A 144,179-nucleotide genomic window follows, 5' to 3' on the forward strand; every position below is an offset into this window, starting at 1 on the left:
TTTTGGCTACGTTGGATAGGGGATATGTGAGAAAGAGGGAGGCCGGGAAGAAGGGAGTTGCAGTAGTCCAGATAAGAGGAGACGATGGCATGGACGAGTCGCTGAGCTGATGAGTGATCAAGCAGACGCCTGATCCAGATCTTCCCTATTCTGTAGATAACCCAAGATGAAGATTTACAGATGTTTGTGATATGGTGTTTGAGAGTTAATCCTAACTAGGCCGGGCTATTTAGGTAGTTGATAGAGCCGGGGGGGGGGGGGGGGGGGGGGGGGGGCTCCCAGGCCCCCCCCCCCCCCCCCTCCAGATCTCGGCCGTCGACCGCGCGATCGCGACGAAAATTGGCACACACATTGCCTATGATGTAATCTAAAATACCATGAAGGTAATTGTTCAAAAAATCATCATTTATGCTAAATTATGCTAATTTATGCATGATAATGCATAAACTCAGACTAATTGGTATAAATCACAAAATAAAGCTCAAAACAGGCACATTTTTTGTTTAAATATTCTTTTTAGTGTCCTTAGCAAATGTAATTAAAAAAAAATTGTGATATCAGAAAAATTCTTAAGTATTTTATTGTTTTTTGAATTTCTTATGTATTTCTCTGTTTTTCGACTTTATGTTTTTCATTGTTTATTCGATGAAATTTGTCCGCGACATCGCTCCGAACAAGAAAATATGTTATTCATTGATTTTAATCAATAAAACACCAAAATAATCATACTTTTATGAAATTTGCCAGTAAGCACAGTTTGCATTGAAATAGTACACGAATTAACGTTTTTGAGCAATTTTGGGTCTGACATGCATGTACATATTTATGCGTAACTTTGGAACCGCGCGCCCGGGCGTCGCAAATTTGGTGTCAAAAGATGCGGAAGACTCGAAAGAAAAAAGTCATGAAACGTCGCGGCGATAGCTTTTTGCGATTGCGATACATCGCGCGGAACGTCGAGGGGGGGGGGGGGGGGGGCTTCGGAGGCCCCCCCCCCCCCCCCCCCGGCCTAGTTAGGGTTAAGTGTTTGTCCAAAGTAAAGCCAAAGTGAAGTGAAATACGTCTGAGTATTCCCGCTATTGCAATGTGCTGATACGGGAAGAATGGATTTCACCAGACGTCCTACCGGAGTATATACAGCAAAACAAATACGAATGACGGGTTTCGACCATGCTATTCGTCGAGAATGAATTGACAAATAAATCACTGTAGTGTGACATGTGCGAGTTGAACTTCTTCTTCCATGACGCTTCCTATTATCCTCTTTTAAGGGGGACGTTATCAAAACACAGAACCAATTTTGCCCCTATTTGTCTAATTCGGCTTTGAGTTTCCCTATTGTATTTTTCATGGTTCCACGATATATCAATGACCTACCTCCTGTACTCCCTTGAAATCCTTGTAGAGACACACCTCAAACGGACAGTCGTCGTGATGCTTTTGAATCTCTCTCGGAAAGTAAACTTTGCAAAGCATTTTAAGGTGGCTCACAAATGATCTCTCACTAAACACGATTGTCGGCCATCCGCCGGCTAGTTGAGTCAGGAACACATCGAAGTGGTTCCTACGTGCAACGCATGAGTGAGATGATGTCTTCTGGCTTGCCATCAGTCCTTAAGATATCGGAGTGAAATTATAAAAAAAAATGATTATCAGATAATACTTCTACTTTGAATTATGACAATATAATAATAAAGAAATGATTATAAGAATTAAAATGTATTTCATTGTTAGCAGCCTCAGAAATTGTATCACTATATTTTACGAGAGACATTCCTTGTCGTAGTCCTAGGTCCTCTACCCGTCTGTGACCGTAATAAAATGACAACGAAACCCATAACTTCCAGATGGTTCCATATCTGGGGATATAACCTAGACCCTTTAAAAAAAAAATCCGCAGTCCCAGAGCTGTACAGCCAAGTTCCCTCTAACTATAGAGACAGATGTGACACCTCTTCCTATATATGTGTAAATACCATCGAACATACAAGAAAAGAGCCTGATGCCTTAGATAGTTCCATGCTACGTCAGGGAAGTAGGCTATAAGATTACGAGTGTCTTTTGCAAAGTGTCCACCTTTTGACAGAAACAGTTTCATTAGAGCTATTTTGTATAATTACATTGCTTGTCAGCGGACCTTCTCTGTCTGTAAAGGGCAATTCAATTGCCTTGCGTAGATTTACACATACATTGTTTTGCGTGATTTTTTTTTTAAAAATTAGGATAACTAACGTATCCCTATCTATGTCAAGGGCGAGAAGATTACAGTAACTTTTTTTTGTTGGTCTTAATGGACCGTTATTCTATTTCACTGGGATCTTAGCATTTATCTGATTTGTGTGATTGCTGTGCTAATTTTCCTCTCAATTTTCAAAACTTTGTGATGGTATGAATAAATATATTTTCAGGATGGTATACAAATAGACATCTGTATAGTCCGTAAAATACAATTCCAAGACAAAATCGAAGTCAGCGGAAAGGGTGTAAAATATCAAAATCATTCAAGAGTCATTACCACTGCCATCACTCAAGTAAAGGGTTGTATCGACTTTGGAGGGGTCAGTCAGGACTGCACAGTGAGGGATCGTGAGGTGGACAGGTTTCAGAAATTTCAGCCCGGCTGGAGAGCACTTGAAGCCGCAGCTAACGATCATGTCGTCCTTGTGTAGTTTGAGGCTGTCTGCTTTCTCTGCGAGGAGGGTGAGTGTTATGACCTCACTAGCGCCCTCTGCCAGAGCTCCGGGAGGGATAGAGAGTGAGAAGCCAAAAGTTTCGTTCCAAAGTTCGCCTCCATTGTGATCGATTCTCTTTTCATCGCATATTGGATCCTCTGCTGCTGGTAAACGAAATGAGATTTATATCAAACTATACTGATCCGAATCGATTCCATTTCAATTGGAGGTGAATGCTTCTGACGTCAGGGAAAATATGGCAATTCAGAAAATTGTAAATTTCTGATTGTAAATGTAATTGTTTTGAAAGCCAAACGAACAGTGTTGAAAATACGTCTGTTAATAAAAGGTTGAATAAAGTTTTCCTTTACTGTTACATATTATCATATACAACTACACATCATACTTTTAAGGAAAAATAATGATGTCAAAGGTCAAAATGACTTTCGTAACTAATGAGGTGAAATGTTCTATTCAACATGCCTTTTCAGATCCTATCAGGTGCAAAGCATTCATTTGATGTTAATGTGTCTATGACAGTATGATTCCTATATTATCCGGTGCTATGTTTTGTTTGAACAAAAAAAAAAAGATGAAAATAAATGAACTGATTTGAATCGATTCGAAATAAAGTGAAGTGGATGTTTAATAACAGTCACCTCGAAGTAATAATGCAATTAAACCAGAAGCAACCACCTCGAAAAAATTGTGGCCATTAGTGGCCAAATACATCTCAGGTAGCACTCTAATTCCAATAAAAGATGAATCAGAATAATGCTGTGATTTAAAAAAATAATACACTGTACATTACAACCCTCTAAGCCCATGACAAATTTATTTTTTTCATCCAAAATTGAGTTGTTCTGCCAGTCTTCACTTACATTAAATGTGAACTCATAATGTTACATGCTTTTCACTTAAAATAAAAAGAGAAATACAATGTATGGAAGCCCATTACATTGTATTAGTTCGATTGTGCATAGGGCTGGTTTTTCTTACGAATTTTTGGCTCAGGTCCGTAGGGCATGAGGGATTTCTTGGTGGCACGCACACTACCCCAGGGGCCTGTTTCAAAATCAGGAACAGAAATGTGTAAGGCTTATTAGTTGGCTTGTAAGGATCGCTCACGTACGCCATGGCATGTCATTTGGATCACTGGAGGCCAAGCCAGGGTTTAATGACTGCAACAGCTGTCATATTACGTAAGAGCATGATAAGGATATCTGCCTGTGGCACCCATTCAAAGTGCACTCAATTTTCTCTATTCTTTCTTAAGTTTTAGATTTTATATTCTATTGAGAAATTCTATAGTCATCCGTTTTGAATTTCGAACGAAAAAAAATTTGACCTATAAATAACGAAAATACAGGAATAAGAAGGAGAGCATTGTAGAAGTTTGTCGACACACACACGCACCATGGAGCTACATAGCCCATGCCAAAACCAAAACAATCTCCTCCTCTCGCGGGTGCCCCCCTCCCTCCCCTGTGGCGGTGACAATCTCCTCCTCTCGCGGGTGCCCCCCCCCCCCTCCCCTGTGGCGGTGACTGATGGGTCAAGAAACAGGTGTTTTATATCTTTGGTTTTCAAGTCCTTGATTGCCAAGATATACACTGGCATTGTCTACAGGGGTGTAGCTTCTTCAAACGAGAGATTTGCCTCTATGGTGAGAACACTCCTTCCTCCAGGAGAGTAAGCTTGTTAGGTCATTGACAAAGTCCTGCCAGTCAAGGTTAAAGTTCACTTTACTCTGGCGACAAAAGAAAAAAAAGAGAGAAACAGCTATTCAGATGTAACTTTATCTAGGGAGGGTAGACAAATTTGTGTCTTTATTTTGCAGTTTGTAATGATAATCTTTATATGTATAAATATATATATATATTTCGTATGTGTGTGAGGCTGCATATTCTACGCTTCAACGCAAGTTCGTTAGACATTACCAAGATTAGGATTTCTATAGAAGCGATTTAATTTGTACACACCGTTGATATTTCTAACTCGGAAACATCTTCTACGTAATAAATCAATTTCAAAAGACTGCTGCTATCACATATCGGTCAGAATTCATTTTGTAACTTTGAATATTGAGAATCAAACTCGCAACACACACTTTTTTTTTTGTAATATTCTTTTATTTGAGTTTCATTCAATATGAAATCCATATTAATAATAAAATTAATACGTCCATCAACAAAAAAAAAAGAAAGCAGCTGCATTCTTCTTTCTTGTGCTGCTAAATCATTTTTCAAACATACAGTACAATATATTTGATTCTTTTTACCAAATCATACCCTGTTTTTATAAAAGAAATGACATAAAAATCTGCATAATTCTCAGAAAAAGCTATTTTGATCAGCCTAATCAAGCCAATCCGAATGTGCCTTATCACTCACACACCGACTAAGAGATGTGTGCTACTCAATCACTTTTTCACTTAACTTCCTTCTTTTTTGTTTCTTTTTTTTTTTTTGGCAGAGCACACACTATATACATAAATATATCAGATAAAGTATAACTCTTAAAAGGGAAAAAAAATCTTGATCAACTTGATCAGATTGCTCAATATCCACTTCATTATATAAATTCTCTTACACTCTCTTGAGAATACAGCAGTTCCTAAAACATATTTAAAAAAACATTCTTTACTTAACCGAACAAAACTCATCATTTTTTTCTATCTAACCTATCAACCACCCCTCCCCCCCCGTACAGCACAAAATAACCATATGTGCATATCATCAAAACAAATCATATTCCTGCCTGACCCCTTAACCATTATTCTACCATTGCCTAACTACATCTACCTAACCCTAACCATCCCCACCTATTTCCCCGCTAACCATTACTCTACTCTAACCTAACTACATCTACCTATGACCCTAACCATCCCCACCTATTTCCCCACTAACATACCCCCACCCCCGTAGCCTTCCCTCAACACACACACACACACACCCATATATGCACTAGACATCAACCAAAACAACAACAACATACCCACCAGTGCGCACTCACAAACACCAACATTTGCACGCCAAGTCACACTGCATATTTGTGGTATCTTGGTTACCTGTTTCTTTGACAGTTAAACACACACCAAATTAAAACCGAAGCTAACTAAACATTTTACATGGGGGAAAAAAAAAGTGACCACCATAATGCTGATACATATACCGATTCCTAAACATTAAAACGGCTAAAACCTAAACTGACCATACATCTGACTCTATGAAAGTTTCAACTGCTCCCATTTTTGCAAATGAAAACCGAGCTTACCTGCTTTAACCGCAACGTTCTTTTCCTCCTCTATAAAATCCAAAACAAATTTCTTTATCTTTTCCCTCTTGGGTAACTTATTTTGTTCTCTTGACCGAAATATTACAATTTTCATCAAAATTATCAAGGCATTCACGCATTTGATTCTATTTGAACTACCTCGTAAACCTAAAAAGATATCTCTCCATTCTAATTCTTCTAACTCAACTAAATCATAAAACTCAATAAGAAACTGCCATATCGGCTTTACTTTCACACAATCAAAAAATATATGTGAATAAGTTTCCCTTTCCAATTGACAAAAAGAACAAAGATTATCATTCACAAAACCAAACTTAAACAAATGTTCCCTTGTATATATCACCCCGTGTAACAACTTAAACTGAAATTCCCTATGTTTACTAAGTAAAGTCGTGCTTCTAGGTCTAAGAAATAAATGTCTAATTTCCTTATCACTACAATCATACTTCACTTCACCATATCTTATTTCCAGAGTATACAATTCTTGTAAAGCTGTAACAAAATACTCATACACTATTTTTAACTTAATATTTTGAAATTCTAATATCTTACCAAAAATCTTCACCTGTATATCATAATTTAATACATCAATTTGCTGAAACCTTACACTCCCTGTGGACTCTTTCCACTTTTCTGGAAAAACATTATAAATATCATTTATCTTAAATATACCATTTCCCATAATACCTAAATTTCGAAAATACCCAACGGGTTTAATAAAACCTCCTTGTAAAATATGATGTACATTATAAACACCCTTTTCATATAAATCACAATCAAAAATACTCTTCCCTTTTATACATACTTTTCTATTATTAAATATAACTGGATTCATCACTTCATCTTCAAAATTCCTACATTTATCCATTTCCTGCCATACCTTAACCATTTCTAAATAAAAAGGTGGAACTGGATTTGTCAATGTCAATCTAGACCATTCATAGTCACATAAAAATAAGAACCTTCCTCCTACTGATCGAAAACTAAAATCAAAATACATTTTCCACCCAGATTTCTTCTCACCATACAATAAACGTTTCAACCACATAATACGTTGCGTTTTGACAAACAGCTTAAAATTTATCATTCGCAGTCCCCCATTAACATAATCTTGATACATAATATTCCTTTTTACCCGGTCTTTACCATTCCACAAAAATTCAAAAACCATCTTATCCAATTCAGGAAATATCCATTGAGGAACAACTATGAGTGATGAAACATAATTTAACCTTGATAATGCATAAGTTTTCAACAAATGAATTTTTCCCATGAGTGTTAAATCACGCTGTTTCCACCATCCTAACAACTTTTTTATTCTACTTAATATTTCTTTAAAATTGATCTCATTCTTCCCCCTCACATCTCTTACAAAATTCACCCCCAAAATTTTAACTGCATCCACATATTTTCCAGATACAGATAATACAGGTTTATCTGTATCCTTACCCATCCACAAAAAATTAAATTTTTCTTTATTTACAATTAAACCGCTTATTTTCCCGAATTCATCAAAAATATACTGTAACCTATTTAAAGATTTTATGTCCTTTATAAACAACGAAATATCATCCGCATATAAAATTTGCTTTATTTCATTTCCCCCAAAACATATTCCTTTTACAGTGTTATCTTTCCTTACTACTTGCGCCAGTGTTTCAATTACTAATAAAAACAAATACGGAGACAGGGGATCACCTTGCCTAACCCCTCTCTTGATTTTGAAATAACCAGTAGAGTGCCCTCCATTCATAACACAACTGCTAATATCCTTATAAAGCACCTTAACCCAGGAACAAAACGATTCACCGAAACCAAACCTATGTAAGACCCGAAATAAAAATTCATGTGCAACTGAATCAAACGCTTTTTCGAAATCCACTGTGACCAAAAACCCACTTGTGTAGTGCAAAGAATGAAATAACATATCATCTACTAATCTTACCGCTTCTCCTATATTCCTATTCTTTATGTACCCAACTTGATCAAAGTGAATAATCTCTCCCAAAACTTCTTTAATTCTATTTGATAACACCTTAGATAATATCTTATAATCTACATTCAAAAGTGTAATTGGTCTATAATTTTTGATGTATAGTACATCCTTATTTTCTTTTTCTAATAAAGTAATAACACCTTGCTTTTCTGATATTGATAAAGCCCCTTCATCATATGCCTCATTCAGAGCATCTACAATCATTTGCCCCAGAACCGACCAGAAAGTGAGATAAAACTCCACTGTGAAGCCATCGTTTCCAGGAGCTTTATTACCTTTCATTTCTTTTAAAACCATAAAACATTCATTTATATTAACTTTCCCTTCACAACTTTTTCTACTCTCTTCACTTAATTTCGGAATATCATCAAAAAATACACAATTTATATCATAAATATTTTCATCATTATTAAAATACAACTTTTCATAAAATAACCTAATTACTTTCATTATTCCATTTACATCCTTTATCAACTGTTCTTTATTATCATATATTTCCTTAATAACACTTTTCTTTTTATTAGATTTCAACAATTGTTCAAAATACTGTGTTTTTGTTTCTCCTTCTTCAAACCATTCAGCCCTAGACCGAACTCTCAAACCTTGTCGAGAATACTCATATATTTTTCGTAACTCCGATTTCTTCTCCTCTATATCATCTACTACCGCATTGCTAGATGAAACTAATATCTGGTTCTCTAATTCCTCAATATTTCTTTCTAACTCCTCTATTCTACTTCTTCTCAATTTTGCTTTATCTTTAGAATAACTTATAATATATCCCCTCATTTTCATTTTCATAAAATCCCATAACAATCGTTTACCCTGAATACTCAAACTCAATTCTTCCCTTAATCTAATTATTTCATTACTAAATTTTTCAACAAATTCTCTATCCATACATAAACTGTTATTAAATTTCCAGTATGACTTACCATAACAAAATATATCTACCAACTGTTCAACCTGTAACAAAACACCAGAGTGATCAGGCGTTATTGACGTTATTATTTCACACTTTTTCACAGAGTGTTGTAAACTAGAAGAACAAAACCAGTAATCTAAACGGCTTTGAATAACAGGCCATTTTTGTCTAAACGTAAATTGTTGTTTATTCAGATTTTTCTTTCTCCATATATCTATCAAATTATATTTATTCAAAAAATCTTCAAATTTTTCATTAAAAACAGTTTTCAACACCTTCCTTGGTCCCATATAATCTAAACTTCCATTCATTATCAAATTGAAATCCCCTCCTATAAAAAACAATTGATTAGGATTATACAACCTAGATACACTAATATCTAATTTCTGCAAAAACTCCACTTGCATTCTCTCTTTATCTCTTGTAGGGAAATAACAATTTCCCATTACCAAAGTAACCCCTTGCATATCACCTTTGAAAATAACATATCTTCCATCATCATCTATTACCACTTTTTCAATCTTTAATTTTAAATGTGAAGATATCAACGTTAATACACCCTTACTATGATTTGATCCGTGACTGAAAAACATAGGTCCATCCCAATCTAACTTCCATATATCTTCCACCTCCCGTGTACTATATGTTTCTTGTAATAAAATTATATCACTCCCTTTACTTTTACACCATTCAAAAATATTCTTCCTTTTCAACTTATCTCTTATTCCTCTTACATTTAAAGACATAAATGTACAAGAAGACAGACTATTCATATACTACATCACATATCCCAAAAATTCTAACAACCTTATTCCCAACACACACACACACACACACACACACACACACACACACATCGTTGAGGCGAAAGGTTGACATACTAAACCTGATTAAAAAATACACAAATTTTGAAACTTCTTTAATTCCTATCAAGTCATATTTCCATAAGGATAGACAAGTTATATGTCTGAATGATATGTAAAATGAATGATCTATCAAAATAGTGAGAGACATAATGTCTAATATGTTTCATATTAGTAAATATTGGCAGATAATCACTAAGTCAAAAGGTCATACCCAGCTATAATCTAAAACTTTGTTCTGGACTGCTGCCTCTATTTTCCTCCACTGCCCTTAGTCGAGATGGACAGCTGTTTATCAGTAGCTCCCAGGGGCCGCGGAACGTTTTTCAGTTTAGGGGGGCTGCGCAGCCGGGGGGGGGGGGGGGGGGGGGTGGTATCAAGGACAATTGTCTTGTGATCTTGGGAGGGCGGCGGTTACTATGCGAGGGAGCCAAGCGACCGAGCCCTTGCGAGCGGAGGGAAGGGGGGGGGGGGAGGGTGTGGGAGGGGGATGTTCACGGTGAGAACTTTTTGCATTTTGATGTTGTAAATGGTGCAATTTGATGCATCTTTTTGTGTCTTTTATCGACTTGAAACCCCCTGCTTAGACGCACCGGCGTAGCCTGGATAATGATCTTTGTGATATTAGGAGGGCAGTGGTTACTATGCGAGGGAGCCAAGCGACCGAGCCCGAGCGAGCGGAGGGGACCGTCGGGGGGGGGGGGGGGGGTATGGGGGGTATGGGAGGGGGTTGTTCCCCCTCCCACGGTGAGAACTTTTTGCATTTTGATGTTGTAAATGGTGGGATTTGATGCATCTTTTTGCGTCTTTTATCGACTTGAAACGCCCCGCTTAGACGCACCGGCGTAGCCTGGATAATGATCTTGCGATATATTGGGAGGGCGGTGGTTACTATGCGAGGGAGCCAAGCGACCGAGCCCGTGCGAGCGGAGGGGACGGGGCGGGGGAGGGTATGGGAGGGGGATGTTCCCCCTCCCACGGTGAGAACTTTTTGCACTTTGATGTTGTAAATGGTGCAATTTGATGCATGTTTTTCCGTCTTTTATCGACTTGAAACGGCCCCACTTGTGTAAGGTAGCAGGATATTTTGATGGGACTATTATTGAACAATTTGCCTGTAAAGTGGTAGCATTTAAAAACTTCTTGTATTAATCTATGTTACAATTAATTTCATGAACGTTTTCTGTTAAGCAATCAAACAGAAAAGGCATTCTCACGATGGTGTATATATAGAAAAGGGATATTTCTCCTCCCACACGAAGGTGATTTTACATTTTCAAACCTGAAATTCAGCGATCTGGTGAAAACTTTTGGTGCAATACTTGGATTTTCTTCTAGCTCCTCCACCCCCCCCCCCCCCCCCAAATGGAAATAATTTGAACTTTTTTCAGGAAAGTGTTCATAGCAAAATCATGGCTCTTATTACATGCATCATCTGTGTGTATGTACAAAGTCTATTGAGGTAGAGTTGGAGGGTATGGGAAGGGGATGCCCCCTCCCACTCGACGGAGCTTTTACGTTTTTGAAAATCAAGATAAAGCGATCTGAAGCACACTTTTTGTGAGAAATTCGGGTTGTGTGATTTTCCCCCCGATTTTTCCCTTTTATTTCTTTTTTTTTTCTTTTTTTTTTCACGATCCAAAAGTGTGGGGGGCTGCAGCCCCCCCCCCCCCCCCGGTTCCGCGGCCCCTGGCTTCTTCTAGACCTTCACTGGAAATATGGACCATTCGTCCTGACAGATCATCTACACATGTTTGACTTTTTCTTCCGAACATGGTATTTTAGGGTTTTTTTTCACATGTTCTGCATAATGTTCACTGTATCAATTTCTTCTCCTATACACTTATATTAGGTTTGATGCATAAAAAAAAATATTCTTGAACGCTTCCGTACTGATAGAAACAATTCTGACCCAGAGTTAGGTTCTAAGTTGAGCTTTCGTTTTGCCGTGTAAGTCCTACGTTACCATCTCTTTATTCATGGTGCCAGTAAACTTATCCAGTGAGCCGGTAGTAGTCTACATACAGCAAAGCAGTCCCATAGATATATCACGATGCTAGTACCAGAAGTTTGAACAAGTTTTATGGCAGCATGAACAAAATGATGATGATACTCTGCAAAGCTCAGTGTGGAACCTACTCTCTAAAAAAAAAATCGAGTGAAAATTTTCACTCTTAAAGGAGTGAATCCCAAAAAGAGTGAACTTAGAGTGAAATTGGAATGAATTTAAGGTGAAAATGTTCATTTTCACTCTTTTTAGAGTGACGTCAGGGATCACTCCAAAATCTTCGAGTGATCCCTGAGGTCACTCCAAAATGAGTGAAAATGAATGTTTTCACTCAAAATTCACTCCAATTTCACTCTAAATTCACTCTTTTTTGTATTCACTCCTTTAAGAGTGAAAATTTTCACTCGGTTTTTTTTTTTTTTTTTTTTTTTTTACAGAGTAAATGTGGTCCGGAATTAAGTTTTCAAGCATGACAATGGCCTAGAAAATTCATCAAACGAGTACAAAGGTGAAAATGGATGAACAGTGTGAAATAAAGATACAGTGAACCTTATAGAGAAGGCAAGGCCAAAGCTGAAGAAGAATGTTCGGGCAAGAAATTCAAAAAAAAAAATGTCCGAACTCTAGATGATGTGGCATGGAAAATATATCAGACTTCCAGTGCAAGAAACTGATTAGAGCTGCCTATCGCCAGGTGGGTTGGAGAACGAAAATTGGAGCAGTTTTAGGGTGGACGCATGTAAATTCAAAACGTAACTAATTCATGTTATTATGAACAATACATGCGTCACTCATTTTCTTCCTTGATCAGTGTTGATCGTGCATGAAGTACATTAAGCAGCCATACAACGTGTCTGCTTTCAAGAAAATGATAAAACTTAGTTGATAGAAGTACGAGAAATGTGAAAATTTGGGGATGATCGTTTCCCCTTCATGAAAAAAGGCACTTTATCCTTGACAAATGTCTGAATAACCACTTTTGGAAGCAAGTTCTTCATATACATTCATGAAAGCAAATCCATGAGTTATCTAAGCGGGATTTCCGAACCTCTTTCGTATAAGGACTTCTTGATGTCATCCGCTGACATTCCAGGGTCAGAAGGCAGCGTTTCACTCATGTCAACTTCGTTTGTAGCCGCAATACAACAAGAAGACAAGAAACTGGAACTTGATCAATGCAGTTTTCACATCCAGAGAGCTATAGAGGTATAAAAAAACAGCAACATGAAGCATTGTTTTTGAATCATGATTGGAAGACACTTTACAATGAGATGATATACAAAAAAAGAACGAAGTGCGGATTGAAAATTGATTATGGGCAATCACAAATATATATTGTTAAACAGGTCCTGGACAGAATTGACAGTTCATTTAATCTTTTACCCTAAAAAGTAAGTCCACTGTCTGAAGCAAATGATATATAATCGTTCAATTCCTCAAAATTATAATGCCTTACCATGACAGGACAATGCAAATTCATATGGATAGTGGACCTTTACCCATTGCGGAGTGATTTTTTGAAAGACTGTATATCCAAAATGAACTTTCAAACACTGTTTCCTGCTCAAACAGGTCCTATAAAGCCCAAGGAGGGCACATTGTGCCCCCTATCAGATTTTCATTCCTTCGCCACTCCTTCGCCTTTAATCCAATTCAACCAAATTTAGTTACTTATCCTAAAATCTTATTCCCAACATTTAGCTTTATTTCATATTGCTGGTTGTCATGGCAACCATAAACTGACAACCATATCAGTCAATTCCAATTCCAATTAACAATATTATAGTGTATGAAATGGGCGTTTCTTGGCTGAAATTCGCTGAAGAAGCAAAATTTCAGGTAATTATTGCCTGGAATGTTTTTCATATCATTTCCTTTGTTTTATGTGACAGCGGCATTAAACAATAGATATAATAGAGCTGATAGAAAACAACAGTACTTTCCGAAGATTGCCGTTATGTTGTGTCAATTTGATTCCTTCACCAAAGTCATACGTCTAATATCATTTGTTTTATATCACATTATCAATTTGCAAACTTAAATTTCCAATATAATGGAAATATGAAATGTGATAGCACACATGCAATTGTCCAAATCAATACATCACAGGTCTCATAATTATATCTTTTTATTGTTATGACTAGCTCCCCCATGTGGTGACCTTTAGAAATTTAAATCATAACAAATGAGCTTCGACTTGCACATAATTTGTGTTAGATAGGAATATGATTAATCTATGATTAAACATATACACGGGGGGGGGGGAGAAATTATACAGAAATATCATGTCCCAGCATTTTCCTATGAATTTATTTATATTTTGGTGAATAACGCCCTCCATGGGTGACCTTGAGAAAATTCAAATTTGCTCTCATGTAAAATAAGAGTTGCTGTGCCTTTGTGAAAAATATGATTATGAAATATTAAACCATAACAGAGTTATTTGAGGCACAATGTGTCTCCTCTTGGGCATGGGAAGGGTCAAAATAGCTTGGGCTTTATCAGGGTCAGTGAGAGACAATGAGCTTGTAGAAAAAAAGGACAAATACAAAAAAGGTAACTCAGTTTATAAGTCATTTGAAATTGTGCAATTGATCAATTTTTTTTAATGTCTCCCGGTCAAAACCAAAATGAACATTGATAGTTTACATGTAAGCTACTTCGGTACACTAACATTAATATCTAAGAAGGACTTGTCTTTGGGCGAATTTTTTTTCTCTTATTAAAAAAAAAGAAGATATAATATATTATGCAATTGTTTAAAGTTCAAAGAACTTATGACTTGTTTTAGATGGTGAAACGAACCTAATTTGTTGTATATTATAAGATTTTGATAAACGTAACAATTATTTAGTCTTTAAAAACAAGATATAAATTTTAGCTGTTATGTAGTTATGAAGTAAGTTCCGATACTGTGGCCCATCGTAATGGAAGGTGTTCTGAGACAGCAAAGTTCTTAAAATGGATTTTATTCGATCGCCTTTTTGGATGATGTGAACGGATTATACCTTCGAAATATTGTTTAAGATATATTTGGAAAATTATTGTTATCATAATAAAACAAAAATCGTCCTAGATTTAAAAAGTAAATCTTTAATTGACAATTGTGTTAAAAATAACGTATGAGACAAAAAAGCAGTATATGACATATATGATACAAAGTGACTTCTTTTGTAGAAGTGATTAAAGTAAGAGTGCTTGATACCTATCTCCCCATGCGAGGATACCATAATTTTAAAAAGGCAATATTAGGGATGAATATGATGTAAGCATGGACGATAAGGGAAGACAAAATTTAAGCTCGGTGATTATAAAAATGTTTCTTGAAAGAGCTGGATTATACTAACAACATAACGTTTCCATAAAAGCCCATTATCAACTGTTATTCTAATAAATTTAAAATGGGAAACATGTTCCATTGGAGCAGCATAAAAAACAACATATCGACAGGAATAGTGCCTCTGTACACTTACTAAAAATCATGCTAAAACCATATGTTGCTTTTGAAGACTAAGAGATAATTTATTTGCCTTTATTCATTGGGCGACAATTTCTAAATCAGAGTTTATTGTATTTACAAGATTAAGATGGGTTATTGTGCGGGGAAAATATTTTTTAGTTTTCCACATAGAGAATAAATCTCATGATCTACAAAAATCATTTATATCAAAAATAAACAAGAGAGGACCTCTGAGTTAACTTCCATATGGGACCCCATAATAGATATGTTTGATTGTCACAGCCATTTAAATGGACATATTACTTCCTCTTCATTAGTTAGCTCCTGAACTACTCCAAAGCCTTCCCACGCATATAAAATATCAAAATTAATGGTATCGAAAGTCTTGGAGAAGTCCAGAAACAAACCTATCAAATGAAAAAATGTGTTCCGCTTTTCTATAGAACTCAATAATACGTTGTTGTGCAATGTTTTACCCTATCCAAACTTAAAATTTGAATTTAGATAAATTAATAGTTCTTTTATGAATATTTTTTCATGAACTTTGGCTCATGTACAAAACAAAGAAATTGGTCGTCAATATGTGACATCGAAACTGTAACCCTTTTTATACAAAGCAATGACTTTTGCTGTTTTCATACTTTCGGTGACGATGCTATTAAACAAGGATGGATTAGATATGTGAATTGAAGGACTCACGGTTGACGATATTACCCCTTCAGAAGAAAATCACTGATGTCATCCTGTCCAGCACTATTTTGATCTGAAATAAAAAACAGTGTTAATTATTTCCTGATTATGATATGGACTAATTAGACATATTGAACTAAAATACGATGGATCTAGAAATTCGGAAATATATTTTGTGTATAGGGAGGAATATTACTGTAAAGATTTTCTCCAATTGAAGAAAAATCATTATTTATGATATTACAAATTTGATGAGAAACTTCAATTATTTTTAATCAAATCTAATTTTAGTGATATTACCTAATATTACGGAACCTTCAAATTTAAACCTTTCCGCGTTTGTCTTACAACAAAAGTATGCAAAACACAATCCGATGTGATAAAGGAGTCTGGTTGGCCCTATTTTCTTTTTCTTGTGAGGAGATACAAACTATTTCCTTTCTAAACTGAGGCCTATGATAATCTTCGGATACACACTTGTTTTTAGTTCAGATGTAGGTATTAAGTACGGGACTAAGCATATACAATCATTATCGTAGCATAATGCACGCCATGAAATATTTACTGTAGATTTTGCAGAATGCACAATAACAGTAAACACAGACACGGAGAGACAGAAGTAACAAATATGTTTGTACCGTCCTTTAGATCACTCACTTGTAAAGCGAGTGGAAATGTGTACTAAGACCATATTAAACAACAAATAATTTTCAAGACTGTATTCATATTCGTGCCAATATTGGCTACTGTAACGGCCCCCTTTTTAATAACATGAGCATATGTTTCAAATTGTCAATAGGTTCCAATTGAAATAAACACGAGTTTGTCATAGAGTAAGTCTGATTCCTCTTAAATTACTCGTTGGCAGAGGAGAAAAAAAAGAAATGTCGCTATGAAGACTGGTGTGCCTTCTCCATACTTTATCGTTCTCCCAATAGGTTCAGAACACGTCTTGACAGCAGTCTCACATATTACGCGGAAAAAAAGGAAAAATTGCGTGGATACTGTATGCACGAGCATGAAGCGGTCATCCTTCAACCTTTTATTAAGTAAGATCATAGTTTTTCAATATTTCACTCAAAGTGTGCACCAGATCGTTGAATTTCAATTCTAAAATTATTAACTCTCTCTTCTTCGGATAGGGGGGACCCCCTCCCAAGCCCTCCCCCTTCGCGCCCCCTTCCATAGCCTTAGTGTCTTTCAGATTTATGACAAAATCTCAATAATTACGAGTGCACAAAACTCATTACTTATATTTCTTTTGATCAACCTTTTCTCCGCTCAGTTACCCCAGATCATGTTATATATATATATATATATATATATATGTATATATATATATATATATATATATAGCGAAAACTTTGAGCAAAGAAAATGGGTTTTCATCGGGATTCGAACCCGAGACCTCCGGATTATTAGACCGGTGCTCTACCGGGACGAACACCGATCTAGGGCTTTCAATAGCTCAGTCGGTAATAAATCCGGAGGTCTCGGGTTCGAATCCCGATGAAAACCCATTTTCTTTGCATAAAGTTTTCGCTATTTATTATTACAATTGTTTCTGGTCAGTTTTTCCTTCCTTGTTTCGATAAAAATTCCAATAATTCCATCAAATTTGCGTATACGAGATATCTCAATTTCAACTTTAAAATGGCTCCTTTATACGGGAATGATGGGGATAGCACTCTCCAACGCCTTCTCCCTACTCACCCCCCCCCCCCCCCCAATCCACTTCGGACAGTTAGACTACACTGGAACATAGTTTTCCAAATATGGCACAAAATGTGTGCACCGAAACGTTTAAAGTGTGGAGAACGAGACATTAAAATCAAGAAAATCATATAAAAGACGGTGTCAAGACACAGGGAAATGTCTCCTAAAACAGATTTTTCATGTGACCTATCAAATGATATTCGCGCCACTGAGAATTCGCGAGTTAAAACTGACTGATTTACTTCACCGATTTTCGTTCCGGAAGAGCTGTCTTTTTCGAGCCCTAAAATATGACGTCTAGAAATGAACAAACAGAGGGACATCGAGGCTGAAATTCATGAAGCACGTATTTCTTGGTGAGCGGATGCAATATCTGGCTTTTCTTTAGTCGCACCTGCTTTCTCGGATGAGACATTAAAACGTCCAATTTTACCTTATATTGTAAGGAAAGACTCTGAGTTTGACATCGAGAGTGAATTGAGCGATGGCAGTGACAATGACACTGATAGTGACAGTGGCAAAGTAGGGGCGGTAGAAGAAGCGATGGAGAGGCAACGGATATGGAAGGCCGTACTGAACATAATTCGTTTGGGACATACGTATGGAAACGGGCATACGCATGCAACTGCCTTTAGCAAATGTTTGCTAATTGACCAATCAGCGTTTGTTGTTTGGCAAACGTTTGTACGGTGTTTAGCAAACGTTTGCATGTTATCTGTTACACGTATGCCCCATTCCATACGTATGTAAATTTACCTCGCATATGTATGCAATTGGTCGACCATACAATCAGGTACTTCGTTTAATATGCATTGGTATATGTGTGTTTGTTGCGTGTGTGTACAATACACACACGCAACATACACACATATTATATTACTATTATATCACAATTATCATAGTGTGCACGGTAGATACTCACGCCCGATTTGAGCAAGAAGGTACTAAGCGTACGTATTATGTACGCAACGGCGTATAGCCAGGATTTGATCTTAGAGGGGTGTCCCCCCTCCCACGTGAGAACTTTTTGCATGTTGATGCTGTAAATTGTGCAATTTGATGCATGTTTTTACGTGTTTTATCGACTCGAAACAGTCCCACTTGTTTAACCCTATAAAGCCCAAGCTATTTTGACCCCTTCCAGGCCCAAGGGGGGGGGGGCACATTGTGCCCCCCATATAACTTCTTTATTATATGATGTATGATCGTCATATTTGGCACATGAGTAGAGCAACTCATACTCTACATGACCCGATATTTGAAAGTTCTCAAGGTCATCCACTGAGGGCGCTTTTTACCAAATACATAGGAAATATGCTTTTTCTTTATCCCGAGTAAATATGTTTCTATTCTATGTCAATCATTTTCATATTTACCATAAAGGAAAAGCAAGTCAACCTTCACTCTTTGTAACGGTTGAAATTTCAACATATGGGGGCGCTATTCATTACAATATAAAGAAATATATGAAACCTACGATGCATTGCTTGGAATGGGTACATAAATTGGTATCACATTTCATATTTCCAAATTATTGAAATTTTGAGTTTGCAGATTAATAATATGATAAACAAATTATATTACAGGCAAAGCTTGTGTGAAAATAACCCAAAATAAAAGGGTAGTCTTTGAAAAATGCTGTATTTTCGATTATTTCTATTATATCTATTGTTTGATGCCTATGTCGTATAAAAATAAAGGAAATAATAAGAAGAGCATTTCAGGGTAATTCACAACCATTTTTAGTTCACATTTTGGTCCTTCAGCAAATTACAGCTAAGAAAAACCCCATTTTATCCATTGTTATACTGTTAACTGAAATTGGAACAGAAAATCACGCAAAATCTGACGAACATGGTTGTCAGTTTACCGTTACCATGGCAACCAGCAATATCGAATATAGCTAAATTATATATCAAAATGTTTGCAGTAAGATTCTAGGAAAAGTCACTAAAATTGGTTGAAATCGAGGAAAGGGTGTGGGAGTGGAAAACGAAAGTATGGTAGGGGGGCACAATGTGCCCCCCCCCCCCTTACCTGGGCTTTATAGGGTTAAGGTAGCAGTATATTTTGATGTAGATTATTATTGAACAGTAATTTCAAAATGGTATCATTTAGATATACCTCTTGTACTAATTCTCACATTGAATATCATGAACGTGACTGAGCCCGAGCAAGGGGGGAGGAGAGGGTGTGAACGTTTTTGCATTTCGATGTTGCAAGTGGTGCAATTTGATGCATGTTTTTGCGTGTTTTATCGACTTGAAACAGTCCCACTTGTTTAAGGTAGTGCACGATGTAGACTATTAGACTATTTAGACTTGAAATTCAGCGATCGGGTGCAAAATTGTGTTGCAACAGAATTCTTCCAGTGCCAAATAATAATTGAAATAGGGCTTTTTCAGGGAAGTGTTTAAATCATGGAATTTAGCTCTTATTTCCAATGTTCATCATCTGGTGTATGTACAAAGTCTAGTGAGGTAGAGTTCAGGGGAGGGTGTGGGAGGGGGATTCCCCCTCCCGCTCGACGGAGCTTTTGCACTTTTAGAATTGAAATAAAGCGATCTGGAGCACACTTTTTGTGGAAAATTCGGAAATTGTTATTCCCTAAAGTGTATTACGTCTATAGTGGGTACCAAGCTATGGAAGAGTGGCCAGATTCTTCTCCCATATTTACGAGAGCTCTTTTTTTTTTTTTTTTACAGTTTTAGAACTGAAATTCAACAATCTGGCCCACACTTTTGTTGGAATATCTGGAAATTTGTCAGTCAGAAGAGAAGTGTAGCAAGTCTGTGGATGGAGATTCTGTACAATTTTCTTATTGCAGTTAAACGTTTTGATGCACACATTTTGATATGGAAAACTGTTATGTTCAAAGTGTAGCCACAGTCTACTTGTATGCATGGGGGAGGGGGCGGGCGAGCAGGGAGAAGGCGTGTGCGAGTGTTAGCACCACCCTTCCCGTACGATACAGCTTTTGCCTTTTTAAAGTTGAAATTGAGATCTCATATCGAAGAAGCAGCGCGTCTCGTCGGCCTGGAAATGCGGCAACGACGTGGCAGCGTAGTATTATCATCGTGGCGCTATCGCCTACAGCGCAGGTTGAGCGTAGACAAACCGTAAGTGTAATCGCCTCGGAGGCGAAAAAAATGAGACGGACGGCTATCGCGCCACGTTTTGTTAAATAGTCACAGATCGCTATGGTCGCCATAGTCGGCCTTCCTAGTGAGATGGGGGCCTAAGTGACACAGAACTCAAAGCCATACAGGAGGGTGGTAAGTACCACGGCTCTGTGTACACTGATCTTTGTTTCACGGAATGACAATTTCCGATTTTTTCATAAAGAAAGTGTGCTTTATTCCAATTCCACAAACTTAAAAGCTCCGTCGAGCTCCAAACGTTTGCACCAGATCGCTTGATTTCAGGTCTGAAAAGCAACACCACCTTCACGTGGAGATGAAAATAAATATTAACTTTTGCGATATACCAAGAAAACACTTACGATATAGTACAGAACATACCATTTTGAGAGGAATTCAAAGTTTATATGATGAAAATCCGGTTTAGAATGACTGAAACATCCAAAAACGAAGTAAAACAAAGCGATCGCAATAAAGTGTGAGTCCCACACTTTATTAGAATCGCTCTTTTTTCTCGGCCATTTCAAAACCAATGTTTATCAAATAAACATTGAATTCCTCATAGAATTGCATGCTCTTTCACATTTCATAAGAGGTTTCTCATTATCTCACCAAAAAATGTTAGAAACCTGAAATTAGGTCTCAACCAAAACTGTACGATCCCTTTAACTTAAAGATGCCAAGACACCCTCGTTTGCATGTTAACCCTTTGACCTCCTTTACATATTCCTACTTCCCCCGAAAAAAAAAGAGAAAGAGAGAGAGAGAGAGAGAGAGAGAGATCTGCCTTCGGTGATTGCTATTATATTCTAGTGGATCATCGAGAGGCATTTTATAGAGTGAAAATCAGCATGACTCGAGTATGCTTATGGGTTGAATTGAGAAAACGGCTTGTAAGGAAAATTCTTGGTGCAATTCCATCTAATCTGCATAAACAAAGTGGCTACCAAAATCATTACGTTTTTATTCTTGTAGGCGGTTGCTTGTGGAAAAATCGTCACAGAACTAGCAAATTAACATCACGTAAATTACATGATGAGAAGGTGGGGCTGCAGACAAGAATTCAGTAAAAGTCAACGAATCAGGAAGAAAATAAAGCATATACTTTTTTTTTTTTTTTGGTTGCAAAATAGTGCAATACATTGACTGCAGTGGCGTATCTAGGGAAAACGGCGCCCGGGGCAAGCGCGAAAATTGCGCCCCTAATTTCTGAAAAAGACTAGTGTTCAACCCCAACCCCATCCCGGTAGGGACTTTAAGCAAAGTCCACATGATATGCTTTTCAAGCCCTTAAAAGGGGTCTTTGAGGGTGATTTAAATGTAATGAATTTTGATAAATTTTGGCGAGCGAGCGCAGCGAGCGAGCCGAAAATTTTTGTATTTCAGCTGACAAAACATGGCATTCTTGTCATTTTTTGCTTATCAAATCTTACAATTCTAATCAAGATAGTGACGGCCTTATAGATAACGATTTATCTATACCAACAAACTGAGTACTTTAAAAAAATATTCTAAATGGGGGGGGGGGGGGCATTTCATGAAGCATTTTGTCATGAAGCAACTTGTCGGACAAAATTTGCTTTCAGCCAATCAGAGGCAAGGATTTCAGTAGCTTTTAACAGTTTGTCAGACGAAATATCTGACAAATTGCTTCATGAAATGCCCCCCATGGACGCGTGAGTGAGCCGAAATTTGCATTTTTATTTCCGCGTCATCATCACGTTTTGTTCTTCATAAATTTTGGCGAGCGAGCGCAGCGAGCGAGCCGAAAATTTTTGTATTTCAGCTTACAAAACATGGAACTCTTGTCATTTTTTGCTTATCAAATCTTACAATTCTAATCAAGATATAATGACGGCCTCATAGATGACGATTTTTATCAACAAACTGAAGACTTGAAAAAATACTCTAAATTAGTACGAGTGAGTGAGCCGAAATTTGTACATTTCCGCGTCATCATCACGTTTTGTTCTTATCTCCTTTTTGTTTTGATAAATTTTGGCGAGCGAGCGCAGCGAGCGAGCCGAAAATTTTGTATTTCAGCTTACAACACATGAACTCTTGTATTTTTTGCTTATCAAATCTTACAATTCTAATCAAGATATAATGACGGCCTTATAGATAACGATTTTTACCAACAAACTGAAGACTTGAAAAATACTCTAAATTAGTACGAGCGAGTGAGCCGAAATTTGTACATTCCGCGTCATCATCACGTTTTGTTCTTATCTCCTTTTGTTTTGATAAACTTTGGCGAGCGAGCCGCAGCGAGCGAGCAGAAATTTTTGTATTTCAGCTTACAAACATGGAACTCTTGTCATTTTTTGCTTATCAAATCTTACAATTCTAATCAATCAAGATATAGTGACGGCCTTATAGATACGATTTTTACCAACAAACTGAGGACTTGAAGAAATACTCTGAATTAGTACGAGCGAGTGAGCCGAAATTTGTACATATCCGCGTCATCATCACGTTTTGTTCTTATCTCCTTTCTGTTTTGATAAATTTTGGCGAGCGAGCGCAGCGAGCGAGCCGAAAATTTTTGTATTTCAGCTTACAAAACATGGAACTCTTGTCATTTTTTGCTTATCAAATCTTACAATTCTAATCAATCAAGATATAGTGACGGCCTTATAGATAACGATTTTTACCAACAAACTGAGGACTTGAAGAAATACTCTGAATTAGTACGAGCGAGTGAGCCGAAATTTGTATATTTCCACGTCATCAGTACGTTTTGTTCTTATCTTGTTTGATTTTTTTCGCCGCCCCCCCCCCCCGTATGTTCGAAACCGTTGGCGCCTTCTTTTGATCCAATTGGCGATCGCTTCAGAACGAAAGAAATTGCAGCCGCTGCTCCGTGAAACATTTTGCCTGCTAAATATAAAATGACATGTGTGAACACAATAGACATTGTCATTTGTCCGCGTCATCATCACATTTTGTTCTTTATACCTTCTTCTTCTATATGAAATTTAGAGAGCGAGCGCAGCGAGCGAGCCGAAAATTGTTGTATTTCAGCTCACATAACATGGAATTCTTGTGTGAACACAATAAACATTGTCATTTTGTCCGAGTCATCGTTATGTTTTGTTATGTTTTGTTTTTTATTTCGTTTTCTGCCCCCCCCCCCCACCTTTCTTCCTCCCCCCAACCCTTTCCGGTGAGTTTCTTCTTCTTCTTCTTCTTCTTCTTCTTCTTTTCTTTTCTTTTCTTTTTCTTTTTTTCGTTTTTTTTTCTTCTTCGTTTTTTTTTTTTGCGCCCCCAAGGAGTGGCGCCCGGGGCACGTGCCCCCCTTGCCCCCCCCCCCTAGATACGCCACTGATTGACTGGATGAGAGATATATGGTTTTAGCTACTTCACGGATTTTGGGATCTTATGAGATACTTTTGTACTATGATGTCAATCTTCATTGGCTTGATGAATCAGATTATCAAGGAAAAATCTATGAAATGTAATTGCAGTAAATGATTAAAAAATGACAATTTCTCATAAAGGTCCAATATAATATATACAAAATGAATGAATCGTTTTGCTTGTTTTGCATGTATTCTTTTATTTAAGACTTAACTCTTAAGAGGTAGAGGAATTCATGCCCCGATGCCGTCCTTCTCCCTTTCCGCAAAACACAAATATTTGTACTCAAAAAACAAACAAAACAAACAAACAAACAAACATTGCCGTTCCTGCCCCTTTCTGCCAAAAATAGATACACTTACTAGGGGGAAAATGAAATGATTTCGACATTCAGATAAATCAACTAGAAAAAAAAAATTCCAGCAGAGAAATAAAGTTTACAAGGAATTATATTTCACAAAAAAGTCAATGTTACAGTGCACTCCTGCTTTAATACATGATCTGGATAGGGGGTAGTCACCTGCGAGGGTGTTGATTTAGTATAAATTAAACGAAATAACGTGATCGTCTATTATTCGAAAGGTAGCGTTAGGGATTCGGAAAAATAAACAAGATGCATCCATGAAAACAGCTGTTGTATTTCACGAAAAATGTACTGTTTGGAGGAGATTAACACAAGCCACAAATCAAGGTGAATCCCTGCGATATAAAACGTTTTAATCAGTTGAATTACATAATTATAGTTACAGAGAAAATTACGAGTAGATCTTACTCCAAACGTTTTAGCAGGAGGGTATTATAATATAAAGCCCATAAGTAACTAGTGAATCGAGAGTTAAAGATGTAAAAGTACATCCTGTCTATCTTCTAGCTAAAAACTGGGAAGGCCTGTTAAAAATAGCACGATGGCATTATCAAAGCTCTATAATTAATCCATACATCGCTCTTGTCCTCTGTTATTAATTCATTTGTGCTTTTTTGTCTTTTTTTTTTTTTGGGGGGGGGGGGGGCATGAAGAATATAATTCTATTTTTCTAATTGATAACAATGTCGCTCCCTGACAGACTCCCCCCCCCCCCCCCAGTATGTAGAAATACATATTTGATGCCGTTCATAATTTTCATATAGATGGTTTCCATGAATCTTTCACTCGATAGTGTGACGAAATTGCACCCGCCACTATATTATTCTTCTGTTCATGGAACACCCTGTACAGGTAATTGACATGTAGATGGCGCTGTTCATCTTGTCGGTCTCGTGGGCCTTTTTTGCCTACTGTCGGTCTCGTGGGCTTTCTTTGCTTAGTGTCGGTCTCGTGGGCCTTCTTTGCCTACTGTCGATCTCGTGGGCTTTCTATGCTTATAGACAGGGCAGAGCCAGGCAAAAACTGCCTTTTTTTCAAGTCAAGGTTTTCTCACTTGATTCCGGTACTTTAGACCATACTTTACAAAATAAGCTTCTGCGCCATCTTGAAATCTGTCCCGAATCCAAGATGGCCGCCAAAAATCCAAAATGGCCGCCAGAGGACCTAAAAAGTGCCTTCTGTGGTTAAGATTTGTCTGGGGATGGGTTTTTTTTTTAAACTGTATTTGATGATAAATGGTAAGAGAAATAAGATTCAGTGGATTAAAATTAAAATCAGTTGTTTTTTATATTGCAAAAATCCAAGATGGCCGCCAGACGCAGCGCCCGAAATTGATAAACGTCATAACTTCTGTTCTGAAAGGTTTATGACCATGATGTTGGTGTCTACCCCTACGTTTTTAGGGGTGAAGAATCTATTTCTGCATGTATTTTGCCAATTTGAGTGTTTGATCTTGAACCTTATAGGGCCGGGGGGGGGGGGGGGGCGGGAATCGCCCCCCCCCCCCCACCCCCCGACGTTTCGCGCTATAATTCTGTAACGCGAGAAGGCCTTGTCGCGAGGTTTCTTGACTTTTTTCGGTCAAGTCTCACGCAACTTTTGAGATCACATTTGCAACGTCCGCGCATGCTTTTGTGAAGCCACGCCCATTTTTGTAAAGGAATGTCGCCCCAAAACGGGCACAATTTTGTGATTTTGTGTACATTTCCTATGGAAAACAGTAAACCTGATTATTTTTACAATTAATCATTTTCATTGATTATTTTTGTGCTAATTATGGTAGAAAAGTGGTCAGTGACAATTTCCAATGAAAAAACAAAGAAAAAACAAAAGTTGAAAAACAAGGACAAACAATTTAAGAAATTCTGAAAACAATAAGATACATAAGAATTGAAATGAGTTTTGAAAGTTTCTTTGATGTACAATCGTTAAATATGCTAAAACAGATTTACAGATCAAAAATCAGACTCTCAATGCTTTTAATTAGGCTAAAATATGATCTTGAGCTTAATTTGCATAATTAATTAATCAAAATTAGAAATTGTTTCAAAAAATCTTATGACACAATTTTGTAGATTATGACGTGGGTCTCACGCATGAACAATTCCATCGCAATCGCACCACCGATGGCCGAGATCTCGGGGGGGGGGGGGGGCGAATCCATCCCCCATCCCCCGGTCTGAGCATAGCCAAAAAACCCGGCCCTTTTAGGGTTAAGAAAATTCAATATGGCTACTACAACTGGGCCCTTGTTAACCTGAATTGGACTATGACATTCTCTGAGATTTCTCTGTGAACTAAAGAGACTGCAATGCTAACTTAAAGGTTCTGTCCCACACAGATGCATGGATTACCGGCAAAAACCCAGGTGAAACACTATTTCAGATTTCAAATGGAAATTCCCATGAAGTTTTAAAATTCAGATCAATGATAGATCAGCTCTTGCCCAGCTGTACTAGCCGTAGGCCTATTTCATTTTCTGGCTTGTGGTTGTCCAGGGTTCTAAGTGTCCCACAGGGATGTCAGGTGTTCCGATTTAACCGTATTTTTCCGATTTTTCTGATAAAAATACGCTTGTACGTTTTTTTTTCTTTTTTGTCCCGATTTTTTAAATTTCTGATCAAGGCTGACCATACCCACTCATTTAATGCACACTTGGCAGAGATACATTGCGCAGGCAGAGGCTACTGCATATGAATAATGTGTACATGCGTGTACTGGAAATGCAGTGCTGTGGTAATGGACTTAACAACCATTTTTCACCTGACAGCCTGCCTAATTTGTGAATTAATTATTTGTGACTTTGCGTAGATGTTGTGAGGATAAAAATACTTACGTGGGCATGATAATCATGTCTGTCATAAATATTTACCTCTGAAAATGAAAATTATATATTTTTATGGATTTTATTCAATTTTCTTCCGATAATCTTAATTGCCATGGCCAGTCCCATATGAGTAATTTTCTGTTATGTCTTGTGGTTTAATCACAAAGACTTAGAGGCCGACTTCAGAGTTTCAGGCAGCAATAATAGCCATTTATTTATGACAGAAATGAATGTAATATATCTTGTGTTCCATGAAATGCCAGATTTTTTTTTTGATAATTGATATTTTGATTAAATAGATGAGAAATAACACATTTTTTTTCTTTTTTTTTTTTTGGTGCTTTTCCCCAGGCCATTCCTTCAATATTTTACAAGCGATAGACTGGTGTAAAATATATACCATTTAAGCCTGAATTTTCTTCTTTTTGACTGCTGTATTGCTACTTTTGCGAGATTTTCCCGAAAATACTTTTTTTGTCCCAAAATATATATATCTTAGACGCCGAAGGTTGGCATCCCTGGTCCCAGGTCTTTTGGATCCCTAATTTGACGCCACAGAAATGACTCGGAAAGTGACTCTGAATCCGAGTGAAATCATTTGACTCGGAAGTCAGAGTAGCTTTCACTCGGAAGGAGTTGACTCCCAGCTGGCGCCATTTCTGAGTCACATTTCACACTTTCCGAGTTATTTTTGACGCCGCAGTAATAAGAGTGTAAGCTTTCTCATCATTTTGCAGTGGAGGTATTGCAAATAAAGCAGACTTTACTTTGTGGCAATGATCCTCTGCGAACTCTACACGGTCTGGTTTCAGTCGCCGAATTACCACTTTCAGGGTCTGTGTTTGGTGTGACTGTGGATTTCTGCAGTTTGGTGGACTGGTCTTCAAAACGCTTCAGCCTCGTTTGAAAATTGATACGGCAGCTATTATGAATGGTGATGTCAGAGTTAACTGCGGATAGCCGTTGTGCCGCCAAAAGAACCTCAGAATAGGGATTCTTCGAGCATGCTGGCAAACTGCTGTCTATCCTTGACCACTTGTCTGCTAAATCCTTATACCGTTGTAGTCCATTTTCTGCCACCGGCACCCTACAAAAGTTCTCATCTGCCTTAATGTAACTGTTGCAAAGGAGGCACATTTTTTCGCCCTCAGAGGCTCCCTTGCTCAAGAAAGGTGTCGCAGCCATTGTTTTTAATAATAGTCTCTAAAACTGCATTGCTTGCACTGTTAGCATTCTCTGATGAGTCACAGCATCACAGAATCTGTAAGATATTTTGATTAATTCTCATCACCAAAAGGGACTTTTTGTGTCCCGTGTTATATCCCAGGTCCATGGTATCCTCCCAATTTTAAAAATGTTATACTGAAGCTAACAATGACATCTCTCTCTAAAACCCCACTGAAACTCGCTATCTTAGGGATCTAAAAGACCTGGGACCAGGGATGCCATCCTTCGGCGTCTAAAAAAAAGTATTTTGGGACAAAAAAAAAAGAGTATTTTCGGTAAAATTTTGCAAAAGCGGCAATACAGCAGTCAAAGAGAAGAAAATTCAGGCTTAAATTGTATATATTTTACACCAGTATATCGCTTGTAAAATATTTGAAGGAATGGCCCGGGGAAATGCACAAAGAAAAGAATAAAATTCTGTTATTTCTCATTTATTTAATCAAAATATCAATTGTTTAAAAAAATCTGACATTTCTTTGAACACAAGACATATATATTACATTCATTTCTGTCATAAATATATGGCTATTATTGCTGCCTGAAACTCTGAAGTCGGCCTCTAAGTTTTTGTTATTAAACCACAAGACATAACAGAAAATTACTCATATAGGACTGGCCATGGGAATTAAGATTATCGGGAGAAAATTGAATAAAATGCATTAAAAATGTATAATTTTCATTTTCAGAGGTAAATTATGACAGACATGATGATCATACCAACGTAAGTATTTTTATACTCACAACATCTACGCAAAGTCACAAATTAATTCACAAATTAGGCAGCCTGTCAGGTGTAAAATGGTTGCTTTACTCAAGTCCATTAACACAGCACTGCATTTTCAGTACACGCACGTACACATTATTCATTATGCAGTAACCTTTACCTGCGCAATGTATCTCTGCCAAGTGTGCATTGAATGAGTGGGTATGGTCAGCCTTGATCAGAAATTTAAAAAATCGGGACAAACCACAAAAAAGCGTACAAGCTATTTTTATCAGAAAAATCGGAAAAATACGGCTAGATCGGAACACTTGGCATCCCTGTGTGACACTTCCCTGGACAACCACAAGCCAGAAAATGCAATAGGCCTACGGCTAGCACAGCTGGGCAAGAGCTGATCCAACCTTGATCTGAATTTTCAAACTTCATGGGAATTTCCATTTGAAATCTCAAATAGTGTTTCACCTGGGTTTTTGCCGGTAATCCATGCATCTGGATGGGGCAGAACCTTTAAGTTAGCATTACAGTCTCTTTAGTTCACAAAACCATACCCTGAACAATTCAGAGAATGTCATAGTCCAATTTAGGTTAACAAGGGCCCAGTTGTAGTAGCCATATTGAATTTTCTAGAAGGTTAAAGATCAAACACTCAAATTGGCAAAATACATGCAGAAATAGATTCCTCACCCCTAAAAACCTAGGGGTAGACACCAAAATCATGGTCATAAACCTTTCAGAACAGATGTTATGACATGTGTTACTTTCGGGAGCCGCGTCTGGCGGCCATCTTGGATTTTCGCAATAAAAACAACTGATTATTATTCTAATCCACTGATTCTTATTTCTCTTACCATTTATCATCAAATACAGTAAAGAAAAAAACCCATCCCCAGACAAATCTTAACCACAGAAGGCACTTTTTAGGTCCTCTGGCGGCCATTTTGGATTTTTGGCGGCCATCTTGGATTCGGGATAGATTTCAAGATGGCGCAGAAGCTTATTTTGCAAAGAATTTTTTGGAAAAAATGGCAGTTTTTACCTGGCTCTGCCCTGTCTATTAGTGGTGGTCTCGTGGGCTGTGTTTGCTTAGTGTCGGTCTCATGAGCCTTTTGTGCGTAGTGTCGAACTCATGAGCCTTTTGTGCGTAGTGTCGAACTCATGAGCTGTATGACTCCGGAGCCGTATAACTCGTGGGCTGTATGACTCATGAACCTATTATTGATGTCGGTCTGGTGGACCGTTTGACTCGTGGGGTGTCAATCCCGTGGGATGACCCCCCCCCCCCCCCCTCCCAATAACAGTCAACGGGTTCCACGTAAAGGCTGCCTTCGGTACCTTTCAGCACTAATTGGCCCTTGTTTAACGCCATAGTAGTCCTGTTAAGGCCTATACCTTCAGGCGAGCGAGATGCCCAGGCGAGATGTCTCCGTGCATACATTAAGATTCATCACACATGCTACCGGATGTGATGCACGTTTGACTGTATTTGATATTGTATGATTTTACTGTTAACGTCCAGCCAAATTTAATACTATAAGCCGGTATCTGTTCTTACTTCCTAAAAACCCTTTGTACAGTAAAACCGCCTATCCGCCCAACGGAGTGATGCGCTATTCATTTGAAATCGCGGACCTGGATTTTCAGCTTAATCCCATGATTGACTCAGCTCATCTTACATGGCATACATTACCGAAATATAACGTGTCATCCTGTCCTCACTTTGATTAAATCCCCCTCAAAATATCACTGACATGCTTCGAAGACACACATAGACACACGAGCAAACATGTAAACATCCTAGATTTTAAAGAAAAAAAGTCAACGTTCACACTTCACACAGAACAACAATTCTACTCACCACTTTGTCCCATCAACCATGAATATGAAGTCACCAAAAGACAATAATTACTGCCGTTTTAATCTATTACCATGACCTAAGTAGAAAGCACTATACATGAAAACCATGTTCAAGGTTATCTTACAGACGAGCCTGCAGCTTTTCACCCCTTGTTGTGAACAAGCCGTACAATATGCAAGCCAGTAGTTAGGTATTAACGATGCGCTGTTACGTTTGTCGTTCACTGTATGATTTACCAATTATAATCAGTGGCGGATCCAGAGGGGGGCGCAACCGGCGCACGCCCCCCCCCCCCCCTTTAATTTTCGTAAAAAACAAAAGAAATAATAAGAAAAACAATGAAATGAAACCCGGAAGTGGCACTATAAATATTAGTCACGCCCCCCCCCCCCCTTTACAGAATTCCTGGATCCGCCCCTGATAATGCCCTGTTCGTCATACATGTTTTCCTTTCTTTTATTCCTACATCGCGACAAAGAAATCATAGGATGGTTCAGCGCGTCGACCCTTGCTACCATGGAAACGACTGTAAAGTGGAGCGTTGCTTGTCGGGCCCGTTGAATGTGAGAAATTGAAAACCCTTGTTACAACTTTATTCCGGGCATTACATGTATTAGCAAGAAAGCAGCGTTCGCAGTGTCCGATGAATAATCCTCATGAATAGAAGTTATAATTGTCGGTCTAAGCGTTGTCACCCACCTGGTGGTGAAAACCAACAAACGTTTTACTCTCGCCATGATCAGGGTTATTTTATCTCACCTCCCAACACTCGCACATACACACACATTACACTGTGATGTGTTGTAGCCTCACATAGCTAAAGAAGGGAGCCCCGGCGAGTTGAAGTCGCTTTCTTGCCTTCTCGTCTTAATAAAGACGCTTTTGCGAGTTTGTACAAGCTGCCTCCAATTTTTCGTCTTCACTCTCTCTATAATGCTGTAGGTATTTGATTTGCTTTGAGTTGATTTGATTTACTCTTTGTATGACATAATTTGAAAATTATTTTGATTAGCAGCAATACCTTTAGCATTGTGCTTTTCAAATTTACCATGGCATGACAAGGTAATACACTGTATAGCTATTTTATACAATTTTATTAATGTCCGTACTCTCCCCCCTCTCTCTCTCTCTCTCCTTCTCTCTCTCTCTCTCTCTCTCTATATATATATATATATGTATATACACATACATTATATACTTATGTATATAAACACACACGTACATTATATATATATATATATATATATATATATATATATATATATATATATATATACTCGATTCGGGTTGCGCGCGCCTTGTGGATGCCCGCCCACACTGCTCTTGCTTTTGTCTTATATTTTGCTGATCTTGTATAATGTTTCTGCTTGTGCTGTGTACCATCTGGTTTCTGTTCGTGTAGAGAATCAACTAGACAAATTTGTGGCTCTGGTAAGCTTATTTTGTTACAGTGCCGTCACTGAATTATTTGAAGGTTGCCTCACTCTATATGCATAGCTTGTACAGCCATGTTGGGTGCATTACACATGTAGCTACAGGTGCCTTGCTGTTCAGTCAAGCTCGAAGTATTTTCCCTTATCCTGTCACTGTTCAGTGCTATTGTTAATCTACTGAGTACCAGCTGTATGTCATTCACAATGAAGCAAGTCACCTCTATAGCCTTTGTACTTACTGTGATCCTGTTGTGTTATTGCTGTCAAGGGTACTGCCTAGATGCATGTACGCCTACTATCTGCCTTCATAATGTTAGTGCACATTATTCACAAGCCTATCCATCAAAGGGGAAATAATAAGTTGGTATACCCCTGTACGCTATTATGCCAACTCAGAGGCCACATTTCAGAGTTTGTTATTGATATCGGGAGATATGAATCCGAATCCTGGCCCTGAGAGTGGTGGACTGCATTTGTCGACAATCGAAAACTCATCGAATTCAAGACATTCATTATCATATTATTGTATGATACACAAACCCTTCGTTCATTTAATTCAAGCCATATTTCAACTAGATGGCGCAATGATAACCCCACTGTCTGGAATCGGATTGTCTCTCTGGGTATTAACAGAAGGCGGAGGACACATAGGGGAAAACGAGGTGGTCATTTTTGTTTTGATAACAATTTTAAGTTAGGTGTTTTAAATGCCCGTTCCCTACGTAATAAATCTTCGGTATTCCAAGATTTTGTTACCGATCACCGTTTATATTTTACATGTATCTGCGAAACCTGGTTGTCCTCGTCTGATGATGCAGCTATTGCCGATCTTCGTCCGAGTGGCTATACCTTCCATCACTGTCCAAGGGTCTCCAAGCGCGGAGGCGGAGTTGGGTTTCTCTACAAGGACAACCTTCAAGTTGTCATAAACCCATCACAGAAATACACTACAGGGCTTTTTACACTTGTGTTTCTTAACCCCGGACTTTCTCTGACCCAGGACTATCGTTAGTCCCGTACCAATTTTTTCAGCTTTTTACACTCGCCAATTAGTCCCGTACTATCTCTTGTCCGGGGCTAAGGAGAAAACTGACCTTTTTACACTCGTATTTCTTAGCCCCGGACTTTCCAAACCACATGAATATTCATAATTACGCTGGGCACTGTACACGTACACGCACGCACCGGCAGCACTTGATTACCTCGTTTCTGATTGGTCGGTGAGGGTCGGACTTCGTCTCCGTCGCTTAGCCCAGGATTATTTTTTCGTTCTGTTTACACTCACTTGCTTGGCACCGCAATTGCGGTGCTAACCCCTGCTATTTTGCAGGGCCAGATAGTACCGTACTATCGGTGGGGCTAGCCCACTTTGGCAAAAACGAGTGTAAACAGAAAGTGGGCTAAGGATAGTCCCGTACCAACGGTGGGGCTAAGGCCCCCCCCCCCCCCTTAGCCCCACCGTTGGTCCGGGGCTAAGCAAAAATTTACAAGTGTAAAAAGCCCTTACCTTCGAGTCAATGCATGGAACTGTTTCGAACGCACACTCCTGTGTGGACATCGTCGTTGTGTATAGACCTCCTGGAAATCACTCTTCCTCAACATTTCTCGACGAGTTCTCACAGTTTCTTGATGAGACTATGTACAGACCATCACCTTTGGTGATCACGGGGGATCTGAACATCCACTTTGACAATACTTCAGCCCCAAATACGCTGAGGTTCAATGATCTCATCAGTTGCCATGTGGCATTTCCCAGCTCGTCTCATCTCCTACCCATGATAAGGGTCATATTCTTGATGTCATCATGGTGCGAAACTCTGATAATGTTCTCTACTCCAGCCCCAAGGTCTTTTCCGGTATCTCAGACCATTATGCGGTTTCCTGCTTGCTCAAGTTTGTAAAGCCTTCTCGTGTTATGTCTGAATTTACCTGCCGCAATATCAAGAAAATCAACAGGACAGCATTCGCCGAGGATATTGTCAGCTGCAAATTGATGTCTTCCCCAACTGACAGTGTGGACTGCGTTGTGGAAAATTACAACTCATGGCTCAGCAGACTCCTCAATATACATGCTCCTGCAAAGACTCGAAAGATCAGGAAACGCACTGACTGTCCTTGGTACAACTCTGACATTGCAGCGGCGAAGCGGAAACGTAGGAGACTCGAGCGCAAATGGCTTTCCAACGGCAAAAGTGAAATTGACAGGAAATTATTGTGCGCTCAGAAGAATGTGGTAAACTTCCTGCTGAAGAAGGCCAAACGATCTTATTACGTGGGCCTCATCGAAGACTGTGGGGAAGATTCCAAACGGCTCTTCTCCGTTGCCAATCGCCTTCTCAATCGAAAGCAATCTTCACCATTACCGTCCCACACGGACAGTTCTGCAATGGCCGAGACTGCAATGGCCGGAATAAGGTAGAGACTATCAGTAACAGTCTCTGTCCAGACGAATCGGCGCAGGAGCCCCTCACGACAGCTTCCCTTGAAACCCTGAAGCCCACTGATCCCGACGAGGTCCAAGCTCTTCTTCGCAGATTACCTCCCAAGTCATGTTCTTTAGATCCAGTCCCCACTGTATTGATAAAAGATTGTTCATCCATTTTCGCTCCTATTATTTCAATGATTGTGAACCTAAGTATTGATCAGTGTTACGTCCCCTCATGTTTGAAATCTGCATATATAACACCTCTTTTGAAAAAAAAAACCTTCCTTAGACCCAGATTCACTCCAAAATTACCGCCCCGTGTGTAACCTTCCATTTTTGTTTAAAATTTTGGAAAGGATTGTTTTCTCCAGACTTACAGATTATCTCTTGATTAATAACTTATTCGATCCTTTTCAATCCGCATATCGTCCTTACCATAGCGTAGAAACCCTTCTCCTCAATGTGTCGAACTTCATCCTACAGGAAATGGATCGTGGAAATGTCACTGCTTTGACTTTACTTGATTTGTCCTCCGCCTTCGATACTGTTAATCATGCAATTTTGTTAAACACCATCCAATCTCTTGGTGTAAAAGGTCAGGCATACGAATGGTTTAAATCTTACCTTTCATGCCATTCACAGGCAGTGTGTGTCAACAGCTGTAAATCAAATGCTATGCCTCTCAAATGCGGTGTTCCACAGGGCTCTGTGGGCGGGCCCACCTTGTTTTCCATCTATCTTATTAGCCTGGGACACATATTGCGCCAGCACAAAATTAATTATCACATATACGCTGATGACATTCAATTGTATTTGTCTTTCAAACCTAACCAGGCCGATGCCTTACACGCTTTGAGTCAGCTTGAGAATGCAATGAACGATGTTTATTCATGGCTGAACTCACATTCTTTGAAATTGAATACGGATAAATCTGAGTTTTTAATGTTTGGTTCGAAGACACAATTAGGTAAACTTGACATTAATTTTATCTCCTTTTCCGGCATGTCAATTAGTGTGTCCCAAGCCTGTCGCAACCTGGGTGTAATGCTAGATTGTAATATGACTATGTCTCATCAAGTTTCTAGCATTTGTAGATCTGTAAGATACCAACTTCGTAATATCGGCTTCATTAGAAAATATTTGAACCGCTCTTCTACCGAAAAATTAGTCCATGCCTTGATATCCTCTAGGCTCGATTTTGGAAACTCTGTCTTATTTAACTTACCACAAACTCAGCTCTCCATGCTACAGAGGCTTCAAAATGCGGCAGCACGCATCATCACACTATCCAAGAAGCACACTCACATCACCCCTATTTTGAGATCACTTCATTGGTTACCAGTCAAAGATCGCATTATTTTTAAGATTTTACTTTTGACTTTTCATTGCATTCAGGGCGCTGCTCCTCAGTATAACATTGACTTACTCCATAATTACATCCCTGCTAGATCTTTACGCTCATCCAACTCCGGTTCTCTGATAATTCCAAGATTCACTACAATATGGGGCACACGTGCCTTTGGCCATGCTGCTCCCACCTTATGGAATAACTTACCTTCAGCCGTAAAAAATTGTTCTTCATCAGACTCCTTTAAAAGCACTCTAAAAACTCACTTGTTTAAAGCCTCAATTTGACTACTCATTACATGTACTTGATATTTGTATGTCCTTTATCTCCTTCACTCTCTCTTCCTTCCGCGCCTAGAGCATTCTGCAGAGTGGATTTGGCGCTATATAAATCATATCAATTATTATATATATATATATATATATATATATATATATATATACATGTTTGTCTATTTATTCATGATATATGTATTATATTCCTTTCTGTCATGGGTATCTCCATTTCAACACAGAGCAATTGCCAAGAATAAGCATAAAGCGTACACTGTTTGGCAACCGATCGAATGAATAACATTATGCAGTAACACGATTCAAGAGAGTCCAACATGATAGTCGTGTCATTAATAAGGGGTTCTAAAGAAAAAGAAAAAGAGAGAAGGATTGATAAACAAATTCCGATACTAACTTGGAGAGATAACAGCAATGCATTCACGCTAAGTATATCTGGCATTTAGTGTTGCTATTGTCATGCAACAAGTCACGACATATTGGGAAGAAAAAAAACTCGCACGTGGATCTAGGAAGTGAATTTAGTTCCAGAGTTAACAATCATCTGTTTTCTGCCAGTTTATATTATGCAAATTAGTATCCTATTCATTTTTAAGCTACTTTTCTGATGTCTGAAAAGTTGCTCCTTTTACATCTTTGCATGCAAAGAAACATTATTTTGTTTATTGGTTAAAAGGATTGCATAATTATGGTGGAGATGTGGATTTAGATTTGAACTTTTTGTAAGATAGCTAGAAACAACGTATGTTTAGATAGCATAAACGAGGAATTTGTTCATTTGATGAAAATCTGCTTTGAAATGGCAGAGATATCCAAAAAAAAAAGCTCTAAAAAAGTAGGACCTGACTATCATTCGGACCATGTTCACGTAGATTTAAGATATATCTGCCATTCTAAAACCTTTTTTATTTCATCAAGTAATCATTTATTTTCTCTCAGAATTATATCATTTCATACTTAACAAAAGTGGTTTCTGCATCTCGCAAAAAGAAGAAATATGAATTGCCATCTTACCGAAAACTAAATCATCCATTTATTGGGAAACCTGTTTGAAAATCATAATTATTATCACTTGTGCTGCCATTGACTTTGCATGAGTTATTTTTATCTTATACGTCTGTTTCAATAAAGAACATGAGTATGTGAGAATTTTCCCGTCATCTTCTATCTGTATACTTTGTATCAACGAACAATGGTGACAACTTATGCATTTTTATAAAGCCTCAATCCTTGCCTAAGCAAAATTTAATACATGTGATGAAGAACTTTACAAGAGCTAAGCAAAAGCGTATCCGTTCTACAGGATTTTAACTCTTCTTGTGCGACAAAACTCAAACGCATGAGTTCTTTTGGAAACATTTTGTTTTTCACAGCCAAGCTTTTATGCCAGAAATAAAGTATAGCAAAATTGTAGAGAAAAATGCTTGCTATGCTGTGATGCAATCTTTGACAAAACAATTTATCTTGCCATTACCACATGTACTTTTGACGGCGTTTATTACACAGATTCAAATATGGAGGGGCATATCAATCACACTGAATAAAGTTGTTACAGGTGTACTGTATAGCAACTAGGCAGACTGCAATAGATATGGAATACATGTACAATTAATTCTTTTTACATCTTCGATTTTTCTGACACCCCTCTCTCTCTCTCTCTCTCTCTCTCTCTCTCTCTCTCTGTGTGTGTCATGCCCATGGTGGTTGTGGCTTGAAAGTCAGGCGTTACCACGATTCAGACATCCGGGTAACTTAAATCTGATAATGCGTGCGTTTCATCAGCACGTAACTGGGCATGCGTGCGTTTCATCAGCACGTAACTGGGCATTTTTGTCCCTCCGTGAAAATAAGAGAAAACCACATTGTTGCTAAGCCTGTGTCTTAATCACAACTTCATGACACTGGAGTCAGGCGTTATTTATCGTAACAAATCTTGGAACATAAAAAACAGAATTCCATTAAGATTTACAAATATGATAGCAAGCAATAAAAGTAATCGGGATAATGGGCGGGCTTATATAAGTTGATGATATCAAAATCTAATTGTTTATAAATTATGTCAGTCCACCGAAGCAAATAAAAGGCGAAAGTTGTTGATAGTATAAAGTACTCTGTCGTTTTTATTTGAATAGCCATTACTGTGACTATCCGTGTTGTCATGTTACAGACATGTTCGGAGAGGCACTGAATCGAATTATACATCAGAGTATTGTAGCTTAAACTGAAACATTCATTTAAACATCTCTCGGAGCAATCCTATCAAGTGGACATGCACAACACTTGATTAGACCTTGGTATGTGGATTTTTGGTGTTCTTTTTAAAGCAAAATTTGATAGCCATTCCATGCATCGGAGCGTCCAATAATAAATTTACATGGAATTGAATGATACAAAATGTATAAGTTGTACATTACATGAAATAACGTTATACTATATTATGCTATGTAATGTCATATTGTATTTCATTTTATCATATCATATCATAATCATGTTATATTATTACTCTGAAAAGTTTTGAACGATTTCAAAAGAATGTATGCAAAGTTTCAAACCAATTCAAAACCTTGTTACATTTTCCACGCATTGACGAAGGATATCATCAAGGGCTATGATTTATGAAGAGCACATGACTCGTGTGTTTCAGAAAGTCAAGGGAATGATACTACATTTAAAATGTGTCAGTCTGTCAATAACAAGTCAAGGGAATATGTAGTTTTCATTTTAAAAAAATGATAGCATTTTTTGGAATTATTTTCCCCATTGATATCCACACGTGACGTCACGAGCTGTAGCAGTCTACTCATCTAGAAATCGGTAGCACCGGAAATTCAAAAATCTATATCATTTGAATGAATCTCCCGAATTTCCTTCACCTTTCACTGATGTGTTGTACTAATATTACTGCTTTCACTTAATCTACATATCGTGAAAGAACAACAACTTATTCAAAAATATTTAAAACACATTTGAATGTCACTGATACACAATTCTGTATGTTTTTTTTTAGAAGGAAGACTGTTTCTTCCCATCTTTTTTTTTTTTTTGCAATTTCTTCATACAATACAATCTGATAATACTATTTGACTCACTTTTGTTTAATTGGTTTTGAACTTCTACTTGATTGTGTGTTAAGGCTTGTTTAGCCGCTCTATCTACCACCTCATTTGGATGGATCTCGCAGTGACCTGGGATCCACTCGAAATATACCCGAGGTCCTTCATGGCGTAGATTTGTATACAACATCAATATTTCATAGATGATCATTCTGTTCTTCCCGATCTTTTATTGCTTGCATGGCACTAAGAGAATCGGAGAATACTACTGCTCCTGTATGCAAACCTGGCAGTTGGTTTAGCCAGTGTATAAATTATTAGAGTGAGCACAATTGCTATTAATTCAGCTCTGTATGAAGAAGTATTATCTTGGAGTCTCTTAGATTCTAGGTGATTGCAATATGGGACAAAAAAACAGCAGCTACTTTTCCTTTGTCTGGAGACTTGGAACCGTCCGTGTATATAAGGACATTCGCCCATTTTTGATTGATCAGTTCTAAACTTCGCTGTCTTTGATACAAAATATTATCACTCTTCGAAATATAATCAGTTAACTCCGTGGATACGATACCGCCATTTCATAGTGCCACAACGGTATTGGAGTTGTCATAAATAATTGAGTATATGAATATAAGAACGACCCAAGTCCATGGAAGACCATTTCGCGTAAACTAAAAAAAAACTTCATATCTTTTTTGTTTGTCTAATAATATTCTATTGAACTGTGATGGGAAGGCAACATTGTATCTACAAATTAGAACATATATTATTATGACAATTAACATTAACATTAATTGTGGAGAGGCCATTTTGTGTGATGGACTTGGGTCGTTCTTTGATTCATATGAACTTGGGTCGTTCTTTGATTCATATACATGATATTCTGCTATAGAGATGAGAGAAGGACGAGAGAGGGCGCTATAATATGAATGTAAGAATGACCCAAGTCCTTCATTCTTACATTCATATAAGATTCAACTCATTTATTTCAGGCACTTCAGGGGGTAATTAGGATTTATCATTTATACACAAGATGAGTCCATGCATAAGCTACAATTTCCCATGTCAAACTGAATTTGGCCAAAAATTGGACTTGGGTCGTTCTTATATTCATATAATCAATTGTTCTACATTATAATTCAAATCTTCCGACAAATTCAATGCTCTCTGTGCAAAAGGTTCTCTGGTGTTTTTACCTTTATGAACATTGAATTGCCAATAATCTTCCAACTGTTCAGCGAGAGGGTGATTCGGGATAGTAACAACACGCTTTTTGTCTTTTTTTAATCCTACACCAAACATTTCACGACGTAAATCTCGAGGCATTTCCCCTAACTCTACCTGTAAGGTTCTGAGAGAGGTTCCCTTTTTTCCCCAGCACAGACTAAGAGAGACTGATACTGAATGGAATTCAAAACATTCTTTACATTTGTTGATGCGGAGTCGTATGCCTCACAAGCATGATCCATGAGGGAACGTATATTGCATGGCTCTATATACACGCCTGTAAAATTCCTTGAACCTGGATGCAAATATGAGCGTAAGCTATACATTTTAATATGCTGTGTTTTTTTTTTCTCCCATCTCTGCGGTTTCCAAGTTAGTCTACTATCAAATATGGCACCTAAGTATTTTGTGTTCTTTCTGAGGGATGAGTTTGTTTCCATCAAGCGTTATCTCAAGCTGCTCTTCTCTAGTTGAGAGAGAAAATAATATTGGAACAGTTTTCTCATATGATATTTTTAAACCCCATGATGAAAACCAATCATTCAGCGTATTCAAATATTCTTGGATATATTTGCTGGATTCTCTCAAATCACTTCCAGTTTCCAAATTACACAGTCGTCTGCATATAACAAACTATGCGCACTAGGTGAAGTGGGGATATCATGAAGCATTACGTTAAACAACGCTGGACTGAGTGGACTACCCTGTGGAAGACCATGACTGGTTTCCTTCGAGGGAGATAACTGATTTCCTACACGTACCTGAAATGTACGACGTAACAATAAATTACACGTAGGTAAGTAAAGAAGTATGTTACCCCTCAGTCCAAGTTTACTCAGTTTTAAATAAAAGTCCTTTGACCCACAGGGAATCAAAAGCCTTCTCTAAATCTATGAATACTGCTATTGTCTTTATTCATGTTTCTAAATTCTTCTGTATATCATTTTCCAGATGAACAATGTTATCTACTACACAGGGTCCCTTTCTGAATCCATTCTGTATTGGAGGCAAAAGAGTATACTTTTCTAAATAAAACTGGAGTCGCTTTTTTACCATACTTTCCACTGTTTTCATAAAATATGATGTTAAAGCAATGGGGCGGTATGAAAGTTTTTTGTAGGGTCTTTGTTTTGTTCAAAATCGGAATCAGCACTGAATGCTTACACGATGCTGGAATTTCACCGGTCACCCATATTTTGTTTATTATAGAAAGCATCATGTCTTTGCCTATTTTTGGAAGGTTCTTGTATACCTGGTATCCTATCTGATCTTCCCCAGGTGTTGTAGAAGATTTCATCTGCAGGGCCTTCTCTAATTCTTTCATTTGGAAATTTTCATTGATTGACAGCATCATATGACCTGATTTCTTAAAAGGGAGGCTGTTAATTTCTTCATCAATTTCTCTATCCGTTCTATTATGAGTATCTTCTCCCTTTGGAAATAAAACTTTTTTAAAATTCATCTGCCTTTTCTTCATCTTTGATTATAAATCTGTCATTATAATCAGAACAGGGAGCTTATTAGGTGTTTTCACTGATAAACCGTTTAGTCTTTTAACAAAACGCCATATTTGCGAGGTTGGGGTAAATCTATCTAATTTTGCACAGCAGGCCTGCCAATATTTTTGTTTTGCTTGTCTTATGGTTCTTTGGGCTTCTGCTTTCTTTTGCCTGTAAAATTTCAAATTTTCTTCACAGAGACACGTTCTTAACTTATTTTTTGCTCTGTTTCTTTAATCTTTATCGAACAATCTTTTGTCCACCAAGGGACAGGATTCCTTTTACATTTCTTATACTGTGGCGCACACTCGTCGAGTACAACTAAAAGAGACTTCATGAATAATTCATAAATTTCTAACACATCTAATCTTTATATGTTTCTGAGTTAAAATTTCGAAAATGTTTCTCACTAATACATTCAAAATCATTCCAGTTCATTCTCTAGTAGGCGTTCTTGCAGGTAGCCTTTTGTCAAGGCCCTCTCGCTGTATGGTGAAGGGTTACAGCTCGTTATTCCGAAGGTTTGTTATTCCGAAGGCTCTTCAGTCCGAAGATTCGTTATTCCGAAGGTTCGTTTTTCCGAATTTCATTTCCGGATTAACAAATCTTCGGAATAACGAACCTTGGGAATAACGCCACAAATGTTCGCATTAACGAACCCTTTTTCATTTTCGAATTAACGAACCTCTAGGTATAGGGAATATGTGTGTTTCGGATTATACGAACCTTCGGAATAACGAACCTTCGGAATATCGAACCTTCGGAATAACGAACAGCACCCTGGTGAAGAGAGCCCAGCAGAGTGGGGTGGCGTTCGGCTGGGCTCGCTTCACTCGCCCATTACAGCGAGAGGGTCTTGACAAAAGGCTGTCTTGCAGGCGAGTGAGATGTCTCAGTGCACACAAAAATTCTTGTAAGACTAAACACACATGCTACCGGATGTGATACACATTAGCCTGTATTTGATATGGTATGATCATATTGTTAACTTCCGCCATTTTTTTTTCCATACAATAAACCGGTGTCTGTTCCTACTTCCTCAAACTCTTTGTATAGTAAAACCGAAACCACTGTTGTAGTCCGCCCAACGGAGTGTAGGCCAAAGGCCAATTATAAGAAATCACAGACTTACATATTCAGCCTAATCTCATGAATGCAGTTACCGATTAAATTGACTCTGTTCATCTTACATGGCATGTCATCACCCCAATAGGGCGCCATTCTGTAAATCAGGTTTGATTAAATTTCACAATAAAGAAATCACTGATATGTTTCCAACGTCCTCACCAACCGACACACACACACACACACACACACACACACACACACACACACACACACAGATTGTAAATATCCTAGATTTCAGAACAAACAAACGAAATCAGCTTTCCACGCTTTTACACAAAACAATAATTCTATTCACCGCTTTGTCTCATGAACCATATATATCAAGTCACCGTTGTTCTTTTAATCAACAACCATGACCTAGAAGAAGAAAGCACCATACATGAACACCCTGGTCAGTGTTATTGTAGACGAGCCTGCGGCATAGAGATGTATCTTAGTATACATCTCTATGGCCTGCGGCTATACATACACGCCTTATTCTGAAAAAGGCCATGCCATCCAGTAGTCGGGTAGTACTGATGAGCTAGCTGTTATATTTGACATTCGTTTTATGATTTGCCAATAATACAAAACACAAAACACATAAAACAAATCTACTCACCACTTAGTCCCATGAACCATGAATATGAAGTCACCAAGAGACACTCGTTTTGCTGTTTAATCTACCGCCATGGACTCATTAGAAATCACTGTAAACTTCTTGTTCAGAATCACAGTAGACGAGTCATTGTTAATAGGCCATATGATATGCAAGCCAAAGTCCGGTAGTACTGATCATGCGTCGGTACGTTTGGCGCTCGTGGTATGATTTGCCAATGATACTACATGTATCACTAGTGTCAATCGTCATACATGGGTATTTCCCCATGTTATCGCGACAAAGGAATAGGACGGTTCGACGCGTCCACCCTCACTATTAGCAAGAAAGCAATTGTAGAAGAAAAAATAACTTCTTGAATGGAAATTATGATTTTCAGTCTCCACGTTGTCATACGCCTGGAGGTGAAACTCATGAAAAAAAAAAGTTTTACTCTCGCTATGATTTTAGAGGGTATTTTTCTCACCTAAAACTTGCAAGCAAACATCAACCTGTAATGTGTTGTAGCTCATGCAGGCGCGCCGGAAGCAGTTTTGGATTGGGGGGGGGGGGGCAAACATTGGAGGGGGCTCAAGATTAGACCATGCATATGTTACACAATATACACACACACACACACACACACACACACACACGCACACACATCTATTATATATATATACTGTACATATATATATATATATATATATATATATATATATAATTATATATAATATGTAAAGTGGCGTACGGTGGGTCGAAACATGGGGGGGGGGAACCATAAAGTAATTTTGACGGTCTGTATGCTTGTGCGTGTGTGCGAGAGCAATAATGGGACTACAATACATTACGGAATGTGATACATTCAACAACGCAGTCATTGAGGAACATTGTAAGTTTTCCTTACATGGATTATGGAATGACGGTGTGAAACGATCGACAAATTATATACTGTCAGCAACATATGGTGAATGGCATAACAATAAAATGCGAGCGAGCGAAGCGAGCGAGCTTGAAAATGTTGATATTCTACAGTTCCAAAACTGGAGTTTTAATTGTAGCTATAATAATATTTCGCTTTGGAAATAAATGGGGGCGCATCGGCGCAACTGCTGGCAGTTATTGGCAGCGACATTAGGAGAATGGCATAACGATTCAATGCGAGCGAGCGAAGCGAGCAAGCTTGAAAATTTTGACATGTCACAGTCCCCAAACTCCCGTTTGTAGCTATATCTTTCGCTTTGGAAATTAAGGGGGGCATCGGCGCAACTGCTGGCAATTACTGGCAGCAACGTTAGGAGAGTGGCATAACGATTCAATGCGAGCGAGCAAAGCGAGCGAGCTTGAGAATTTTGACATTTTACAGTCCAAAAACTCCCTTTTGTAGCTATATCTTTCACTTTGGAAATTAAGGGGGGGCATCGGGCGCAACTTCTGGCAATTACTGGCATCAACGTTAATAGGAGAGTGGCATAACGATTCAATGCGAGCGAGCGAAGCGAGCGAGCTTGAAAATTTTGACATGTATGTCACAGTCCCCAAACTCCCGTTTGTAGCTATATCTTTCGCTTTGGAAATTAAGGGGGGCATCGGGCGCAACTGCTGGCAATTACTGGCAGCAACGTTAGGAGAGTGGCATAACGATTCAATGCGAGCGAGCGAAGCGAGCGAGCTTGAAAATTTTGACATGTTACAGTCCCAAAACTCCCGTTTGTAGCTATATTTATCTTTCACTTTGGAAATTAAGGGGTGGGGACATCGGGGCGCAACTACTGGCAATACTGTCAGCAACATTAGGAGAATGGCATAACGATTCAATGCGAGCGAGCGAAGCGAGCGAGCTTGAAAATTTTGACATTCTAGAGTCCAACAACTGCCGTCGTAGCTATGTTTTTCGCTTTAGAAATTAAGGGGGTGGCGCACCGGGCTCAACTGCTGGATGCGAGCGAGCGAAGCGAGCGAGCTTGAAAATTTTGACATTTTACAGTCCAAAAGCTGCCGTTTGTAGCCATTTTTTCCCCTTTTATTTTATTCATATTTATATATTCATTTATATTTTATTTTATTTTTTTTCTTCGCCCCCCCCCCCCCACTTTTTATTGGGGGGGGGGGGGGCCCCCCCCCCCCCCCCCCCCCCCCCACTTCCGGCGCCTATGTTGTAGCTCCACATGGCTAAAGAAGGCAGCCTCGGCGAGTTTACTTAGTCACCTTCTTGCCTTTTCGCCTAAATAAAAACGTTTAGATTGCGAGTTTGTACAAGCTGCCTCCAACCATTCTGGTCTTTACTGTCTCTATATGCTGCTGTAGGTATTTGACTTGATTTATTCTCTGTATGACATGCTTCAAAATTGCATCAATTATCGGCAATACCTTCAGTCTTGTGTTATAGAAATTTATGTCATGACACAGTAATACATGCACTGTATATAGTTTTTCTTTATAAAATTCATTTTTCCCGTACCCCCTTCAATTTTCAATTCAATTCAATTCAATTCAATTCAATTCAATTCACTAGTTTATTTATTTCCCTCATCAAAAACAAAAGAAAAAGTTGACATAATCCAAAGTGACACAATTTTTTTCATTTTTCTTACACTTGTCTGATAAAGATTCTTTTTTTTCAAATACAATATAAAGTATATGCACGGATGATGTCACAAAAAAAAACAATGCACTTTGCCATGGCAACAAAAATAGTAGATAATCACAATGATGGAAAACAGTGTTCTTTCTCGCTCTCTCTCCCTCTCTCTCTCTGTAATTTTCAACAAAACAATGATTATCTTTTTTTTATTTATTTTTTTACAAATACAAGAAGTTCTTTTGACGACATTACACAGATTCAAATATGGAGGGGCATATCACATTAAATCACATTAAATAAAGTTTTTACAGGTGTACTGTATAGCAACTAGGCGGACTGCAATAGATACGGAATACAATGAATTCTTTTTACATCTTCGATTTTTCTTACCTCTCTCTGTCTCCCTCTCTCATGTCTCTGTCTCTCTCTCTCTCTCTCTCTCTCTCTACCTCTCTCTCTCTCTGTGTCATGCCCATGGTGGCTGTGGCTTGAAAGTCAGACGTTACCACGTTTCAGACATCCGTGTAACTTAAATCTGATATGTGTGCGTTTCATCAGTATGTAACTGGACATTTTTTGTCCCTCCTTGAAAATATTAAGAAAAAACCACATTGTTGATAAGCATGTGTCTTTATCACAACTTCCTGACACTGGGGTCAGGCGTTATTTATCGTAACAAATATTGGAACATAAACAACATAATTAAGCTAAGATTTACAAATATGATAGCAAGCACTAAAAGTAATCGGGATAATGGGCGGGCTTATATAAGTTGATGATATCAAAATCATTTATAAATTATGTCAGTCCACCGATGCAAATAAAAGGCGAAAGTTGTTGATAGTATACAGTACTCAGTCGTTTTTATTTGAATTGTCATAACTGTGACTATCCGTGTTTTTACATTAAAGATATATGTTCCGAGGGGCACTGAATCGAATTATACATCAAAGTATTGTCGCTTAAACTGAAACATTCATTTAAACATCTTTCGGAGCAATCCTATCACGTGGGCATGACAACACTTGATTAGACCTATAGTAGTATATGGATTTGTGGTGTTCTTTTTAAAGCAAAATTTGATAACAATTCGATGTATCGGAGTGTCGAATAATTGACATGCAATTGAATGATACAAAATGTAGCATAAGCTGTACATGACATGAAATAACATCATGCTATGTAATGTCATATCATATTACATTATGATATTATAATCATATTATATAATCAATCACTCTGAGAAGGTTTTGACATTTTATGCAATCCAGTATTTTGACATTACTCATAATAACTGAAAGGAGAATGAAATCGAAGTGCAATATGATAATGTAGATTTGGGGAATAATACAATGAAAGTAAAATATATCAGCGAAGGTTGAGAAAAAACGGACAAACCTTCGAAAAGTTATGACTATCAAATGTTTTTGGTTCATCCATTTATGGATGAGAAGACTGCATTTTGTGACGTCACGTATAAGCAACAATATAACGAAAATGTAAAAGAACATTAAATTGATTTCGTCTAACATTAACATACTAGTATATTCAGGTCAATGTGATTATTTACTTGTCTTATTCCAAAGATCATAACATGATATATTAAAATCAAAAGTGATCTTGAGTAAGTCCAACACAATATTTGACTTACGATGAAAAATTACTTTGTATGTAACGATTTAATATAATGTGTGCATAGTTTCAAACCAATTCAAAACCTTGTTACATTTTTCATGCATTGATGAAAGATATCATGAACGACTATGATTTAGGAAGAGCACATGACTCATGTGTTTCCGAAAGTTAAGGGAATGATAAAATATGTCAGTCTGTCAGTAACAAGTCGAGGGAATATGCCGTTTTCATTAAAAAATGGTTGCATTTTTTGGAATTATTTTTCCCATTGATGTACACAAGTAACGTCACGAGATGTAGCAGTCTACTCATCTAGCAATCGGTAGCCATGAAACTTCAAAAATTTATAACATATTTGAATGAATTGCCCGAATTTCCTTCAACTTTCACTAATGTGTTGTACTAATATTACTGCTTTAACTCAATCTACATATTGTAAAAAAACAACAACTTATTCAAACATCAAAACAATAATTTATTGTACTAATGACACAAAAATTGCCAACCTATAAACTTCCCTCGGTGGACCATTGTGACTTAAATATAAAACATTATACATGCAGGTCTATACTCAAACGTGACTGTCGGACTTTAATTTTCTTCTGGCTTGAAGGTCATGATATGAAATCTGCTGCGAGAATAGGCCGGAATGAAAACTTCATTGTAACCATCATTATCAACGTCTTGTACGGACATGGCCCCGACCGTCCCTCTGGACTCAAAGATCACGTTTCGGGTGTAGTCCCAGTTGTTCACATCGTTGTAGTCTTCGCTCTCAAAGATGTATATCTTTCCGTCATCGTCTCCTGTGACCATGAGAAGTGGTTTTCCACTGATTGAAGAAAAGACACAGATAGATGATCAAGGATTGTGTTGTATCTTTATTCTATCACCAGTCCCTGTACAATATGTTTGAAATTGCCTTCTTGTAAACAGGACCCAAAAGAAGACCATTTAGCGACAATCACAGTCACTACTGAAAACGGACCACCCTCCGTATATATACATGATATATATATATATATATATATATATTTCACGACCTAATATGTAAAACACTTATCTTACTGTATGGAATATGTTTATATTTTCATAGGGAAATAAAATAAACAAAAATGAACATCTTTCGGCAACTAACGTCACTCTTGGCAACGAATCACTTAGACGTAGTATGTACAGTTCATCTGTTCAACTGAAATTGGGCATTAAGGATTGATTTAATAGTGGATGGTTGATTCATTACACATTGTTGTAAGTTATCACATTAAAGTTGTTGGTCAAGCTAGCGCGTAATTTCATAGAAAAAGAATCAATCCTGCAAATTTCTGGTATTATGTATTGGAAATTGACACTACAGATTGTTGATAATTGTTACTGTGATTTACAATAGTCTCGTTTGATTTGGCGATAATACATAACTTTGATATGACAAAAATTTATGCGATAGAAACATGCTACCGCACTTCAAGATAATTTTATACTCAATAATTTTTTGAATAATTCTTCGCGATGTTCAAGGAGGTAAAATACCATACTATTGAACATGAAATGATTGAAAAAAAAAACACCGACAACAACGATTTGCTGTCTTCGTGAATAGGTGCGACACCAAGTCATACCCCTGTGGAGGTTTGCCGTTGAGAATACTGCATTGGAAATAAATATTGGGCACTGTACTCAACCATGATTCCGTAAGTGTTCCTCTTTATACAGCATAATGGTTACTCGGTATTATTTCGGCGATGCGGGATAAAAATCAATAATTATCCATGATTACACTGCTATACGGATGGTGCCATATACTAGTAAATAAGTGATGATAGCTACTGATAGCAATTTCTTTATCAAAATTGGTCAGAAAGGAAATATTTCAAAAATTCAGCTGCTTCTCTTCAAAACGTAATCACATACAAGATATGCTATAAATGGGATGACGTCATAATACTAAGTTAGCAAAACCAGAATGAAGCACATGAAAAGCTTATACGAACTCCGTATCTGTGGTCGTTGGGTGGACCGGAAGGACAATGCCTGGTGACCCTTGACCCTCTCGCGAGATTATTGGAACGAAGCCATCGGCGATTTGGTGACGAGTCCAGTTCTCAGTTCGGAAGTCGTCGGGAATTTCAAATGCCAGAAGCTTCCCATTAACCTCACTGCAGCATGGAGAGAGCAAAAGGACGTCCGACATGTATTCATATTTTTTCAGTCCTATCTTAAATTTGTATTTTCCTTTACTTTTTTTATGACCCAGGATAATTTAACCTCTTCAATTCAAATGACGGAGAAAGCAAAGATGTTTTAAATAATGAAGTCCTGTAACATTTTTGCTGCAGAAATTATCATCTCTAAAATATTGGAAACTCTGAATTTAATAATGCATATCCTATAGGCCTACTGAGAAAGATTACCCTGGTAAAATTCACTATATTAACACAAAATCATGAAAAAAGTGTAGATATTTATAAACTTGAGAGAGACCCACATATTGACTTAGATCAAAATGTGTTGGTAATATAAGAATCTATAAAATATATGTTGTAGAACTTGGGAAGTTTTTTGTTGTTGTTGATGTCATTTTGCTTTCTTTTGTTTTCTTTTTGTTTCGTTTTTTGGTTTGGGGGTTCTTATTTCTTTTCTCTCTTTCTTTCTTTCTTTCTTTCTTTCTTTTTTTTTGCATATTACATATTAATGTACCGTCACTGTACAGGCATGCTAACCTGGAAACATCGAACTGCACATTACTTGAATATGAGACCATTCTGAAGCAAATAATTTTCACACAACAATAGATATATAATGTACTCTTAAATGAATCCCACGAGGATTGGAACAATCACCCCCAGCATTCCCACTGATTCCCACTGATCAGTTACTAGCCATCCACTTAATGGAGTGGATATGAACGATTGTAGGGCATCCATGCCGAAGATACGCTCACTGACAACTGAAATACTGACAACGAGAAATGACAATTGCAAAAATAATACACACATACACAAATAACCCAGAGACAATCAAACCTCATGCAGTAATAATAGACGGCTTCTTGGACTTGGCCCGAGTTCACGAAGGTGGTACAATTTGTATGGAGCGCCAAGTGTCGCACGGCCTATTTCGATATGAAATCAGTCATTTCGTCGACAAAATGATCAGTTCGTTGACGAAATGTTCATTTTGTTAACGAAATGATCATTTTGTCGACAAAATGTTGTCATTTTGTTACAGAATGATCATTTCGTTGACGAAATGACTGATTTCGTAACGAAATAGGCCATGCGGACACTTGGCGTCCCTACAAATTGTCCTTGGTTTAACCATGGTTCAATATTGTACCACTTACGTGACTTCGGGCCTTAGTGCTAATTACCTGCTGGCTGTCACAAGCAAATCTCTCCTGTCATCTCGGTTCACGTCAGCAACCTACGAGAGATAACGTCAGGAAATTATTTCAGGACAGTTCGAGGTATTCTCAAAGTCTGAGTAGGTTCTTTTTACAATCTTTTCACCTTTTGTGTTTTAAAGATCATTAATGCCTGCGTCTACAGGCTGACGACAGCATTATTTCACAAAATACGCCTATACGTGCTTTGCTTTTATGCAGTCTTTCTTTTGAAACTTTGAAAACTTTAAAATAGTGTGCTCATCTTATTTGAAGTTTTGTGCGGGCCTATTGGTTGAGGATATGCTGCGTTTTAAAAATCACTCAATTCCACTTCTTCACATTACAAAGGTATGTTTCGTAAATCGTCAACAAACTCTTTGAAATACATACAGCAATGAATTATTCTTTATTTTCATGCCTGAAGTATGTGCCTTATTGCCGAATAATTTTCAAAAATTATTGATAAAGTTTGACATTTTCTTCCGATTTGGTGTTAGAGTATCAGAAGTATAGCCAGTATACTTAAAATACGTAAAATATGCGAGCTAAATAACTGCGAGAGTTATAGACTGTTAGAGGTTAGCATTTCAGAAGTAAAAAGGTTTGAGTAAAAAAAAGTGTGAAGTATTGATGGCTGTCTAATAAACTCCAAGGTATTGACGCAATTTCGTATAGCACGAATGAAACATAAAATTAGTCTTGAGTGAAACTAGAATACAACATTTTGCCTATATAGTGATATTTTCATACCCAATGACACTATACTTCAAGCATTTTACCACTGGATTTTTACCGCTAAATTCTTCACTTTTAGATTTTTGTCTGCAACTAATTTATCAATTGCAATTTTTAATTACCACAGACACCTTTGCCTTCGGATTTTTTAACCTCTGAAATTTAACCCTCGGCATTATTCTCGGTAATATTTCTGCCTCTGACATTTCTATCTTCGACATTTCCATTCTAACCTTTCTAACTCTACTCTTTTAATCACTAACATCTTTTTCCTTTGCATTTTTTATGTTTGTCACGTACACCTCATTGTAACTCTGTAGTTTGTAATTTGTACGTCTGACTGTGAATGCATGATAATTACATCCTGTTAACGACTCTCACAATGGTGTAAGATGACTCGAGGTAGTCCCATGATTTCCGACATTTCAAATTGTCAGTCTAATATCTTCAGTGTCAACACGATTAAACAATATCACGGTGTGCTTTTTCCCATCGTGAAGGAACAAATTAATGCGAGCAAGTTGTCATGATATAAAACTTACATAGGCATCAAAGTACGATTCTCCTTCCACTGAGTCAATCACTCTGGAATAAATTTTGTCTGGCTGTGACCAATCCGTTGTATCACCTGTTTAACAATAGATAATAATATCAGACACAGTATTCAGGGATGTCGAATATGTTGCATAAACGTTACGATTCATCGTAGGCCAAAATAGAGAACAAGGTCCAACCTTAATGACTATAATGTCTGCGATAGAATTACTCAATATTCTGAGGTATATATGCGATATTAGTATTAACCATCTATGTTTCACTTTAAACATTGCACTATTATGTTACTCAATATTCGTACCACGTCTAATACGGTCATTATACACTTATTGATTGCGTGAAGTGGTGTTTCAACTTTCAATTATTCAGTAACTTGACCTTTGGCAGTAAACTTTTTGTATACTTTCCCTCATTTTTTTCTTATTTCTCATATTGCCTTACATAATTTTCATGTCAAAATATTGATAGGAAAGTCAGATATCTAAGTTCATACGTGAAAAGTGATATCCCAGGCAGTCTCTCACTATTTCTCATTTAATTTCTCGACCATCTCTCTTTCAGCTGAATGTTTTGGCTCTGTATTTGATTCTTCAATAGATATAGATAAATGACATCCGGAATAAACCAGTTTAGTCACAGTGCCCCTCAAAAAAAAAAAACCAAAAATAGTAATAGCCCTATTTTTCGAATGCCTCATACACGTTTTGTTCGAAGAAGTGACTAACTAGAAATGTCGCTATGGCGACTGATGCCTCCGCCATAATGCATGATTCTCCCAATAGGCGTATAGTACAATGTCTTCACAATGTGTGATCCACGACAGTTTCACATAACTGGCAAAATATTGAAATGACAGGTTTGTAAGAAATGTCTTGAACTGGGTTTGCTATAATTTTCTAAGAGTGCAGGTACGCATATTTGGGGAATTTTGGGGAAGTTTATGCATTGAGTAATTTCCAAGGTATGAAGAAAGAGTGTGATGACGGTATAAAACAGATTTTTTTTTTTTTTTTTTTGGGGGGGGGGAGGCATTGAAACCTGGCCTTTGACCCTTAACCTTTGACCTTCTGGCTGGAAATTTCCCGGAGAATCTCCATTAGGTAATGCATAGATGTATTAAGTTTTGAAACTAATAATGCCAGCATTGCATAAACCCCTATATGAGGGAATTAGTAAAATTTGAGGAGTTGACCTTGACCTTTGACCCCTGACTATTGACCCATGACCCCTAAATTCCCTAGATAATCCCTGCCAGACAGTACATGCATATGTACCAAGTTCCACGAAGATACATTGAACCATTTGCGAGAAGAGTGATATTGCAACATTTTCACATAACCTTTGACTTTTTGACCTTTGACCTTATGACATCAAACTCTCTCTGGAGAATCTTTACGCAGTAGTACATGTCCAAACCAAGTTTCAAGAAAATACCTTCGGCATTGCATAGATATGGGGGAACTTAATTGCAACATTTGTAGCATTTGACCTTGACATTTTGACCTTTGACCTTTTGCCGATGTCACTAAAATCTACTCAACTAATTGTCCCATCATTTATCATCCTTGGACCAAGTTTGGTGAAAGCTGATTCATCCAGTTTTGAGTTATCACGTAAACAGATAAATTTTAGGATTTGACCTTGATATTTGACCTTTGACCTCTGTCTGATTTCACTGAAAAACTAATCAAGTAATTCTCCCATCATACATCATCGTCCAACAAAGTTTGACGAAATTTGCTCCATCCAGTCTTGAGTTATCGCGTAAACGGATACAATTTCATGATTTGACCTTGACATTTGACCTTTGACCTTCGGCCGATTTCACCCAAAATCTAATCAAATAATTGCCCCATCATACTTCATACTTGAACCAAGTTTGGTAAAATTCCAGTAAATATTACTCAAGTTATCGCGTAAACGAAAGCGGACGGACGTATACGGACGGACGGACAACCCGAAACAATAATGCCTCCGGCACCACTTCGTGGCGGAGGCATGAAAACAGAAAGACCACAGAAACGAGCATGTAAGACAAATGCAAATTATAAGTGGGATACATTCATTCTGCGAGTGCCTTGAAATTGATGACGCCAAGTCAGTTTGAATCATACTTTTTGTGCGACATCTCCATGTTCAGCAAACTCTACTGGAAAGGACACAGTGTCCCACAGTATGTTCACAGTGTGTTCACAGTGTATTCACAGTGTTTTCATAGTCGACTACGTGAAAATGCTCGAATTTAACAGTGTGATGACTTCACACTGCGCTGTGGTGTTTACAGAGTGTTCACGCAGTAGGTGTACCTAATGCTTTCACACTGTGACTTGATGACGCACATTGTGTTCACACTGTTATAATAATACAATAATGACAATAATAATAATAATAATAATAATAATAATAATAGAATCATAACAAGGTCTTAATTACCCAGGGTAGCCTCTTCAGTGTTACCACTGCTCTACCAGAGGGCCCTGCCATCATCATCAACCGATAGCGTTGCCAGGTACCCATTTATACACATGGGTCGAGAGGGGCAATTGTGGTATAACATCTTGTCCAAGGACGCCAGCACTGGGCGGGATTCGAACTCGGGTCCTCCGATCGGGAGTCGAGAGTCTGATCCACTATGCCACAGTGCCCCCAATGTTAAAAATCTCAAATTTAACAGTGCGAATAGATTTCACATAGATTTCACATTTTGTTCACACTCTGTTCACACTGTGGGACACTGTGTTCTTACCAGCATAATCAGAAAATTCACAAAGCTTGCTGTATTTTCTCTAAGATAAACTGTTCCACATAGTTTGACTAATTATCATTCTTTGTGGCTTATCATCGCGGCAAACTAAGCTATTTTGATGCACATTATGAATTAGGTTGGGTAAAGCAATAGCAATTACAAGATACAGGTGTCTTAATTCATCATTACACGCGATTGATTACGAATGCAATAGTCAAGTTTCTTTGAATGAAGTCAACCTTCAATCCAGTGCACGATCAAAACTTGAGTAAAGTACGCCGGAGTGATGATTGCCTAAAAAAGAAGCAAATGAAATGGAAGTGAGAAAGTGATTACAAATCTTGTAAGACTGTTAATAAATGCACGTAATTGTAAAACAACGAGACATAAACACACCGCTTGGATTTCTTTTCTTTTTTTCAGTGTAGTCCTATATCAGAATATACTCAATCGCTAGGGACATCATTACATCAGCTGAACCCGACTCTTGTTAAAACCCAAGAATTCTCAGGACCACACTCATCCACGAAAGGATCCACTGGAATGGGGTGGGGCAATGAACATTGTGTCCATATCCATTATAGGAACAAGTGCTATATAGCTTTAAAGTGGATATAGATTACCTTCCATATAACTGTTCAATTAGAGTCCATTAGGAAAATGTTTGTAAAGCAGTGGCGGATCCAGCCCCCCCCCCTTTAATTTTGTTTTAAAGAAAGAATAAAGAAAATGGGGGGGGGGGGGGCGTGCGCCCCCACCCTTAATGTTGTAAAGGCGCCTCCCCTTCACAGAATTCTTGGATCCGCCCCTGTAAAGTCACTGTCTAAGAACGTTTCTGGTTTAAAAAGTCTGAGCCCTATGTCTTTCATGCCATACCAATGTATCAAGTATTTGTAGAAATAAGTTATGACACATAGAATGATTGAAAATAATGTTTACAAAATTCCCTGTGAAGTGGATAAGTCTCCTGACTCTCAATCGGAGGACCCGAGTTCGAATCCAGTCTAGTGCTTTCTTCCTTGGACAAGATGTTTTAGCCAACATGTCCCTCTCGCCCCAGATGACTGTATGATATAGGTACTTATAAAATGGGTTCAAGAATGTAGCCAGTTGGAAGCGCTGAAATGAGTCACGTGTGCGTGCATTAACTTCTCACTAACATGCACGGCCTGACGTCACAATGTTTACACTAGCAGTGCGCACTCAATCAGTTGTTACAAGTGCGTCGCGCGTTACTATACGCGCTGCCAATCCTGTATACAACTTCTAGTTCGGGCTGCCGGCCGGCCTTTCTTGTGTGCATAACATGTGTGGCGTACGTATACTCTTATACGTACAGTACTTATATGTGCGGGATTTCCGAGTGCGACGTGCGTAAATGTTTGGGACGAACATCTTCGGACATCTTGACTCTTGAGCGAGTGCTACATGTAGCTGACTGGTATTGACCTACAAAGGTACGTGAAAAATACTGTTAGTTTTCGACCCATTTTATAAAACAAATGATGCACAGGATTATGTCGTGGCGTTAGTGGAGATGCAGCTCACTCTCGGGTATTTACAATGTAGTGCAACACTTATCCTGTGCATCATTTGTATACCGGTACTAACAATGCTGGGGTAATAATGGCAGGGGCCTCTGGAACAAGAGTGTCTACACTGAAGAGACTATAAACCTTGGGTAGAGAAGATCACACTAAAAGGAGAAAAACCTGTCATTTACCATGCCCAGTATATTTCTCACTGTTCGAATAATCTATATGAAAACGATTTAGCAATACTAGTACTGTGATACATATACGTGGATTTGTTATTTTACACCTTGACAGTGACAGCATATCTTTCTAACTGAAAGTTACATATGTCTGCAGAGTACGATTTCTCTTTAGTGAGACACCACACTGATAAACAGTATTAAAAAAATGGTGTAAAATACTTTCCTTTCTTACGCCAAGTGGCCTCTTCAGTGTAAGATTTGTGGTACAAGTGGGCATTGTCATTAGTATAGAACCAAGCAAAGCCAGCTTTCCAATCAATTTATACATCTGGGTAGAGAGGGGCATATAGTTTGTTAAAGGGTGTGTACAGTTCTGGTCGAGGTGAAGATTTAACTTTTAACGTTTTGTGAGATATTCAGAAACCAAAGATGTCAAAGAGCATGCAGTTCTAAGGGGTATCAAAAGTTTATTCGATGAAAATCGGTATTGAAATGGCTGAGATATCCAAAAACAAAGTGAAACAAAGAGATATTAATAAAGTTGGGGCATGTCGCCTTTTATTATTAGCGCTTTTTTGGATATCTCAGCCATTTGAAAACCAATTTTCATCAAATAAACGTTGAATCCTTCTTAAAATTACATGCTCTTGCATATTTCATAAGAGGTTTTTCATTATCTCACTTAGGAATGTTCAAGACATGAATCCCTACCTCAACCAGTACTGTACAGTCCCTTTAATATCTTATCCACGGAAAAAGTGCGTCTAGTTGGATTTGATATATTCATCTTATTCCTGTAGAGTCCGATGTTCAATGCCACAGTAAGCAGTGATTATGGTCTCACCTCAAATGTACCGTCTGGCGTTGTGAGGTTTGTGAGGGTAAAAAAGGCGTCTGGTCCGTCGTACATGTAGTGGATATTCCACGGTTCTCCGTTAAAAGGATCTTCAGGATGTTCAAGCCATACCATCTCGGCTTTCTGTAGACCGTCTACGAGGCAGGAACAAACGTCATTAGCACGTTCATTAAACTTATATAGATTTACCGGTATTTAATCATGTTGAGCATTAATATTGTTCAGATGAACGACAGCAATGCCATCAGTTCATTTCACGAAGATCGAAAAGTTAAAAAATTGACGTTGGCATGGTTGGTGTCCATGGTTACCAAGAATGCATGCTTTCAACAGTGATATGTGGCATCTATGGTGGCCTTACTGCAGAGCTACTGAAGGAAGAAAATATTGCAATCAGCATGTCGTTTTCCACTAGAATAGGTAAACGAATGGTATTCTAATAGCCTTATAGGCAATATTATCTTGTAGTCACTTTTTGAACCAAGAAGAGGTGGTGTCAGTTCATGGGGGGGGGGGGGCATTTCATGAAGCAGTTTGTCTGACAAATTGGTCGGACAAATTTGCTCTCAGCCAATCAGATGCAATGATTTCAGCATAGCATATAACAGTTTGTCAGAAAATCGTCTGAATAAACCACTTCATGAAATGCTCCCCCCCCCCCCTGGTGACTATGTACCGCCAAAGAGCACATGGAAGTTGCAGTGTATTATAACTTGACTTCGTCGTGAAGCTACATTAAGTAGGAGTCAAATCCCCGACGCTCGTTTTTTTTTTTTTTTTTTTTTTTTTTTTTTTTAAGACACTATGCGATTACCTCGTGTCACGTGAAAAAGGATGGTATAGTATTGGCGGAGATGAGGATTGGGCTTTTAACATTTGGCAAGATACCAAGAAACAACATACCATAGTTAAGAAATACTACAGAGCTTACTATTCTGAGTGTATAATTCAAATTTTATTTGATGAAAATTGGTATTGGAATGGCCGAGACATCCGAAAAAAAGTAAAACAAAGCGATTATAATAAAATGTGGGTCCCACCTTCTATCAGGATTGCTCTGTTTTGCATATCTCATGGAGTTATTTCAAAACCAATTTCATCAAATAAATGTTGAGTTCCTTTTGGAAGTACATGCACTTTCGTATTTCATGAGAGGTTTTATCTCACCGAAAAAAAAAATGTATACACTAGAAACCTGCAGTTTGGTCTCAACCAAAACTATACGATCCCTTCAACTCTTGGAGAAGACATATCAAAACTAGATCAATAAGAACAGAATGATATGACTCACAAGTAAAGTCAAATCTGGCCCTGCCCGTGATCGCGTCTTTCCTTCCGTCACCATTGACGTCGACCCATGCTACGCGGTGATAGAACCACACCCCGATGTCGCACTTCCATGTTGTGATGTCGTAATACTTTCCTGACATGGATTGAAGCAGAAAAGTTTGAAAAGTTGTATATAAGTATATATCATGATGTACAGTGTATATACATAATTATATGTTCATCTTGGAACTTTCCACTACACTGACGAAGGCCTGAGGCAGGCTGAAAATGTTGAGAATAAAAAAAACCTTGTTGGATCCATGGCTTATTTGAGACTCGTTCTTTATATACACATTATATAATGTAATGAAAATCAAGTTTAGTTGACAGGAAACAACATTTAGAGTTATGATTGAATCCTTTCAAATATATTTTAATAAACATATCGGGATGGCTTTGGGAACATCATAATTCAGGTTAGCATCAAGCTTCAAGCGATATGTATAAGACCTACATTGGATGTTTGTGGATAGCCTTTCTGTGTATAGAAATGTCGGATTTCTGACCACAGCCGTACGTATGGTTTACTCTTGATAGTGCAGATCGCGCCACTAATTCGAAGATTAAACACATCTACGACATGTCACAAACATGTTGTGCAATGGGATTCTCTTTAAAGACTTGTAAAACATCCTCTCTCTTTTTTATTTTCTTTTTTTTTTTTGCAAACTGTAGAATGTAGTACATTCAGACTATGGGGTTTATTTTGGTGTCAAGTATTTACATAAACGAGCACCCATGTGAACAGATTATCAATTACCTGCATGCTCGATCAAGTTCAAGTTCAAGTTTCAAGTTTATGATAACATTTATTTTCCATCTTTTTTTCATGTAGGAAATCACATGCATGAAATTATTGTACAGGAAGGCAGAACCTCAAAAAAGCAAAGCTTGTGGTGAGCTGCCTTACAAAAATACATTACATCACAAACACAAACACAAAAAACAAACAAACAACGAAAACATGATAATAGTTCCCATGACAACATTGAAATGAAGATCATGGAAAAAAATATTGACGATACTTCATGAGTAGATTAGTGGTGCAATAGTAAGACTGTATAATACGAAATGCAACGTTTAACTCATCGTTAAAAAAAAACAGCCACCATTGTGCATAATAAGAGGGACCTTTTAACAAATATATGAAATGTTGGAAAGAGTAAAAACACTGTAGATTTGTTTTCATGTGGTTGTTGTTATGATAATATTGCTACCTATATAAACAGGTTTTCTTTTGAATTATAGCTGAAGGACCAACATCTGCATAATCTCAACAAACAGGTTACTACGCTGCGAGATACTAAATACTAGATACGAGATACGACGAGATACTAAAGCAGGCATGCTCACCGCCGCCATTTTGAGAATCGTCAATGAGTAGAACGTTCCCTCGGCGCTTGGACTGAAGGAGGAAACCCGTCGCCGACCATCTGATTCCAGAGATGCCGAAGACATCCTCTGACATCGGTATAGCAAATAAATGCAAAATAAAACAAACCTATTGATAAGACTGATATCAATACTCATGTAAATAAATAAAACGTGATTATTACAAAACATTTATGATAATGAATGCAATTTGGCAGTAAAACAATAGAGACAAAAACAATCGTCTCGTTCCCCCAGCTTGTTTAGCACTATACTTCTGAAGAGGGTCGTGCCTGACCCCATCAGGTGCCCGAACTTGCTCCTGTAGGGACATCATGGGTAAAGCATGTTGTCCAAGGATGTAAACTTTGAGCAGGATTTGCACTGAGGAATCCCCCTATAAGTTCAGATCAAATTTCCACTGTATCATCGTGCTACCAATGAAGAATATATAACCAACACAGAGTAACACTTGTTTGGTGTCTATGAAGGACAATTTCGGACAAGTCGAAAAGTGAAATGCGCAGCGGTTACAATTTTATTAAAATCGAATACTGAGTAGGAAACTTATCTCTTTTCGAACAGTATATGCATGTAGTGAGTTGATCATGTCATCGCCTCAAATAATTTTGCCATATAGCTTGTTCATGTAATCTTGACCCACATTATTTTGTTTTTCAAACGTAATCCTTTACCAATCTAAATCCTAATGTATCTTATTGATCATTATTTTACCGTGTAAATGAGTTGTGTTACCCTTTTATTGCAGAATTGACTTTTTTACGCAATCATTGAGGAATGGTAAGTTGGTGACATTAGTACACTTATCCATATTCACATCAACTGTTTGAGATCTGCTAAAAAAAGGAATTAACGAATTAACGAATCTTTAAACATTCATGTACAATAATTGTACTTGATTTTTAATCCGATTTTGATAAAATTTCAGTCGTTGCGGTTTTAATCTTCATTTTCAGACTAACGTTTAGCTGGTACGGAATTCCTCTTTAATACTCCCAATTGTGCATTGTGGGTCTGTGAGAAATCCGAAAGTTATCATGTAATACACACAACGTGTCAGGGACTGCAATGTATGGTATTGATTCGACATTTTCCGTTATCAATCATTATTCAATAATTTTTGGTCCGTCGAGGTTTCCAGGAACTTATCATCCTATTTCGATGTTCAATTAATTGAGGAGATGCTTCAGCAATATTGTTATTTGGAAACAAAATATTAGTATACATTGTATATGCATACTATTATATTCCCGGGGAAAAACTATTTTTGCAAACAGAATAATGACCTTCAAAGTGACTCCAAGGGCATAGTATTACTAAAGCAAACAAAATACTTCGCAAAGTCACTCAGCATATTGACCTCACAATGGCATTGATATAAGTTGGGAACTTTGATCTTTGCCGATTGGAGGAGAAACCACATTATTTATCTATCTATCATCTATCTATCTATCTATCTATCTATCTATCTATCTATCTATCTATCTATCTATCTACAATGTATCTATCTATCTTTCTATTTTTACTCACCCGGGACTAGGTTTATTTCGTTCGGCCAAAGGACACGCCCGGGTAGTTCTTCCACATCAAAGTTTCTTATGTCTTTCTCCTGGAGCTGCCGCCCAATGTCCCTTACTATGAAGTTCGAATCCAGCGTCTCAGGGACAGCAGAAAATGTGCTGATGCTCAGGTCGTAGCCGCCTTGACCGCCCGGCCGCGGCTCGATCGCCGTGAAAGCAGGATTACGGATACCGAACCAGCCGAGGTCCGTCACATTCCAGGTTCGAGTTTGCGCGGAAATAAGCGCGCAGCAGGTGGCTAAGCACAGGAAGGTTGTCGAATATAGATTACATAAATATGACGCCATGATTGATGTGGGTTGCGAACCAAGTGAGGAAAACAATACTACATGCATTCAACATAAAAATATATTCTGGAAATGATACCCTGAATGGTTTGTATATTAAGTACTGCAGCGTAATCACAGTTTTTGTATATTGAGTGTTCTGCACACGTTCAAAGTTCAGCGATGACCCAACCCTTGCACGGTTAAATCAGTTATAGATTAACAGATCAACGAAAACGCAGAGGGTTCTCGTCACAGGTTGGGTTAATGGCAGATTTTCGTCCCTCTGTTTGCAACCATGCGGATTATCACAGTTATCAGGGCTATCTGTGATAGGTCGAAACTGTCTGTTGCGATCCAAGGAGACCTTTGATCCTTTATTGTATATCGATTTGGATACTTCCTTTTACTCCTGCGAACCCCACATCTATTCGCGGGCATGCAAAAGGTGACAAGATTATTGGAACAACGTACTAAAGGAATGCCTGAGAATGGAATGGTTTGATTTAAGGGGAATTGATTTTATCACTCTACTATTAGATTGTAGTTTCTCCATCTTTAAGGGGGGATTACCGCTATATACATGTACAAATGAATTCCATGACTGTAAAGAGAACCGGCATCAGAAAAATCAAACAATCCGCTCAAAAGTTTTGAAGGTTTAGATGTGCCACCATCACAGCTCCATCACACTTTAGTGCCACAAATACAATTGAACTATAGTATTATGTATTTCGGGGAAACATTCATGTCCAATCTAGAGCACTCGACCGGGGACCCGTTCGAGCACATGACTGTATCCCCCAAGCCCGTCCGCCGTATACCCCATTAAGATGACTTTTCAGGTCAAAATGTTGTAAATATAATGACAATAATCGCGGGATACAATGAAATCTGACGAGAAATGAGGCTGGTAGGCCTTATTAACAAGAAATAAGACATGCATCCTTTATATTGTAGGAAAGATGAGGCCGCTGTCAATGAAAACCTTTGTTACCCAGAATAACCCCCATAGACCTCCATAATAGCAAGTTTGAAATAAAATCCGACAAGAAATGTGGCTGAAATGCAAGTCGGAACACTGAGGTCATCACAAACTGCTGTGTCCTACATTTAAAATGACTACCCATACACCCTCCTTAGCAAGTCCGAATAAAATCCTTTAAGTAACAATCAAGTTATTGCATACCCAAAGCATTTTTTTTGCAAAATTTGACCTGATCGCGGGGGTGACCTTTGACCCTGTAAAAGATGGAACAGTGGGGACAGCAGTACCAACAGGTATAGGTGTCTAGATTTGACTATGAAACATGTACATATCGAATTTGACGGGGAAAAAATGGTCAAAACACACGGCCGGCATCGTGCACACAAGCATGCCTTGAAATGTTATCTTTTTGTGTAAAGGCGAAACATGCGAGGGCGCCACCATCAAAAAAGATCGGCTGCTTCGCTTTACCATAAAACATCTTCATGCCAAATTTGAAGTTGATCCAAAGAGAACTGCAGCCGGTAGAGCGCTCACAAGAAAATCCCTGCGGCGGACGCGGTGACGGCAGCGCGGCGAGGCCAAATCCTGAGTATCCTCCGAACTCTGTTCGGATACAGTTAGCAACAACAGAGTTGGTACGGACCAATATAAAGCTGGGGTATGTTAGGATGAGTTATTTTGAAACGCATCTCATTTAAGACTCAATAAGCTTTCTCAGGGATTAGAGAGGAATTTATAAGAGTTTGAGCAGGAGAATCCCTAACACTAAAATGACATAGTTGTTTTTGATATACAAAATACAAAAGATATACACCGTAGAAACTTTCCTGCATTTTACAGTTTCTTGACAATTTGCCAATGTGGGACCTATGGGAAACATTGCCCCGATATTTTTAAAAGCAAAAATAATATTATGAAGTTTCCGTCAAGTTAGTTACCTTTTCGTGTATAATGATTACTATTTTCTTCTTCGCGAAATCACGTTTCTACCGCGAGACAATGGAGCATGCTTTATACGGATGTGTAGATGGTAATCTCAGTCACAAGCATAGATCAATAGTTTTAACCCATGTTAGCTTTTTACAGGTGCATTTCATTTTGCTAGAAAGCACATTTCGATTGATAATAACCATTTTCAATGCAAATTGCAATTTTCATTGTCTCCTACAAAGTTCTCCTTTCCCCGTTATAAACACTAAAGAGGCTATACGCTGACCATTTTTTACATGTGAATATTAATTCAAGATGTATTATTTGAATATAATCAGTATCATCTTATAAGCATTACTATCGTCATAATCATTTTTTTTTCAGTCCAGTCTACAACACTAAATGCAACTCACAAAGTATGCACCATACTCTAAAAGATTCAAAGACACCACACGCACGCACACGCACACCTATGCACACACACACGCACGCCGACACACACATTTAAAGAGAACTATGATGGGATGTGCAATACTGAATCATTGTTCTTAGTCCTTTCTCTGTACAATGCAGCTATAACTTACTGTCAGCAGAGGTTATGTAATCACTTAACCAAGTCTCTCCTCGGTTTACACATCACTACAGAAATTTGGAATTTTCTGAAAGCGAAGTCAAATTAGAGAATAAGTGTAATCCGAAGCATCAACTCATACAGAGTATTGGCCTAATTGCAATTATTTTGAGATGATGAAAATGTATTTTGGAGATCTCGTGGCTGGATCAACGACGGGGAGAAAGACAAGAAGAAACCCAACAGAATTTTATGTCACAGTAAAAAGAGAGCTGCAAGGGCATGACGTCATCTCATTTAAATAGCAAAATTTATTTTAACCTATGCGCTTTGTGCAAACATGTCACGTAATAAGTCTTTGATGGCTTGATTTTCATGAAGCTTTCACTGTTTTGTTTTGTTTTGTTTTGTTTCCTACCACATTGAAAAAGGCGTGGGGCTCCTCATTCACTGTGAGTTGTTTAATGTGAAATGTTCGTGTAAAATGTCCTGTAAGTAGTAAACTCAGTGCTTTGGGAAAATTGGGGTCTATGTGTTGTATACCAGCTGGATACAGTATGTTGAATGTTGTTGACGTCTTTCCATAGTGATGTTGGCAGACGGTATGATTATGTGTTTCACCTGTATGATTATAGTGTTTGACATGTATGTGCCATGGAACTTAAACAAGACAGCCGTTTATATAGGTCACCGTGATAGCATATGAAAAGATAACCTGCGAACAAGAGTCTCAACCGGCTCACTTTAACTGTTCAAGTTAAATCAATCTCCATGTAACTATTGCTCTTGTCTCTGCCTGCATTTAAAATGGCTTCATTACAAATACATGTACAGTGTCCTCCCGTTCTAATGCACACGGTTAAAGTGAAATTTTCGTTACAACGAAGTAAAAATTCAGATCCCAAAATTATCCTCTATATATCCCTATATATACTTCACTGTGCGGCTATAACAAAACTTCGATATAATGAAAGAAAACCGCCGGTTTCAAGGACTTTGTTATAACGGGGAGTCCCCCTGTATAGCATCATTTGGTACAAGTATGTTATGGATTCACTGGTAGATATGAGAACCACAAACTTCCAACCAACTTACACAATACGGAAAGCATCACAGTGCAGGACTGAATTTGGAGGTCTATTCAGTCAATTCGGTCAATTCAGTGCGTCTCTTATCATATGATGCACATTCTGGTGTTACCTTATCATTACATGTACATCGAAGTACAAACAAGTGAGAAACACATATTCTGTCCTCATCCTGAAATAAAGTGTAATATTTTTTCACAAGTACAAACAAATAAACAAACAAACAAACTTCAAAATAGAATTTGCACAGGTTCTTTACTTAAGACACTGGAATACTTAATCACAATAAAAGATAAGTACAAGCTGTCACGTTAAGATAAAAGAGTGTGAAATATGATTAGGAAGGATAGAACAAAGTGCAGAATTTAAGAGATATACAAGTACAAAACAAAGACATAACATCAAAGGCAATCGAGGAGATGTGATATATTACACGTTTGATAGCAGCCCCCAGTGGGAACCATATTTTCCATTATTGCTTTGACAGAATGCATCAACGAATATCAGGGTTTTCATGTCTGTTTCTTTAAATAAAAAGCAGAAATATGATATTTAAAAAAAGAAAATAAAATAATGTCTTCTTTGTCTAGGGTACCCTCATCAGTGTAACCACTGCTCTACCAGAGGGGCCTGTCATTATTATTCCCTAGCGTTGCCAGGTACCCATTTATACACCTGGGTCAAGAAGTGGTGGGTAAAAACATCTTGTCTTAAGACGTAAGCACTGAGCGGGAATCAAACTCGAGTCCTCCACTTGGGAGTTGGAAGTCTTATCCACTATGCCACAGCACCCCCATTAATAAACAAATACAAGGCTACAATCATTAACTGCATTATTGTAGCATACTACGTTGACTGTCGTGGTATAAAAGCGCCCGTCACTCACTTCATTCGGCCATCCATCAAATAAATACAAATACAAATACAGAAAACCTGATACATACTAAATTCTTTTTACAGATATTATTTCTTGTAACTCAATATCGCATACACTTGTATCTCAAAATTGCATACTCATGCAAGGTCAAATTTGTAAGGTAATTACATTTTTTACTGCGATTGTAATGTCATGATGTTAATTTTCTGACATTTTTTCTTTTTGAAATGAATTTTAGCATTATTAGAAAGCATTGTCAGAAATATGTCAACCACTGAGGGCTACAACCTTCATATATTTTATTCATTAAAAAATTGTACAAGTATTTGACATTTATTAAGATGTGCTTCTCAGGAAGAAATGGTACTGGAGAATTAACATACTTCGCATATAAAGTTGTACGACCTTCAAGAGCAAACTTCATAGCACAGTCTTGTGGGCCAAATAACACACCTCTGTATGAGATGGCACTCTTTCAAAATTAATTCCAAAATAGTTCATGATCATCTGTTGTGTAAAGTGGTGCACACATGCACCCTATATCTAAGGGATATAACCCTGAATTGAGCCCTTAAGATATATCCCTTTACGGGAACACGCATGCTGTACCCGATGACCACCTGAGTGTGTGTGTGTGGAGGGCATGCAACCTTGTGGCAACGACTCTTTTCATTCTCAAACAGCAAAGTACACAATCTATTAAAGCAGATATTACCTGAGAGGTGGCTTATCACCTCCCTGATATTAACAGTACTGAGTTAACCATGTTCATTATACTACACTTGGGCTCTGTTTCATAAAGCTGTTCGTAACTTACAAGCGACTGGTGATCAGTTCTTGTGCTGAATTATGGAAATTCTGTTAAGTATAGCACATCAGAACTGATCACGAGTCGCTCGTAAGTTGTTCGTAACTTTATGAACAGTTTTATGAAACACCCCCCTGGTAACTAGTAACATACAAAATACATGAATGGCAAGTACATGCATGTCATGAAATTCACTGTGATGTCATTTCTTTGAACTACAACAACAGACATGAATAATAAATCATGTGAGCCTAATTCAGCATTCAAGTGAGCTGTTGCTCATGCATATTCTTGTATTCACATAGGTCATGACTTGATTTCCTCACGACACTGAATATAACACGAACTGTCTCATTTCTGAGTTTTGGTTACATAAAAAAAAAAGAGGAAGACAAGTGCACACAAACAGATACAAATAATATATTTGGTCTTTACGCCACATACCTATATTTCGCTGCTTCTTGCAGCCACTTGTGCATTCTGTGAAGGGGGTACAGTAGACTCGAGGCACAGCAAACCCCATGGAACCACTGAAATTGCTTTCTTACAATCACAGTTTGTTAGAAAAATGTTCTTCAGAGTTAGGACGCTGTCTTGAGTCATGCAACATTTTGGAGACGTAAATGTGAAAATCTGAACTTTCAATAAACACCTTTTGACATATATACAAAATCAGGCATATACATAAATTTATAAACATACTTCCTATGATGTAAAAATACATTTGAATATTTTCCCAGGATAGAGTATTCAGTGTTATCAACACTCTTCGAGAAGGCCCTGTTACCATCATAATTACTGTAGCACTGCCAGGTACCCATTTACACACCTGGATCTAAAATCAAATAGTAAATCTTAGAGTAGAAGTACTAGAAAGCTCATCGCCACAAATACCTAGTAACAATTCTCCAGACTTCCTCATGGTACACTATTTTGTACAACCAAAACAAAGAGAAAGTAGCTGTAAAACTTTGAGACATTGGTCCTAGGAGATTTGAGAATGGACTCTTTACCATTAAATTCTGATGCAAAAATGGACTAAACAAAAACTTGTCCATCTGGAATTTATTATAAAGACTGTAATCTCATTCACTTCACTAGTACTAAGTTTGTGAAAATTCTGTAACAAAAATAGGATTATTTGTTCAATAAGAAAATAAACACCATCTTCCTGCCTGTATAGCTGTCTCTTCATCAAATTACAACGCACTGCAACTAACAGCTAAGTAGCACACTGAAAACCTCATTATTCCGTGCACATGTTCACTCAAAATCCAGATCTATATACTGAATTGCATAGCAAAACAATGTTCATTCACCCGTCTTAAAGGAGCACATCAGTGCGGCAAAAATTTCCCCTAAGCTCTCTACTATACCAGGCAAGCCACAGGCATTATTTATTTGCATTCCATACATATCTTTGATCCTTTTCTTTCACAAACTTTACCACAAAGAGAAATACAGAGTGAAATGGTACATAAGCAGGCGCATTTTTACAATGTGCCTGCAAAAGAAATGAGCTGCAAACAACGAAAGAAAATGTTGACTGGGAAGGGAGTATGACTTTTATTTCGGTTGAAACAAATGTTTCAAGTAAAAGTTATCAGAAATTGAGTCATCCAGATTGCATTCCTGCCAACCTTGAGACTTAATAAATCTGAGCAAACAAACAAAGAAAAATTATTCAAAAATCTGAACTTTCAAAAATTTCATATGCTTTATTATTACAGATATTTCCAAAAAATCAGAACACACTGAAATCAACGCATTTTCTTTCAGTGAAAAATCTGAATATTCAGATTAAAACTGAACAGTTGACAGGTATGAGATTGTACACATGTGATTTCGCATCAGTATTTTACCACAACGCATTCACGTACCACCAACAACCTCAGACTACATCTGTGCCCATATGCATTCACTGGAGACAAGTTTTGGCGCCACTGTTGTCGAGCTTGGTTAAATGACTTTTAGGTCCTAAAGGGGGCTAACTGACACAAATGGGATGTACACCATATCTTATCGAGGGGATAGACTGTGCGAGGAAAGCTTTTGTTACATGAGTTGTCCAGTATTACATCAAAGTTATTGCTAAATACCAAAGCCTCTCCTTCACATACTTAGTTTCCCGGGCTGCTACAAGGTTATCTAATACCCACGGCTACATCTTCAGTGGATATCTAGTGAATTTCCTACCTCCAAAATACAAAGCCTGCAGTATGTAGAAAAATCTCATGAAAATTGTGTTTTGCTACACCAATGTCCCTTCCCATTTGTACATTGGAAAAAAATTCCCATGATACTGTCCTGTTGTAGTTGGGTTCTTGATTTCATAGGTCCCTTCTATTAAAACAGCAGTAACTGCATTACTTTGACCTCAATCTGTACAAAACCAGATATAGAACGCACTATAGCAATGCATCAATTTTGACATTGTTTGATTGTCAAGTGTGCTGCTACATCATCTCAACATAATAATAATAATGATTATAACAATAATGAAACAAACTGACATATAATAACAGATATACAGGAAAAGAGAAACTGGTTATCTTGAGTATCACAATGTAAATGACCAGTCCACTTCTGACCATGCCGGATGGTCCAAACAAAAGAAGCAGTGGACGTACAACCAAGCACTCTGTTCACTATAAGTCATACACAAAGGTCATAGGTTAGTGTGTGTTGTTTTCTTCATCAATGAATCCCTAAGCACATTGTTTCCTTTATGCAATTACATTATGACACCTGCACACACAAACACACACCATTCATATGATGTACCTAAGATACACTGTAATACCTTTCACAACCTTATAAGAAACACTGTATGCTTAACCCGTTGAGGACAAGTCCCGAGTAAGATCGGGCAAGTATCTATGGGAAATGCGTGTTGTATCAAACTCAATCCGTCCTCAACAGGGTTAAGATATATTGCGGCTATCTTGAGCTTAACAATCATCCACATAAGACACCTCCCTCAGAAGAAAATTACGATCTAGAGTTTCTGGTAAAACTATGTCCTATAAATCTTTACAAGGACTGCTGGCTTTGAAAGAAGAAAGATGAGTGAAAAGTAGAGAAAAAAAGGGGTATATCTTCACTGAAAATTACATATACGTGTCGTTCTGATAGAAACAATTATGTTTCACACAACAACATTCTACAGTCACATACAGCTTCTTACTCAATAGTTCAGAATTGTAAAGGCATATCACAGAGATTGAAATACTAAAGTATGTTCATGTCAGAATTGGATGTAATCTTTATAGGTCCATCAATCACGGTCTATACTGGGTGTAGAAATGAAGGACATAAGGGGGAAAAACTTGATCACACGCATGATATGACTATATTCATACTGTATTAACAAAACACAATTTGTGGTATCTCTTTTTTGAATTTGAAAAGATGATTTCACCCTCTTCTGTCTTAAGAGGTGAAGACTATCTTTACAGAAAATACGAAGTCAGACAAATTGCAAGGCCAAACAAGCCAAGGGACTGTGGTCAGGTATGGGAAAATATTGATTTGCGGAAATATGCCCAGGTCTTCCATTACATTTGGATTTTCACTGATCAATACACTTGTTATGTGTTTTCATTAAAAATAATGTTCCTTGCAGCCTAGATTGTTCATGACACCAGCACTGGGCCCACTGTATTGATGAATGCTGACTTAACATGGAAGAAAATAAAGGTAGACCTCAGGGTACAATCTATAAAAGCTCTAATATCACAGCAAGAAGAGAATGAAAATCTGATGCATGCAAAGCTGGACGAATGATACACAAGCCATGACTGTTAGTCACTTCACCACTCTAATGAAATTCAATGAACCTATTGCACTGCAAGGTTGGTCACATGACTAGGATATTTCATTCAGTCTTGTTTCTTGGTCACATGACATTCATAGCGTGTTACCTTGGCAACATGATCTATCTCATTTTCTTGGTCACATGACTAGGACATCTCATTCTGTAAATCATATGACTAATATCTCTGTGTATAGGTCATGACTAGGATATTTCTTGTGACTTGCGCGTAGGTCAAACGATGACTTTGATGTCATGCGACCAACATCACATCTCATTAGCATAATTACATTTATAACCACTAATATCCCTATTTCATGTAATACCTCAAAGGTCAAAATTTTAAAGCTCTCTAATCTGGGGCTCCAACTTTGGTGAAAAATTTACAGTATTCTGTTTGATTAGTTGCATATTTCTTAGAGGCAACTTCCACATGGTGCCGCATTGCACTTTTAAGTGACTGACATTCATCTGGTTACAAAATAGCCTAATCTCACATGAATCTTTACAGCATTTTGACATCTTTTGTTCCACCAAGTTCATTCAAAGTAACTTCAGCATTTGGATGATTTTTTTTCCTCACATACAATAATCCGAACATGCTTTTCAGCACTAATAACAATAGGATAATTTTCCATATTAAGGTAGACTGAGTAGATGATGCATTGTGCTGAAAAGTCTTGGATGTTATAATTACTGTGCCATGTACTTGCTAAATCCAGACGTAGGCAATCTGTAAATGTCAGCTCTTGTCAGCACTCGTCCTTGTATTTTGAATAGTAAGCAGGACCAAGGAGCTCCATGAACATCATGTGATCAGGGCGTCATCCTCATCGTACCACGATCTTCGTCTGAGAAAATGAAACCAGAGAGAGAGAAAAAAAAAAATACAGAGAAAAGTAATTGCAGATTCTTAATACGCTGGACATCGACATAAGCCTACAGTCGAACACACTGTCTAAGCACAAATCCACTAAAACTGTGAGTTTGTGAGTTCTACTGAGTGGCACCATGGTAAGAGCACACAAATCAAATCATACCGTGTATATGGATAAGGGCTTTCTACCAATGAACTGAAGGTGAGAACCATGATGCACTTCTAAAGACTTGTCTTATTCATATCACGACATGAATGATCTTTTCTTCTAAGCACATAACTTTAAGAAGTAAATTTTGTTAACAAAAACATAGAAAACATGCACAACATTCATTATCTCCTTACAGGGGCTTTAGGATGAGAGGCAAGAAATCAAACATTCTACAAGTCTCTCTACATTCAAAATAGCTCTAGACCCTCGAACATTGCTCCAGTTACTTGTTTTATGGTCCATGCCATATTCACTGCTACGTACTACTACTATGACTACCACAACCACCCCTACTACTACCACTAATGATGATGAAAACAATGAGGATTCAATCACCTTGTCTATGGTATGGATGTTCGAACCAGACAGGTTTTGAATTCTGAACCTCATGTTTACGAGTTTGATGTCTTAGCCACTTCACCATTGTGCTTTCAATCCAATCATAGGACCAACTTCTAATGCATCCACTCACCTACAACAGCAGAGGGCACCCTGGAGCCTGTGTCGAAGCTGCCACCTCTCAAACATGCTGGATTGTGTGTGGAAGGACCCCCGACCCGGGATAGCCTCATCGCAAGTCTCCGCCATGAAATTTTGCAGCCTGCCCTCAACAAAGCCTGTCCTCTGGTACTCCTGAAATCAAGCAAAACAAATGACATAAAAAAAAGAAAGAGACAAGACCACTTAATATCAAAAGGCAAAGATTTGCAATGTGAAAAAAAAGTCTGGAAGTCTAATCAAATTGTGTTGAGGGAGGAAAAATGGATAAAAAAGAGAAGAATTGACTTGTTTGTAGGCTAGCTTACCTTCATTGTCTCATAGGTGTCCATGATGACAGCAATTATGAGACTGAGCACCACGTAGATGAAGAGACTGATGAACGAGTAGAGATAGATGCGACTGAAAATGTAGATGACCTGATTGCGATCCGACATCTCCCGGAATGTGGCGTACATGTCGTCTCCATTGATCAACGAAAACATGCATTCTATGGAGATTTCCAGAGTGCGGAACTGAGGGAAGAATCAAAGTGAATTGAAATCAAAGTAGGAAAGCACTTAGACAGCACAAACCTTTACAAAGCAGATAATTTCTACCCCTCTGAAAATCACCCTATTACCTTTCTAGTGTCTCTATATGTTGTACATTTAGCTTCTTGCTGTGCCCCAAGCATACGTTAAGTGTGTTTAATGCACACCTCAAATTATATATACAACTTGAATCCCCCTTTTTGGCCCTATTTGCTAATGATGAGAATCCATCAAACAATTCAAAACAATTCCTAGATCCACAGTGGCCTAAACCACTACCAAACTTTAGTCACCTGTTCCTTGTGTCATCAACTTTTTCTGTAAGTTTCATCCAAATCTGTTCACATCTTTTTGAATTCTTCTGCAAATAGACAAACCAACACTGTAAATAACAATAAAAAAATAACCTCCTTGGCAGAGATAGTAATCAGTATTCTCTCAATACTCTCCGCATTCCTGCTAAGCTACTAAATGTGACCCTGCATCACAAAACCAACAAAAAGTTGCCAGACATGGATTTTTAGTTAAGAGCATATTGAGAAAGAGCACATTTTAAGCTTTAAAATGATGTATAACTCAATTCAAAAGGACTCTCCTAACCTATTATAATAGTGTAAAGAAAGCACACACTCCGGAAAGTGCGAACTGAGAAAACAGGCTCTGAAGTAAAGGGTCTATTCAAGTGCTTAATCTTAACCAAGCCATGCTAGCTGTGCGATAGATGGAACAAGTTGTTCCAAGTGTCAACACGTTGTTAACCACCAGAGCAACACAAATGAAGGGATTATCAGATTAAGCTGAAATTGAGCATGCTTTATCAACACATTCTGTAGATGATTAATGCCAACTTTCAATGCAGTAACATCATTCTTTCTAAAGTTATTGGAGTTGAAAGTGAAGAGTATGGACAGGGTTTTATTTTCAGAAATGAAAAAGGACTCTATGAGAGACACCAAATCACACTTTTCCACTAAAAAGTGCTCAAGAAAAACTGCTGAAAAACAAGCTCCTGTTTGTTTTATGATCCCAACCTTCAGTATAATGTAGAAGAAGACCTACTCTTTCATAAAATATGAAAAACTCAAGAATGGCTGGGCTGACCCATTTTACCTATTTTAAAGGGTGTGTACAGTTCTGGTCGAGGTGTAGATTTAGCTTTTAACATTTTGCAAGATATTCAGAAACCACTCTATGAGATATAAGGGGGAATGCAGTTCTACGGGGTATGAAAAGTTTATTCGATGAAAATCGGTTTTGAAATGGCTGAGATATCTAAAGACAAGGTGAAACAAAGAGATCCTAATAAAGTTGTGGCATGTCGCCTTTTATCATTAGCACTTTTTGGGATATCTTGGCCATTTAAAAACTACTTTTCATCAAATAAACGTTGAATCCTTCTTATCTTAAAATTACATGCTCTTTCATATTTCATAAGAGGCTTTTCATTATCTCACTTAGGAATGCTCAAAACATGAATCCCTACCTCAACCAGTACTGTACAGTCCCTTTAAGTCCTCACACAAAATCAGTGTGTGCGACTTTTTGTTGGTTTTGTGATGCACGGTCACAAATGATATTTCTGCAACTTTGTTACCTCACACTAGCTGCATGGGCACCATAGATGGCACTGATCTATCTCATAGTATTGTGCTTTCATCACACAAAAGTTAATGGTATTTTGCAGGACTATACAGAGTGAGCTGTAAATTTTGACCATTACTTCATTACACAAGCACAGAGGGTGTTTCACCCCACCCGCAGTCCAAGACGGTAAATCAGTAAATCATGTCTTCCAGCAACCACTTGGTGTTACAATCACTCTTTCCCTAGCATCATCTTTTTATTACTTCATTTTGATTCCAACATAAACTAATATCTTCTTTCCCCTTGACTATGTTGTATGATGAAAATGGACAACCACATGCATTAAGATGTAAATACAGCTTAAAAAACAAACAAAGTGACATTTATCATTAAAATATTTCAAAAGATTTCAAATGGTTGCCATGGTTTGCAACCATTTGGCAACATTTTCAGCATTCTGTTAAAAAAACAACAACAACAACTTACAACAACAATAAGTAATATGTAACCTGGCTCTTCTGGAGAAAAGATTACATTTTTATCTTACATTACATCTTTACAATAAGCATGACAACTGGAGAGGGGTCTTCACCCAAATGTCTGTGGTACATGCATGCATCAACGTTCATTACCTTGGGATGGTATGGTCCCAGTACAATCCATCCAAAGAAGGCGTAGGCACTGTAGATGATGCCAGCACAGATCAGGAAGCGGACGACATTCGGCATGGCATTTTTCAACGTCACTATCAAGATCTGCCGGATGTAAAAATCAAAGTCACTGGGTGTACAAGCAGAAACTATTACAATCAAAGTTATCAACTCTGATCAGGAAAAGGCAACTACATGAGAAATCAAGCACTGAGAACCTAGCCACGGCTTGCACTTATCACACTCTCTCTGATTTATTTGTAAAGGGGCATGAGCAAGAAACAACATAAAGCTTGAACTGTAGCAAACCGAGCTCTTCACATTCTGCAGAAAAATGAAAACTATTGCAACAAATCCACAAACAATACTGCCTTACCATTAAACAGAACTTTGCAACCTTTATATAATGGGAAATAAAGAGAGGTACATGAAAATCCCTGTAAATACACTGTACAGCCGAACTCTTCTATACAGCACACTCTACAGTACCAGGTATGTAAACTCCTTAATAAGAATGAGTTTCTGTCAATTTCCTAGTGTTCTTCCCCAAATTTTGTTCTTTGCACCTTCACCTTCTAAAACCTACCACTATCACAAAGTTTAGTAGTTCATACTGGAATTACACTGTTTGAAAAAGAAAAAAATAACTGTATGTGGCTTGTGTAAAATTAGACAAGGTAAAACTACAACATTAAAGACAACTGAAGAGGAATCAGGGATAAACTGAAAGTAATTTCTAAACCTCTCAGCAAAGGACGGTTATACATATCTTTCTCATGTTTATATGACCAAGTCTCAAGTGTTATTGGGTTCATTTGGGGGAGAAAAACTGTATTGACATAGGCTTACATGTGAATGTTTTGACATAGGCTTACATTGTGCAAGAAGGGGTATCGGTAAACCACTGCCAAACAAACTGACTGGATATATTTCATATAGGTCTATTACCCTGTCTTCAAACCATGGCACGGCGAGAAAATCATCATAAAACTGTAAAACTTTTTTTTTTTTAATTACATTGAAATAGATCCAGATAAATAATATCAGGTCGTTCTTGATCTCATAGTATTTAATACTATATTCAATTCTATACTTTTTCCTTCTAGTTCAACCTATTCTGATTTTTGTATTGTATTGCTCAGATTGTAATATTTCAATGGTCAAAAAAAAATTTATAAAATTGTCAACTGTAATTTGATTCTTTTATGTAATAAGGACTTTCTTGTGAACCTTTTTTTCTTTTCTTTTTTCAATGTATTGAAGAGGCTACCATGTATAAAGAACACACAATAAATAGAATAACCACCAGCATATCTGACATGCCGAAGTGCTAATCTCCACGGGCTGATGTTAGCCAGTGGGAAAATACACACAAACTACCAACAAGATTACTGGAGCTTGGTTTGGCAAATGACATGCAATATCACACCCAAAACAATTTACCATGAAGATGTTGCAATTTTGTGGTCAACCTACTCATACCACCTGATTTCAAATCCTAATTATCACCAGGTGCTACTGTTTACATGAAGTTAGTGCAAACACCTGAACCTAATTCTTTCCTTGAAATCACTCGGCTGTTCTTGTCTAAAAATCAAATGATACTTACATTGTACTTGTTGAAGAATCCCAGGTAGCGCAGCACCCCAAACCACACGAGGAAGCAGCCCATACCAAGCAGAAGACTACACGAATCGTAATCGTTGGTATTCTGGAGTGGATGAAGTTACGGTGATACATGTGTCATCCCATATATACACAGAGTTCTGAGTACAATGCACTTTATTGGTAATTCATATGAAAATTATTCCTCTTAATTCATGCTGAAAATGTAAACTTCCTCATAAAAGATACATGTAAATGTGTGTAAGGAAAACTTCAGAAGTATGGTAATGGATATTCAATCTCTTGATCGCTGTTCTCTATGATAAACAGGGATCCAACTTCTTGCTAAAGTATGCCTATGTACATGATTCCTTCAGAATGTAGGGTGAACTGAGCTTTAGATTATGAAGACTGAGCAGCCAAAGGATCAAATCTCAAACGTATCTGTTTCACATGCTCACACTGCAGCTTTGCAAAGGCTTTCTGCATAATTCTCACACTGTGGCTCAAGCTCACACCAGGTATGTGTACTGCTCCAGTAGATTCAGCTTCATGAACACTGTAAGTCACGATTCTACTTGACCCTAGCTTCTCAATGGCTTGAAGAGAAGAATATTAAAACAAAAAAATGTTGCAATGTCAGAATATCTTCATTGGTAATGAGCAAGGGCCATGCTTTCATGCTGATGATACAGTTCATGAAGAGCTGCCCAGCCTCAAAGTTCTCACATTGCATCTGACACAGAAGTTTACATTGAACATTTTTGACATCAAAACTGTTGCAGAAAAAGATCTGCCCTTGATGTGCAATGAGAATATTAAGCTTGCATAAAAATCATGAAGAAACTCTTCCACATACCAGTTATTTATTTTCACCCCACAACCATGAATTGTGCTGTTTTCATGTAGATTTCATTGCCATGCCAGGGACAAATTCCCAGATATACCTCCAAAGTGAGCAAAGACAGTAATTATAACAACACCACCATAATCCTCACCATCACCAACATCATCATAATCCTCACCACCATCACCAGTACCACAACCACCTCCACTATCACCACCACCATCACCATCATCATTATCACCATCACTACCATCATCACTATCACAATCACCATCATCATCATAACCACCATCATCATCACCATCACTATCATCACCATCATAACCACAATCATCATCACCATCACCACCATCACTATCACCACCACCATCATCACCACTATCATCACCATCACCATCACCCTCACCATCATCACCACCATCATCACCATCACCATCATCACCATCACCACCATCACCATCATCACCATCATCACCATCACCATCACCACCATCACCACCATCACCACCATCATCATCATCACCATCACCATCACCATAACCATCACCATCACCATCACCATCACCATCACCATCACCACCACCATCACCATCACCACTGTATACTCACCCTAACCTCGATGAGAATCTTGAAGGCAGATCCCGCTATTGTGCAGATATCATTGACGATGATCAGAACATACCAGAGGTTGAGGAACTCCATCCTTTCACTTCTACTCAGCTTGGCATTGAAGTGCTCCTTGAAGAACTTCACAGTTTTCTAGAAGAGAAATGGGATCACCACAACTGAAATCCACCACACTCATGTGAAGAGGGCATTATCTGAAACCATTTCATGCTTTTGCCTGTCAAATCCAAAGATAATCATAACAAATATTCCACTATCCCTAAACCCAAGTAAAATATGAATGCGCATTATACTCATCAACCTAATTAAATACATTATGCAAAAGCCATCCCATGTCACAGTACCCTTCTCATTGGGAGTATCTGTCTTCTTCTTCTTCTTTTTTTTCAAAAAATAAGGACCACATTCTTATCATCCCACCCTTTATGGACTCAAAAGCACATGCTGCAAATGTGCAAAATTGTCCTACCAATGAAAATCAATGAATATACATCACAGGTTTAGCCAGGTTGAACACACAAAATTATTCATTCTGATCCTAAGATGAGTACCAAGTGCATACATACACTTCTCTGTTCATTACTGTACGCCAGGATTGCAAATTTGACAACTTACAAAACAGTCAGGGAGTCCTGATTTGCAAATAAATTAAACTCCCTATAAACTACAGTATGTCCCCCAAAAATAATTACAATCCGATTTTGCAGTGATAACTTCCAATATGATCAAACTGTCTAAATGCTACTTCAGGGTCTTAAAATTTAACATCTTAGTATTACTTTAAAGAAAACCCCATTTAATTTGTTTAAGTGGTCACAGAGAAATATGGATCATTGTAAAGCATGTCATGGGTCTGATTCTTCCAAATTTAGCACATGAATGTCCTTGGAACTGCATATTGTGTGAACACAGTGGACAGAACTTGGAGGGAAGGGATTCCTGACATGCTCTACAAACCTCCTAATTTCTCTTTGACCACAGAAGCAAATCGGATGGGGTTTTCTATAAGATGTGGGTAATAAGTTGTAGTTTCATACCCAGAAATTGAATTTGGATTGATTCACTATTTTTAAAGTTATCATTGTGGAGCGTCCCATTGTAAATTTTTGGGGGACATACGGTATACAGTGTATGACATATACAGTAGACCTATGCATGCACTCTACTGCACTGCAATAGTAGACTCCCATCTGCTTGATTTTTTTTTTCTTTTTTTTTAAAGATTACAGATTACCCAGACACATACTCTCTTGAGTTTCTGGGCCTTGACAATTGACCGGATGCAGAGGATAGCGGACAGCAGACAGAGTGAGATGACCAGTATGTCCAGGAAGTAGGTCATCATGGCCCGGGGATTTTGAGACTCCTCTACACATAACAGGAAAGAAACAACATGGTGAAAGGTTACACAAATCCCTAAAAATCTATGACAACAATACAAACAATTACACAATGGACAATCAATCACTAGCAGCTCCATGTTGCTCAGAATAAAAACACTACAACTAATTTATCTTTCTTGGCACAGCTAAGACTGACTGGAAATCTATTTTGACAGCTTCATTTCATCAATTTTAATAACCAGTACAATTACTGAAATTTACAGTTGCAATTATATCAATCTAATAATTAGCTATAATTATCAGTCTTTCAATATGCATGATAAGATTTATTAAATATACACTTGAATAAATAACTAGTTTAATAGATACGATTTATCAAAAATATAACATGAATTAAAAAAATTAGTGCATGTCACCTGAGTACTACCTACAAAGGACGCACATTGTATTTTTGATCTCACTGTGATGACAAAGTTTTGTTTCATTATCATCTGACTTCTAGAAGCAATACAACTCTACTGCTGGCTGTCACTCTTCTTCAGCAGTATCAACTACATTTTTGTGCTGTATAAAATATAACATCCCAAATGCTTTTAAAGGGGGTGTACAGTTTTGGTTGAGGTGAGGATTTAGCTTTTAACGTTTTGCGATATATTCAGAAACCACTCTATGGGATGTCAAAGAGCGTGCAATTCTAAGGGGTATCAAAAGTTTATTTGATGAAAATCAGTTTTGGAATGGCTGAGATATCCAAAAATAAGGTGAAACAAAGAGATCCTAATAAAAGGCGTGGCCTGTCGCCTTTTATTATTATCACTTTTTTAGATATCCCAGCCATTTGAAAACCGAATAAACATTGAATCCTTCTTAAAATTGCATGCTCTTTCACATTTCATAAGAGGTTTCTCATTATCTCACTTAGGAATGTTATAAATCTGAATCCTCACCTCAACCAGTACTGTACAGTCCCGTTAAACCAGTGGGACAATAACAAAGCTAGATCCCACAGAATGATGATTGGTTGAATGCGTATCAGGGCAATTACCCTCCGAGGGCAATTACCGCCTGGTTAAATACTGGTTAGTGATAAGGTTAGAGTAAAGATTAGGGTTAGGGTTAGGTTTAGGGTATAGAGTTTGGGTTAGGGTTAGGATTAGGTTTAGATTTAGGGTTAGGGTTAGGATCAGGGGAAGGGTCCAGGGTAATTGCCCAGGGGGTAATTGCCCTAGACCCACTGAATGAACTCATGCAGTCAAATGCTGAAGGGAAAATATAAGAACCTAAAGGAACAGAGGTTGGCATACTTATCATAACCTTATGAAAATGAAATGAATGAAAGTAATGACTGCACATCAATACCGTCAAACAGTTACCATGACATACTGCCACGTGGAGGTTCACACAATGTGATGCATCAAACAACATCGTATCTTTAAAGACTTGAACACTTGAAGTCAGTTGATCTACTTGATAGTACAGTGTATTAGCAAGCAAATTGGGACCAAAGGCAGTGTCGTCTAGTATTCTCTGTTGCCTTTACAATAATAAGAACTGTGATAGGGCAGCTTAATGGACATTATGTTTGAATTTCAGCGAGGTTGTTTGTTCATTTGTTTGTTTGTTTTTCACTGTTCTTCTTTAAAAACATGATTGTGTACTTGGTCCGTATTGCTAGAAAAACAAGTAAAAAGCAAGGGACCAGCCTTGATTTTAACCTCTATAAATAAATGCCTTATACTTTCTGTCCATGAAACCAATTCCCTTTATTCAAATGTTTGAATTTTGGAAAGAGAACCCCTTGTGTATCCCATGTGGTTGCTGATGGCTGACATGTGAGAAAAAATTAAAACAACCCCCTCCGTTTAATTGCTGGTAGAGAGCTGGAAAGTACAACAAATCAAAACTCTGTCACAGAGATTCTGACAAATTGTACGAACATTGATTGTTCCAATTTTAAACTATTCATAAGTATATCTGTGAAGATCTCTTTGCATAAATTACATGTGCAGGTGCGTACATTTCTACAAAACAGGAAGCATACACATATTTTGGCATTCTGTAGGTATGTCAGATATTGTGACTGCAAGTGAATCTGTGAAAGTGCAAGTGCATACATACCAGTGTGTGTGTTGCCCATGACAGATATTAATAGATCTTACATTCATAAAACAGTCTATTCTCACCAACTTCCTGAGTATTGTTGATAGTGCAGTTGTGGTAGAAGTCATGCATCACAGACAAAGACACCGGAACCCTTCCTGTGTGCTGTGTGTTATCGTAGGTTATCTGTTTCAAGTAGGATCAAAAGATGAAAAGTGAAAATGAATTATATCACCTAAGAGAGACTGAATGATCAATGCAGAAGAATATTTACAGTCTGTATCTAACAAAAAAAATAAATAAATAAATTAAAAAAAATAATATATATATATGGGCCGTGACGCGAGAAAAGGGCCCTTAGCGGCGCTGCGCGCAAACACTAGAAAACGGCGCGAAAGTTTAACAAAGCAATACGCGCAAAAAAAGATCAACTGGCTAACTACGCGGAAATGCATAGACGCATCAAAAAGTGACAGGATTTGGACAAAACATGCTGTTTTGAATGTCGTAATTGGAGCATTTAGGAGTGGCATTTCAGACAAAGGTTTGCATATCCAAATACGTCAGAGTTTCTTCTACAATATGGAGGTGAAAACTCATTTTCGGTATATAATGCTCTAAGGGCCCTTTTCTCGCGTCACGGCCCATATATATATATATATATATATATATATATATATATATATATATAATTATATAATCATCAGAGATATGTTGATAAACCCTTAAGGACTGAATATAAATGAAAATAAATCACAAAAGGATAACAAATCCTAGGATATCAGTCTTGAGGATTTCTAGTAAAAGTGATTATTTGGTAGCCTGCTGATCCAAGAGCTGAGAGACAATATGCAATCAAACATCTACATCCATGCTGGCACAGTCCTTACTAAACATGAAATAAAAAAATTATAAAAAATTAGAACACACAAATATTCACTTAAAAATAAAATGAAATAAGATGAGTATGCTGCCATGCCAGGCTAATTCGTCAAGTTCAAGTCGTCATTTCTCCTTTTTTTTCTTTTGACAAATTTGATCAATTTCATTTGATGTGATGCAGACTCAACATACACAAATTGCATACAGTAGGCCAGTTGTGATACAATGAATTTTACGACAATAATCACAATGACATTTCTTTTCAAATATTCAGAAACTACAGACAGTAACATAACCCATTTCTGCTAGAAAGAACAATGTAACATTATCAAGAAATAACCCAAAATATGATACTTAACTTGGACTTCCCTAATGAAATTTCAATAACCATCAATCAAGTCAGCACTGAGTAAATGTATGCTGGAACAGACAGACAGTGACCAATCATAATGTGACAAATCTTACCACATTTTTCTTCATGATCTCATAGAAACAACAAAAATACTACTGTGATGTCACAAAAAAGAAAAGATTTACTGTGATGTCACAAAAGAAAAAAACTTACTGTGATGTCACAAGAAAATAAAAAGACTTACTGTGATGTTGAATTTGATGCAGTCTGGAATGGAGAATGCTTTCCCCGAGTCCTTGAGGTGGACACTGCTAACCATGAAGTTGAGTCTGAGTTCTCGCATGCTGCCATAAGAAACACAAATATCAAATTAATAACCAAAAACTACGTTCTACTGATACCACTAATGACATGAATAAACCACTCCCCTGGGTTCCGGGGGGGGGGGGGGGGGGGGGGGGGGGGGGGGGGGGGGGGGGCACCCAGTATTCTGCCAGGAACAAATTTCAAACAACAGTCATCAATATACTGACCCATTGTATTAACTTAGCTCAATCACTTTTGGTTCTAGAGAAAATCTTTAAAGGGAACGCAAACCCAAAGAGCAATGTGGATTGAATGAAAGCAGCAACATTAGAAGAACACATCAGTGAAAGTTTGAGGAAAATCAGACAATCGATGCAAAATTTACGAATTTTTAAAGTTTTGGTATTGGAACCGCTGAATGAGGAGACTACTAGAGGTTATGACATATGAGTGGACAACAATATAAAGAAAATATAAGGAAAATTCCACAAAAATCAATTTTTCGTGAAAATTAAAAATTTCATCAACTTGATGCTGACATATGTTAAGGGTAGCAATTATTCCCCTTGCTTTCTGAAAACGGTTAGTCAAGTGCTCTTTCATAATGCTAGAAAAGTGAATTTTTGTTAAATTATCTTTACATTTTCTTTCTATTGTTGTCCATTCATACGTCATAACCTCTAGTAGTCTCCTCATCCAGCGGTTCCAACAGCAAGACTTTAAAAATTCATAACTTTTGCATCGATTGTCCGATTTTCCTCAAACTTTCACTGATGTGTTCTACTATATGTTGCTGCTTTCACTCAATCCACATTGCATTTTGGGTTTGCGTTCCCTTTAAAGATTTGTTACGGGGGGGGGGGGGGGGGGGGGCGGCATGGTGCCCATTTGATGGAATTGAGATTTTATCCCCCTGGGAATGCTACCTGCCAAATTTGGTGAAAATTCATCCTGGATTTTCAAGAAGAAGAAAATGTACAATTTAAGCCATGTAAGAACCCCTTCCCATCCCCCTCCCCTGGGTCCAAAGGGGGCACCACTGATGCTGTCATGAATAAACTTGAAACTACAGTCATCAATGTACTAAGCTAACTCATAGTATTAACTTAGCTTTATCACTTCAGGGCCCCGTTGCTAGAAACTTTGCGTTTAAACGCAACTTGCAACTGATTGTCACTGGTCAATCAAAATCATTGTTGCATGCATGTCTTCTTAATAGGGCAGACCCTGAGCCAATCAGAATGGTTGTTTCAAAATTAGCAATTATTTGCAATTGATTGCAACTTTCTTGCAACGGGGCCCTGGTTCTGGAGAACACAATTTTTAAAAAGATTCCTTAATTTTGGGGGTTTGGGCCCCCATGGGGGCCCCCAGGTAGGGCATGGTGCCCATTTGAGGAAATTGAGATCCTATCCCCCTAGGGATTCTCCCTGCCAAGTTTGGTAAAAATTGGACAAGGGGTCCTCAAGAAGAATATGAAAATGTAAAAAGTTAATGCACGACGGATGACGGACAAAGAGCAAACGCAATAGCTCACTTGAGCCTTCAGCTCAGGTGAGCTAAAAAGGTAGAACTCTTAAATTGACTTTATGATTTTCCTCAAAATTTTGCTGATGTGTTCTACTAATATTGCTGCTTCCACTAAATCCACATTGGTTTCCTTTAACTTGAAGTTTTTTCTCAACTACTACTGGCTTGTCTATACTTTTCTCAAATTAACTTATGTGTTCTATTATTTCTGTTGCCCTAACCGATTTCATATACACTCAGCAAAAAAAGAAAGTAAGAAACACTTTTTTGAGGTAATATTATTCGTAGAAGATTTTGATGAAAATCAATGTATTATATACCATATCAAAGGTAATTTAATTGGCTATTAAGTAAACAGGTTAATTGAAAAGTAAACTTTACGCATAAGTGAGCACATTCGTTTTTTCCTCCAAAGCACAAAATAAAAAATTGCAAAAATTGACATGTTAAATTTCATTTGCAAATGCCCTTCACGACAACGTTGGCAACAAAGATCAGTTTAACACAATGAGAGACATGAATGAAATAGCAAAAATAAGTTTTCGTTCTCTTTATCTCTGTGTAATAACCTCTAATAAAGCAAAGTGGGAAACTACAGGGGGAAATAAAAATTTTCTGTCAAGTCAAACTTCACATAACATAGGGAATAATAAGCATAAAGATGATTAAATGAGCAGAATTTCTTTATCTATTTCTGTTAATCTAGTGATTTCAGAATTCATGAGACGAATTCAAGAGGCAAACATTATTTCCAATTTCGTAATTTGAAAAGAAGTTCGAATTTCTACAAATTTATGTTACTTATTACTTCTTCTCTTATTTCTTTGAATTTAGATTTGACAAAAGATTCTTGATTTTCTTTCATTATTTTTAGCCTTCTTTGATCATTTTGGCTTTAAAGATATCATAGAGATCAATGATTTATTTTTGCAACTTGATTCATGTTTCGCTTTGTGTGACATTTGTTGTTTGTTCTTCTTGTTCTATGGGAAAGCATGTATGCATGAATGACAACTTGCTCAGTTTTGCAATTTTTACTTTTGTGCCCTGGAAGAGAAAAACAAAGGTGTTCACTCATAGAATGCCTAAAATTGCCCTTTTCGTTGACCTACCAGGTTGACAGCCAATTAAATTACCTTTGATATGGTATATAATACATCAGCTTTCAGCCAAATATTCTGTGAGAAATCTTAAATTGAAAAAGCATTTACATTCTTTTTTTGCTGAGTGTAAGATGCTTTGGGTAGATTTCTATTTAGGGCTGTTTTTACAGTGACACCACTATTTCTGTAATAAAGCAAAGAAACATGGCAGACTACTTACGTGTCAAAATTAAGGCTCTGGTTGTGTTCCGCCAGGTAATTTTTGACTGATACATTGGGATTTTGTGCCAGGGAAATAACAATGTAATCTGAAAGAAAGCAAAGGAAGGAAGGGAGATAAAATGTTTTGAAGCGTAAGACACGTGATGGTAAATGATACAGTACTGCATTTAGAACTCTACACATACTGCCTTATAGTTATACTACACCATGTGCAGCAATGACAGACATTTATTTTCAACCCTTTAACTACACAGCTGCCATCAACTGAAAGTGGTATTCTCTTGAAAATTATGTCTCACGTACTTCTCTTATTAGCAAGATGGTAAATTCAAACTCACAGCTCACACTGGAAATCATCAATGAAAATTGGAATAAAGTGCAAATATCATCCTTTATACTGATACCGTTAAGTCACAGTAACAGACTAAAATCAGTAAAATGTGCTGGGAAGTTTATCCCATAGGCCAGCATGCTACATCAAAAGGTTTAATAGTCACATCATTTGGAGCTAAATTACAGCAGTAGCCATTGGGCTGAAACAAGGTACACGCCACTCTTAATAATCTTCACTGTAAATTCTGACATTACAAAACTGCTCTTGCAGCCAATTACGAGATAAGATAATGTAAATCTTTACCTCAAGCACATGTCTATCCAATTAGATTTGTTGTGTTCAATATACCATGCTTCTGGGGTGAGACTTGAGTTACAGAATCAAGAATGGGAGCTGGACTGCATTTGTTATATAAAATTCAATTCTGTCGGCCTAACAAGTAATGAAGCATATATTTTGGTAGCTTTCAGTCTTCCTGCTAACCATCCAAGAAAGACTCTTTTTCCTCTTCTCACTTTTTTTTTTAAAGCAACCATTAATATCAACAGATTTCAGCACAAAGTGGATAGAGATTTCATATCATTTTTCAGTTTACAAAGAATACTCACAAGTACAAGACACCCGCAGCCGAAAGTCTACCTGAATAAAAGATTGTTATCATACTGGTTTCAAATAATTCTATCATTACGATTTCATATTTGATTTCATGCACAGTAATTACTTAAATGCAGCTTCAACTTTTATACAGAGAAGATGTGATTCAATGTAGTGGACTTACACTGCAGTTTCAAACGGTTGCAAATTCAAACTAGAGAAAAAAAAGAGAACCTTCACAAATAAAAACATAAAAAATCAATGCCCTCCCCCCCCCCCCCCCCAAAAAAAAAAAGAAAAGAAAAAAAAAATCAGAAAACAATTTCTTGGTTTCCTACATTGTCATTCCACCTTGACTCACCTGTGTGTATGGTCTGGTTGATGAAAAACTGACCATCGTCTGTCACTTGTACCGCTTTGTAGTTCTCCTGCCAGACGTGGAGTTTTCGCTGTTCTCCCTCCAAACGATCGTAAACATACGTTCCTATTGCCATGGTCTTCAGATTGGCAAACTGAAAGAGGCAGTGTGTAAGTGTAAGAGGGAAGAAAGTTTCAGCCATACAGGGAAATCAACTCTGAGCTTTGCAACTGATTGATAAATTGCCCTACATCAATGTAAATGAGCACTGAATTGATCAGTGTTTTAGTAGTAGCCATGATAGAAATCATGGGTGTACATACTCGAGCAGGATTTGAACCTGCGACCTGACAGGTGATCGGGACAGGTGATCGGGAGGTCATAGGTTCGAATTCTAATCGAGTATGTACATCCATGATTTCTATCATGGCTACTACTAAAACACTGATTAATTCAGTGCTTATTTACGTCAATGTAGGGCAATTTATCGAACAGTTGCAATGAAAACATCTCGACGGAAGAATTTCATGAATTTGAACAACTCTGAGCTACCATACACATGATGAATGCAAACAATTTGAATCACTTGTCACAGCAAACACTAGTATCCTCCTTGATTACCTCTGATCCATTTATGAATACCCAAACTCAGGCTCCACTGCAAAGCACAGAGGCCACTTTGAAGGCACGGATCAGAGTGCAGATTGCAATACTGAAAAAAAAAGAAACTTTAACAGGAACCTTTAGCTCCATTTATTATGTCTAATTCTTTCCATTTGGCTTAGCCAGTATCAGTGAATGTTGCTTGTTAATGACGTAGTGATCAGCATTTTTCATAGCTTGACCTCCTGAATTATGAATTTGCATTTGTTATGGTTCTTCTGGCTTGGGATAATGAAAGTGTGAAAATTATTAATATACCACAAAATCATGATAATATTTATATATTTCTGTGGAACCCACAGAGTTCTGAAGGCAGTATTGTTGTATCAGCATTTATATCAGATTTAACTATGATGGCAACTGACCTGGGAGGCAACATGATTCATGTGAGCGTAGAACTCGTCCTGTTGATAGAGGGCGTAGAGACTGGCAGTCTGTGGGTACGCCAAGCTGTCAAATGCAGTGTCCCAGTTCTTCAAGAAGAGGTGCTCAAAGGCCTCGTGATTGCCCTTGTAGAACTGCGTCAGTGAGAACTGACTCGTCCCAAAGAGGATCAGCTGTTGAAGGGAGGGGGGACACAATTACAGTGAGAGAGTTTGCATGTTTACATAAAATGATACAAAACATCAACAGATTTTAATCTGTTGAGGACAGGCTGATTTTGCTACAACAGGCTTTTCTCATTGACACTTGCCCGAGTATACACGGGACTTGTCCTCAATGGGTTAATGGTACAGGTTATCAAGTTTCTTCATCTATTCACACTACCTCATATCCCCCTATTATTATTATTGTTATTACTACTATTATTATCACTACCATTATTACTATTACTGTCATAGTTGTTATTATCATTATTATTAGCCATCATTATTGAACCATTTCCAAGATATGGAAGAAGTGAAATTTTGCTCTTTCACTAGACCACTGACCTTTCGACCTTTGATCTTTTTGGCAAAAAAAAAACAAAACAAAAACTTCCCAAAGAATCTCTAATTAGGTAATACACTATTCGCAAGTTTCATGAAAAAATCCTGCAGGCATTGCATCAATACCAGGGGAAAAGTAAAATTTTGAGGAGTTAACCTTGACCTTCACCCCTGACCTTTGATCCCATGACCCCCACATTCCTTAGATAATCACTGCTAGTCAGTGCATGCATACATACTAAGTTCCATGAAAATACCTTCAAACCATTTCCAAGATATACAACCGTATGGAGAAAAAGTGAAATATTAACATTTTCACTTGACCTTTGATTTCATAACCTGAAACTCTCTCTAGAGAATCTTTATTGGATAGTACATGTATACACCAAATTTCAAGAGAAAACCTTCAGGCATTGCATAGATATGGGGGAAATAGTACAATTTCACGCATTTCACCTTGACCTTTGATGTTTGACCTTCAGCATCTGCACCCAAAAGTTGATAAGCAGCAGAATCATCAAATTTTTAAAAACTATTTGGCATCAACGAATCTCAACCTCACTCTTCTTGTACCATTTTTTTTTTTCTGCCCTGTACAAAATTCTTCATATATCGATGTAAGTTTCACAATGTTCAACCCTCTTTTCATTCATTGCTTCCTTTTATTCGGGTGAAACAAAAGACAGAGTACAACATTGCCTCAAAAAATAATATTCTTGGTAGGCCTATTTACTTTAATAAGTTCATGTTTAATGTATTATGCCTTGTTTGATATTACTATAAAATGATAATGCATACTTTGTTAATGTGTGTACACTATGTTATGGTTTTTTTTCTCCAATAAAAACATTAAAAAAAGTTGATACACACAATTTCACCCATTCATTATATACATGCCAAGTTTCATTAGGATACCTCCAATGGTTTTTCAGTTACACTGTCAACAAAACTGATTACTGATAGACGAACAGACAGAAGAATGGACTACAATGTATTTGTGGGTGGAGGCATATAATGAAACATAGAAAAAAGACAACCTGTCTAATACATCATTTACAATGTAAGTACCAGTTAAACCAAATGACACTGCTTTAAGCTTTTTGAAGTTACATCACAAGCTTACTTGTGTTCATGGACAAGGGAAATAGAATTTTAAAGTTTGGAAGGTATTATTCAATGTCCTCTAGACGAGAAAATCCTACTAAGAAGCAATGATGGACACGACAGGCCCACAGTAATCACTAGTCTTCAATGGAGGACTTAGTGAATTAGACTAAAATCCATGCAAATCCATCTTTCTGTCTTCGCTAATACCTGATTAAGAGTGGTTCCACCAAGGGGGTACTTATAGTATACCTTTCTTGGTCCCATGTACACCTTTTGATGCAGCATGCATAAATTTATCAGTATTAATGAGATTTTGATGATTTACAAAACTGTATTTGCAAGACTGCCTGAATATACAAAATGTGACCCACTACAACAAAGGATCCAAAAGTTGAGGGAGGTCTATTTTCTGAAAATGACACGACATTATTCCCTTACTCTTCCGCTTTAATTTCATAACACAACTCATAAAAGTACTCATTTGCAAAGATAATTATTTTATGAAACCATGTCGGGTGGTCTAGGAAATCAATGTTTCGAGAAAACCGCCTTCAAAGTTTTCTTTCCAACACAATCGTGATCAACGGCAGGTTAGGCAGTGTTCACCTGAGAGATACAAACCAGAGACTCCAGCCCAAAGCACCTTCTGGGGCCCGTTGCATAAAACTTACTATTATGGTAACTTTGCCATCCAATGGTAACTTCCATGGAATTCTTGATTTTGATTGGCTGTTGAGTATTGTTGCCATGGTAGTTACCACTGGATGGCAAAGTTAATATAATAGTAACTTTTATGCAACGGGCCCCTGATCTGGAGATTCTCCCACCTGAAACCCCCAGCAAATGGGAGACTCCAAGTTGATGTGTGCGAAGCGCGAAGTTCCTAGGGTTCTAGATGCTCTCTGGTGCTATCGCAGACTTATTTTTTCAACATACAATAGCAATAAGTAAGAAATCCTTTCCAACAGGAGACACAGAGCCAGGGCGGGAGAAATTAACTCTCAAGTGGGAGACCGGGAGATTTTGCGAAAATGGGTTTTCAGCGGGAGATCTCCCATAAAAAACGGGAGAGTTGGAGTCTCTGACAAACTATATTTTAATTTTTAATGCAGCCTCCTGAAAGAATTAGGGAGACTTGGTTGTGTGTACATCAAGCCGACCTCTCCAATCTGGACACGTCTGGACCGGCACTCATCTAGATAAGAGAATTGGCTGGATATGATAGGGAGGTTCAATGTTTAATACATGGAGTGGCCGACCTAGTAATAGTACCTAGCTATGTATGTACATGTAACCTTTTGCAGGCAGTGTACACTGAAACTCTTTCGTTGAGCAAGATCAGTCCAAACTTTGTGTGTAGTTAATATGTGATTCATGCGAGTATGTGTATAGAAATTTCGTTTGAGTTTGAAATCCCCCTTTTCCCCATAATTATTAGATTTATTTATTTTTTTTAAATCACGCAAAGATCGCATCCTGATGTACTGTAAAACATGATACATTCGTGGTATGAATTTTTCGCGAATTGGAGGCGACGGCCTTTTTTGCGGTATGAAATTTCTCGGGAACTGCCACTGGCATTCAATGCAGAGTGTAGACAAACTTTTGCATACATTTTAATTTCGCGAATCTTGGCGCTCGCGAAATTCACGAAATTAAAATGCACATGACCATTCCGCGTTTTACAGTAATAGAGCGATCCAAATAAAAGGAGGCCAGATAGGGGAGGTCGGACTGTAATCATCTTTCCTTATATTTATCATCTTTCGAAAGCATCCAGCTACCCCACATCCATGCATTTTTCATATTCATTACCACTCCTTATAATTCAACATCCAATAAATGTTTTTATCCAGATGTGTATGACATAATACCATAAATTCACATAATCCCAAAACTTGGGCCAATTGTTTCTATTTCTTGGAATTTGGTAAAAACAGTACATGAATCTAAGAATACGTGTACATGTGTACATCGTACTGTACAGACATTTAAGATAAATTTCCAGACCAACATGCACTAAATCTTTATAGTAAATAGGTAGAGTGAAATTTGCGTTGTGATTGGTTGGATAGCATCACGTGATTGTGGAAAAATTCCAGTATAGTGGCACAACCGTGCCACTATACCGAACGCTTATAGTGCGTGCCTACGCTGTATGTACGCAGAGATTCGCGCAGGGAGGGCTTAGGGACGTAGTAGGACCTAAAGGCCAAGAATTTCAACGTATGAGCGCGTAGAGCACTGGACGCAAAATGTAGGTGTTATATACGCGAGTCTGCTCTGTGATGTACAATACGCATACGCGGCAGTACTAGCGTCGCGCTCTGTGTACGTAAACTACAGTACAGTAGGTTGTGGTTTACTCTGCGTGCAAGAAATCAGTGCCGGTACGGTGAGTCTAATGTTAGATCTAGGGCCTAGGCCTACGGAAAATACATTTAGATCGAGGGACCTATTTACTATATAACGATTAATTGTATTGTAAAATTTGTATAATTGTATAATATCTGTGAAAAACTTCCTCCACAACCTATGATTAACCACATGTGGTACAAGTACCAGGGTAATGACTGTCACAAATTGGAGGCACAATCATACCTCAAAGTACACTGAGTGTCATTTAAAAGTAAGAAATAATGATAAAGACATGAAGACAGCTAATGGAAACTTCTGATTAATCATCCATTACACTTGGCTGTATCCCAGGGCTCGACACTAACGGTGGCCCGGTGGCCCAGGGCAACCAAAAACGCGCGTCGGGCCACCAAAATTTCAGAAATGAAGATTTTGGTGGCCCAATCGGGCCACCAAAAAGTTGGATAATTGCCTTTACTTTTGTAGATGGACAGCGGTAACAATCGGCTCCGTAAGATGCTAAAATAAATGTCAGATGTTTGCTTTTTATTTTGGAAATGAATAACGGTAATATTCGACTCCGTATGATACTAAAATAAGTGTCGGATGTTTGATACTGCGTTCGGAAATGAATAAGGATAATATTCGGCTCAAGAAGATGATGAAATAAATGTGGAATGTTAGCTTTGATGTTCGGAAATGAATACTAATAACATTCAACTCCGTACGATGAGAAAATAAATGCCGGATGTTTGCTTTTTATTTTGGAAATGAATAACGGTAATATTCGGCTCCGTATGATACTAAAAGAAGTGTCGGATGTTTGGTTTTGCGTTCGGAAATGAATAAGGATAACATTCGGCTCCAGAAGATGCTGAAATAAATGTGGAATGTTAGCTTTGACGTTTGGAAATGAATACTAATAATATTCAACTCCGTACGATGAGAAAATAAATGCCGGATGTTTGCTTTTACGTTGGAAAGTAAATAACAACAACATTCAGCTCCAGAAGATGCTAAAGTAAGTGCCGAATGATCCCTTTGACATTCGGAAATGAATAAACATGATATTCCACTCCATTGATAGATAGTAAAACAAGGAAAAGTAGAAATTACGCGGTGCGTAATATATGTCCCCGCCGGAAGTAGCATTTTGTAACAAAATGTGCAATATAGGTAAAAAATCAAGGTCAAAGGTCAAAGAAGTCAAAGGTCAAAATTCTGTGTAGAAGTTTTGAAGCCCTCACCTAGTGCCATCACATAAAGTAAATGGAATCGAAATTGGGTTAGAAATGGCGGAGTAGCATTTTGTAGCCAATGTACAATATAGGTCAAAAATCAAGGTCAAAGGTCAAAGAAGACAAAGGTCAAAATTCTGTGTAGAAGTTTTGAAGCCCTCACCTAGTGCTATCACATAAAGCAAACGGAATCGAAATCGGGTTAGAAATGGCGAAGGAGTAGCATTTTGTAGCAAAATGCACAATATAGGACAAAAATCAAGGTCAAAGGTCAAAGAAGTCAAAGGTCAAAATTCTGTGTAGAAGTTTTGAAGCCCTCAACTAGTGCCATCATATAAAGCAAACGGAATCGAAATCGGGTTAAAAATGGCGAAGGAGTAGCATTTTGTAGCAAAATGTACAATATAGGTCAAAAATCAAGGTCAAAGGTCAAAGAAGTCAAAGGTCAAAATTCTGTGTAGAAGTTTTGAAGTCCTCACCTAGTGCCATCACATAAAGCAAACGGAATCGAAATCGGGTTAGAAATGGCGAAGGAGTAACATTTTGTAGCAAAATGTACAATATAGGTCAAAAAATCAAGGTCAAAGGTCAAAGAAGTCAAAGGTCAAAATTCTGTGTAGAAGTTTTGAAGCCCTCACCTAGTGCCATCACATAAAGCAAACGGAATCGAAATTGGGTTAGAAATGGCGAAGGAGTAGCATTTTGTAGCAAAATGTACAATATAGGTCAAAGGTCAAGGTCAAAGGTCACGACTGAAATTCTGTGTAGAAGTTTCAAAGCTCCCATGTAGTGCTATCATATAAAGCAAACAGAATCAAAATTGGCTCATAACTGACAGAGAAGTAGCAAATTGAAGATTTTGATCACACACGGATGCACACACGGACGCACACACGGACGCACACACGGACACACGGACGGACGGACGGACGGACACACGGACACACACACGTACGGAGCCCGTTTCATAGTCCCCTGCTCGAACTCGTTCGGCGGGGACAATAAATACCGGATGTTCACGTTCAGGTGAATGATAAGAATAATGTATCATGTTTGCTTTTATGTTCGAATGTATATAGCAACAACATTCAGCTCCGGAAGATGCTAAAATAGATGTCGGATGTTAATTTTGCTCTGACGTTCAGAAATGAACAACAATAATATTCAACTCCATATAGATAGTAAAATAAATATCGGATGTTCACGTTCAGGTTTGAAGTAAATAGCAATAACAGATCAGCTGCGGAAAATGCTAAAATAAATGTCGAATGATCCCTTGCCCTTTGACGTTCGGAAATGAATAACAATGATATTCAACCCCGAATGATGATTAAATAAATGTCGGATGTTTGCTTTTACTTTCGAAAGTAAATAGCAATAACATTCGGCTAAGGAAGATGCTAAAATAAATGTCAGACGATTGCTTTTACGTTCGGAAGTGAATAGCAGTAATATTCTGCTCCATACGATGCTAAAATGAATGTCGGATATTTGCTATTACATTTCGAAATGAATAACAGTAACTTTCAGCTGCATTTGATGGTAAAATATTTAATGTCTGATGTCTGCCTTGACGTTCAAAAATGAAAAACAGTAAAATTCGGCTCCGTACAATGCTAAATTGTCAAATAATTCATTTCACTTTCGGAAGTGGACAGCAGTAACATTCGGCTCCGTACGATAATAAAACAAATGTTGGATGTTTGCTTTTTTTATTTTAAAATGAATAACGGTAATATTCTGCTCCGTACGATGCTAAAATGAATAACAGATTATTGCTTTTACATTTGGAAATGATTAACGGTATCAATCGGCTCAGTTAGATGCTAAAATAAATTGGGGATGTCTGCTTTCACGTTCAGAAATGAATAAGGATAACATTCAGCTCCGTAAGATGCTAAAATGAATGTCAGTTCTTTGCTTTTACATTTGAAAAAAACAATAATTAATAGTAACATTCGGCTCCGTACGGTGTTAAAATACTAGTAAATGTTGGATAATTGCTTTTACAATCAGAAATGGATAACGGTAACTTCCAGCTCTTTATAATGCCAAAACAGATGTCGGATGTTCACAAATGTCTGCAAATGCTTCCACTCTATCGTTTCAAACGTAAGTTTTGACCACCTAAATAGGCATCAACTTTTATAACAATCTATAAGCCTATTTGCTAAATCTTAGAACTCAGAATAACAGTAAGATGATGAATTTTCTCTTCATTTATTTTAGACATGGGTACATGTATCACTTCAGTAATACTTAATATTTCATTTTCTATGTTCAGCAGGACCGATTTAGTATTTCTTATGTTTTTCTTGATTTTTTTTTCGGGCCACCTGATTTTACTTTCGGGCCACCAAAAAATAAAAATTAATGATTTTGGTGGCCCGATCGGGCCACCAAAAATAAAAATTAGTGTCAAGCCCTGTATCCCTTTCTGAAATATCAAATGTGAACCTCTCAACGCAATATATCACAAAAAGGTAAAAGTGCTCCAGTTTCACTTTCTGCCATCTTAATGTGATATCTCCCTCTCTCTCTATCTCTCTCAAGATCGATAATTTCACTCTCAGTATGATAATCTTATGTGTGTGCTTAATACATACCAGTACTGTGTACACACTATATGTAAGATACATTGTACTCATGCTGACACATACACAGCAAATATAATTGTTGATTGAAAGAGTACAGCAAATATCCACATTTCCTGGTAATTTATTCCCACAGTGTACACATAGTAATTAGTGAAAAATGTACTATAAATAATTCACCTGTTCCATTTTATGCCACACAACCATTCCTAACATCAAAATTTATGCCACAATTGAAGTTATGTTGTTGTGTACATTTCGGTGATCTGATCAGAGTTTAATGTCAGTATAGTATCAAATGTGTTGATTGTAGGAAAGTTTTTGATACTAAAAATTTTTCTTTGATCAACACCATAAGCTGTTTAAAACACAATTTATAAGCTGTTTAAAACGTGATCATTGTATCAGATAGTTTCAGATTGTTACAAAGCGTGACAGATTGCATCTGCTCTTGCTTCTAGATCATGGTGATCAGGATCAACCCTGGTCAAGATATATGCCAACCTTTGTTCAGATACAATGTGATCTCATATGTCAACATCTGTGACCCTTTGTCCGGTACTATTGCGCACAACCTGACTTGAATGGCTCACGTGAACATTTACAGAAGTTGATAAGAGTATTCTTTCAAGTAGAGTAGAAGTCATACTTTGGCACGGATGTTTGAAATGATCTTGTGATGGACGGGACACCTCGCACCAATATCATGTACAGGACAAAGTATTGTGCATTTAATTTGAGAATTAAAGAGAGTGTATCTTTACTGTCAACTTGCTTGAGCTAGCAATTTTTGGAGTCTTTGAGCAATGGCAACCAAGGGTTAGACAGGCATAAAGGGAAAGGGCAACGTTGCACCACCCCTGATTCTAATTCAGTCCAGTCAGAGCCGACAACAGTGGAGGCAGAAGTGTCAGAGGAGACCACCCCACCCAAACAGTAGAGAGAGAGAAAACAGTGATATAATACAATGCACCTTTAACTGAAAAACGAAAGGAGGAAATCATTAGTGGGATTCACACTGGCGTGAATTAGGAAACAAAATCTCTCGAGATGCATAGCAATCCAAATCTTGAGAAAAACTGCTGGGTGTAAACATAAAAATCCCGCAAAATAATGCAATCACCATGACCGCAATCCAAATCCCAAGATATTTTTCGATTATTTTGGAACTATCATGTAATAATTCGAGATAATACAGTCAAAACTGTTGACAGCGGCCACTCAAGGGAGATGAGAAAAGTGGTAATTATAGACAGGTGGCCACCAAGGTGTTTAACGTGGCTTATATCTTTCACAGGGAATTGTTTCTAGTGGCCGTATAAGGCAGGTGCATGGGGTCACTAAAGATGCTAAAGTGGTTGCTAAAGGCATGTTTGACTGTAGCACAATGATGATGTGTGAACACCTGGAGAAAAAAAGGGGGCGTTTCTATTCAATCATTCAAACCAGGCAGCATGATTTATCCTGATCGGCACCGTTGTAGTCTCTCAATCTGAACATGTGCAAAAAGTATTTGGATCATGATCACTGTTGCAATATTTTGTCTGTGTGAGTGCGACTACCTAGTTCCTCATGAGAAATGAGTTTGACAAGAAATACAGGTTTCAACACTGTCACTCACGATCTCCATCAACAGAGAAGATACAATGTAGTATTAAACGAAACTTTCATGTTCAGCTTTGAGTGGCCAATCCTGGCATTCACAAGAAATCTCATGACAGTGGGAAGCCAGCATATTACTGAACACTTCAGTACCTGGAGTCCACTTTGCATAATTTATCAGATTGTGCAAGACTCAGGTAAGCTTTCTGTCTTTTGGGGAACACCCTGTTTTGTTGTCTGACAGCACATCTGTGAAAGACTACTATTGTAGACACTTTCATATCTCATAAGCTATCATCAAGTTGTGGTTTTCATTGATAATCAAGCAATACGTCCAACCCCTTGACCTCCTGCAAACAGGTTTTCATTGATAATTAAGCAAGCACAACATCTAGACCCTCCACAAAGAATCATCACGGTACATCTATTACAATGCAACAATAATTTCATGTGAGGGACGGTATCCTCACTATTATATGTACCTTTCAATTATTCACTGGAAATTCTAATAACTGAGATTCGTGCGTGCAGGTCAATGGGAAACTTGTGAGGTGATGACATCACAATGCTAATTTCAAATGATATCAAAAGCAACACATTTTGTAAAAACATGTGACACTTTGAAATATGATAGATTTCTATTCTACACACACACGTGACACTTTGAAAAATCTAATATTGTTGGTCTGTGTTTTTCTATGTTTGTTGTTTTTGGTGTGTTCTTTTTTTTTGTTTCAACCATCTACCATTCAGATTGCTTTGATATAATAAATTAATTTTACTCCACTCATACAGTCAGCTTCTAAATAGGGAATAAAATTGCAAAAATAGTCTATCTGGGAAAGCCAGTTAAGTCTTGGTTTCCTACGTCTGGTCCTACAAATACAATAAGTGCACAATTTCCTCTTCAGTGTGTTAGCATGGGTCAGACACCAGCTGAAGTGTCAGGCTACATAATATTATACACATTATACACTGTACATGTTGATATTAGTGTCACTTGGAAGGAAGTTGATGTTTTATCTGTTCCTGACCCGACAGATTTCCTTGTGTAATAATATATTGTTTGAAGTCAAAAAAAAAGAAGAAAAGAAGAAGGTACAACAGAAATAACACCTGCTCCCAAGCTACAAAGTAAAAATTTAGAATTAGTAAGTCTAACCATTTGACTTCTGCAAGCTATTGAACATCGTATTTAAAAAAATGCTTGTATGCTTGGGGGTTACTCTGCACCTGCTCCCAAGCTACACAGTAAAAATTTAGAATTAGTAAGTCTAACCATTTGACTTCTGCAAGCTATTTCACATCGTATATTAAAAAAATGCTTGTGTGCTTGGGGGTTACTCTTACACAGAAAGTCATGAAATCGCATGCTGTTTGTTTTTTCATTATGCAAAGTGAAAACATTTTGCACCATCTGTATATTTTTATATCATTCTCACCTCCATAAAGGTCCAAAACAGATTTTCCAATTCAGTCACCTTTCCTCCAACCATTAAACATTTCATCAATCGTATCCATACTGTCAGTGTTAGTCACCAATTCCGTTGTGTTACCATACCTCGATCCCTCTAAAAATAATGCCAAAAGGATAATCTAAACTCATGTTCACATGTTTTTTTAATTTTCATTTAATAATATTTTTCTTTCGACAGGGTGCCATCTATTGCCAATAGTTCCAATATTTAGATGTTACTTTATTAATGGTAGGAGTATGAATGACACTAATATGCTCACAATTCCCTAGTCAGAGACTCCCACACCTCTAAATCTCTCAAACAGGAGATTCTCCTGCCAGGATCCCCTTCCAAACCGGAGACTCTCATTGGCTGAACATATGCACACATAATACCAAAATAATTATAATGATAATAAATAAATAAATTGTTATGAATATAAGAATTCATTAGTGCAACATGTTCAGCCCACGTCTGTGGGGCAGAGGAAGATTCGAGACCCTTGGGACTATGACACTAAAGGGGAGGAATAAAGTTTTGTTACTCTTACAGTATAAGAAAGAACTAGTTTGTTGGTGACCTGTTGGTTTTCAGTGATGAAGCATGTGACATGTTGAGTTACAGCGTATCATAATCTTTTACTCTCCTCCATAACAAAAATCAATAAAATGAAAATAAATAAATGAGTAAAAACAGAAATATATATATATATGACAGAATTTTGAGTACTGTAATCAAGTCAAGAATTCTCAGTTGTCAAGTCTAGGATTCAGGAGATTTTGAATATCAACACAACAACAACAAATACAACATCTTTATAGAGTTGTCTATGACTCATCAGTGTAATCCCTCTGGATTTACATAACATATTAGCAGTAAAAACAAAACAAAACAAAACAAACACAGCACAGTACATACAATCATATGATAAGACAATGGAATAAACGTTTCCTGTGTTCCCACAATCGTAGCCTCCCCCGTCTGCAAGTCATGTGATACGTTGTATCTCACAGGGGCAGACACACTTCTCACTGCGTCGTCAGCAGGTCAATGGTGGCATGTCAATATATACATGTATGTCACCACAATCCACTGTATCCACTGTATTGCCAATCCAAATTCTCTGAGTGTAGACACAAAGGCAAATTTCTCACATAGATATTTTGATGAATGCAAACAGACATTAAAGGCCTTGGAGTCAATTGTTCATGAAGCGTCAAAGCAGAACAAATTTATTATGTTTATTGTGTATAAATGTAGTTCAGTTTGCAAATTGTTTGATGAGAGTGCACACTGGTCATAAATGCATTTCTATGAGAATTATGGTAGAACTTGACGAAACATGAAGGCAGCGTAAATGTATGGATTAATCAATACACGTATGTAATGTTTTACCCCTGACTGATTCAGTTTTCATGGTATCAAAAAGCGAATTCTCCTTTATAAATGGCGCATGCTACTGAATACCGTGTGTCAAAGTTCTGCATTTATGTGCAAGATGTGTAGTGTTTATCTATGGGAGTAAAGTCATGAATTTCAGCGATTGACTTCCAGGAAGGCGAAAAAAGAAAAAAATCTGTATGATTTATGCTGCACTACAGGAGACTCTGAAACCACCCTGTGTAGGTCGTTTTTTAACCAGATCAGATCGGATAGATGCGATCTGATCTGGTTAAAAGACAGATCTATTTTTTCATAATCTGTCCCTTTTTACTGGGCTAAAATGCTGCTTGAGGAAGCTTGAGAACCCGATTTTTACTTAATATCAATGGGGTATACATACTGGTACATCTCAAGATGAAAAAACGAGAGACATAGTGACTATATTACGTCTGGCATTTATGACAAATTTTCCTGCCAGAGGGTCTAGATTTTCTCCTCTGGCAAGATTATTGAATACCTACAATTGTATATGAGTTTTTTATGGCACCTTTATGATTTGCTATTTTGACATGTAGTCCATCACACAGGCTACTTTGTATGACATACTTGAAATACAAATTGTGAAAAGAAAAAAAAAATTTAAATTAAAAAAATCCCTGGACCTGTGTTTACTGTCGGCAATAGCTAGACTAGAGTCGAGGTACAATGTAGCCGCCTAATACAATTTTTATATCAGACTGTTTGCTGTGGTCATTGCATTTATTTTGTGTTGAGGCAGTACCACATACGACTAGACATTTTCATAAAATTTCTTATTTGGCCTTTTAAAAAAATAATCATTCTGGTAAAAGATGCTGCAAGGGGGAAAACGAATAATTTGCTCGTTTGTTTTGCATTCACATCATTATCTTGCTTGCAGGTTCCATTGTCAGATTACTCCTAGTCTTGATTATCTTGGCTGTTACAATATACAAATATACCAGGCCTGAGAGGCTCTGGTCGAAACTATGCGCATGAGGTGACTTCAGTAGCGCTATTTTCTGAGGGGCGCAGCCCCGAAGAAAATAGTGCTACTGAAGTCACCGAAGGCACATAGTTTCAACCGGTGCCTCGAAAAAATGGCCTGGTATATTTGTTTTATATCCCTCCCAATGAATTTAAGAGTATTCGACTGCTGGTATTCGACTGCTGGTATTCTGTAATTTACCCCCTTTTTTAAGGGCATCTTGCTTTACTCTTTTCAAGAAGATTGACAAGTCATTCACGCTCGGGAAAGCAGTTCAGCAGGAGGGCAGCGCGTACGCGTACTATGAAGAGACAACTGCGCACTCAGCCACTAAAGTGTACTCGGTGCATTGCTGTACAACGTACTAGTACTGGTAAACATGCGAAAACTGCAAACTCACTACATACGCGCTTCATACATGCAAAACGCCTCCGATCTGTACGTTGGTGCCGGTGATGTGCGTGCTCGAGCTGATCAACGATGTGACTGTGAGCTGCAGTTGATTGTGTTTTCTGTCGTCTTTCTAGCTGTCTGTACATGAATATGGACTATCATTTCCGGCTAAAAATGCAAGTATACATTGTAAATTTGGGTAGCATTCAGTAACAGCGAGTCTAAGGTTAGATTAGATTCTAGCAGTTACGAGTTAAAGCATCGAGTGCCACTGTAAATTCGTGTTCTAAACGTAAACAGTTAACATTAGACTCTAACTCATTAGACACTCTAAAAAATAATTAAATTATTAGGATGAGATTACAGGAACTAGGGTCTACTGTTAAACAGGTAGAACTAACGTCAGGCTTAACTAGATCTAACTTGTGCTAACGTTAGAAATAATGGCATAAGCAGGCCTACTATCTACTGCAGTTTGTCAACATCTTTTGGGTGGGTCGCTCGAGTTAGTGTACTGCAAGACCAACTTAGTTTCAAACGGCGAAGCATGAACTCCCCAAACTTCGACAGTCCTACACTGGGATATAGATAGGCATAGACACTACCTTAAATCTAGCATACCGTAGTTAGGGGATCATACTTTGGGTAGCATTCAAATCCTTTGAATGACCTTCTATTGGCATATATCTCTAACCTAAACGGTTACGAGTCACGACACGCATCTTCAAAACCAGGGCCAAATGAGACTGGCCTAACCAACGTTCGTTAGATATAAGAATAGATCTAGGCCTACGGTACGTCGAAGAGCCCTAACAAGCTTCCTTATTGTTGTTGTCTAATTATAGATCTACGATATCGCCTACTCTGTTGTAACGTAATACAATGCCATGACCATCTTTTTAGGTAGAATGAGGGCTTTATAAGAGTCTCTCTAGGTCTCTCTACGTTACACGTATTGAGTGTATGCGTGCCTTGTGGTTCTCGCAAAGTGAAGGCGCCGCAATACCCATTCATTTGTACATGAAATCTCTCGCGAAGTGAAGGTGCTGCGATACCCATTCATGTACACGTAAAATATTTCGCGTAGCGACGCGAAGCAAAAAAGGCGTGAAAATCACCAGCGTGGTATAGTTTTTACCATTTCCCTAGGGAGTATAGTCTTTTTCGCGCACTTGTATGGTAGAATTATGTTTTGTTGTTTACAGTGCTCTCGACCAATCAGAGGATGAGATGCATTTTGTGAGGGATATAATACAAGATAGTTCAATGATTGTTTGAGATGGGCAGCTCTAGGGAGATTATGTGCAAATAAAAATACTACCCCATCTTGTTTTCATAACAGGGGTGTGTTCCTGGTTCTTGATGGCCCATAATATCCAAAATACTTCTCATTTTCCTGTATATCAATATTTCTATTTTACATGGTGACAGCTCCAACAAAGATCAATGCTGTTCAATATGATATCTTGCTTACATAGCCCTTAAAAGATTATTTGAAGACTGACATGTTTCATCATCAGGCAAAACTTCCTGAATAAGTGTCTGGTCTTGTTGCAATGTACTTTGGCTTTTCAAGCAGAATTGTAATAACGAAGGCAGGGTGTTGTGCTTTTTGAAAGATTATGTGACAGTCGAACAAGACAAAGATGATTTTGCATGAGTGTGTGTGCGCGCACTTGTGTATGTTGTTTAAATTTAGGCTGTACAGTTAAAGGGAAAGCAAACCCAAAGAGCAACGTGGATTGAGTGAAAGCAGCAACACTAGTAGAACACAAAAGTAATGAATATCTAAAGTTTTGGTGTTGGAACAGCTGGATGAGGAGACTACTAGAGGTTATGACGTATGAGTGGACAACAATATAACGAAAATATAAAGAAAATTCCACGAAAATTCAATTGTCATGAAAATTACTAATTCCATCAACTTGGTACTGACATATGTCAAGGGTAGCAATTATTCCCCCTGCTTTCTGAAAGCTTTTAGTCAAGTGCTCTTTCATAATGGTAGAAAAGTGAATTTTTGTTGAATTTTCTTTATATTTTCTTTGTATTGTTGTCCACTTTATCAATGAGCTTCATCAAATTGAAAGCCACATATGATACTTGTGGCTTTAATGATTAAGGAAGTGGAGGCACCTTTATAGTCCTGTGTACTGAGGTTTGCCCATTTTGTGGATAATTTATAGAGAAAAAAAAATGCACTTCAGCTTTTGTCCTGCATTGTGGGTAATTGAAAGAAAAGTAAGAAAGTACAATTCAGGTTTATATTCTTAATAAGATTTACGTATTCAGAAGAGTATGTCACACTACAGTGTACATGACAGAGAAAATTTATTGTATGAACTTGCATTCCAAGCAAGGAAGACATTGTTTTTATATCTACATTGTATATGGTTCTTTGGCTAAAATTAGCCTAGGATTTCCATTGCCGGTTGTCAAAGCACAAATGTATCACATGTCAGATTGTAGCATGCATAGATTTCCCACAAATGAAAATTAGTGTTCACTCGATGATAGAACATTCCCCTGGACAGTACTTTCTTTTACATCAGTACTAGTTGATTGACATGTCATAGGCCTACGTCTAGCACTGCAGGGGGAATTCCACCCTGAAAATTATTAGTTGTGTGTGTAGCAGGAGAAAACTGAGAGGTACAGGACAGGAAAAGTTTTGAGTGAATTCCAATGAAATCTGAAAAAGTTATGACTTTATTTTGGTAGTTGTGATCAATCAAGCACAAACAGTTGGCAAACTTCTGTGATGTCACAAGTGAGCTCACTCCTGATTTCCTCTTTTATAGTGTGGAATAGTTAGGAAATTTGAATGTTCCCATATGGGTCATTCCATGGGGTTGGGGCAACAGCACTTTTTTGTGTTCCTAAGGAATTGCTAGCTTTATCCTGAAAATTTCATTAGGTATTTGATGTTGCGATGTGGTTTTGTGGGAAGGTAATTGTGTTGGTGATTACTTGACGAAGAAATAAAAACGTTGAATCACAAGAGTTGGTGCCGGTGTGTCTTTTAGTGATGATGTCCATGCTCTTTGTTTGGGTACCAAGTGTGACATCTAAAAAGGTTGTTTTCAGTTGAAGATATCTGATTGACAGATAAACAAAGTCAGAATCAGATGGTCACAATTAATAAAGCAACATTTGTTTATCAGCAAAACAGTAATAGGATAGCAAATGAAAAGTGACTTCAAGTCATAAATCATTCCTCAACCACAGGCATACCACCGTTACATGCGATGTCCTAGTTGAACTTTTTTGGTAACGGTGATATTGTGGTAGATTACTTGCATTCATAAATTATCCTTTCCATGGCTATGTGTCAGAAATAAAGGGCAGGTGGTAGGCAACTTTTCATCAAAAGATCAGCTTTGAAAACATTGGTCTATGTTATGTAAACTAATGGAGGGTCACCGGTGTTTTGAGTGATGTCCTGGCTGATTTTGTAACGGTGGATCACATTTCATGGCATGCACAAAAAAAGAGAGACTGGAGAAGAGACCTTGCTGTATCAGGAGGATGGGAGGTAAGCTGAAAACCATGTGCACATAAATCAATCTGATATTGTGCCTTCTGAAGCCCTGCAGTGGCTGATCTTCCAGCAATGTCCCTGTAATGGTGGATTGGATTTCCAAGAAGTTCTCCTTTTTAAAGTGACATAAATGAGGTGATATATATTGGTACTTGTTTCATGACATCAATTTAACCTATCATGAAAATGTGTCAACATATTATAATGGAGAAAGTGTTTTTAAGTTAAAAAAATTATCCCCAACAGTCCAGAATCTCTTATAACAGTCCCACATACCTCTTTTCGTGTAAGTGAAAACTGTAAGTGAGACATTGCCCGTTTTATTCCAGAGTTGCTATAAAGGCCTCAAAGAAAGTAATATCTTTATTACTATAATTCTGTACAGACAGGTTTTGATTGTTAGCCAACATGTTTCATTTGCAATTAGGCATTTTTTTTCCACCAAAATATGTTAAGTTAGTATGGACTGAATCCTCAGAAACCGACTACGATCAGGTAGTCTACTGGCACTACAACTGTAGATCAGGTAGTCTCTCTATGTCTTGTGAAACATCAGTTCTGGTTGTGGGATTTGTGTCAGGATAAAAGTATTACTTTGTGCATAATGATGCATGACCACAGTCCAAATCATTTTAAGCTATAATTCTGGTAGACCAATCAATGTTCCTCTTGCCTGGTAGCCTCTCGTTAACTTTGCGGTCAGGAGTGGATCTGACTTTATTGCCGACAGTACATTTTGCATGAAGCCACCGAACAAGAGCTAGATTTATCGGTCTATAATTTTGGTAACCTTCCCCAAACTACACCCTCTCCAAACAAATTAAGTGATATGAAATACAATTTTAGTGATAAAAAAAACAACAAATGAAGAATGATGAGTGCTGAAAGTTAATGGAGTCACAACTTCTTCGTGAAGAATGTTGATCAACCTGTCAGCGCGTACTTTTCTTTTTTTTTCAGTTCACTATCCTTGAAATTTATCTTCTATTTGTTTGGAGTGGGTATTTATGAAAAAGCAAAAGCATGTGTGATTATTTTCAATGTTAATTTTAAATGCAATATATATAGATTTTAAACATATGTATTCATTTTAACAACTATTTGTGCTTACCAAGTATTTTTTGCATGTTCACATTTAATGTTTTATCCACTAATAAGTTCAGGGATGACATCATTATACTGCAATTAATATTCAATTCTATTGTGTGTCCATGTAAGTGAGGAAAATTAAAGTAATCAAATTCAACAAGCTACAGTATTTTTGAAACGTATCGACCATGTGCTGTCGTTGTAATGCCATGTCTTGACATACTTGTAGTTTAGGAGAAATAAACTAGTACATTTTTTCGTACATCTCTTCGGTAATGCATCAAAGGTCTCCGAGTTATAATTGTGTATGGAAGACAAACTTTTACCTGTTCATTGCTCCACATTTTAGAAGCTTGCCTGGATGTGATGTATACCTTTGCTTGAGTTTATATTGAGTTTGCATCAGGTGGTTGATACTGGACAACTATCAAAATTCAGTAATGTAATACCATTCGATATGACTATTACAGGGACATGATATCCATGTAACAGTAATACAAATCAAAATGATAAGTTGAATAAGTTATTTTTGTCAAACACCAATCATTGAGTACTCAAACATTATGTGTTCTTACTCTCCTTCATTTACCAGGTCAAGAAAAAGTTATGTGAATGAGAATAAAGTAATAGTTGTACACATCTACTGCTCGGACAAAGTCATAAAATCTAAATGTTTGCAGTTTTATAGAAAAAAAGGGGGGATGCACACGTGCCAAAAAATAAACACTTTGCCATGCATTCATCCATTTTTTTTTCACCAGGATGCAACTTGCCATACACATGTGTACATTTGATATCATTTCAAGTATCACAAGTTTTATGCCATTATCAGACTGTTAGTTCTGTGCCATTGTACCACCATTTCGGGGACATTATGTCCATGTAACAGATGCATGCACATTTTAAGGTAATGTCTTGAAAGAGATATGGACATTTTAAAGTAATCAAAGATTTATGAATTATAAGATTTAACAGTCTTTTTGTATTTACACAGAAAGAGACATGATTCAAAAGACAAACTGAAGTGGAAACTTGAACAGGATTAGTATGATTTTGAAAATCACTTGTAAATAATTTCTTACATTCTCGTTTCAACTTTAATATTTAGTCCTTTCATTTCCATCCAAAGAATTTGACATTCAAGGTGTTTTTCTGCTAGTACAACAGTAGTAGTATTAATTGGTCCTGTGGCAAAAAGTGAAATTTGGTATGTAATGACCCTTGATGGACATTTAGTTCTAATGCTCCCAATTATACCTCTGTTACAGAGACATGATGTCCATGTAATGGTGGTAACATAAAAAATGGAAGGTCAGGCCAGAAAAAGTGGTCAAGTATTTCCAATGAAAATTATTGCATTCTGATCAGGCATGATTTCTCTTCAATACCTAGTTCTACATTCCATCATAAATTGAATTTCTTTGCTTGGTGAGAAAAAAGAACAACACAGAACATGGTACTGCTATACACAAGGAGTCTCATGTTCCCTTTATTGATGCTCTATCTGTCAAAATACTTGCACCATGTTGAAAAATGTGGAACAAAGTGATTAACAATTTTGTTAGTAAAAAGTTTCTTAGGAGTGATTGAGATCAACTCCTTTTATTTTGAAGGTAAGCAAGTATAGTCTTAGCAAGGATGATAAATGATGTCCATGTAATGGTGGTATTTTGTCAAATCTTGTTTCTCAGTTTACTCAAATATGAAGGACAGTATTATGAAGCCTTGAGTGGATTTAGTTGAAGAATTGTCCCACAAAACTTGGAATAAACAAAACAATTCATTTATCACACTTCTATTTTTGGACTCTGATGTCACAATTTTTGCCCCAACCCGATGGAATGACCCATATATACATATGATATGCCCAATTGTATCTGTGCATCCAATACAAACATAATCTACACAACCACTAGATGCAAAAGTGTATTCTGTCATCAATAATGCTCCCAGTAGATTTTATGGATTTCATTTTCTTTGCACAGAGCAAACTGAAGATCAGCTCACATGCTACTTCACTAGCTCTACTTCAGTGATCTATGATCTGATTCTGATAGACAGATCTATATCTACGCTCTAAACAACATACCTTATCAAGGTCAAAGTCAGGTTAGATGCGATGGGTAAACTCTGGAATTGTTGGCTCTTCAGTGGTATCAGACACATGCTTGTACTACAGTAGAAAACTGTCAAAGCTGTGTGTACTAGTTGTTACATGTTTGTTCAACAAGTGGATATCAAGGCATGACTGGTATTGTGGGATAGCAGTGTAAGTTGTGTGACCCCTCATGGGTTTGGGCTCATGCTGTAGTAATATTTTGTATCATCTTTACAAATGTCCAGCTCTGTGAATGAAGTAATACAGGGCTTTTCCTTGATGACCCTAGTCTTCCATCTTCTTCAAACATTGGAATTTGTGATCCAGAATAAGGAGGGGTCAAAAAATGCATCATATTGAAAGGCTTGAAGAAGAAGAAGAAGAAGAAGAAGAAGAAGAAGAAGAAGAAGAAGAAGAAGGGAAGAAGAAGAAGAAGAAGAAGATGAAGAAGATGAAGAAGAAGAAGAAGAAGAAGAGGAAGAACAAGAAGAAGAACAAGAAGAACAAGAACAAGAACAAGAACAAGAACAAGAAGAACAAGAACAAAAAAACAAAACAAAAAAGTATGGAAGGTACAGAGATGGGTAAATTTTAGATGGACAGGAAAATAGATGCAGCTCTTCTGAACACCGGTCAGTTTTGCTTTAAGTATACCTTCACGCATATTTTGCCAGATTTTCAAAGATTTTGCACCTTTCCTTTGTTTACATCTATGAAGTCATAACATTCATTTCACATCCCCCATCTGAATCAGCAGTATGTCCACTCTCACCAACTCATTTTGTCAGTGACTGAAAGATTATTCCGACTTGCTGTAAATCCATATTTTTTACATCTTGCATTCATGTAATTGTGTTATTATACAAATGATGCACAGGATTATTTCGTGGCGTTAGTGGAGGCGTATAGTGCACTATTCGCCTCGTGCATGTTTCACAATTGTAAATACCCTCGAGTGCACTATACGCCTCCACTAACGCCACGAAATAATCCTGTGCATCATTTGTTTTATAAAATGGGTCGAAAATTCGAAAACTAACAGCATTTTTCAGCGTATTTCACGTTCAAGATTCACGGTCAAGACGTCCGAAGATGTTCGTCCCAAACATTTACGCACGTCGCACTCGGAAATCCCGCACATATAAGTATGATGGGGGGTTGGGTTTCCGGACACTTAAGTTCCCGCATGAAAACTTACTTATTTTACATAGAATATACACCCTTTACCTTAAAGACTTGATATAGACTCCTCATATAGGCCTACTAGACAACATACTCTGAAAACTCTGAAAACTGAAAACGAGTTAATTATTGTATTTATTATGTTGAGTGTTACATTTGTTAGTCATTTGTTTGTATGTTGTATCTGAATTGTACAGCGCATAGGGAAGCATGTGCTTATTATGCGCTTTATAAATGTAGTATTATTATTATTAAAACGGCGTGAGAATTAACCTGCTAAATCGTTGGATTTGCCCTTCAAAGTGACTCCATGTACGCGTCCGGTCCCACAACGCTTGGTCCACTGTACAATGTACGTATGATACGTACGCCACACATGTTATGCACAAGGGAAGAAAGGCCGGCCGGCAGCCCGAACTAGAAGTTGTTTACAGGATTGACAGCGCGTCTGCATGCAATTCAAAGGAGCCGCCGCGCGCACAGACGATCGGCAATATACAAATGATGCACAGGATAGAGTGCGTTAGTGAAGGTGCGGCGCACTCGAGAGTATTGACAATGGTGCAACATGCACGAGGCACAGCAGAGTGCATGTTGCACCATTGTCAATACTCGAGAGTGCACCGCACCTTCACTAACGCCACGAAATAATCCTGTGCATCATTTGTTTTATAAAATGGGTCTATGAGTTGTTTTTCACTTACCTTTATAAAGCTCAGTGAAGTGAAGTGAAGACTAAACACCAACTCATGTACAAGTTTCAATATAATGTCATTGGCTTAATTGTTGTGGAAATGCACCTCACAGTTGTGGAAATGGAAGTGAGGTGTACGAACACGAGGCGAGTTCTGTCTTATGGAGACACTCCGATAAACAGAGATCGCTTCGTGCTCGCCGAATCAGTTCCATTGATTAATTCATCCAATTCCTCGTCATTCAACAGTTCAAACTGCACCTGCAATGGATCCGAGCTGGAGGCAGCCATTTTTTCGTTCATTTCGCTGGCAATTGATCGCGATATCAACCTTTGCATAAGCATTGCATGCAATTCAAAGGAGCCCCGCGCACAGACGATTGGCAATTTACCATAGGATAACACTCAGTGCAATGGCACTATTTACAATGCCCACCTGACTCATTTCAGCGCTTCCAATTGGCTGCATTCTTGAACCCATTTTATAACATCCAATATATATTTCTGAAGATGTTACATTACCAGCTATATAGTCTCCTCATCTCTAAGACCTACAGGTTGAAGCAAGAAGTCTAGGCTAAGAAGAATGGACTTACCTGTAGTGTGACAAGGACGATCTTCAACACCTGCAAGCCGAGTTTGTACGGTTTGCGCCCTCGCTTCTTGTACTTGAGGTAGGGATTCATGAAGAAGTAGCGAAGCTCCCACCGCATTTCATTTACTGCCCGGATGTTGGCAGGGGAGGTCCTGAAGACGTCCTCCTCCTGCGAGCAGTGGTTGTGATTTTGGTGGTGATGGTCATTTCCCCTGTTATTGTGGTCACACTCGCAATGGGTCTGAGCGTTGATGGAGTAGCTGCTACCCCCTGTGCACGCTACTGTTTGCGCTGCTAACGTGTTCATGTCTGGATCTAAAGTTAGATGAAGCCATCAAAGCAAGGAACAATTAACAAACTAGGTCTGGATAATTCAAATCAGTACACAAAGCATACAATCTTTACTTACGATACCACAACTGGTAATGCATTCAAAGAAACATAAGAACAGTTTTCCGATTTCAAGAAATCAACATTATATCAAGGATTAGATTACAACATCTGTACTCAATATGCATTGATACACAGATTGTTACTAAAAAAATTCTGTCTTTTTGGAATATTTGACAGATTCATGATCATCTTAACTTTGTTGACTAATGATGACTGAAATACTGAAAATTTTGAAGCAAAGTCATAGCACTGTTCATGAAAACATATAAAAATGTGACCCGCTGCAACAAAAGGATCCGAAAGTCGGGGGAGGACAATTTTCTGAATATTATATGCCCTTATTCCCTTACTCTTCCACTTTAGTGTCATATTAAACATGACTCATAAAAGTACTCCGTTGCGGAGATATCGATGATTTTTTTAGCGCATTTTATTGGGAAATCAGCATTTCAAGAAAACCGCCTTCAAAGTTTTCCTTCCGAAGGTATCATGATCAAGGGGAAGCAAGGCAGTTTTCACCTTTGACAATAGAAGGTACGCTCTTAGCAACCTCCGCGATGTTCATTCAAGCTTAGCGCCAGCGGTCTATGCACGACCAATCAGTAACCAGCATGCCACGCACTGACCAATGAGATCACTCTCTCGTTGCTAGGGGCAGAGTCTAGCTGCGGCGCTAAATCCAAATCTTCGGACACTTTTCTGTTCCATTGAAAGTCGGAAAATCATGGCCCAGAAAAACGCTATTTTCTTGCCTTTCCTTTGATCACTTAGCTTCGAAATTTCAGCAGATAGAAAATACATTGGACTACAAAATTATGTCAAAAACAGAAATCCGAACTTTTTGACGGATTTTGATGATCTGACTTCAAACTCGATTTTCTCAGCTCACCTGTCAGCGACTTTAGGATCCTTTTGTTGTAGCGGGTCACAAATGGTGTCCGAAAGCTGATGTGGCTGAGCAGTTTTAAAGACAACATGGATCACGCAGACTTCTTTCAACTTGCTCAGATTACACATCATACATGTACCCCAGTTTCTACACAGATTTCCATCTCTTACTTTTATGATGTGAAAGATATCATGCCTTATTACAAGTTGCATAAAATTAGATAACCTTTTACTTTAGGGTTATCTTACTGATGTTGTGGCACTTATCAGTTCAAAACCTGAGGATGGATTTCACTCACAAGTTTTCCTCCACGTGGAAATACACAATCAACCCCTAAAAGGATGATGCACCATCATTTCTTTACAGCCCATCAAATTGATGCCATCTTCAAATTCATGAAATTCTTCCGTCGAGATGTTTTTTCATTGCCTGTCCAGAGATCAGGAGGTCGTAGGGTCTAATCCTGCTCGAGCATGTGCGCCCATGATTTCTTTGATCATAGCTACTACTGTTAATGATTTCTTTTATCATGGCTACTACTAAAACACTGATCAATTCAGAGCTTATTTACGTCAATGTAGGACAATCTGTCAATCAGTTGCAATGACGGCATCTTGGTGTCCAGAGACACCACTTCTCATATGTCTTCTGCCACATATACTGTAGGAACAAAAGACAAGCTTGCTCTGTACCAACTCCCTTCCACTGATGAGCTTTCAGTTCACCATCCCCTCCGCACATCACTGAGAAAGCTGTCAGTTCAAAGTCATCCCTGCACACTTACTCTCCGCGGTTCTGGGGAAAAACTCCATCTTCTGTCATTCACCCACCACATCTTCAACCAGCAATACCTATCAAAGTACAATTGCTCAGCGGAGTATGAAGTCTACCCTACACCAACTCTTGCCTACACACCACAAGATCAAGAGGGAAAACAAGTCAGGTTGCCCTTGTGATTGTATTGCTGCTGAAACAGCGACCCACCTGGTGGGTGAATGCTCAACGTACAAAACCCTCACAGAGATACATTGTAGCTTCCCCACCAGTGGCCAAAATGATGGGAAAATCATCTTGCCGCAACCACAAAGAGACGCTTTACCACTGCCCACTCTACTTGGATTCTGTTGTAACTCTGGTATCTCCCTCTCAAACTGGAGAAACTCCTTTGAGAAGCTCTGTTTCATAGCATCATTCTAAGCTGTCTTCTTGACTATTAAACTTCACTTGCTAAATGTACTGAATATTCAATCATTTATTGTTTGATTTAAAAAATACAACAAATCTTCCTCCACTGGCAAGATATGGTAACAGAGCATTACACGACAAGAATAACAAACAGATCACTATATATAAACAAAATTGCAAATGATTAACAATTCGATACATCAAACTATATGTCGTAACTAATTACACTGAAATAATGTACTAATGAAATGAAGAGGTACTTGTATGTTTGAGACTATAAAAATAGAACATTATAATATACTCAGGGCTGCACACTGGCGCCGGTCCGACGGTCAAAGACCGGTAAAAGTCACTGTCGGACCGGTAACTTTTCAGGAAATCCACAAGTTACCGGTCCGACATGACCAGTAAAAAAAAAAAGCATTGGTGGGGTCAGTAGAAAGAAAAAGAGCAGCTTCGATCAGGGAGAAACAGAATGCAAGATATCACACTGTTCAACAAGTTTTACGCAAGTTTTCGTTGATGTCTACCGGTGCAATTTGTACAGTAAACATACATTAGTTTTGAGCACTAGAGTTCGACCAGTTATTCGCGCTCGCTTGCGCATTTGGCGCTGCTCACGCACTGCCATGCAATGCAATACATGCAAAGCATGTACAGTGTAATCTGCTTTTCATTTGCTTGCGATCGGCGGTCATGCCAGACAAGAAGCATTGACAGAAGCGCACGCATTTCTGGGTCATTTTACTTATGATTTTTTAACGCAAGATCGATCCGATCCCGGCTTCGCAGCAGCTAATTTACTTGTGTCGATTTTTAGAAAAAGTAAAAACACATTCGATATTCAGCGATACAGTAAATGGATCTGATTGCGTTCATTTTCATTTTACAGTCATTTCGCAAATGAATATTTTCATTCACTCATAATGGTCTCATAATGAAGATGGGCGCAAAAAGGATCACGAAATCGGCCCTTTCGTGTACTTTTTAAGAACGCATTTACAAAATGTGAAGAGATAATACTAGGGAGAAAAAAAATCATGAAATCATGGCAGTCCCGCTTACATGTATTATTTGAGGTAGAAATCGTCCCAAAAAGGATCATGACTTCGACCGGCCGCGTCGTATTTTTCAAAAGCTTATGTACGAAATGCGAAGCGATTATAGAGGAGAAAAAAAAAATAAAGGACACATTTTGGTGAGTGCATCATAAAAGATTACAGCCGAATAACAATTCATGAAGTCAACGCAATCCCGTAGAAATTTAGGAAATAATAGGCGCAAAAAGGATCTTGAATTCAGTCCTGCATACGGTGTTGGTTATCAAAAACGCATGCACAAATGTGACGAGATTATCTGGAGAAAAATAAAAAACAAATTTTACCCTTCTGGTGCGTGCATTACAAAAGATAACATCCGAAGTAATTCATGAAATCGCCACAATCCCGCTGATATTTCAGGTAGAAATAGGCGTAAAAAGGATCGTGAATTCGGCCGTGTCGTATACCTTTTAAGAACGCATGTACGAAATGGGAAAAGATTAGCGGGAGAAAAATAAAAGACACATTTTCACCCCTTTTGGTGCTTGCATCATATAGATTAAAGCCGAATAGTAATTCATGAAAATTTCGCAAGTCCGTTGGAATTTGAGTAAACAATAATAGGCGCAAAAAGAATATCGAATTCGGCCGTGCATGCAATGTATAATTCTGAAAACTCATGCACAAATGCGAAGAAATTATTGGGAGAAAAATAAAGAACGCATTTTCAACCCTTCTGGTGAATGTATCACAAAAGATTACAGCCGAAATAATTAATGGCATATCGCAATCCCGCTGATATTTGATGTAGAAATAGGCGCTAAAAGGATCGTGAATTCGGCCGTAACGTATAGGCATGTACGCAATGCGAAGTGATTATTGGGTGAAAAATACAGGACACATTTTCAACCCCTTTTGGCCCGTGCATCATAAAGATTAGAGCCGAATAATAATTCATAAAATCATCCCTATCCCGTTGAAGTTTGAGGAAACAATAGGCGCAAAAGAATCATGATTTTTGGCCGTGTCGTGTATCTTTTAAGAACGCATGTTACGAAATGCGAAGAGTTTATCGGGGAAAAATAAAGGACACATTTTCAACCCATTTTGGCGCGTGTATCATAAAAGATTGCATCCGAAGTCATACATGAAATCATCACAATCCCGCTGATATTTGAGGTAGAAATAGGCGCAAAAAGGATCGTGAATTCGGCCGTGTCGTATACCTTTCAAGAACGCATGTACGGAATGCGAAGAGATTATGGGGAGAAAAATAAAGAACGCATTTTCAACCATTCTCGCCGGTGCGCGCATCACAAAAATTACATCCGAAGTAATTCATGAAATCGCCACAATTCCGCTGATATCTGAGGTAGAAATAGGCGCAAAAAGTATCATGAAGTCGGCTGTGTGGAACATCTTTAAGAACGCACTTACAAAATTCGAAGAGTTTATCGGGAAAAAATAAAGGACACATTTTCAACCCCTTTTGGCGCGTGCATCATAAAAGATTACAGCCAAAGTAATTTATGAAATCGTCACAATCCCGCTGATATTTGAGGTAGAAATAGGCGCAAAAAGTATTCGGCCATGTGGTGCATCTTTTTAAGAACGCACTTACGAAATTCGAAGAGTTTATCGGGAAAAATAAAGGACACATTTTCAACCTCTTTTGGCGCTTGCATCAGAAAATATTACAGCCGAAGTAATTTATGAAATCGTCACAATCCCGCTAATATTTGAGGTGGAAATGGGCGCAAAAAGGATTGCGAATTCGGCCCTGCATGTCGTGTACCTTTCAAGAACGCATGCACAAATGCGAATAGATTATCAGGAGAAAAATAAAGAACCCCTTGTAGCACGTGCATCAGAAAATATCACAGCTAAAATAATTCATTAAATCGTCGCAATTCAACTGACCACCAAGAGCCGGTTACGCAGCAAGTTCGTGCGCCGATGTTTAGAAAAAGTCACAAACGCATTTGATACAATCTGATTTTGTTCATTATCATTTTACACTGTAATTCACAAACAAACATTCTATTTTTTCCTATTTTTTGTAATTTCTTGTGCAATAAATAATGCAAGTTTTATAAAAAAAATATTAATCTGTAAAATGTACGTGGGTAAGGGGGTACGTCCATAAAAACAAGAAAATAAGTTTGCAAGTCATTTAATGTTTTTTTAGGTTGTCGTTGTTGACCGGTAAATTTTCTGTTCGGACCGGTAAAAAATGGTAAAACGGGGCATTTACCGGTCCGACAGAGACAGGTTGGACCGGCAGAAAAAATGGGTTAGTGTGCAGCCCTGTATACTGTTGATGCATTGAATCCTTTCAACATGCTGACGTCCGACTATGGCAAATATCAAAATTGCAGTCATAAATACACAATTGCACAGACTCTAAAAATATGTTGGGAGTGGAACATGTGTGATGTACATAATGTACATTATACAGAAACCAAAGGATCACATGTGTGCAAGAAGAGCAGGAATAAGAAGAAAAGAATAGAGGTAGAGAAGGATGGAGAGAACACTTGGGGGGGGGGGGGGGGTAAATATTGTGCAATCATCATACTAGTAAGCCTGTACCAGTGTCAACTATGAAAATATCATGTGTTTCAAGACAACTCTGCGACCTTGGCAGTTCTCTATACTGGAGGAAATCAAACAAAGAACCAACAGTGTACATTAATACAGGCAGCAGCACACAACATAGTCGCAAAAGGAGAAGACACAAGAAGCTCGCCAACAGTGAGAGGTTGTGAGTGCACCAATATGAAAGTGAATGCTGATACATTTATGTATATCGTCGTTGGGGCGATAAGACTTCGTACAAAATGTCAAATGTTCAGGAGAGCCAAAAAACATGGCGGCCAAAGCACTGTGGCGAATGGGATAGCCTTTCCTTTGATATGCCGTGGTGGCTTCTTTTTGGAGTAAGACAGTTGGGATTTGGACAGGACATGACTTAACCAATTATTTTACCATTAATCCAAAAAACTCATTTTCACCAAAATTGCAGATACAAGGTCTTATCACCCCAGCGACGATATGTACAATGCTCCCCGATATCATCAAAAGTGATAATTTACAATTACAGAATTACTTAGTATTGCACTAGTGTTATGGGAAGTGACACAAGCTGTAAATGATGAATGAAATTGCCCCTGCAGCAAATAGGCACCCTGCACAAAGCCTGCCACAAACAGGGTATTTTACTAACATTTCCTGTGATTTTGATACAATTCTATTTTGGGAATTTGAGATTTATAGACAATATGCTAAACATGGATACAAATGTACACTGTTTATAGTAATGTTCAACACTAGTCACTGCACTGACGAGTGCTATAAAATGAGTCTATTTACTGAATCGGTACTTGGAATTTGCCATTCACATAGATACCCATGATGAGATGTGGTATATAAACAATGAATGTTTATGAGTGCAATGGACAGAATATTTCATGAGGTGAAAGATGAAATTATCCATTCAACGAGGCGCAGCCAAGTTGAATGCATCAAACATTTCATCTTTCACCGAATGAAATATTCTGTCCATCGCATGAATGAAAAACATTTATTATTTGTTTTATATAACGCCTAAAATAGATCCTTGTTATTTGATGTTTTATCAATTTAGAAACAAAGAGAGAATCGAAGATCGCAACAGTGCTCGCTGAGCGCTTTACGCTCGCGCGCTGTTGCATACACACTGCAAACGCAAGCTTCTTGCTAGCGCACTGTAGCATATTACACACACTGCAAAAGCAAGCGTTTTACACGCATGTGTGCCGGGCTCTCATCGAGTGTGCAATATAATGGACCAAATCGTATGGATCCAAAATTGCACGGTAAATGGAGCCACAATTGCATGGATGGTGATGTCATAGTGAAATGGGCCGAATGATCAATGTCAAACAGCCAATCAAATGACAAGGATCTCTCCAGGCGTTATATAATATGTACTAGTCACTAGTGTTACAGTGTGTTGGTACATAAACCTGAATAGTGAATGGTCACGAGTGAAATGGTACAAGATTGCACATGAGGTGAAAGATAAAGACATTCTATTCAATGAGGCGATGCCCAGTTGAATAGTGCGCCTCATCTTTAACCAAGAAAAATCTTGTTCCACTACACGAGGAAAGACCAAACACTATATTTGTTTTATACAACACCCCTGATGTCAACAGAAGTAGTCCACACAGATTCTTGAATTTAGCACAAAAATAAGTAGCTGCACAGTCAGTGAGCTGAGTGTACGTACAAACTACAAAATATGCAAAACTGATTTGTTGAAGTTGTTTACGAAAATAAGTGACAAAATATATACATGCTTGTACATGCAATCTTAAGCATGCTTGTGTAATTGTTGAGTGCGAACGGCAAATGTTTGTTTATCATGACATCAGAGCCATGCATTGAAACAAAAACTTTGAGTCAATGGCGAGTTTAACACCAGAATCAAGACAATGGAAATTGGTGACGTTGCCAGGCGCTATCCATTTTTTGCTGAAACAAAATTGCACAGCTCCAAGCGACAGTGTGCGATGGTAGTACCATTAACTGAATGTTTATGTGATGGATAGCTCTACATTCTTTTTAGGTGTTGTACCCGAACTCTACTGCTAGTCTCACAATTACAGTCACATTCATCTGCTCACTCACCTCAGACAGACACATACTGTTGTCACAGACACATTGGCCCGAATTCACGAAGGTAGTACCAGGTACAAATGAAACCGTGGTTTAAAACCATGGACAAAAACCATGGAGCACCAAGTCCAAGTGTCGCACGGAATATTTCGTTTTGAAATTGGTCATTTCGTCGACAAAATGACCATTTCATTAACAAAATTAATATCATTTCATGGACGAAATATTAATTTAGTTATAAAAAGGTTGCCATTTTGTTACAAAATAATCATTTCATCGACAAAATGACTTAATTTCGTAACGAAATATTCCATGCGACACTTGGCGTTCCATGGTTTTTGTCCATGGTTTAAACCATGGTTTCATTTGTACCATCTTCGTGAATTCGGGCCATTGCATTACATTAGGTCTAAATTATATACCGGTATTTATTTAGAATCAAGAATAAATTTACTAACGTTGGTAGTAGTAGAAATCTAAATTTACACTCTTTCTCTCTCGGTAACTCTCTACTCTATTGAATTTACTACTTCTCAGTCATAAAACAAAATGCCATTTACATGTCCTTACCACAACTATCATCTCCTGAAGTACAGAAGTCAAAACTTGTGGTGTAAACAATTGGTGGTGGTACCAACAGGACTTCGGGGCCGGGGTGTTGTCCAGCAGAATTCGGAGCAGCACGTATCGCCGCGGAGGTAGACCCACTCTCGTCGTGAGAACCAACCCGCTCCTGTCGGCGGAACGTATGTCCGCGATCTGGGTGTTTGTGTGCGTGGGACTGACTACTCGAGCGAGGCTTCTCGTGGTCGCCTGCTCTTGCAGTATTGTGCCTTTCTGAGTCTCTTGAAGAATTGACTGAACTCGCCCTAGCAGCCCTCATTGGTAATAAGCAGATTATCGAAGGTACATAATGTTGATTAAAAAAGAAGCCCGCTAACTAGCTGTACTAGAACATAGTCAAGTGGTACATTGTAGTACGGATCAAATACGATCTGTAATTCCACCGTACACGTATACGCAACGCGTCACACACACAGTATGGATCACATGCGATCGAGAGTTGATGATGAGGAAGTTTGTGTCATGTGATGTGGCCGCCGGATCGCCTTGACATGCGCATTTCCAGATATCTGTCATACATGCCATTGTGTTGTTGTTGTGGGCGTCTTCACTTTGTTATTGTTTTTGTTTTATTGTGCAAGACAATTTCTTTTTCTCTCTAAAAAAAAGGGGGGGGGGGGCACTTCCCGGTTTTATGAGTAACAAGAAAAAAAAATTGATGGGAAAAGTGGTGACACCCTATGTATTCCTATGTATGGGTGCAAAAAAGTCCCTCCCCCCCCCCCCCCCCCCCCCCCCACCCCTCTGCCGGCCCTGGGTCAGTTGTATCACAAAACATCCAAAATTCCATCTAAAATTTGTGCAGTATGGAAATTCTGAAATACAAGGCGATTCCACTATTTTTCTCTATAAACCATAACCGAAGAATTTTTTTTCTAGAAAAAAATATTTACTATAACTTTTTTTGTGTAGGTCCCATGTAGGCCTATATACATTTTTACATTATTTGTTTCTATCCATAGCTCACATTTAAGAACTATTTTGAAATGCTTAAGCTGGGTTTTTGTTTCATGTGAAAATGGTAAGTACAGTGCATTATGCCTTTCATTCATTTCATTTCATTCATTTCATTTATTTCATTTCCAACAACATTTTCATACACAAAATAACACAACATCAATACAATGTCGTAACAAAGAAAAATATGTGAAGTTAACAATACTAGGCCCTACGCATGAAAAAAAGCAAGAGAATATTGAATCAAAACTAAAGTTGCAGGAAATGGAGGAGACATGCTAAAAAGCTAAGCTTGTATTTTGCAGTCTCCTCGTGGACAAAAAGACTAAATAACATCAAAAGGCAATTAGCTGGACATAAACGGTGCACAACACATACAGTCCTATACAAATAAACAAACAAACAAACAAACAAACAGACGGACAAACAAACACAAGCAACCTCTCTTGTAAAGAGAAAGATAGAGAGAGAGAAACAAAATACAGTGAAGGAAAAGGAGGAAAAGAGGAAAACAGGAAATGGATGGGGAGGAGCCCCCGCAAGTATTTTTCCCCCGGGAACGGAGACAAATACTTTCAGGGAACTGGAGGAAGTGGTGAGCATAGGCAACCTAGGGCTGGGGAATTTCGCGAAACGCCTTTGAACCGCGAAAATAACAACACACAAAAATAACAACGCGCAAATAAGTAAGTTCAGTTAGACCCTCGCAACCGCGAAATTAACAACACGCGAAAATGTCCTCCAAGTAGCAATTCGCAAAAATATCTGTACGTGAAAATTTCAGCTCGTACAGTGCACTCTTGGTAGAATATTTTGAAAATTTTCAAACAATCAAGTAGTGCCTAAGATGAGAGGCCTATGTTGCATAATGCATGCACTCAAATTGCAATGAAAAAAAAATTATTGAAAAAAAATAATTTCTGTTATTGTACATTATGTATTCAAATATGCATATAAATGTTATCTATCTTTATTAAAAATTAATTACCTGTTCTGTGATTTCTCTCACTACCATTCAAATTATTATTTGAAAAGCCAATATCAGAGCATTGCAACCAAGCAGAGGAAGGGTCCACACTCAGGTTTTTGAAAAATTCAACAAAATGGTGCACATTCCACACTTCGGTTGGAATAATCATCTCAAACATCTTTGATAAAAAGTAAGATGACAAATTAGTTATTTTCATTTCAGTTGCAAAGAAAAAAAAAACATAAACAAACTCAATTCTTTCATTATTATGTTATGTGACATTTTTTTGATTAATTTTTCTCAAGCTGACCCCACTAGCATGTGGAAAGGTCCCCCTCCAAACCCCTTTTCACACGCATGCCATTGTCAGAAGAAGCCTTTAAAATCATAGTATGTAGTAAAGTAGTGGTAAAGATCACAACTCAAAGTAAAGGATTTGAGGTTTGCCAACAAGTTCTTGTAGAGGGCAGCAAACATAATATCTGGGGTATGGAGATGTAATCTCTTTGGTTCTTGGTCAGGTAAATCCACTCACCTAGCACATTTTCACACCTGTTCAACAAAGTGGAACAGCCAGAGCTCCAATCATTCTGTTGACGGGCCGGTGGAGCGTTTTCAAGAGTGGGGCCCACTTTCAGGCTTCATGAGCTAACAAGCAAAGAAAAAATAAATACATGAATAAAAAATAAAAGGCCTTCAGTGCAACTTCTGATGCCAGACAAGCAAAAAAAAAAAAAAAAAAAAAAGGTCTTCGGCTCATCTTTCTCATTTCACTTCCGGAGGGGGGCCCAAAGTGGTGACACCTTATGCATTCCTTTGTATGGTGCAAAAAAAGTGGTTGGACGAGCCCCCCCCCCCCCCCCCCCCCCCCCCAACTATATGAAAATATAGGATCTAAAACAGAAAAAAAGACTAGTATAAGCCGCCACACCAGTCTGTTCAGAATTAATTAGGCGAGGCTTTTCATTTTGGAGTTAGAAATTGTGCAATTTGACGCACACCTGTAATGCAATCTTATTTCTGATCTATGCCTCCTGGAAGATTATGGTCTGAATTGATGTCAGTATCGTCTGGGGCAAATTATTTTTTGATAGGGACCCATTTTTTTCTCTCTTCTTTTCTTTGGGGGCCAAAGTGGTGACACCCTATGCATTCCTTTGTATGGTGCAAAAAAAGTGGTTGGACGAGCCCCCCCCCCCCCCCCCCCACAACTATATGAAAATATAGGACCTAAAACAGAAAAAAGACTAGTATAAGCCACCACACCAGTCTGTTCAGAATTAATTAGGCGAGGCTTTTCATTTTGGAGTTAGAAATTGTGCAATCTGACGCACACCTGTAATGCAATCTTATTTCTGATCTATGCCTCCTGGAAGATTATGGTCTGAATTGATGTCAGTATCGTCTGGGGCAAATTATTTTTTGATAGGGGCTCATTTTTTTCTCTCTTCTTTTTTTTTTCTCTTAAAACAACAACAAACACTTCTGGAAGAATGCAATGGTCCTGCAAGGCATCATTTTGATATTTTTAGCCCAAATTTGGTCAAAGGTGAATGAGTGTAGAATATATGACTGCCATGTTAGTTGATGGCAGAACCTCTAGAAACCTCTTTGCATCAATTTGAAAAGAAATTAGTTGTAGGATACTGCTATGTATCCAACATATGAATCCACTGTTTATCGTTAATCTACCTAACCCTTTTTCCTTTTTCTTTTTTTCTTCTTCTTTCTGGGAGATGCAAGAAAATGACTGATGGGCGGGAGAGCACGAGATGGGTTGCTGGGAAGACTCAATCATGCCACAGGTGCGGAACTTGGTAGGACTCACACACACACACACACACACACACACACACACACATATATATATATATATATATATATATATATATATATATATATATATATATATATATATATGCATACATATATATATATATATATATATATATAATTATTTCAGGTCCGAGGTGAAACAAGTGAAGAGTTTGTTTGCAAAAACCGATAAGTCCACATTTGCCAAGTGGAAATATTTGCGATTAAAGGTCAAGAAAAATAAAGAGAATAATAAGAAATTTTTTGCTTCTTTTGACCATAACTTCAATAATGTACCTTTTATGTATAGTGACCAATATATCATTTAAAAGGTATCATTTTGTACTTTATGACAGAGACCGTACATCAAAATCTTCAAAAATGGACTTTTTTTTTGCGAACAAACTCTTCGAGTGTTTCCTCTTACAGATCTGAGTGCAAAAGACAGTAAATCTGCTGCCTTTTTTTATGCAATTTACTTTTATGTCCCAGGAACATATTTCTGTAGATGATGATGTTAATAGATTTAAAAGATGTCATTACTGAGTGTTTCTCTGTCATTTTAGCCTTTGTGTATAAATCGTTTTGCTTGATATGTTTTTATTTACAAGCTAATAAATTTTATCAGTTCCATTAAATCTTTCTCTAGCAAAGCTAGGCAATTAATCCGTTGAAAATTAGTCCCAAGTAAACTCAGGCAGGTGTCAGTGGGGAAAGCCTGTTCTAGCAGAATGAGCTTGTCCCCAATGGGTTAAGAGTGAAATTAAGAGATCGATTTATTGACAAGATAATGATATTTGTTTTCTTTTCTTTTCATTTTTTTTCTTTTTTCTTCTTTTCTTCTCTTTTCTTCTCTCCTCTTCTCTTCTCTTCTCTTCTCTTTTCTCTTCTCTTTTCTTTTCTTTACTTTTCTTTTCTTAAGTATACAAGACATGTTTGGCCCATTTTCTTTTTTTTTTTCCTTCTCTTTCAAGGCTGTTGTATCTTCAAGCCTTATGCTTATTTGACGACAGTCTTCTGCACTTACACTCCCAATACATGCGCCATAATTCAGTCAGATCATTCACTATATCCCGAGTGGTTCCCAATTGACGTGTTCTCTTATTCTTTTCTTTAATCTGTACATGTATGTATCTCAGTTTTATATTCAGATATACACACTGTACGTTCTGTTGTCTTGTAAACAAAAAGTAATGACTGTGTTTCATTCATGATATATATTCCTATACAATTCCTAATAAATTTATTTGAATTTGAACTTGTAATATTGCGGACTTGTAGCAAAAGCATCCCAGAAATTAATGAGTTACCAAGGTCAATGGTTGTTTCAGGTTTATTCTGGTGATTTACAACTCTACATCAGTCATGTCAATGTTGAAATGCCAGAGGTAATAATATCATGTGACTATCCCAGAATTTCATGGGTTACCAAGTTCAATGGTTGTAAATTTTCAGTTTTATTCTGGTGATTTATAATGCTACATCAATTTTGAGTCTGGGTTGAAATGCCAGAGGTAATACAGTGTCATTTGGCTATCTTCACGTCACAAAAACAATGGAAAAGCAATCACCAAGCCTATTAATGCAGCAAACTTTCTACATAATGTAAAAAAGAGCAAGTAAAAAATGCAACAAAACAAAATATACAGTAATTTTTAAGATAACAGACCACAAACCTACATGTCTTTGGCTTATCTAGTAAAGAGTCACATGCCCCATTTGTAAATTATGCTTTCTTTCCCCTGCATTAGAATGCTTTAAAAATCATAGCATGGAAAGCCTCATTTCAGTCATTAACGCAGTGAGTAAAACAGTTACTTTTGCCCCCTAAGTAGTCGCTATTGCTCAGTAAAACCAGCATTCCATTATTTAGGATATTTGGGGAGTTTTCCAAACTTTGGGGAGGAATTGTGCACAGGAGACTTGAAAGGCCATGACATTGATCTAATATTCACTTTGTAGTTGCAGATACAGTGTATATTTAAATAGTGAACTTAAAAACGTCAGGACTCCTTTTCCCAGTCCAAGCGTGTAAAACAAGGAATGTTCATGTGCATTTTAAAGGTACTGTTTACCTTTGGGATCAGTGATTTTAGAAATGCTCAAGATATCACTTTTTATGCATATGTGTACCACCAGGTAAGTTGTATCACAAAACATCCTACCGCATAAATTTTTGCAATAAAGCCTAAAATATAAGGAGACGGTTCAGTCTGGATGCATTTTAATTATAACTATTGTTCACATTTTGTATATTTAACAATACTTAACATTGATTATACTGGTTCAAATTTTTACATTGGCTGTTTCCACCCCTAACTCACATGTAAGAACAATTTTGAAGCACTAATGCTGGGTTTTTGTTTCATCTACAAATGGTAAATTATGTCTTTAATTTCACAAATTTCGCGAGAGCCAAGATTCGCAAAATTAAAATGCACACGAAAGTTCTTGTCTACACTATATGCATTGAATGCCAGTGGCAATTCGCGAAAATTTCATGCCGCGAAAAGGGCCATTGGCTCCAATTCTGAAAAATTTCATACAGAGCTACCAAGTCTTACGCATTGTGAGACTCAAGCATTTAGGGTCTGTCTCACGATCTCATGCATGACACCCATTTTTCTCACGCATTGGGAGCAAAGCTTTAAGGATTAAAGTGAGAGTTGCAAATGAAGGCATATTTCCCTTTTGTCTTTCAAAATAAGTAAAAAATAGTCACTTAAGTAAGCATCAGCTTGCAGCAGTAAGAGCTAAAAATTGAAAAGCTCCCTACCGTGGGAGGGCGGACACTCCCCTCCCACACTCTCCCCTCGCTCACGCACATGCGCGCCCGCCGAGATGCTGAGTCATGAAAATCTCACTCACAAAATTTTTTGAACTTGGCATCTATGTTCATACAGTATCTATTATATCTATGCAGTCTCAAAACCATGTCAAACATATACTCAGAGACATCACACTTGACATTTGTTGAGATGCAAAACATGATGTGTTGCATTTAATCATTCTCAGTTGATGACACCTTCCATATAAGTGCACAATATGAGCTTGGTATTAAAGCAGAATATCACACTTGCATGTCATGATTCATTACAATACACAGGTGTTCATATCACAGAGTAAGTTGTCTTCAAATATATTACAATTGTATATCTGACATGTGCCATACACCATATGCCTGATGCAAATTGTCTACCATATACACACACTGTTACGGTTTTGATAGAGCACATGAGTATGTGATCTACAAAATTAGCATATCACTCAAAATTCAGCATGACTGAACATCAAAATAAGGAATGCCATATTAGGTAAGGGGTTGGATACTGTGTTGCAAAATGGGCATCAATTCATACCAAAACTGATTTACAGTACTCTGCTAAGATCTTTTACATCTGTACGCATATTCACTACATGGCGTTATTGTAATTCACCTTCAAAATAGAATGTTTCTTTCATTAAGACAGAACGTGGGTAGTTAGGAAAGCATGTTACATTGTATCCAACACATCATGATAGCACATCAGCTAATGCCATTTCTTGGAGTTCATTCTGTCAAGGCATAACATAACAAAAACAAAAAGTGAGAGAAACCGGAAAAACATATGACATGTATAGTCCCTACCAGACCATCACCACATTTCATGTTTAAATTGCCATTGTTAACATGATAGTATGTGTGAAATCATTTGCAAAATTAGAAGTGGGAAAAGCAAAGTGAAGCAATAAGCATTTTACAAACATGTGACAAGATACTGAATTCTCGAAAACATCAGTCAGTCTCATAACGAAAAATCTCTTCAATGTGGGAAAAGTTTAAATGTGACAATTTTGATAACTGTCTGAATAGCTTCGGCCAAACAACTTGTCATGATATAAAAAAAGTAGATGTATAGCAGAAAAGCTGCTGAGAACTGCTTATCCAATAATGGCGAGCCAGAGGAGTAGGTCAGAGTGCCTTTGACAAAGATTCTGCTAGGATTGAAAGCTCAGGCCTGTTTTGACAACGATATAGTAGAGTGAGTGTACAGTATAGACTACATAAAATCACATTTTAACCAACCCTTTAAGTAAACTGAACATTTCAATTATGACAATATCCCTAACAGCAAATGCAAAGATGAAGAATGCAATGAGACAGGTTGAAGATGAAAAAGTCATATACCCAAAAGCCATGTGCACAAGTACATCCATAAAACTGAACAGATAAAGATAACAGTTGTTTGGTCTTGGCTGGTAAAGAATTTAGTGTGACATTTCACATACGATTACATCGTAAGCTAATCTGTAAAGTGAATCACATCAGAAAGCAGCAAGTAATAGATAATATAACCTGGATCAAAAACAGCAAATTAATAAGTACACTGACCTATAGTCCAAAGTCCCTCTCTGTACCTGTTCAACCATGAATATTTATCACTATTTATTCAATTTACTGACAAGATCAATGTCAATGCATTTACACAAATATGTTGAAGAAAAAAAGGTGATAATAATGGTGATGGGTCAAGAGATCATGAAAATGACAGTAAAAACTAATTGCTCATTTCCCCAATCAAACTGCTTTCTTTTCCCTAAAGATGGAAAGGAAAAAACATCTGAAGAATAACTCTTTAGTGATAACATTAACAGATGACCCGATACAACTGCCTGCAGGATATATTCACATCGTCTGACAAAAATCTAGGCACTGGAGCACGGAAAATACATGCCAGGAAATATAAATAAATGGAACGTCATGTTTTCAAAAGAACAGCATGAACACAGAAGCACATATCCAAGATAAATATAAACACCATCTTGCATTGATTCTAACATGGATGTCAATCATAAACTTATACCAATGTGAATATGTACCTTGTATGTCAAAAGGTGTGTACAACATCAATCAATGCATTCATCTACATGTACTTCAAGGTGCATATCAATTTGTCTCTAATACTCGCGATTATTACAAGGTCTAGTCAAGGTTTTATTGATGTTAAGCACGATTCAAGGTGAAACCATCAAGCACAAAATTTGTCAATCTCCCAGTATATCCTCAAAACTTCTTGGACTCTACACTGCAAGTGTTTTACAGAAAAACAACAGATTACAAAAGATTACTTAAACCGCATACCTTCTTCCAATAAGTTTGAAAAGGCCCACCAACCTCTTTCAGGAATGTGAAGTGAAATAGTATTTGGCCCTGCATTTACATTGGCACCAGAACTCTGTCAACCAAGATTCCACATCTCATTGATAATGTGAAAATCGTTCATAATAAACACATGCAAGTAACAATCAGAATGCAAAGTTTAAGTGAACTAGAAATGTCGCTATGGCGACTGGTATGCCTCCGCCATAATGCACGATTCTCCTAATAGGTCTATAGTACATGTGGACAATGTGTGATTACATTTTCACAAAATTGGCAAAATATTAAAATGACATGTTTGTCATGAATGTATCGAATGTTCACCTTCCTTGACCTATGTTTTATTGGATGAATAGGAAAGCATGTACTTTAACTTTGACTTTGACCCTTTCATAAGTTTACGCACTTGAGTAATTTTCAAGGTATGGAGAAAAAGTGCAATTTCTGTATTGGACAGTAAATTGTTATCATTTTCATCTGGCCTTTGATTCATAAGAGAATCACTGTCAGGCAGAACATACATAAATATGTACTAAGTTTAAAGATTACTTGAGCCGCTTCCGAGATATGGAAAAAGTAGTAAGTTCAGCACTTTCACTTGATCTTTGACCTTTTGACCTTTGACCTTCTTGGCAAAAAAAAAAAAATCCCAGAGAATCTCTAGTGGGTAATATACATGCATACATTAAGTTTAAAAAAAAAATAATCCTGCTGGCATTGCATAAATATAAGGAAAATAGTAAAATTTTGAAGTATTGCCCTTGACCTTTGACCCCTGACCTTTGACCCCATAAACCCCAAATTCCCTAGCTAACTACTGACAGTCAGTACATGCATGTATACTTTGTTCCATAAAGATACTTTGAACAATTTCCAAGATACAGAGAAAAAAGTGAAATTTTAACATTTTACTTGACCTTTTGACCTTTGACCTTTTGACCTCATGACCCCAAACTTTCACCAAAGAATCTTAATTGGGTAATACATGTATACACTAAGTTTCAAGAAAATATCTTCAGGCATTGCATAGATATGGGGGAAATAGTTCAATTTTAAGCATTTGACCTTGACCTTTGACCTTGAGCATGTGCACCCAAAAGTTGATAGGCACAACTTCACCCCCTAATACACATACATGCCAAGTTTCATTAGTCTACCTCAAAAGGTTTTGATAGTTACCCTGTCCACAAAATTCATTACGGACGGACGGACGGACGGACGGACGGACAACCCGAAAACATAATGCCTCCGGCACCACTTCGTGGCGGAGGCATAAAAATAAAGACTTAACACATCCCAATAGTTCTTCAAATTATCTTGAAAAAAGACTACCAATATCTGTCCTATACCGTAACACAAAAAATTAAGATTTGGTATGTGAAGCTTTAGTGCGGAATGATTCTCTCATATCTTTGTAACAGAAACAGACCATGATCCATGATTGCTTCTCTGTCACTGGGAACATGTTCTACATTTTTTATGACTGTTTTAGTTTTCACAGTTTATGAAAGGCACACAACTTATTTGATATAAATGTTATTACAGCCCACGCTATATCCCCATCATTGCATATTATACAAACACCTTTAACTGGCCAAATAAATTGTTACTAAGTTTTGAAATGCTTGTTTAGTTCACAATATCAAGTTTTACTTCCGTCTCCTTGGTGACTGAATAGTGTGATGATGCAGCTTTTGCTAATTCAACTGAAGATATCACCCAAACTCTTCATCCTCAGTTCAATACTTATGCATTACAAAAGGAGAAGAAAAAAGAGAGCAAAAGGGGAGAAAATCAAGAGCTGGAATTACTATGTGTGAATATTGGAACATTTTTCCAATCTTAAAAGTCCCAAGTTCAGAGTGTCAAAATTTATATCTTCAAGGCACACATTTCACACATCTAAGTTTGAAAGACTAACATTTGTTTTGTTTTTTTCCCCAGCATTCTTCCTTCCACTGCTTGAAAAAAGTACATCTCAAAAGTTACCCCATCATGAAATAAAAGATGGTAATTAGCTAAGAGATTCCATCATTTTTTTTTTTACCTAAAAATGTAGGAGGATGATGGTATGATTCCCAAGAATTGTATCAAAACCCAAGAGCAAGAGAAAAAAAAATAATAAAAGAATCTTTGGGCTCACAAAGACCATTCCATTGTTCCCTGCTGCGAATTGAAAATTTTTGAAAACAGTCTAACAGGACACAAAACATAAATCTGCACTGTCTCAACAACATCTACTGAGTGTATGTGTGGTATCCGCATCACATTCAAGTTTAGTCTAATGCCCTTCAATCACATAAACCGTGGTCGAATTTTCATCTCAATAAGACATGGAATCAGAAAGTCATGGTGTTTTAAAGCTCCATGTTTCATCTTATAGTGATGTCAGTAACAACCACATATGCATAACTAGATGAGGTGATGATGTCAGTAACTCACAGCTCTTCTATTTACTTGCACATCAAAAACAAACAAAAACATATAATTTATGCATAATTGTGTACATGATTTCTTTGGGTCTAAAAATGTAATTTAGAAAGTACAACTCTTTTCACAGAGTCATCATGGTATGTTAATGCAACACAACAGCAACACACTGTAGGAGGAATGTTAACATGGATTTTAATTTCACGAATTTCGCGAGTGCCAACATTCGCGAAATAAAAATGCATGCGAAAGTTCTTGCCTACACTATATGCATTAGACGTCAGTGGCAATTCGCAAAATTTTCATGCCGCGAATATATTGTGTTTTACAGTAACTAATATGAAGGATCCACATCATCTTTTTTATTTCATGTGTTCAAATGCAAGGAAATCTTGTGAGGACTTGTATGTATTTCAACAGGAGACCTGTAACAACATGACAGCATTACCTCATCGAAGTTGCATTTATTTATAGCAGTGGGTACCTTTATCACTGTTTAAAAAAAAAAAAAAACATGATAAACTATGAATCCTCATTTTTCAGATTAGGTCTGATTTTGTGAAGCAAAGCCTGAAATACTCTCCTCTTCCCCCAAAGGTAATGCATGAAGATAGAGTTGCACGAAGATTGACAGATCACTCAGCTGTAAATTAAGACTTGCAAAAGAAGCACATAAAGCAGTCAGAGGATTGCTGTATATTCATCTGACATTTACACCTACAAATCAATGCATTCTAAATAAAGTGCATGGCAATATTACCCCCGACACGATTGAGTTTTTGTTTGTTTGAGTGTGAAAATCAGATAGCCAGAGGAGTGTTCACAATTGCAATTGTACATTCTAAAACCCTAGGATGGCATGCATTGTACAAGGAAACATGCTACATAGAACGCCCACAATTCATACAGGTTTCCTCTTCTCCACACAAAAGTGCCACACTTACACGGCTGGTTTCTGAGGTATAAAGACTTTCTCCGAGACATCGCTAAGGCCAAATGAATAGACAAGAGATACACTCAGACATCAAATTAGCGACAGAAAGGAGCGTATACAGCATGGCATGGGGCCATGTCGTCTGTTGAGAATGAGAAGGGCTTTAAGTCTTGTCGAACACTATGGGTTTTGTGGTCACAAAACGCCCTTATCATTCTCAACCGACGATGTGCTCAAACCAACGGCAGTTATTGCTCCTCCCATATTCACCACAATATCAGTGTGATCCACAGAGAGCAAAAATAATTCACAACAAAACAAAAAGCCTGGTCATAATTTGTTTTAGCAGCTGCAGAGGTGGCTGCAGCTCCCATGTTTTCAGCTTGAAATATGCTTAAATACCTTTATTAGCCAGATATTTTTAAAGCAAATATCGAGACCAGGGGTACTACCATTTTCTTCACAATTTTCATGTCAATGGTACATTCTGCAATGACTATTTTTTTCTCTGTAATAATTAACAAAATTACCAGTTTGCAACAAATGCATATTTTAAAGGAAGGCCAAAAATTCAGTGTCAAAGGCAGCATCATCCATAACATTTTATAATCACATCTCTTTTCAGTTGACTCTCGTACATTTCACTTTTTTTTGTTTCATAGTTTCTATCTAAAGAAATTTACATCAAATATTCACACCATTACTATATGTACAAATCACACTAGATTACACGCAACATATAATTTACAACACCTGTAGCCTAAGAGCACAATAAAACAAAGAATTACTGGAAACATTTCATCTGATCAGCACTTCATCACTAGAATATAAAGAAAACAAACTAAATGCAGAGTTTACACTCTTAAATTTTGGATTTTAAAATGAAATCACTGGTTGTGATTAGTGAACACTTTCCTTTTATGTAAGTCTATAGTCTGGGAAAATCAACAAATCACATGTCTGGTTAACACTGGTAAGAAAGAGATGCAAGTAACATTATTGTACAGTGCTTTGGTTTTCTTTTCTTACATGGTTTCTCTATTTTATAATCTATATTTCTTCTCTTTTTTTCTTTTTCTTTTTTTGCATAGTGTATTATGTGGACCTCACCACAGACATTTAACACAGCAAGTTATATTACCCTATCCAACTTCGGGGTATGACTGGATGAATGATACAACATTCCTTGTAAAAGTCAGTATCGTGATTTACTGCATCACAGTACAGAGACAGCGAAGAATACTTTGTAGGAGGATGGAGTTCAACATTTCCTGCTCACTTCTGACTTCAGAGCTTTGCCTAAAATGTCAAGTGTTGATCTGATTCGCCATAGAAAGGTATGACATGAGTCCACATCAAACACTTACGTCAGGTGAGAGCGTGGCCTTGAGGCTTTGAGAGATTAGCCAGAGAGTTCCACACAGGCTTTTTCATTCTTCTAGAAGCATCGAGAGCAATCAAACGGACAAGGAATCCTTGCTCAGTTTACACTTGAGACTCTTTGTGATGTCAAATGAATAGTATAATACAGATATGGACAGCTTTTGGGGGGCATTGCCGATATCATCGCCCCACCCGAGGGATCTCAGCAACATGTTATGACCCGAGGATCTTGCTCTGAGGATCACAGCATCGAATGGAGATCCTGAGGTGCAATAACATCTAGACAATGCCTTAAATGTTTTATATACCAATTAGAATTTGATTTCATACCAATTGCAAAATGTCATGCTGTAAAATTGAAAACAGATCACAATTACACTGGCCATTCAACACACTATTACATATTGTGCACAAATTGCCATCGTCGCTGTCATAGACATTTGCATCTACAGTGATTGGATTAAACAAGGGTAACCTCTCTCACTACAGAAGCTAAACATTGATAGTGTATGTACATTGATATTCGTATCACTACAAACCAAAAGAGGGCAGTGTAGTACTATAGGGCTGTTTAGTAAGTACTATGAATAGTTTAGGTAATATGGGGCAGTTTTCTACCTTTTTTTTTTTTATTAAAGGCAATTATGGAATTCATGCCTCCAATTTCTGCCAATCAGAATCGAGGATTAATCACATGAGGTATATATAATACTGAGTAATAATTAGCCATTAAAGAGTTATTACCAGTATATACATCTCGCACTGCACAAAATATGCAATTCCTTTTTTCATGAACTATTAATATTGCATCCTACACATCTGAATATCTTCAATGACACAAATTCATCATGTCTTCACAAAATTCCATTAACATTACATGTCTTTACATACCTCACAGGATCAACTTACTTGTAAGATGACCTCTTTCAAGTTCAAGAAAAGTTCTTCATGCCATTTTTTCATTCTCAGAAGTGTTTGCTGTTTAAACTATTCTTCAATATGCAGAGGAAAACAGAAGGCATATCTTCAAACAAAGGCTACAAACTATCAGAAGAGAGGCATCTAAGAAATCTATGCTCTCTCTCCTTGGCATGACACATGTGGAGTCCATCTTTGATTACATTAAAATAGACCATTTACGCAGCATGATAAAGCTCCAAAAACTTTGTTCAGTGTTTGCACCCTGCTAGTTTTCTAGTGATAATAAACGGTATATTTATGTATGTATTTAAAGACCAGCAGGTTAAACAAAACAAAACAAAACAAAGACACAGACATAATAAAAGCCGATCATTTCACTGTAATGGGAGCTGACTACATACCACAGTATACAAATGACGCACAGGTCTGAGTGCGTCAGTCGGAATTGTGTGCATAAGGTAACTATGGAATGCTTAACCCACGAGGCGAAGCCGAGTGGGTTTAGGCTAAATTCCATAGTTACCGCATGCACACTTTATTCCGACTGACGCACGAAAAGACATGTGCGTCATTTGATTTATAGAATGGGTAATTTTCTTGTCAAAAACCCAGTTTTCTATCGTGTTACCCGATGACAAAATTACTGGATGCATTTCCTTTCGGCTTTCCGTAAAGGGCATGCATACCCGTACTTTCCGTTTTTACTGGATGCATGGCCAGCCATGCATAAGTTTTTACTGGATGCATGGCCAAGCCGAGTGCGCGAACGCTTGCTTTAGTGCGCGAACCTTTGTTACAAGTACGCGTACTCTTGCTAAGTGCGCGATAACATGTTTACCACTGTGACTCAGCGTGCGGCCAGTAAAAATGAACACATAGCTCTCGACCAATCAGATCGCAGGATTCTCGCTACCCATTCTATAATGTAAAATATTAGCCTATGTTAGCAGAACACTACTCAACATGACGGTACATTAATCTGTCTCACATTTCCCTTTCCTCCAAATATTAATAACATTAATACAAGTTTATATCATTGCAGGGAAAAATTGGACAGATTATCAACTCCAAAAATATGAATAATTCTTACAAAACAATTCATAAATCGGTCAACTAATACCTTGTAGATTGTCATGTCTTTAAAATAGAAATCCACACTAGTATGTCGTGGCAGATTTGAATGCTGTTCTTATATTTCATTAACATCTTATTTCACATAATAACATTTTCCACATCTTATACTTGAGTTATCCCTTTATCGTGTAAATGTCAACAGACAAGATACATGTGTCAGTTAGCTTTCTGGATTGTCAGGAGATAAAAAGTGGTTGCCTTGAAATACATCTGACCCACATAATGAAAGCAAGGGCTCTTCACCCTTGCGTTGTGCTTGACACAGTTTCGCGACTTGACAACTGAATGCAAGGTCAATACAGCTTGGCTGAATGCATTGTACCAACAACACATGCTGTGTGATAATATGGATTAACATGAGTCTGTGCAGAATATGAACACTATTCATAGAGACAGAAAGGTTACTATTTTTATAATAATATGTCTGCCTCCAGCCCCCCTCCCCTTAATGAGATTGAGCTATTCATTACTGTGACACCTCATCTACAGTGTACACCATGTGCATGCATCGCATCTTACTACTAATGAATGATCAGTAAATAAGTGGTACACAGAATACATACATTGTAGTTGCACATCCCATGATGATCATATCTAATCTGTGTGTTTTCCAACCTTGTTTATCAAAAAAAAGAAAGAAAAAGAAACAATCCTGAATATCTTCCAAGATCAGCTAAAAGCATGATTCCTCTGCCACACAGGGAGAAGACCAACCTTGAGGGAGGTTATCACTATTGGGATTTGGGAATTCTGGATTTGGCACAAAGAAAATTGATTTCTTGAAAACAGCAACTACTAAAAATGTATAATGTAAATTGAAAGGGTAAGCTGGTATCAGCTGTATTCACTGCTTTAATATAAAAATACAACTGTAAATCTTTGACATGGGTAAATCACTCTTGTAGTACATCTATCATACATTTTTTTTTTCTTTAGTTATATTAAAGCAATTTTACTTCAGTAGCTTGTTCTTTGTCAGTTCTATTACTGTACTCAGTGTACTCAGTCACTCATTAATATTTACAAATATATCATACATGCTGTGACAGAATCACTCCTTGTACACACAATTCTGAAACACACGTGCCACAACAATATTAAAGGACAAGATCTGTGTCTACTTTTAGAATGTCTTTAAATGCCTATACATCAAAACAAGATTTTTGAAGAAAACAATCCTAATACTATCATATATATATACATGTACCAACAAATCTATTGGGTAATTTTGCATGATCTCAAATATTAGTAGCGAGCTTGATTCCCTTTGCGAGCACAGGTCACACAGCACATTTTGTTTTCTTCATATTGAAGTCAGTAGTCCATTTTTTTTTTCTCCACTGCAACCTCTTTGATTTCAAGACACTCCCTGATATTGTACAGTAGGAAAAAAAAATCTTTAAAAAAGTTACAAAAATCACCACTTGATGAAACTCCTCTCTCCTACAAGTATAAGCACGAAGCAGAAGAATCTTATTGTAGCAGATGCAAGTCCCAGGGAGAGAAGGGGATTGGGGAGCTGAATTATAACTTCCAGGCATTTGTCATCATCAAAATGAAGTAGGAATCCTTGTCAATTGAGGCACTCACTCCGGCGTAGTAGTTCTGAAACTCTTCACTTGTAATCTGGAGGTTGGAAGGAATGACACAGAGAGAGAGAAAAAAATATATATATATATGAAAATCAACAAGGGTTCTCCCAGTGGTATTATACACATGTATCTAGATACAAAAAAAAAATCATTTGCAAATGTTGAACTTTAGCACAACAGAGGTGAGACAACATCATACAGACTTGCGCAGCTGCAGGTGCTCACAAAATATATCTAGCACATATTGTACATGTACTGTAATTTGTTGCCATCGCAGAAGAGACATGACACCAATGCCCATTCTCTGCGAGGAGGCATTCTGTATCTGCTTTACAACATTTAAAACCTAAACTTTCCAAAGATCACCTTCAATTTGAACATAAGAGTAGTGCTTACGAGCAATGACCCATGATGTATTGCTTGTTAAACATGTATGAACACAAAACATGGACTGTACCTTTGACATGTGAGGTAATGGTCTTGACACAAACTTTCAATCATAGTCTAACGTCCAGGCCAGAAAATTATTTTGTATTCCATTTACCTATTTAAATCATACAAATTTGTAGTTTTAATTCAAGATGAAAATCCACAAAAATTAAAGGCCAATGGTTTTGAAGAAAGGGCATTCTAAGTCTTTTTCTGCCCCAAACTGTTTCAAAAGTTTTAATGTCTGTTGGTGGTGGTGTTCTTTGTTTTGGGGGTTTTTTTTATGGTGGGGGAAAAGGGAATATATGCAAAAAAACAGTGGGTTTATCTGCTATGAAATCTGAAAACAAAATATAAACTAGAAAACCACTTGGAGAGTGCAGACCTCAGCCAAGCCTTTTGAATGCTTCAACTCATTTCCACCAAATCATACACACACTGCACTGCAAATTGCCCAATTTCGCAATACAGAAACCTTTACATCGCACAGCATGCTGCGCTGTGCCTTGAGCAGAACACATGCTTCAGTGTTTATGTGCAAACCTCAATGTGTCCCAAGTTCATTGACCCTATTTGCCAAAAGACCCCCCAAAAAAAAAATCCTCTGAAAATCATAAATGCATAAAATTTCCTGGATCACTACCAAAATTTAATCATGATCTGTTCCTTGTGCCACTATCAACTTTTCCTGTAAGTTTCATCCAAATCTGTTCTCAACTTTTTGACTTATTTGGCAAACAGACAAACGAGCAAACAAACAATCACTGATAAAAACATAACCTCCTTGGCAGAGGTAATTTAACAGACAAACAAACAAACAAAAAAACAGAATATAACACAAAACAGACAGCTAAAAGCAAACTATCACAAATCCTGTTGACAATGAAATTTTCTTCAAGGAAGGATGATAACAGTGTGATGAATGGCTGTATGGCAAAAGAAATAAAATGAACATAACACAAAGGGCAATGAAAAAGCTATCAATCAAAATGCATGATACACGTGCAACTTGTGGCACACATCAAATAAACATACACTGACAGTAGCAGAGCATGTCTCCTTTGAAATGACAGAAGAAGAGTAAAATGACACTTCTGGACAGAGAATACAGTGTAATGACTTAAACTGAAAATCCCATGCATGCACGTACATTATATGGACCTAATACACATCCCCAGAACACAGATTGAATCATATTCTGGTTCACTCTGTATACTGTAAAACCAACAAATTTTGCCTGCAAGAATATTTTTTCAAATTTTGTGAGGAGCCAGGATTCGCAAAATTGAAATGTGTGCAAAACTTGTCTACACTACATGTGGTATGCATTGAGTGCCAGTGGCAATTCACAGAGATTTCATAAGCTCCAACTGGCAAAAAAAAATTCATGCGGCAAATATTCGTGGTTTTACAGTATACACTCAGTGTATAAGAACAAGAAGAAGCTTTCTATTAAAACCACTGCAACACACAACCCTTTGAAGATGTGCAATGTACATTGCAGTGTACAGAAGTATGTTAGCAGTGTATCTTGAATAGTATGTATTTCTTTGCAATCTGAACAATAGATACTTAAGCATCAATGCACACACAGCGAACTTCTATAATTAATCACCAAGGGAAGAATTTCCCGGACAATAGTTCTGTTCCCATGGAAACAAAGAAAAAAAAACATTTCCCTGTACTCTGTGAAGCTTCTAATGATGGGTAGGAAAGATGTTGAGACCTGGTAACCACATGCTAGGCATATTTTACATTTGCATTCATCTTGAGAAAGTCCATCCATTTCTTGTCTGACATTTTGCAGTCATGAAGACTACATCAATTGAGCCTTCTCATTCTCAGTCTCAATGCATATAAATGTGCCCTGAGAAAAGATATGTTCTTACAAAATGATCAGCCAATATCCATTGGGCTATTGTAGCTCAGCCAAGCATGGCCACTTTTCATCACTGAATAATAATGGACATAACAAAAGGAAAGACAAAACAGATTTTTATACCTGTAGGTATATTTTATGCCTGATGATGCATACATGTATCTGAGTCCAGCAGAGTTAAAGAGATGAGCTCACAATACACATTCCAATGTTTTCCTACCCACCCCCTCCACTGTGCATCCAAGCTATTCATTTGCACCTGGGCAGTTCAGGCGGCTCTTGGCTAGGCGACTGAAAATCGTGATGAAAAGCACTCATGTTAATATCGCAGTAGTGATGGCAACGGGAAATGAACCATTCCATGGAACAGAGTTAGCATGCTGCCATTACTTCAGACCAAGCATGTTGTTGAAAGCAATAATCAATTTCATGAACATTTTTTTTCTCAATCTCTGAGGTATTCTGTGGAGAAAAAAAAAAATAATCATTTCAATGTATTTCCATCATCCCTTGAAGGCAAATTCTCTGCCACAGGCAAAATCTATTTTAATGACTCACTTTGCTGCTTTAACATTCTGTATCATGCGAAATTTTTAAGTACTGATAGACTTACAAAAGGATCTGTATGTTTTACTGATTCATAATCTTGAAGGAAACCCCAAGAACTTCCTGTTACTAAACTTTTCGACATAAGAATAATCATCAGTCTGTATGCAATGATCACATGAATTTAGAAAATCAATAGCAACTTGTGTAAACACTACAAGGTATTGAATCGAATTACAATTTATGTTAAACAATGTATTTATCCAAACCATATTGTTCAACAACTATATTTTGTTTCTATAAAAAAAAAAAAAAAAAAAAAAAATTCCCCCCTTTGGTTGTTGAGAGTTAGATCAGTAGCTCTTTGGTTCTATAGGCAAACATTATACAGCCCTGAAATGATACAGACTTCATTTGAATTTATACTGTGCATGACATTTTACAACTAACCTGCATAAATGATGACACATAAATATGTTTCCAACACTGTATGTGGTTGTATTCATGGCCAGTGCAAGGGGGAGGGGGGGGGGGGGGGTATTACCTCCACCCTCCCCCCATTTTTTTTTTTTTTTTGGGGGGGGGGATATACAACTGTAGTGTGTGACTTTCTGTTTAGATTTTCTGCTTGTCTGTATGTGATTTGTGTGTGCTCAGTTCAGTTCACAAACTTGTGTAGAATGATAATCTGACACAGTCTTACAGTATGGTACACTACCAAGGGCAACCAAAGTTCAATGTTAGAAAGTAAAATATACATTGTAGAGTATTACCTAAACTGACCCAGTCAGGAAAAAAGGAGTGACATTTAAGAGGAAATTCAGTTAATAACTTAAGCTAACTGATCAAGTAAGTAACTTAGGCATTGCATCAAAATTATACCTTGCAGGATCCTGCAATATCCTGCAAGGTATAATTTTGATGCAACGCCTTACATTGCTGTATGATACAAACTGTAATATTCTTAAAGGTATTGTTTACCAATGGGAGCATGATTTAAAAAAAGAAAAATGTTCGAGCTATCACATTTGATGCATCATGTTTAGGTCAGTAGTATCACAAATCATCCTACGATATAAGAATTTTGCAATAGAATATGATAAAATATTTAAGGGGATATCACTGTTTTCTTACTAAATCATAACTGCAATTGGCTAAGTCTAGAAACAATTTCATTATAGCTATTGCTCACATTTACGTAGATAGTGTATTACTGTATACGCTATAATTTTCGCGTACATAAATTTTCGCGAATTGCCGCTGTCACACATTTTTGCGAGTGGTTAAATTCGCGATTGGGGGACCAGAGAAAATATGAAGTGGCAAAGAAAGTGTGAATTTTCAACTTACTAGCAAATAAGAATGATACTAGTTATACATTGCATGAAAAAAAAAAAAAAACTTATCAAACTCTGCGAACTAGTAAGTTAGAATTCAACAGTTTTGAAGTGGTTAAGTCCATCGCGCTAGATTTCTGACGAGTGGTCCCCTTGCGATAATGGATTGGCTCTCTACAGTATTCGTAAGTAGACGTGGTCGTGCGTAAACAAGCTTAGCCAGTATGGTCTGTTCGGTAAGCCGTGACATGGTATACTAGTACTGAAATGTTCGTATCATCAAGGCAAGGGATTCATTTTGGAAGGTAATATTTTCGCGTGTTGTTAATTTCGCGAATAGCTCCCGACTCGCGAAATTCTCGAAAATAAAACCCCCGTGAAATATATAGCGTATACAGTAAACAATGCTTAACATCAATTAAAATGATTACAAATTTTACACTGGTTGTTTCTATCCTTAACTTATATTTTAGAACTATTTTGAAGCACTAGAGCTGGGTTTTTATTTCATCTGCACATGGTAAATACTGTATACGCTATAATTTTCGCGTACATAAATTTTCGCGAATTGCCGCTGTCACACATTTTCGCGAGTGGTTAAATTCGCGATTGGGGGACCGGAGAAAACACGAAGTGGTAAAGAAAGTGTGAATTTTCAACTTACTAGCAAATAAGAATGATACTAGTTATACACTGCATGAAAAAGACTTGCCAAACTCTGCGAACTAGTAAGTTAGAATTCAACACTTTTGAAGTGGTTAAGTCCATCGCGCTAGATTTCTGACGATTGGTCCCCTTTCGATAATGGATTGGCTCTCTACAGTATTCGTAAGTAGACGTGGACGTGCGTAAACAAGCTTAGCCAGTATGGTCTGTTCGGTAAGCCGTGACATGGTATACTAGTACTGAAATGTTTGTATCATCAAGGCGAGGGATTCATTTTGGAAGGTAATATTTTCGCGTGTTGTTAATTTCGCGAATAGCTCCCGACTCGCGAAATTCGCGAAAATAACACCCCCGCGAAATATATAGCGTATACAGTAATGCCTTTAAAGTGTCCAAAAAAAAAAAAAAAAAAGATCAAAAAGATAGTGGAATGTAGTGTGGCAGGGAGAATGATATCCAACAGAAAATAAAACTTTGTAAGTCTAGCCTACTTTCAAAAAATATAATGATTGATATTACAGTATGTATTACATTAAAAAACATGGGGGAGAAAGAATTGTGAGATTAGCAACAAATACAGTCTTTTGACATCATAAAAGTTCGGATTCATAAATCAATACGTGGGTTGTATTTCCTCACTATAACATCCTGTGCTGTGTAACTGCTTTACTATCTATAGTTCTAACCTCATGGAATTGATACAATCACATTCATGAAGTCACTGCAATGCTCACACAGAAATTTACGCATAATGAGTGGTTGCCATGGTGATGAAGATTAGGCCTCATATTCACAATGTCTGTGA

The 144,179-nt window shown here is 37.6% G+C and overlaps 3 protein-coding genes and 1 long non-coding RNA gene across 4 annotated transcripts in view; all 4 read right to left on the minus strand.

Annotated features, from left to right (window-relative positions):
- Positions 1-2,741: 2,741 nt before the first annotated feature.
- Positions 2,742-44,292, minus strand: LOC139741117 (uncharacterized). The gene is made up of 5 exons (XR_011711607.1): positions 44,129-44,292; positions 15,921-15,984; positions 12,810-12,959; positions 3,672-3,737; positions 2,742-2,833 (listed from the first exon to the last, which is right to left on the minus strand). It is a non-coding gene; the product is annotated as an uncharacterized lncRNA (long non-coding RNA).
- Positions 44,293-48,914: 4,622 nt separating this feature from the next.
- On the minus strand, positions 48,915-62,905 carry LOC139741582 (uncharacterized). The gene is made up of 9 exons (XM_071652167.1): positions 62,569-62,905; positions 61,000-61,107; positions 59,609-59,740; positions 58,306-58,451; positions 55,984-56,038; positions 52,986-53,071; positions 51,694-51,746; positions 50,315-50,479; positions 48,915-49,155 (listed from the first exon to the last, which is right to left on the minus strand). The coding sequence occupies exons 1-9, from the start codon at positions 62,903-62,905 to the stop codon at positions 48,915-48,917; spliced, it is 1,323 nt and encodes a 440-aa protein (XP_071508268.1).
- A 9,016-nt stretch (positions 62,906-71,921) lies between these two features.
- Positions 71,922-121,500, minus strand: LOC139741592 (mucolipin-3-like). The gene is made up of 14 exons (XM_071652175.1): positions 121,188-121,500; positions 112,450-112,763; positions 89,548-89,739; positions 88,523-88,673; positions 87,232-87,319; positions 84,317-84,416; positions 82,922-83,024; positions 80,642-80,763; positions 79,378-79,527; positions 77,926-78,027; positions 76,299-76,421; positions 73,858-74,064; positions 73,524-73,684; positions 71,922-72,814 (listed from the first exon to the last, which is right to left on the minus strand). Exons 1-14 carry the CDS (start codon positions 121,498-121,500, stop codon positions 72,772-72,774), a joined length of 2,169 nt encoding a protein of 722 aa, XP_071508276.1. The 3' UTR covers positions 71,922-72,771.
- A 16,949-nt stretch (positions 121,501-138,449) lies between these two features.
- The window catches only part of LOC139741125 (calcyphosin-like protein), a 27,552-nt gene continuing 21,822 nt past the window's right edge, over positions 138,450-144,179 (minus strand). Inside the window, exon 4 of the mRNA XM_071651715.1 lies at positions 138,450-138,551. Within this exon, the coding sequence (XP_071507816.1) occupies positions 138,450-138,551 (102 nt within the window). The remainder of the gene's footprint in view (positions 138,552-144,179) is intronic.

The sequence above is a fragment of the Diadema antillarum genome, unplaced genomic scaffold, assembly GCF_040938485.1.
Source record: "Diadema antillarum isolate AM-2024a unplaced genomic scaffold, OU_Dant_1.0 scf00000031, whole genome shotgun sequence".
In the NCBI taxonomy this organism is placed as follows: domain Eukaryota; kingdom Metazoa; phylum Echinodermata; class Echinoidea; order Diadematoida; family Diadematidae; genus Diadema; species Diadema antillarum.

Coding starts and splice junctions, on each gene's coding strand:
- LOC139741582 (XM_071652167.1), bottom strand. CDS start 62,905: ATGGCGTCATATTTATGTAATCTATATTCGACAACCTTCCTGTGCTTA. Junction 56,039..58,305: donor CGCCAGACGGTACATTTGAG/GTGAGACCATAA, acceptor CTTCTTTTTTAG/GCAATCATCACTCCGGCGTA. Junction 49,156..50,314: donor CCAACGACCACAGATACGGA/GTTCGTATAAGC, acceptor TTCTTCAATCAG/TGGAAAACCACTTCTCATGG.
- LOC139741592 (XM_071652175.1), bottom strand. CDS start 121,500: ATGAGGGCTGCTAGGGCGAGTTCAGTCAATTCTTCAAGAGACTCAGAA. Junction 83,025..84,316: donor GCATCAAATTCAACATCACA/GTAAGTCTTTTT, acceptor TACTTGAAACAG/ATAACCTACGATAACACACA. Junction 76,422..77,925: donor GATTCTTCAACAAGTACAAT/GTAAGTATCATT, acceptor TACATCCGGCAG/ATCTTGATAGTGACGTTGAA.